The following is a 144,179-nucleotide window of genomic DNA, read 5'->3' on the forward strand; positions in this document are numbered from 1 at the left end:
TTAATTTTAAATCCAAATTACATTAAACTAAAACTAAATGAAAGCTAATTGAGTATATTTTCATATTCTATATTTAATTTGACAAGATTAATTTCAAGTTAAAACAGTTTAAGGGTAAAATACAAGTCCTTCTCTTCCATGCATGTAAAACACTCAATAATGACATAAAAATACTTCAAAATAATAGATCAATATCTCACTAGAGAATTGAATCTCTAGATACCAAAGCAAAACTAGGAGTTAGACTAGATCTTTCAAGGGTTTTGAAGAGGAGGATGAGGGGAATAAAAAGTATTCCAAGCTTTATGGTCTAAAGTAAGTGGAAGGGCCTCAAAGATCAAGGTCAATGCCTAAGGCTTCAAGCTCCATCCATGGAAGCTAGGGTTTTCTTGTAAGGAAGAGAATGAAATAATGTGGTTAAGTGTGAGTGAAGAAAATAGAAATCATCCACTCACTATGTGCTCTTACACCATGATCAACACACACATCTATGGTCAACTGCACAAAAACCCTCCTTTAAAACCATAATCCCAAAGTGGCCCAAAGATATTTGCAAGACTAAATTGTGAACCTACACTTGTCACCAATCCATGGCTCCTTCCTAGGCTTAATCCCACACCTACACTTATCAACCATCCAATCCAACAAGTGGGTGAATCCTCACCCTCCAAATGTTATCATTCAATGTATTAAAGTGTTTCCACACAAATGTCAACAAGTAGACCAATAAGAGTGTGACACTTGTCACACTTTTCAAAAATTGTAAAAAGGTCCTTTTTGAAAATATCTTCCAAATTTAATTACAAAATGGTCCCCAAGATGAAAAATAATTACTTTATTTAATTACACTAAAACCCCACAAGTTAAGAATAATTACACTAAAGTATGCATTAATGCCCCTCTATGAAAGTAGTAAGCAATCAACATGCTTTTCTAGAAAAGTAAAAATACTACTATCATGGAAATCAAATATCATGAATGCATGCAAAACCGAAATCAAATCCGAGCACAAAAATTGAGGTTGTGCAAGGAAAAAGGATAAACGAGAAAAAGACAAAATGTGAATGTGTTCGGAAAAATATAATATGGAAATGACACAATCCCCAAAGGAAGTTGTCAATCCAAGGAAAAGATCTCGGAAATCATTCCAGAGCACTCGAGACGACATCAAGTGATGAAAAACCGAACCCAAAAAGGAAAAGACAATAGGAAAAAAAAAATATCCGTTAAAATCTGAGAAAAAGAAAAGAAAGAAAAATGACCGGGTCATTACATAAATTGAGTGAATATGCAAGAATATTGCATTTCTTGGTGGCTAAGTCTATAGCTGAATTGAGTACGGTGTGTATGTGTCAATTTCAGTTTGCATAGAGATAAATTTGCTAAGGTGGCCTTCTGCTATTGGTGTTTGCTCTTGAAAATATATGCATTATGCCTTTCCAATGATTGGCTTGAGGTGACATTTCATTCTGTGGGTGTATGAAGATCTGTGCACTTTGTTTGTTCATATATATATGCTGTTATAGCCTTTTTAGGGTTCAAGCCTAATGTGTAAGGAGTGACATTGAGCTGCAGCCTGAATTAACTCGAGAGCCTTGATAGAACTAGTTTTTCTGAAGTTCTTAAAGATGATTTAAGCTAGAAAAACTCACCGATTCGAGCTATGTGATAGTTATAGCAGAGAAGATGTTGCTACTGCTGTTTTTCACTGCTGCATGGGCTGGATTGAGTATTGGATTTTAGTTCTGAGGTGCTGAGGTCTTTTCAGAGAGTTGACACAGGTATTAATCACCTTTTTACACTTGCACAGTACTGAATTAGTGTTGGAATCATGCAGAAATCAAAAATGGTCATTGAGCTCATCTGTTTTACTTAATTTTCTGAGATTTTCATGGATTCAAGTACTGATTGATTATGCCTTACTGTATGATAAGATTTTAATCCTCTAGTAAGTGTATTTTGATGAATCTTGTATGTTGAAGTTGGCTTTGTGATAGAAAACTGGTCTGCTGCAAATTTCAGTTCTCAACCCTTTGACATAGATTGTGTTTTTGCTGAAACAATGGTGGTATTGGTTCTATATACTTAACTCATGCTGCACTTCAGTGATTAATTGTCATTAACATGAGTACCACAATGAATGAAGACTGAGTATGATACTATTGAATGAAACTCGTGAGAAAATTCTTATTTTACCCCTCAAGATCTAAGTGCTGAAAATTGATGTTATGAAGTGGTAACTTGGCATTTTGTGTTTTCAGCCTTATTTCAATTGAAGAAGGAACTTGTGTTGGTTATTTTACATTTGCTATGATGTATTTGGTGAGCTTAGAGAGCTTGTTTGGTTCTGGCAGGGTTGCCTAGGACAGGTGGAGTGTGTGTATACACTTGTTGAGCTAGTGTGTGAGTAGAGTGTGTGAAAACTAATGTCTACTTCTGTGACAAGGGTATGTGCAGAGAGTGAGACAGCTGAGTGTGTAATAGCTTGCTTGCAACTAGTGGATGATTGAATTGGCATTGGCCAAGAACCAAGGTTTTCCCTGATTAAGTGGGTTTCCTTGTAAATTGTGTTGTAGTGTTTATTGCTTGTTGTTTTAATTGTTATTTAGCTGTTCAAGGAAGAAGGTTTTGACCAATTCACCCCCCCTCTTGGTCCAACATACATATACATATATCTCTACATTGGGGAGATATTTATAGGACAATGATGGCATTGAACTATTTAAGTGAGGGCAAGGTGGTAAGTTGACCAAAAGTTAAATTCACCTAAAGCTTGACACTTGGCATATTTTGGGCCATGGGACCATTTGGAAGACCAAACTAACCCTTCTTTCCTTTCCCCATTTCGGCCAAGTGCTCTCTCTCTCACTAGTTTATCTCTTTCTCTCTTTATATCTATATGCATATACACACCTCCATGTCCTCCATTATTTCAAGCTTTGATTTGGGAGGTTTAGAGTGAAAATTTGAATGAGTCATAGGAGGGAAAGTGGACGAGCTTGGAGAGGACCATCTTTTAACATCCATCTTGCTAGGGTTTGGGGGATTTTAAAAATTAGGGCTTACTAAAGGTTTATGTTGGCTAAGACATTAAGGTAGGGGTTTTCTAATGCCTTGAACTTTGCCTTTTGTTGAGAACTACAATCTTGTTCTTTACCTAATTTCTTGTTCAATGCTATAGCATGATTTATTTGCAAGTTGGAAGAAGATGATGTGTTCATTTGATTTAAGCATGCTTATGTGTGATTGATATGATGCCATTGGTGCGAAGTTCTAAATGTTACTATGGTTGTGTATATGAATGATGAGATGAACATGCTTATGGTCACATTGTAGAAGATACTACGATTGTTGCTATATTGTAAAGAATGCCATGTTAGTACTTAATATCTTGTTAATGCCATGTCTACGTTCATTTCATTGAAAATGTCATGTACACACCATTGTATCTATATTGATGAAATTGGGGCTAAGAGTATGAATGATAGTACATTGCATGGCATGGCGGGGTAAAAGGGAAATGAAAAAGGGTTTTTATAAAAAGGAATTGGATTTCGCAAGTCCGATGCTAACTTGACCTAGAGGGAGTGCGTGCTGGTTTAAGACGCGTAAAGTTGATTACTAGGCCCCAAATGGTCGTCGGTTTAGAGGTCAGGGATAGCTAATCAATCTCGTCTCGGTAAAGTGGGTTAGCATTTTCGGTATGGGTTAGGGTCGATAAAGACCAAGTACGGGGGACATTGTTCATTGTATTTCATTCTATGTAAAATTTTATTGAAATGTGTTATGTGGTTAATGGAATTGTTATTTGTGTTATAAATATGATAAGAACCCTAAAGCATGATCCCGGTTTCCTTTTTATCCCTTGGTGTGTCATGTGGCTCAAAGGAGTCCAAAATTGACGCATTTGGCAACATTTACTGAGCCTTCGTGCTCACCCCTTCCTTTAACATTTTATAGGTCATGGCAAAGGCGTGGTTGATGACGGACCTTTCCAAGGATAGATGATGTAGATATTACCTTCTTTTGTAGACTTTTGTAAATAATGTTTAGCCCTAGCTATTCTTTTGTAGCGTTGCATTTGAGGCATTAAGGACCTCGTTTTGTAACCTTATTCTTTTGGAATTATTTTGTTGTAATATGAATTATGTAATGGCAATTCAAGTAAGCACTAGCCATGTTAGCATCATTGAAGGAATTGGGTGCGAAATTAATTCTATAATGTTACATTGATGTTTAAAGTCGGTGAATGGTTATTCTATGCATGTTCCCAGGGCAGGTTTGCATCGTATTTTGGTCTACAAATGAACTATCAAGGTTGCCGACGGCCCGGACACTAAAAAAGGCCTTAAAATCAACCCCGAACCGATCAACGTGTGGGTACACGTTGACTCGTATATCATCAGTAGGAACTTTCACTATGCAACCCAAATCGGTCGACGTGTGGCATGTACACATCGACCGAAACCTATAGCTTCACTGCTTCTTCTTCTCTCCCTGTGTTGTCCAGTCCTGGCCCATCCAAGGTACTAGGGTGTACTGTAATGACTAGTAAGGTGTATGAATCACATTCTAAAAATAGAAATGACCGTGTTGCCCCTAGACGATCTCGGGTTCAGTTAAGGACCCGGATAATGATTCAGACCCCCGGGTTCAAGTCGTTACAAATGCCATATAAAGTAGAGTATATATCACACTGGGTAGTCTGTTGATGCAACAAATTCTTCTATCCTTCCATCAAAATGGATTTAAAATACATTTTTTTATTCCCCACTCCTCAAGAAAGTAAATGTTGCACAATGTTTCAAACCAAACGATAAATAAAAATATTAAAGATGTTTGGATGATTAAAAGAGGAAAAAAAAAGAATAAAAAGTTATGTTTGCATTATATTGTATTTTTAAAACAATTTCTCTACATTTCTTAAATACAGTAACAAAAACAAGTGAAAACATTTTTCTTGCTTCTAGATTTGGATTTTTATGTAATGGATGCGACCTAACAAATGTAGTAACATGATTTTGTATTTATTTATGTTTTTCACCATTTTTCCAACAAGATACGAAACAAAAATAATTTCCAAACATGCCCCTGTTGTATAATGTTTTTAAGTAAAAAAAATTATAATAAAAAAATAAAAATGTTTTAATGATTGCAAGCATTTATGGTATTTACATTATATTGAATTTTGAATTTTTTCCACTAAAGTTGTTTAGTTATACTAATAGCAAAAACAAATGAATAATAACCATACCGAAAGAGGGAAAAAACAAATAAAAACAATAACTACTACTTAAAACTTGTTATGTATATCAATAAGTGGGGTCCACGAATTCCTAAAGGCATCAGACTTTCCTGTTGGCGTATGGAGTAAGATTGTTTTTGTTGGCTTACATGAGAAACCTCAGTATATGCCTATAAATAGGCTTCATGTATAGTGAAATGAGATAGTGAAAAAGAAAAAAGTCTCTCTTTCTCTATCTGATATACTCATTCTCTCTCTGTCTCCCGTCTCTCTCACTCTCTCTCTCCTCTCTGTGAAAACTTTGCATTTTCAGTTGTCTCATAATATTACTACATATATATATATATATATACACACACATACACATATATTCATTATATGTTATCAGCACGAGCTCCATCCATCTCAGATTTGAAAAAAAAAAGCTTTCTCTCTCTCTCTATCCAAACTATATATCTATTTTGTGATATTAGTTTTGATAGATTGTTAGGTTGGTTTGCTTTATTAAAGAAAATAGTATTTCTGATTCCAAATGGTAAGAAAATTGTAATTATAGATTATTATTCATAAAATAAATTTGTTCACTTAAATAATATATGTGCTTACACTATGGTCAGTTCTACCACCTTTATTATTTACTGATACACTAATTATGGTCGGTCTTACCACATTTATTATTTAATATTTTATGGCTGGTTTTACTGCCTTTATTATTTCATAATTTATTTACTATGGCTGGATTTACCATCTTTGTTATTTAAATAATTTATATTATGTTATTATTTCATTCAATGTCATTTTATTTATATACTATGGTAAATTATATTTTTATATTGTTGTCACATCTAGTTATTATGAAAATGTCAAATCTGACAAAGCTGGAATTCATGGCTCTGGATATTTCTAGAAAAAATTATTTATCATGGATTCTAGATGCTCAGATCCATTTGGATGCCATGGGCCTTGAAGACACAATTAAAGAAAACAATGATGCATCATTGCAAGATAAAGCAAATGCCATGATTTTCCTCCGGCGCCATATTAGTGAGGAACTGAAAACTGAATACCTCACTGAAAGAGATCCACTTTGTTTGTGGAATAATTTGAAAGAAATATATGATCATAAAAAAACAGTCATCCTCCCAAAGGCCAGGGCTGATTGGCTACAACTGAGGTTGTAAGATTTTAAAACTGTGGCTGAATATAACTTTACTCTATTCAAAATCAGCTCTACATTGAAATTATGTGGTGATACTGTTACTGATGAACTTTTGCTAGAAAAAACATTCACTACATTTCACGCCTCGAATGTACTCTTGCAACAACAATATCGAGAACATAGATTTAAAAAATATTCAGAACTGATATCATGTTTGCTTGTGGCAGAGCAAAATAATGAGCTTTTGTTGAGAAACCACCAGTCCCGTCCAACTGGATCGACACCGATCCCTGAAACATATATTGCCTCATCCCGTGGTCGTGGACACGGACATGGACGTGGTCGTGGTGGTAGAAATGAATATGGTCGTGGCACAAATAACTACCACAATAATGAATATGATCATGGTAGAAATCATTCTTATTATCACGAAGGATATCAATCCTCACATTTTCGCAATCAGAGATCCACACCATATCCTCAAAGGAGAGATCATCATGAAATGAAACAGGGAAAAGGAAAGGATGTGGCTCAACCTTCCAAGGCACACGATAATACTTGTTATCGGTGTGGCATGACAGGGCATTGGCAAAGTATTTGTCGTACACCTAAGCATCTGGCTGAACTTTACCAAGTCTCAATGAAAGAAAAGGGAAAATAAAAGGAAATGAATTTCCTTAATCATGATAAGCCAGTTGACACCACAAATCTGGAAATGAATTTCATTAATCATAATGAGCCAGTTAATATCACAAATCTGGATGTATCAGATTTTTTTGAGGACCGTGATGAAAGGATAAACTTCCTGATTGGTGATGGAAATGTCCACACCAATTAATCTTATTTTCTTTTCATGTTCTGTCTACTATATTTTTATTTTCCTTGTATTTTCTAGCTTGTATTAAAGCTTATTTTGTTATAAAAGTTTCTTTTCTGATAAAGAAATTTGCATGAATAGGAATGGATCTGACTAGTTCTAAAATAAATGGTGAAAACATATGTCTTACAAATAGTGGAACAACACATACAATCCTTCAAGATCAAAAATATTTTTCCCACTTAACTCTGACAGACGCCAATGTCATTACCATATCAGGTCCCACCGACTTGATTGAAGGCTCCGGACGAGCCAACATCATTTTACCACATGGAACAAGATTACAAATCAATGATGCCTTATATTCTACAAGATCTCGGAGAAATCTGTTGAGTTTTAAAGACTTGCGTTGTAATGGGTATCATATTGAGACCGTAAATGAAAGAAATGTGAAATATCTCTACATTACTTCCATTACCTCAGGCAAGAAGCTGATATTAGAAAAATTCCCTATTTTCTCTTCTGGGTTATACTATACAACCATTAGGATAATTGAGTCAAATGCTGTGATCCATAAAAAAATCTTGTGACCCAAAACTTTTTATGCTTTGGCATGATCGACTTGGTCACCCAGGGAGTACAATGATGCGTCGAATTATTGAAAATTCACATGGTCACCCACTAAAGGATCAAAAAATCATTTTACCAAATAATCATCTATGCACCGCCTGCTCACAGGGTAAGCTGATTATCAGACTATCCCCTTCAAAAGTCATTGTTGAGTCTCTCCCATTTTTACAATGAATTCACGGGGATATATGTGGGCCAATTCATCCACCCTGTGGACTTTTTTGCTATTTTATGGTCTTAATTGATGCCTCAACAAGATGGTCGCATGTTTGTCTGCTTTCTACCTGTAATGTTGCATTTGCTAGACTCCTTGCTCAAATCATCAAATTACGGGCACACTTTCCTGATTACCCAATTAAGACAATCCGTCTTAATAATGCCGCTGAATTTTCTTCTCAAGCTTTTAATAATTATTGTATGTCAGTTGGAATTAATGTTGAACACCCTGTTGGACACACTCATACTTAAAATGGTATGGTTGAATCTTTTATTAAAAGACTTCAGTTAATTGGTTGTCCTTTGCTTATGCGAACAAAATTACCTATTTCTGCCTAGGGTCATGCTATATTGCATGCTGCATCATTAGTTCGTATACGACCAACTGCTTACCATAAGTACTCACCATTACAACTTGTTTTTGGTCAACAACCAAATATCTCCCACATACGAGTTTATGGTTGTGCTGTATATATTTCAATTGCACCACCCCAACGCACTAAAATGCCTCAATGTAGACTTGGAATTTATGTTGGTTTTGATTCTCTATCTATTATTAGATATCTTGAACCCCTTACAGGTGATGTCTTTAAAGCACAATTTGCTGAGTGTCATTTTGATGAGACTGTTTTCGCACCATTAGGGGGAGAAAAGGCACAACAGCAACGTAATCTTACTTGGAATGCCCTGGAATTGTCTCATTTTGATCCTCGTACAAATCAATGTGAACGAGAAGTTCAGTGGACCATTCACTTGCAAAATGTTGCAAATCAATTACCTGATGCATTTACTGATACAAAGAAAGTGATAAAATCACATATACCAGCTGCAAATATTCCAGCTCGAATTGTTGTCCCTGAGGGACCTTCTGTTAGTAATGCAGTAAATGCATCTAAAACACGCCTGAAGCGTGGCAGACCATTTGGTGCAAAAGATACTGCTCCTCGTAAGAGGAAATCACAAAGAAAAGCTGGCACTCCTGAAGAGGCCACAAAAGAAGCAACAAATATTATTGATCAATCTGAGATAATAGCCTTTGATAAGGCAGAGGCTCTTGATGAGTCTCAGGTACCTAAAAATGATAAAATAATAAATATTGATGAGGCAAAAGCAACAAATGATGATATACTCTTGATGAGGCACATGCCCTTGATGAGGTAAAGGTACCTGAAAATGATGAGATCTCATTAAATTATGAAACGAGATGGAATAGAAATGAAATTGTTGTTGACAACATATTCTCATATCTCGTTACTCTTGATATTGATAATAAGGATTTGGAACCTCAAAACGTCGAAGAATGTCGACGAAGAAATGATTTGCCAAAATCAAAAGAAGCGATACAAGCAGAGCTAAATTCATTAGCTAAACGTGAAGTATTTGGACCAGTAGTCCAGACACCAAAGGGTGTTAATCCTGTTGGGTACAAATGGGTGTTTATACGAAAACGTAATGAGAAAAATGAAATTGTGAGATACAAAGCTCGACTAGTAGCTCAAGGTTTCTCACAGAGACCTGGTATTGATTATGAGGAAACATACTCTCCTGTGATTGATGCACCTACTTTTAGATTCATAATACATTTGGTGGTCATGGAAAGATTGCATATGCATCTAATGGACGTGGTTACAACATATTTATATGGATCACTAGATAGTAATATTTATATGAAAATTCCAGAAGGATTTAAAATGCCTGAAACAAAACCACGTAATATGTACTCGATAAAATTACAACGATCCTTGTATGGATTGAAGCAATCTGGACGAATGTGGTATAATCGCCTTAGCGATTACTTGCTCAAAAAAGGGTATGTGAACAGTCATATTTGTCCATGCATTTTTATTAACAAATCAGAATATGGTTTTGTTATTGTTGCAGTATATGTTGATGATTTGAATCTTATAGGAACATTGGACGAGATCGAAAAGACGGCTACTTATTTAAAGAAAGAATTCGAAATAAAAGATTTCGGAAAGACAAAATTCTGCCTTGGGCTACAGGTGGTATTCTCATCCATCAATCAACATATACCGAAAAGATTCTAAAACGTTTTCATATGAATAAAGCCTATCCATTGAGCTCTCCAATGGTTGTCCGATCACTTGACATCAAGAAAGATCATTTTCGTCCTCGAGAGGATGATGAAGAACTCCTTGGTCCTGAAGTGCCCTATCTCAGTGCGATTGGTGCTCTTTTATATCTTGCAAATTGCACAAGACCTGACATAATTTTTTCAGTCAATTTATTAGCAAGGTACAGTTCTGCACCAACTTGCAAACATTGGAATGGAATCAAACACATATTGCGATATCTTGTGGTACAACTGATATGGGATTATTTTATTCAAAAATATCAAATTCTCAATTAATTGGATATGCAGATACCGGCTATCTCTCTGACCCACATAAAGCCTATTCACAAACAGGATATGTGTTTACCTGTGGCGGCACAGCTATATCATGGCGATCTATGAAACAGACAATGATTGCCACGTCTTTAAATCATTCTGAGATACTCACAATTCATGAGGCAAGCAGGGAATGCTTTTGGTTGAGATCAATGATCCAACATATTCAAACAACATGTGGTTTCTCATCAATAAAAGAAAGCCCAACAGTATTATACGAAGATAATGCGGCATACATTGCACAGATGAAGGAAGGGTATATTAAAAGTGACAGGATCAACCACATCTCACCAAAATTCTTTTATGCACATGAACTCCAGAAAAGGGGTGATATTAATATTCAGAAGATACGTTCATATGAAAATCTAGCAGATCTATTTACTAAAATGTTTCCAACTACAACATTCAAGAAGTTGGTGCACAACATTAGAATGCGTCAATTAAAGGATCTTCAGGGTTGATCTAATGAGGGAGAGCAATTGATCGAAGAGGTATTGGCATACTGTACTCTTTTTTCTTTGTCCAGGTTTTGTCCCACTGGGTTTTCCTGGCAAGGTTTTAATGAGGCAGTTTTTAATCTATGTAATACCATTTTCAAGATACATAAGAATACTGTACTCTTTTTCCTTCGCTAGGGTTTTGTCCCACTGGGTTTTCCTTAGCAAAGTTTTAACGAGGTATATTCTTAGTGTAATTTTGTGGACCCAAAGAGGGAGTGTTATGTATATCAATAAGTGGGGTCTACGAATTCCTAAAGGCATAAGACTTTCCTGTTGGCGTACGGAGTAAGATTGTTTTTATTGGCTTACAAGAGAAGCCTCAGTATATGCCTATAAATAGGCTTCATGTATAGTGAAATGGGATAGTGAAAAAGAAAAAAGTTTCTCTCTCTATCTGTCTTTCTCTCTCTCTCTATGAAAACTTTGCATTTTCAGTTGTCTCATAATATTACTACATACACACACACACACACACATATATTCATTATTAGGGCTGCAACTTGGGCGAGCTAACCCAACCCAACCCAAGCCCAACCCGAAAATTTGAAATTTGGACTTTAAGTTTACAAATCGGGTTCATGTTCGAGTTGAGTTTTGTCAAAACCCAGACATATTCGGGTTGGGCTCGGGTTCAACCCGAACCCAACCCAAAACCCAAAAATAAAAATAAAATAATTTTTTTTTTCTTTTTTTCCCCTCCATTCTCTCTCCTCTCTCTTCTTTCTTTCTCTCTCTCTCTTTTCTTTCTCTCTTTCTCTTTCTCTGTGTACCGTCCCCATACATTCAAGGTAGCAGTTGCAGAGAGAGAAAGGGGGGCAAGCTTGAGAGTTGAGAGACAGCGGTTGAAGCTTGCGAACGGCGAACGGCGAACTGGAACGGCGAGCGATGAAAACTGAAAGATCTGGGTTTTGATTTTTTGAATGATCTGAAATGGTTGAGAGTTGAGAGACAGCGGTTGAAGCTTTGCCGACGGTGAACGGCGAACCCGATCTGGAACAGCGGGCGATGGAAACTGAAAGATCTAGTTTTTGATTTTTTTGAACAATCTGAAATGATATGTCGATATGGGTTTTGAACTTTTGATTGTTGCAGATAGATGAAACTGAAATATATGAGCTTTGAAGTTTTTGTAGTTTGTAGTTGTTGTAGAGAGAGAGAGAGAGAGGGGGGGGGCAAGTTCAGAGAGAGGCGATTGGGGAAGGCTAAAAACAAATTATATATATATATATAGATATATATATATAAATTTCCAAAAACGAAAAACTTTAAAAAAAAAAAAGTTTTCAAACCATCAACCCGACCCAACTCGTCCAAAAATATTCGGGCTGTGTTATAATCATAACCCATGTTGAATATAAATCAGGTTGGCCTAACCCAACCAAAACCTGAATCTGGTTGGGTTGGGCTTGGGCTGGGTTGGGCTAACCCAACTTGCAGCCTTATTCATTATTAAACTAAACATACTTTATAGTACCGAACATTGTGTAGCTAGGAAGTAGCATTTGCATAAAGTTGGTGTGGCAGAAATGCAAATGTTGAGATTGATGTGGGATATGACTAAATATGATAGAATTAAAAATAATCATGTGTGAGTTGGGCAAAGTGGCACTAATTGGATAGAGATAAAAGTAGAGAAAATTGGTTATGAGTCTGATGACGGTTTTTGGAGTTGAAAAAATAATAATAATAATAATAATAATAATAATAATAAAAAAAACAACACTTGTGCGCCAGTTGGGAAAATTGACAAAGTAAAGTCCACAGGCCAATACTAGTGAGAAGGAAGACCAAAGTTAACCTATGTAGAATTAGTACAAAATGATACAATAACGCGTGAATTGTCTAAAACTATAGCCTTAAATATGAACAAGAACCGAATAGAAATACAACACTCAAGCAGTGAACAATAGAAAAATGTTTGGTTCTTATTGTTATAAATAAAAAAATGTAAATAATTTTTCTTTTTCTTTTTTAATTTGAATTATTATTTTTAAAATAAATGCAACATAGTGCAAAAATTTACAAATATGTTTTTGTCACTTATTTTTGTTTTCTCACCGATTTACAAAGCCTAAAAAAAAAACCAAAGCTTTTAATATTATTGCCAAACGTGTCTTTTCTTATTCGATCATCTATCCGAGCGCATGATGATTGCAGCCCTATAACACATCTCTTGGGGTTAATTCGAAACCCATTCCTCAGTGGTACAAGAGAAGGAGAGAGCTGAGAACTGAGAACTGAGAACTGAGAGAAACTGCGTAGAGAGAGAAACTGTGTGAGAAAGAGATGGAAGCACAGGCACAGCAACACCAGCAATGGATGATGAGCGCGCAGGCTCAACACCAGCCATCAACGGCCATTACAGCATCTTCTCAATCGTACCATCACCCTACCTCTCTCGAAGAAGTACGTACCCTTTGGATTGGCGATTTACAATACTGGATCGACGACTCCTACCTCCACAACTGCTTTTCTCACACCGGAGAGGTCCCATTCGCTCTCTCTCTCTACAGACTATATATATAAATATAAATATAAATATAAATATATAGATGCTTAGCTTCCTTGCTTTGTGGTTTCCGCTATACCCTTTGGGTCTAGCATGTTCATTGTGTCTCTATTTGGAGATAAATACTTATTTTCTGATCAATTAGTGTTGTTTCAGTAATTGGGTTCATCAATTGTTAGAATTGATATTGTTTTTCAGTAATTGGGTTCATCAATTGTTATAATTGATATGGCTTTACTTTTACATTGTGCCCGTGTTTCTCTGAATGGAAATATATACATTAAAGATGAGCAGTTCTGGACTGGAAGTGTGCAATACATACGCATACATATATAAGTACTCTGTTATGTTAGGCCAACACCTTAATTTTTGGATAAGGGAGTAGTTTTGATCTGATAAATACTAAAACTTAGCTCAATGAAGGATAATTGTGAAAGGTACTTGTAAGACGGTAGAACAAGCATAATGGACGCACATCACCTCTTAACCATTCAGTGCTTACATATGCCTCAGCCCATTTGTGCTTCATATGTTTCTCTCATGTGTATGGATATAAGAATAATTTCTATTTATGTTAAACTTTTTTCACTATTGGGCTTGGCATAAGAAGCGTGGATACTTCTACAATGCAAGTGTTGACCATGAATTATTATTTTGGATACCTAATTGACACATCTTAGTTGTTGATAGCAAATGTTTTTGTAGTACAAACGCATATAAAATGTCATGCCTGACAATCTTGGAAAGAAGATGAACTTACCCCAAGTGTCTATCCTTTTCTTTTAAAAGAAAATATAGCATTGTATACATGATTACTACTAATCAAGTGTGCAATAACACTTTTTAATATAGGATAAAGAATGTAGTTATTGACAAAACATAGCAGGAGAGTAGGAATTGCATATATAGTATAGGATAGACAACCATGACCTCTCTTTAGGTTTGTCACCTACGTCCACAGATTAAACTTTCATATATGTTACTCTAACACCCCTGTTAGACTTAGAGCCCTACTAACATCCCATAGCAGCTCATGCAAATTGAAATTTTTTTTACTTATTATTATAGCTGGAAAAAAAATGATTTGCAGATGTCACTGTAAATATGATGAAATTACAGAATTAACCCCATTGAAATCTCTAAATTTCTACACCTTTAAGAAACACAGTCTCTCTCTCTCTCTCACCTTTTTTTTTTGTACACCATCTACTCAATGGAATTTTTGAAGCCTCAGCCATGACCGCCTACTTCCACCACCACTATCAACCATCATCATCCTCTCTTTCTTTACATCGTATCCTTTTTCTCACACTCTCTCTGAGCGGAGAGCAATATGGGAAAGGGGAGAGAACATAGAAAAAGAGAAAGGAGAGAACAAAAGGGATAGGTGACAGTGCAACAGTTTTGATCATTGATGCAGATCTTGACACAATCATATACTGTTCCAATTTATGTCATGGCGCAGAGATTCTAGCCTACTCACTTGGTGAAATAAATGGAATCTCTTATGAGGTTCGGGCTCACACATTTCATTTTACTGAAGGACATGCCTTGGTTGATTTCAAAGAACATAGAAGTTACTGGTAGAGGTTTTCACTCTAATTGGCATAATGATTGGAATTCTCTATTTTGGTGTTCTGCTGGTGGAGGTTTTCTAGGTTGATATCAAAGAAAATGTCCAGTGCAATACCCAATTCTGTTTGGTGTTTTTCGAACAAAGCACTAAATAAACAACGAAATAATGAACAGTGCACTCAAGATAGCACTGAACCCTTGGTTTTTCAGAAATGAAGAGTTCACTAAACAAACAACCACTGTTTATGTTTGGTGCCTTTTGATCTCAATGAACAAAGGAGGAGAACGTGAACTAAGGAGTTGCGTTGAGGGAGGTGGTGGTGGTGGTGGTTGTGATGACGGCGGAATCAAATGAGTGAAGTGGATGAGGACTGTGGGGTATCACAAGGATAAATCCATTATTAGAAAGATTAGAGGGGTAATTCCATAACTGTGTAATTTCATTCTAATTAAAGATAATCTCGGCATTCAACATAAAATTTCTTTTGACACTTATGGACATTTAATATTAGGAATTGATTGTACTTCTAGCCAAACCTCAGGATTTTTAGCCAAACCTCAAGGAAAGTTTACCATAACTTTGACGATGTTAAATCCGTGGGTGCAAAGACCACCATTGAAGGAGATAATGGTAACTCAACTTAAATCAACTCAACAAAGATTTTTCTCAACTAACCTGGGGATGATTACATGAATCCGTTCTGCTAAGGTCATAGTCGCAGTCAAATTACATATAATTATATTTATGATATTTATTTAGCTTCATATTCTGTATTATGCAATTCTTAGCATAGAAATTAAAAAATTAATCAAAATTTTGTAGTTGTCTTTTATAATTGATATCCGCGATCATTTTTTTATATTATATATTTATGTGTCCACATCATGTCTGTACCTTACTTTTATAGGATTTTCAATATTGACTTGTCTGTGTGGTATTGTGTCCGAGGATTTGCTATATTGGTGCATCCATGTCTTTTAGTGTCTGTTGGTGCTACTTAGGACTTAAAGGTGTATTGATTGATTGTTTTTTTTATTTATTTTTATTTTTATTTTTATTTTTATAAGTAATATTTGTATAAAGAAGCATTCAAAAGGGGAACGCATCCCTCAGAAGATACATAAGTCTAATAGGGCCTCTAAACTCTCAAAGAATAAAAAAAAAAAAATCGACTATCTCCTCCACGGATTTACAATTTCTCCGTAGAACCCAACAAAAGAGTGCTAATAATGGAGAACTTCAACGCCCCAATAGGAGTCTCCTTTCCTTTGAAGGTGTATTAATTAATTTTTCAACCAATAGGTGGCTACCATTCAAGTGTTTTCTGTAAGTACGAAACATCGACATAGAGCTGGTATTATATTTGCAAACACGTGTATGCTTTCTTGAATTATTGTTGCATACATTTTGTAAATGTGCAAAAATCATTGACTAGGATAGTTGTATGCTAAAGGATATGCGTGATTGCCATTACTGTTTTAGTATAATGTGCAAAAAGGATTGACTAGAATTGTCATATGCTTATGTATATGCTTGATTCCCATTTGTGTTTTAGTATCTGCAGGTTCCACTTGGAGATTCTTACTAGATGTTGATATTAGAATGGTGGTTGTACTACTCAATAGGGAAAAAAATGGTGGTTGTACCATGTGACCGTGGTACTGAACTATTTTCCATGTGCTTGATATCAGTAACAATGGAGGGGTGGGAGTGTTTGGATTTAAATATTTTTGTGTCATTCTATTTTGAATGCAAGCACAACATATTTATGCTCTAGTTGGTCATGGAGAAAATTTAGAAAGAGATTCTTTTGTCTTTTGTGGATAGCTTGAGGTTATAGCTTTTTGGTTTGTTTAGTTGTTCTGGCTATGCTTTTTAATGAAATATTACTTATCAAAAAAAAAAAAAAAAAAGAACAAAGAATAAATAATACAAAGAATGGACTAACGTTTAGGCCTTGGGTTTTCATTAATTGGTGGATGGCATCAAGTTGGTGCAATGGTGAATGGTGATAGACTAATAGTGCATGGCGGTAGTGTAAACAATAGCAAACGTGGTGGCGGTGTGTGTGAAAGAGTTGTGATGGTAATAAAGGCATCTTTTTCTATGAAGGATTTTCAGGAAAAGGCGTTGAAATCAGATGCTTAGAACTCATCTACGAAAATCATTTTATTTTCCAAAAGAATTGAATACATGCACAACATAGTAATAAGGTAGGAAAGAAAGGATCAATTATTGGACCCTACGAGTTTACTACATGGAGCCTGATGAAACTAAATTACCCTTAACTAAGCTTATCTAACTATTTGGTTTAGTTGGTGTGAAGCCTGGTTTGCAATTGCGGACGCGGGGCTAGTATAGGGCAAAACGTAACGAAATCTGGTGCTGTGGTTGTGAATTTTTTTAACCTCGCACATAGGCCCAAAACATACTGATACACAAATTTCTACTACATAATCGAATAAATATGTGTTTTTAATGAATTTTAATTATTTTTATTGAATTTTTAAAGATCATTTAATGCAAATAATGACTTATACATGAATTTTAAATCGCTGTTGGCAATAAATGTTTAATAATTTAGACTTGTTACTAAATTAATGAGAAATAATGGACTTTTTTTTTTTTTTTTTTTTTTTGATAAGTAGGTTATCACTTATCGAGAAATAGTGGACTTTAACATGAAATAACTAAAAAATTATCACTTAAAACACATTAATAGGTTATCATCAGCATAGTATCAAGTGAGAAGGGACTACTACAATACTACTTATAAAAAAAAAAAAGGGACTAATACAATACTAGGAGTGACGTGGAAGAAAAAATATGAAAACTCTCTGATTAAGTCTTGTTCGTGGTGTATTTGATTTAAGATCTAAGCTAAATCTTATTGATTTTGATGTTTGAGGCTCAAATTTAAGTTTTTTTTCTAAGTTAGAGAGAGAATGCTGGTAGAGTGAGAATAAAGGGTGAGAAAATGGTGTAAAATGAGTTAAGTCTTCATTTTATATCATCACAGCCGACTCCCTGTGTTGGCGAGCTTCCATTGCCCAAGGCACCATGAGTTGCCCCAAGTCACCCCAATACTCGCTGGTTCCTTTCCGACTCATCCCGTGTCACGAGCGAGTGTGGACTCTCCCCTCTCTATCGTCCCAACTCCGTATTGTTGGAGGTCAATTCTCTTGCGACTCAGCCAAGTTGGAGAACCATGGTGTGAGTTTCTCATTTAATAGAAAACCAAAGCAACATAATCCTTAAAATCCATTTTTTTCCTTCTCCTCTGAATTTCTTTGCAACTCCATGGAGAATTTTCCTTTTTTGTTGATGATGTGGAATTGTTTTTAACACAATTAATTGAGCCGAGATGAGTACTATGCTGTTTGGGCTCGACTTGGTCAGGTTGGGTGTGTGCTCAAGCTTTGGCTTGGACCTGGAAAAGTCTTAAACATGTTATGTAACCTGACCTGGCTGACGTAGTTTTGATGAGTGTGACCTTGGCACGGACTGGCTTGCCTCAATTCTAAGGCAAAAAAAAGAAAAAAGAAAAAAGAAAGTAAATAATAATAGGAAAAATAAAATAAAGAGAACTGCAGCTTTGAAATATCGGGGATAATAGATATAAAAAAACCCATACATAATAAAATCAAAGTCGTTCTAGCTACATGGAACAAAAAATATCAACACTAAATTCCTTGCAAGATATGTTATACAAAGAAAAGATCTTAAGCACCTAGTCTTAGCTTTAGTGATATTTCTTCACCCAAGTGTGAGAGGTGGGACATGAGTATGCATGTATTCCTTGTAAGATCAGGCTCTCCTGGCTTGCGTGCGAGATCTTTCTGGTTGAATTAGCCCGTAAAGTCCTTGTTTTGATGAAAATCACTTAAACTACCTCCAATAATGGAGGTCTTTTAAAGGTGTTTGAGTCTTTGGTTAAAGAGGAATGCGGTATAGTTTTGATGGCTTAGGTAGGGTGCTTAGAAGTTAGAACGAGAACAAGCTTAGAATTTGGTGGATTTGGACCTTCAGATTTTATTTATTTAACGTCGCTGAATTGGTAGACATGGAAGAACAGGAGCCTACTGGAAAGTTATAATGTGATCGACCATTCATCGTAATATTCCTGATGAGTTAAAGCTAGAAGTACAATCTATTTCTAGTTCACAAGCTGGGGTGAGCCAAGCCTGGGCATGTTACGGTTTGGCTTGTTTTATGGCCCTAAAGTTGTGCTCGCACTCGGCTTATTTTGAAGGGTCTACCCGACGTATTGTGAATTACACAAAGTGATTTCTCTCGGGATTCAAACCCACATTCTTGCACTTGACAGCCCAAGCATTTATCAGTGCACCAAGCAATGGTTGGTGCAATGGTCCTGCATGGCGTAGTTTTTATTTTATTTATTTTCAAAATTTTGAATTTGTAATCATATATGTTTAGTTTGAAAGAAACATAGTTACACTAGAATGGTTGATGATTCTTTTATCTTTCTTTAAAGTTCTAAAAAAAATCACTTATAAAAAAGAAAGAAAAAGGAAAAAAGAAAAAAGAAAAGGAAAGGAAAGTCTAAGAAAAATCAAACACAGATATATTCCTCTGAAAAGATACGAGATATTGAATGTCACTTAGACTAGCTAGCAGTAAAAATTTATGGAGTGTAGACAACTCTCTCCCACCCTACCACCCCCCCACCCCCACCAAATCTCTGGCTTCTATTATTTCAACTGAAATACATATTTTCTTTAAACTGTTATGGGCCTTAAATCTTGGTATGCATCCAAAGATTCTAGTGGAACTGTAGTGGAACTGGAATTAGTAGCACCTAATTCTTACAGGTTTCAAGGGCTGTAGCCCAGTCAGTGGTACTTCCTCCCATTCCAGAGTAGAAGGTCGAGGATTCAAGTCCCCATAGGGGCAAAAGTTGGGTGTGTGTTAGTTTCTTGCCAAGGTTTCCTTGTGCTAGGTTCCATTCAAGGAAAAAGAAGTTGGTTGAAACATGGTGATTGATTTGCAATATCTGAACATTGAAATATTAGGAGAAAAAGCTTACTACTATGCCAATCCTTTTATGGTGGCACACGACGCTTCCCGTTTCATGATTCTGAATGGAAACAAATTTTGTTTTGTTTTGTTTTATTATTATTATGATTATTATTATTATTATTATTATTATTGTTATTGTTATCCTATTTTCGGGATAGGATAATGGAATGCTAATTAGTTAATGTAATATTGCATAAATTAAATGGGCTATCTAATTCTATGCAGGTGGTTTCAATAAAAATAATACGTAACAAGATCACCGGGCAGCCAGAAGGTTATGGGTTTGTGGAGTTTAATTCACACGCAGCAGCTGAGAGGATTCTGCTGACATACAATGGGACACAAATGCCTGGGACTGAACATACTTTTAGGTTAAATTGGGCATCTTTTGGGATTGGAGAGAGACGTCCTGATGCTGGGCCTGAGCATTCTATTTTTGTTGGGGACTTGGCACCTGATGTCACGGATTACTTGTTGCAAGAGACCTTTCGGACTCATTATCCATCTGTTAAAGGTGCCAAGGTTGTAACTGATGCAACTACTGGACGCTCAAAGGGATATGGTTTTGTTAAATTTGCTGATGAGACCGAAAGAAACCGTGCCATGTCTGAAATGAATGGTGTCTATTGTTCGACAAGGCCAATGCGTATTAGTGCAGCAACACCGAAGAAAACGACTGGTGGTCAACAGCAATATGCAGCAGCTAAAGGTAACATCAACTTATATGGTTGTAAAAGTAAACAATGTCAACCACCAAGAAAAGAGAGAGAAAAAACGTAAACCCATCTTGCAGATTAGTCATTCATTTCCTTGTGAAAATAGATGGCTTTACATGAGGTTGTGGAGGATCTGTTAGAACATTTATTCTTGTAATCTGTTGTGTGATTTTGTCTATTTGAAAGGTTGTTTCATCCTTCCTTTCCTTAATTTGTTCATACAAATTCTAGTAACGTTCTGTTTTTACTCCAAGGGGGTGATCCTGATTCAAATCAGCTAATATTCTCTTAAAAGCACTTTAGCAGTCACAGTGCAGTTAGTGTTCTGCCACTACGATCCATATCCTTTGCCCTCTTTTTTGCGATGGATCTTCAAAATAATTTTGAGTTTGGATACAATTCTATTGCATTCTCATCCCCCCACACCCTCTTTCTTGGTTGTCTTTTTTTTGATTAAATTTTGGCTACTATTATAAGTTTTAATTAATATATCATTCGAACTAAGATGCATCTTCATAGTACTTAAGACCATAAAATTAAAAATAGCCCATTTATATACATTTCATGATGATATATATTGTGATGTTGTGGCCCGAATTTTGTTTCGGCCAACGGGACACGGTTTTGACTGCTCCCGAATTTTTTTTTGACACATTTTTCTCTTGCGGTTCTTAGATCCTGTTTAATTCTCTCTTGTAGCTTGGTATATAAGAGCGTTCAGGGTTTGGAGTGGGATAACAAGAGAGCACTGAAAACCATAGGAGAGAGAGAGTGAGAGAGAGCTAGGTTTGGGGGCTGAAACTTGTAATCTCTATGTTTTTTCGCATAGTGAAATCTTTTGCTAGATCTTCACTGTGGTCATAGGCTTTGCCGAACCACATAAATCTTTGTATTCTTTGTGTGGCGTGTTTACTTTTTTGTCATGATTCTTGATTTGTTCTTGGTTTGCGGTGTTTGTCGTAACATTTATTTATATATATTTTAATTTTGTGACTCTGTATGACTACCTTACAATCCTTTCACAACTTTGGAAATTATCTCTAATTCCCCCTGTTAGATAGATACCTTTTAGTTGGTACCAACTCTCGGATAATTTGGTTTTAAATTTTTGTGCGCTCTAAGAGAACATAATTGCCTATTAAGCATATAAAAATGTAAGAGCACAACAGTGTTTAATTATGATGCAGATAAAGGAGATACTGAGATCAATAATGATGAAACTTTATGGCAATATTTATATTTTTTAATAAATAAAACTTTATGGCAATAAAAGAAATTCAAATATGATTTCAAATTTATGATGAAATTTTTTGGCAATATAAGAAATTTAAACATGACTACAAATAAGAAACCTGTTGGGGCAGCGGAAGCGCGCGAATAAGAAAGATTCAAAGACAGTCAACAATGCAATCACACACTAACGCAAGATATACATGGTTCAGCCAAAACTGGCCTACGTCCATGGATGAGAAGAGATTCCACTATGATTCGTAGAGATATTACAACAATAGAGTATCAACACCACCACTCCACGAGCCTATTTCCTCGCTACCGGTATTACCGGTGTTTTTCCTACTGTACCAACCCATATAGTACCTCGACTACATCTCTCTCCATCTCATAAGTCTCAACCCACAACATATGTACCTATTTATAGAGTTACAAACATAATTCCTTGTTGGACAAGGATTACAATTCCTTAGAGGCCAAAACTTACCAAATAAGAAATTACCTAATAGAATACAACTCTAAAATAGAATCCTAATTAGAATAGGAATTTGATGAGACACAATTTCCAACAAAACCAAAAAATAATTTTCTTATATGTTGATGGTTTATTGAAATTATTTATATTTTGTTGATAATCTTGAGGTATAATGATATATTGGTGATAATTTTATAACACCAGTACAAATAACTTCTGATTTGTCTTTATATGGGGCTTTGAGGATACATTAACATGCTTGATGGACATTAAGTCCTGGAATGAGGGAAGGACCTGGCATCCAGATGCATAATTCTCATGCATTAGTTGATACTTTAGTAACTTCTATATGTCTAGACACTGCATGAACTAACATTGTGGTAGCCTTGGCAGCCTTATATCCAGCTGCAGCTTACGCTCCAGCTCCAGCAGTGCAGACAATCCCGGTAGACAATGATATTAATAACACTATAGTAAGTCCAACACTTTTACGTATTTTGGGCTTTATATGTCTTATTTCTTTCTCTTAACTACCTTTCCCCTTTGCAGGTTTATATTGGGAATCTAGATCCTAACGTCACAGAAGAGGAACTGAGGCCAATCTTTTTGCAGTTTGGAGAAATTATTTATGTCAAGATCCCTGCAACTAAAGGATGTGGTTTTGTGCAGTTTGCAACCAGGTTTGTTTGGGTTGTAGAATTCTTGTCCAGTTAGAAATAAGAGTCTACTGCTTTGCCAATGATCTAGTTTTGTAAAGTTCTCGTTTCGTTAGGGTTTGTGAGGATTAGTTCTTTCTGTTGGCAAATTTCATAACAAAAGCCGAAGTCTGTAACTTTTGTTTTATTATTAAGAGTCATTTTAATTAGTTAGTTAGTGGTTGTACCTATGTCCAATGGCAGAATTAAAATTTGGAGATACATTAAAGAGTTAAAAGCTAAAATCTCCTCTTCAATAATTAATTCACCAATTAGGGGTTGTAGTCACGCTTTCTTATCATAAACTCATTTAGGGGGAAATGCATACATATTCTGATTTATGGAAGAGATGTTTTGAATTAAGCCTTGCAGATGGGTGGATCTTGGCAGGTTGGTTTGGGTAAAAAATGGTTGGGTCAAAAGGGGGGTCATGAACCCATATTGACCCACATTAAGCGAGTTGGGCGTAGATCGGTCGACTAAACCCGATTGACCTGCAATCAACCGCAACTTTAAACTGGATTGGATATAAGGGTCAACCCAAACTCGCACGACTCAATCCATTCCTCTCTCTCTCTCTCTCTCTCTCTCTCTCATTCCCCATTATTTTATAAAAAGGCAAAATTTGAAATAGAAGATCTCCCTTTTCTCTAATTCGTCATGCCATCGTAACAAATCACAAAGACCCATTAATGTTCAAGTCGAATCAGATCCGAGTGAAAATTATGGGCCAAAAAGAAGAAATGTACTATGATGGGAAAACCAAAATCAAGAACCCTTTTGTTTCTTACAAATCCCTCACTCCTGTCCATAGCAATTGTCCTCGTCTTAGATTTTTTTCCAAGAAATTTAACCCACAAAATGAAAGACCTACATTCATAAGTTTGAGAGAGAAAGGAAGGGAATGAGAGAAAATGACCGCAGGAAGATTAGGGTTTCGCAGACTGAGTTGATAGAGAGGAGAGGCATTGTTGCACCAAGAGTACTTAGAGTAGGGTTTGCCGGTTGCAATTATATATCTGGGGGCCACATTCAATGCACCTAAACCCACTAATTATTCTTGTTTGCACTAATCAACCCATGATTTTAAATAACTAGCCCAAAACTTTATGATTTGGAAAACCAGGGGATCTCTACGGTTTGGAAAACTGATAACCCACGTCGTGTGTTTTTATGTGTTTGATTTATTTATATTTTCTCACTATAACTGATTCATATTGTTACGTTCTAAATCTAATTGTTATAATATAAAAATCAGTTGAAAAGGGCAAAATGGGTGATTAATGATACAATGACGTCACTATGTGCGATTTCACCACACTAGGGGCGATTTGAGTTTTGTTAGGTTGGGATGAAATCCTTTCTGGAAATTGCAAGATTATCAAGAATCTCGCTTGGTGGGGAAGTGAAGTCGGCAGTTCCTCCCCGAGGACCGTCGTTGTATATTGACGGGGAGTCCGTCGGAGGAAGGAAGTCTGTCCTTGCCTCTTGTTTGGTCGGAAGATTTGATGAGGAAGTGGGGAGCTGTGATCGTGTGAAAGAATGGGCAACGCGGGCTTGGAATACAACTTGTGGAGTGGGGGTAACACCGTTATCCGATTCACTGCTTCTTTTCCGGTTTCCTTCTCAGGCAGAGGCCAAATGCGTGTTGAAAGAAGGGCGACGACAGTGGGGTTCTGCAACTTTGAGGATCGACGTGTGGTCCTTCCGTGTTGGGTGTTGTGGCGTTCTTAGTGATAAAGGTCTCAAGCAGATCAGGCTGTTTGGCCTCCCTTTGCATCTCTGGTGTCATGCTTTATTCGTCGAAGTGGGAGAGCTTTGTGGTGGATACGTGAGATCTAATGCGGATGAGACTAGGGATGCCGAAAGCGTTCGGATAACAGTGAGATCCGGCCGTGAATGTCCAAAGTTCGTGTTTATTAATGATGACACCTTCTGTATCGCGATTTGGGAAGAAATCTCGCCGGAGCTTGTTCCTTCAATGGAGAGTCTTGAAGGTAGTGACGGATCTCATCTTATGTCGAAAGAGAAATGGAATGAGATTCTCAGTAAAGGAAAAGAGGGGGTTCTCGAAATTCAGCAAGCAGTGAAGTACATAGGAGGTAGAAGATGAAGTGATCTTCACGCGCCGGCCAAACGTGTCATTGATGAGCAGAGGAGCAGTACATGTGGAGAACGTCGGGGCGCTCCTCCTGATTCGGCCTTATCCTTATCTCTTGATGATAAGGTAGGGGAAGATTTGTCTCTTTGGGCTGAGGATGGCGATGTGATGGGCCAAAAGATATCTAGACAGGCCAGGATTGGGCTTGGTCTTGATCTTGGGCTCATTCAGCCTAAACCCAATAGAGCGAATTTTGGTTCTAGGCCTTTTCGACCGGTACAGAAAGGGCCGCTTATATTCGGGCCAAGTGGGCGGACTCAGGTTGGGCCTATTAGATATGGGCCTAATAGAAGGGTGCGAAAATGGCCAAACTCTTTATTTGTCTCTCTCCCAAACACCAAACCTGGCGCTAAGCCATTTAAAGAAGTACAAGCCCATGCTAAGCCTTCGACTCATTTGCTGAAACCTGAGCAGAGGATGATGGATGTCGGTCGCCATGGATCTTGGTAGTCTCGGAATGAAAAACAGAAATGGGTTGCACGAGCTCACACTTCATTTTCAGGTTTGAGTTCTGATCATTCTCAAAATGCTCTCTCTACTTCTACTCCTCCTCCTTCGGGTGGAGAGGTGAATAATAGGGATGTTGTGGAGGATGTTTTGATTCAACAGAGGGGCCCTATTGGGTCTTCAGGTTCATGTTGTGATGGGTCAGAGTTGGATGTCTCAAAGCCATAACTGGGAGTGTGGGTTGTTTCAATGGACTGACAGTTTGCGTTGGGAAAGATCTGCACTTCAAGTTCAATAATGACTCAGCTGTAGCTTTGCTTAAAGAGCTTCGGCTCTTTGCTGCGTTTGAAGGTTTGAACAGTCAATCATCTGCGAATGAGGTGATTTTGTCGACTGAACATGATGATTCGGAAACAGAGGGGAATATGCAGTTAGGAGTGGTTGATGTTTCTTCTCAGCAGCACTGTTCTAAAGATTCTTTTTCCGGGACGGATTTTGATCAATCTGAAGTGGATTTAATGGAACCTCTGGCAGTTGTACGGCCAGATTGTTTGGATACGACCATTGATCTGGGCATGGAATGGGTTATCGAGAATATTGGAGCAGTAAGTGAAGCTTTGGGTGTCTCTTCAGAAGGGTATGAAGTACAAACCTTGTCTATTCTTCACGAAATTGTTACAGGAACTGGTAGTACTGAATCTAATCGTGGCACAAAAGAAATCAAAGTCAGAAATTCACATCAGAGAGGCGAACAGGAAGTGAAGAATCTGATTTCTTGTGTTAATTATGACGGGAAGAATGGGATGACCAAAGAAAGGGGAAGAACCAGAAGTGGTAAACGGGGAGGAGGAGAATTGATCGTTTTTGGTTCTACATGAAGCTACGACTTATAACATGGAATGTCCGGGGTCTAAATGATCCGAAAAGAAGAAGAGTTGTCAAGGTAGCTTTGAGGAAGTGGAGTGCCCATGTCGTTTGTTTACAGGAAACTAAGATGGCTGCTATCACCGTTGAGATTGTCAGGAGTCTTTGGGGAGGTAGGTTTATGGAATGGGAAGTATTGAATGCAACAGGCACTTCAGGTGGTATTCTTCTCATGTGGGATCGTAGGTGGTTGTCAAGTTTGAATTGCTGGAAGGGTATTTTTTCTGTGTCTTGTATGTTTCAGATGGAGGAAGACAATTTCAGATGGGTGTTTTTAGGTGTTTATGGGCCTGTTACTAATAGTGATAGACCAGTCCTGTGGGAAGAGCTTTGCTATGTTAAGGATTTATGGTCATTGCCTTGGTGTTTAGGTGGTGATTTTAATTCTGTTAGGTCCCCATTTGAGAGATCCACAGGGGGCAGGTGGTCCTCAGAAATGACTATGTTTTCAGAATTCATTGATAGTAATTTCCTCATCGACCTAACATTGGAAGGAGCGGCCTTTACTTGGTCTAATGGTAGGGAACCAGTTACTTTTTCCCGGTTGGATAGATTTCTGATTTTTGGGGCGTGGGAAGAGCATTTCCTGGATGTCTCTCAGGTTGTTCTGGTTACAGTCACATCTGATCATGTGCCTTTAGTTCTTGATTGTGGTGGTTTGAGTTCTAGACGCACTCCTTTCCGCTTTGAAAACATGTGGCTTAGATCCGAGGACTTTCAAGGTAAGGTTCAGTCTTAGTGAGAGGAAGCGAATTTCACAGGCTCTGCTAGTTATGTGTTAGCTAGAAAGTTTCAGTTTCTTAAAACTGAGTTAAAGAGGTGGAATAAAGAAGTGTTTGGGAATCTTGAATGGAAACAGAATAGAGTTCTTGCTGATATTGCTGAGCTTGATCGTCTTGATGAGGTGGGACAGAGTGGGGAATCATTACGCTTTAAAAGAGCCTCTTGCCAAGCGGTTTTTGCTGAGATTGCTCTTATAGAGGAGATTTCGTGGCGCCAGAAGTCTCGGGCTTTGTGGTTAAAATATGGGGATCATAATACAAAATTCTTTCATTGACTTGCCAACGCTCACAGAAGATGTAATCACATCGGACAAATCCGGGTCAATGGTTCTGAGTTGTGGGGGGAGGACGAGGTGCGAGGGGGGATTGTTTCTTTTTATTAGCAGCTTTACACTGAGACTTTGGATTGGAGACCGATTGTTGATGGTCTTCCTTTTAATTCTATTTCTGCGTTGGATAGTGATAGGATTGAGACTCCATTTACGAAGGAGGAAGTGCTTAAGGCACTTTCTAGTTGTAACGGGGACAAAGCTCCAAGGCAGATGGGTTTTACTATGCGGTTTCTTAAGGAGAGTTGGGAGGTGGTGCGAGCTGAGGTGAAGGGCACCTTTCAAGATTTTTCTTTTCATGGCACATTTGAGAAATCACTGAACACATCTTTCATTGCTCTCATTCTCAAGAAGAGCGGTGACACTAATATTAAGGACTTTCGGCCAATTAGCTTAATTGGATGTTTGTATAAGCTTATTGCCAAGGTTCTTGTCTCCAGGATGAGTAATGTTTTGGATGGTCTCATTTCAGAATCACAGAATGCTTTTGTTGGTGGGAGGCAGATTTTGGATTCTATTCTTATTGTAGGGGAATGTGTTGACTCTAGATTAAAAAGTAGGGTTCCTGGCGTTTTGTGTGAGCTTGATATCGAGAAAGCTTATGATCATGTGTGAGCTTGATATCGAGAAAGCTTATGATCATGTTTATTGGAAATGTGTTTTGTATCTGCTTAGGAGGATGGGGTTCGCTGACAGATGGATAAAATGGATTGAAACTTGTATCTCGTCAGTTATGTTTTCTGTGCTCGTGAATGGTTCACCTGTGGGTTTTTTTGCTAGCTCGCGTGGTCTGCGACAAGGAGACCCATTATTGTCTTTTCTTTTCCTTTTTGTCATGGAAGGTCTGAGCAGATTAATGAGAAAAGCGGAAGATTTGGGTTACATCAGGGGGTTCAGTGTTGGCAGAGATGTTGAACATCAGATGCAGATCTCCTAATTATTGTTCGCGGATGATACTTTGGTTTTTTGTGATGCTGAAGTTTCTCAACTTAGATATCTGAGGTGCATTCTTGCTTGCTTTCAAGCGGTTTCTCGGTTAAAGATTAATGTTGGGAAGAGTGTGCTTGTCCTAGTGGGGGATGTTCCAAATATTTCCTCCTTAACTGCTGTCCTAGGGTGTGGAGTTGGTGCTTTTCCTCTTCCTTAGGATTGCCTTTGGGAGTTTCTTCTATGCGAGTTGGGAATTGGGATCTAGTGATTAGTAGATATGAGAAAAGATTAGCAGGATGGAAAAAGCAGTATCTTTCTAGGAGGGGGGGGGGGGGGGGGGGGAAGTCACGCTTATTAAGAGTACTCTCTCATCCCTTCCTACCTACTTTTTATCTTTGTTTCAAATTCCATGCTCCGTTGCTGAAAGGATTGAAAAAATTCAGAGGGATTTTCTCTGGGGTGGAAGGGGAGAGGAGTTTAAGTATCATCTTGTTAATTGGGATCTTGTTCGCCAACCGTAGAGGTTAGGCGGGTTAGGCATTCGTAAAATCGTTCCTTTCAATCATGCTCTCTTGGGAAATTGGTTATGGAGATTTGGAAAGGAACGCCATCGCCAGTGGAGAAAAGTTGTCTCGTGTCGTTTTGGTGAAGAGAGTGGGGGCTGGTCATCTCTTCCAGTCACTATTACAGGAGGCGTTAGTGTGTGGAAATTCATTCGGAAGGGATGGGATGTTTTCTCCACACACATTAGATTCAAAGTTCGTGATGGCAGACATGTCCATTTTTGGAAGGACCTTTGGTGCGGAAATCAGTTGCTATCTCACTCCTTTCCTAGACTATAAAGTATTGCGGCCAATAAGTATGTCACACCCTTTTCTTCTGTAGACCACACTTCCTTGATTTTAGCTTTTATCATGGGTTGTTCCTTCCATGAATAGATATATCATCCTCCATATTGGACAATCACGTCTCTACAATAAGTGAGAACATTCACTTTAGAGATAGAGGGTCCCTTGACAGCTAAGATGTTACCAGTGAGTCGTGTGTGTGTTGTGTTGTAATGGAGGATACTTGTGAGTTTTGTAACGAGGGATACCTGTGAGATTGGGTGAATGCCTGTGCACTATTGTGCTGATTGTAACGAAGGATACCTGTGAGATTGGGCGGATGCCTGTACACTGTTGTTATGGTTTTGTGTAGTATCTGTTTCATTAATGCCAGGATGGTGGACATGTCCCGTAATGTGGTTTTGGATTTGAGTGATGTTGATAATGGTTAGTGTGTGAGCGAACAACATTCATTTAATTAACGGAACAAAATTTAATAGTTCATTAATTAAAATCCAACCTAAGCACAAATAAAGTCTAACAGATACATAACCCTATTATGCATCCAATATAGATTTAAAAATCATATATCAGTCATTTAAATTGCTACATCAAATTAAGCAATTAAATTTTCTCTATCCGTTAACACTATATGTCTTAATGGAGATAATTTTCTGCGCTGGTCTCAATCGGTGCGTATGTATATTCGAGGGAGAAGAAAGATTGGGTACCTGACTGGTGATACAAAGGCACCTGATTTGAAGGATACGACTTATGCCACTTGGGATGCAGAAAATTCTATGGTTATGACTTGGCTTGTTAATTCCATGGATTGTTAGACATGCTTATTGGGTGTAATACTGTATAGTCTAGGAAAGGAGTGAGATAGCAACTGATCTCCGCACCAAAGGTCCTTCCAAAAACGGACATGTCTGCCATCACGAACTTTGAATTTAATGTGTTGATAACAATGGAGTTACGTGGGATGTGCGGTTTAGGCGTCCCTTTCAGGATTGGGAAATGGAGGAAGCTTGTGTTTTTTTAGACACGTTGTATGGACATAAGGATATTGGCAGAGGGTGTGATGATATTTTGTGGGTTCCTTTAGCTCATGGTAGGTATGGTGTCCGATTCATGTTCTTGTGTTTTTCCAATTTCGTTGGTCATGAGTTTCCTTGGAAGTCTGTTTGGCGTTCTAAAGCTCCTCTTTGAATCGCATTATTCGTTTAGATTGCCACATTGGGAAAGATTTTAACATTGGACAATTTGAGAAAGAGAGGCAACATCATTGTTAATTGGTGTTGTTTATGTAAAGTTGATAGTGAATCCGTGGATCTTATTCTTTTGCATTGTCCTGTGGCGTATGATTGTCGGAGCTTTATTTTTTGCATGTTTGGCGTTTTTTGGGTATGTCTAAGCACTCCTCACAATTGATTAACGCTTGGAGAAGGTGTCCTGTTAAAGAACAAGCTCGTGATTATTGGAGGATTGTTCCATGTTGTGTCTGGTGGTGTTTGTGGCGTGAGAGAGATAACAGATCCTTTGAAGGAAAAGAATCGTCTTTAGCTAATTTAAAATTCATATTCTTCGTTCTTTGTTCTGTTATGTAAAAGGAAATGCATGCTCCTCAATTGATGATGTCTTTGATCTCTTGGATTCTATTGGTCCTTAGATCTTTTTTCTTCTTGTATTAGGGACGTGTTCCCCTTTTGAACGTTTTTCTAATATATTTTTACTTATAAAAAAAAATATATATAAAAATCAGTTATTGTTAATTAAAATTGGAAAAGATCTATTCAACCCCTCTAAATCTACTTAGGGCCTTGCACCGACTCTAAAGTTGGCTGATTTATTGAATGGGAGGCGTTGAATGTTGTAGGGACATCCGAGGTTATCTTGGTGATGTGGGATAAAAGATGGGTGTCAAAATCGGATGTGTGGAGAGGAAGGTTCTCCATTTCTTGCGCATTTGCTATGGAGGAGGATGGGTTTGCTTGGGTGTTTTCTGGTGTGTATGGCCAGTGGATGATGGGGAGAGGCATATTCTTTAGGAGGAGTTGGGGTATGTAAAGGATCACTGGGGCCGTCTGTGGTGTATTGGAGGGGATTTCAATGTCGTTAGATCCCCTATAAAGAGATCGACAGGAGAAAGGTGGACTTTAGCTATGATACAGTTTTCAGAGTTCATAGATGGACATCATCTTCATGATTTGCCTCTACAAGGAGTGACGTTTACATGGGGGTAGTGGCAGAGAACCCCTTACTTTCTCATGTCTGGATAGATTTCTTATTTTTGGAGACTGGGAGGAGAAGTTTCCTGATGTGGCTCAAGCAGCCTTGGCTAGACCGACTTCGAATCATATTCCTTTGGTGTTAGATTGTAGAAGGTTAAGGTCGAGGATCACTCCTTTTCGTTTTGAAAATATGTGGCTTGGGCGGATGATTTCCAAGGATACGTGAGGACTTAGTGGGAGGGGATCATGGTGTCTGGAAATCCGAGTTTCATTCTTGCAAGAAAGCTTAGGGTGTTGAAGAATGAGAGTAAAGGCGGAATAAGGAGGTGTTTGGGAATCTAGAGTGGAGGAAGAATAGGGCCTTTGTGGAGATTACAGATATTGATTGTTTGGAAGGATTGAATGGGGTGGACGGGGTGCAAAGAAATAGGAGGGTTGTGTGCCAGGCTGAGATTGCTGAGATAGCGGAGGCAGAGGAGATTTCTTGGAGACAGAAATCTAGAGCTATATGGCTTAAGGAGGGCGACCAGAATACTAAGTTTTTTCATAGGCTGGCCAATGCTCATAGAAGGGGCAATCATATTGGGAGGCTTATTGTTGAGGGGGAGATTCTAATTAGGGAAGATGTTCGAAGGGGGATTGCCACTTTTTATCAGGGATTGTTTATGGAGACTGACTCAATAAGACCTCGGCTGGATGGTCTCCACTTCGATTCTATTTCAGAGGCATGTCGGGACGGGTTGGAAATCCCGTTTTCTGAAGAGGAAGTCTTGAAGGTGTTAAGAAGTTGCAATGGGGACAAAGCATTAGGGCTAGATGGATTTACTATGAGGTTTCTTCTAGAAAGTTGGGCTATGGTTAGGGCCGATATGATGGGTACTTTTCATGCTTTTCATACGCGGGGGCGGTTTGAGAAATCCCTGAATGCATCGTTTATTGCCCTTATTCCCAAGAAGGGGGGAGCTACTGATGTGAAGGACTTCAGACCTATTAGTTTGTTGGGTTGCATTTATAAATTAATAGCTAAAGTCCTCGCATTGAGATTGGGGGAGGTTCTAGATGATGTTATTTCGGAGTCTCAGAACGCCTTCATGGGTGGGCGTCAGATTTTGGATTCTGCTCTTATTGCCAGTGAGCATGTGGATGACAGATTGAGGAGTGGTGTTCCAGGGGTTTTGGGCAAGTTGGATGTGGAGAAAGCTTATGATCATGTTAATTGGAATTTTTTGTTATATATGTTGGAAAGGATGGGTTTTGGGGATAAATGAAGGAGATGGATGAGTTTTGTATTTCTTCAGTGAGATTCTCGATGTTGGTTAACGGGTCTCCGACAGGCTTTTTCAGTAGCTCGAGAGGTTTGCGTCAGGGAGATCCTCTTTCCCCTTTCTTGTTCGTTATTGTTATAGAGGCGCTTAATCGGTTAATGGGGAGGGCTGTGGAGTTGGGTTTCATCAGGGGCTTCAGGGTGGGAAGGGATGATAATCACTTTGTGGAGATTTCCCGCTTAATATTTGCGGATGATACGTTCGTCTTTTGCGAGGCTGAGGTGTCCCAGATGAGATACTTGAGGTCGGTGTTGGTTTGCTTTCAGACAATTTTGGGGTTGAAAGTGAATGTGGGGAAGAGTGCTTTGATTCCAGTGGGGGAGGTGCAGGACATGGAGGAGTTAGCTTATGCTCTTGGTTGCGGAGTCAATTCTTTTCCGATTTCGTATTTAGGTTTGCCTTCGGGGGCTTTTGCAAGGGCAGTGGGTGCTTGGGATCCGGTGGTGGTTAAGGTGGAGAGGATGTTTGCTGGGTGGAAGAAGCAGTATCTTTCAAAAGGTGAGAGGATTACCCTGTTGAAGAGCACTTTGTTGAGCATTCCTACTTATTTCTTGTCCCTTTTCTAGATTCCATCCTGGGTTGCTGAGTGGATGGAGAGATTGCAGAGGAACTTCTTATGGGGAGGTTTAAGGGATGAATTTAAGTATCATCTTGTTCGCTGGGAGAAGGTGTGTAGGCCCATTTAGTCTGGTGGGATTGGGATTAGGAGGTTAGTGCATTTCAACAGGGCTCTTCTTGGTAAGTGGTTGTGGAGGTTTGGTATTGAGCAGGACAGGCTATGGAAGAGAGTTATCATGTGCCTTTTTTTTTTCCCGCCCCCGCCGCGGGGGGGGGGGGGGGGGGGGGGGGGGGGGGTTTCAGGATCCAGGATCCCTGGAGGAGTTGGTGCCTGGAAAGCAATCCGGAATGGATGGAACGAGTTTTATAAGCATATCAAATTTAGGGTTCAGGATGGTAGGGAGACTCGATTTTGGGAGGATGCTCAGTGTGGAGATTGTTCTTTAGCAGGCCTCTTCCCTAGACTGTTTAGGATTGCGGTTAACAGACATGCCTCGGTTGCCGACTGCTATCGACTTGATAGCGGGAGGATGACATGGGATGTATTGCTTGCAAGATCTTTTCAGGATTAGGAGCTGGATGATGTTTCTGGTTTCTTGGAGTTATTATAAAGCCAGGAGATTCGGGGAGGAGGTCGGGATTCACTTGTTTGGGTTCCTTCTGCTAAGGGAAGTTTTAGTGTGAGATCCTCCTACTTCGGATGTCTTTTGGATCTGGCCGAGACTACGTTTTCGTGGAAGGCAGTGTGGTGCACCAAGCCACTAAAAGTGGCGTGGGGCAAAAATTTGACGCTTGACAATTTGAGGAGGAGAAAACATATTACTGTTAACTGTTGTTGCATGTGCAAGTGTAACGAAGAGTCGGTTGACCATCTTCTTTTGCATTGTCCGATGACTTTTGATTGCTGGAGTATGTTGTTTAGTCTTTTCTGAGTGTCCTGGGTCATGCCGAAATCTACGAGAGGTTTAATGGACGCCTGGAGAGGGGGATGCGTGGGAGCTCAGGCTCGAGGGTATTGGAGGATGGCGTCCTTGTGTATGTGGTGGTGTCTATGGAAGGAGCGTAATAGTAGATCCTTTGAAGGAGAGGAGTCTTCGGTTGCTGTGCTTAAGTCTTCTGTTATTAGCTCTCTTTTTCTGGGCTTCGGGTAGACATTGTTCTTCTCACGAGGAGACGATTGATTTTCTGACTTCTTTGGGTCCTTAGGGTACCCTGTACTTTTGTGATGTATTTGGGATGCGTTTCCCTTTTGAACACTCTTTATGAATTGTTTACTTATATAAAAAAAGAATATTTTTATAAGGACCATTGCCCAAGGCTTTGATACATCAGAATGCTCTTGTTCAATTAGACCTAGATGGGGGTGAATTGATCTTGTTGATATTAATTTATAACTAACTTTTTGAACTGCCGTTAGTCCTTGTTTAAAATTCAGTAGTTTGTATATTAGGCGCCTCAATTGCAATCACTTAAACATATAAAACAACAAATCAAATAAAGCAGACACACAATATTTTTCAAGTGAAAAAGCCTAGAAAGGGAAAAACAACAGGACTTAGTCCAGGCAGATCAAAATCTTCTATGAGAAAGAGGTTACAGACTAAGTTACCAGACTTTAACCCAAGAATCACTGACGCAGGGTAAGTAGTGACTTATAGTATTTAGATTCTAACCAATAGTAACCAGAAAGAAAGAAGGGGATGAGAATGAGAAGATGAGATGAGGTGAGAGACTAAGGAGGTGAGAAGACAGACAAATGGGGATGAAAATCAGATCGAAGGAGGTAGGATAGATAGACCGAGGGATTGAGAACAATAAGAACACTAGGGAGAGAAGACACAAAGGGGGAATTCTCAAACTCAACGATAATATTCAATATTTGCAAAGCTAATTTGTTTGTTTACAAAGAAGCTTTCTATAGGTGAAACGTCAAGCAAACCCTAATATATGAAAATACTAAAATAACCCTAAAAATAGAACATTGCCAAAATAACGAAGAACATAATAATGTAGCCCTAAATTACAAAAATTCCTAATTCTATTTCTTTTTTCCTCTTCTCCAAAAGTAACATTGGAACACGTGCAGCTCCTGTGCTAATCACACCCTGTTCCCCATCAATCACCTAGTCCCTCTCGGCTTAGACTTGCGCAAGATTTCTCCAGATTCTCCGGCCACTTATCTATCTGATCGACTCACTTTTCACACAATCTGCTTGTCCATGGACTTCTCCAATAACCAGTGACATTCAATCCGCTTTGATGGATACTTTCAATTCCTCTTTCTTGCTTTGATTCTCTAAAGAGTCCTAGATTGATTCTCAAAGTTCTGTCTAAAGATATATATAAATTCTCTCAATAATATGTTAAGAGTTGAAAGCTCCATGAGAGATATCCTAGACTGACTGTAAACCCATATTTATAGCCAATGTGGGAGACCCATGTAGTATGGTAAGTAAAATCCTTTTAGGATTTTGATTTGAGACTGTGTTCGCTGGGTTCAATCAACGACAAGCTTTGATCGGTCACGTTATTGCAAAGATCTCGGTTGATCGATTATTCAATCCATGCTCACTGTTTTGTAAAAATCTATGTTTTGAAAATCATTTTATCAAAAATCCCAATGTTGATAAACAAGGTTAATTCCGAGTCTCTAAAGATCAAACCTAGGTTATAATTAATCCCCCGGGGGGGGGGGGGGGTGGTTGGTTTCGATCGACGGGACCTCAAGCCTATTAGTTTGGTGGGATGCATTTACAAATTAATAGCCAAGGTCCTTGGGTCATTTCGGATTCTCAGAACGCTTTTGTTAGAGGCCATCAAATTTTAGATTCCGTTCTTATTGCTGGTGAGTGTGTGGATTCTAGACTATGCAGTGGGATCCCATGTGTGTTATGCAAACTGGACATTGAGAAGGCGTATGATCATATTAATTGGAGCTTCCTTCTCTATTTATTGGAGAGGATGGGATTTGGTGAGAGATGAAGGAGATGGATCGAGTTCTGTATCTCTAGTGTTCATTTCTCAGTCTTTGTGAACGGCTCTCCGACGGGATTCTTTAGTAGCTCGAGGGGCTTAAGACAGGGGGATCCACTTTCCCCCTTTTTGTTCCTCGTTGTGATGAAGACCCTCAGCAGATTGACGAGGAGGGTTGTGGATTTGGGCTTCTTGCGAGGTTTTTGGATGGGCAGAGATGTTTCTAGTATATCCCATTTGATATTTGCAGATGACACTTGGGTTTTTTGTGATGCGGATGAGTCTCAGATGAGGTACTTGAGTTGTTTTTGACATGGTTTCAAGTCGTTTCCGGCTTAAAGGTGAATGTGGGTAAAAGTTTCTTGGTTCCCGTTAGGGAGGTTCCGGAGATCTCCACTCTTGCTGACATTCTGGGTTGCAGCATTGGCTCTTTTCCTATTTCTTATTTGGGGTTGCCGCTTGGGGCGCCGTCGAGGCGAGTGGGATGTTGGGACCTTGTTGTGGAAAGGTTTGTGAGGAGATTAGCTGGGTGGAAGATGCAGTATCTCTCAAAAGGTGAGAGAGTCACTTTGATGAAGAGTACTTTGTCGAGTCTCCCAACCTATTTTCGCTCTTTTTCATATTCCTTGTTCTGCGGCTGAGAGGATTGAGAGGCTGCAACGTAATTGTTGGAATTTGTGTCGCAAATTCATATTCTAATTAGGATTATATTTTAGAGTTGTATTCTATTAGGTAATTTCTTATTTGGCAAGTCTTAGCCTCTTAAGGAATTATGTTTGTAACTCTGTAAATAGGTACATATGTTTTGGGTTGAAACTTATGAGATTTAGAGAGATGGCTTTCTTTGAATCTTTCTTATTCGTGCGCTTCGCTGCCAACAAATTAGTATCAGAGCCAAAGGTGAAGGAGATTCAGAAAACACAAGAAGTCTCAACATGTGTTGCAACAGGCTTCAATTGTAAGGTGGAGTCAATCGGCTTAGTTATATGGCATGGAGCTCGAGTGGTTAAGGTGGAGCCTTGGAGATTTGACTGATCAAGCAACATTTAATGTGGACAATCGGAGTTTTGCAGAAGGATCGTCACGATTGAAGTTGCAACAGAATTGTCTTCATCAATGCTGTGGAAGCGATGATTCGCCGGATGGAATTTGAGTCAAGGTGGAGATTGTTGGAATTTGTGTCTCAAATTCCTATTCTAATTAGGATTCTATTTTAGAGTTGTATTCTGTTAGGTAATTTCTTATTTGGCAAGTCTTGGCCTCTAAGGAATTGTAATCATTGTCCAACAAGGAATTATGTTTGTAACTCTATATATAGGTACATATGTTGTGGGTTGAGACTTATGTGATTGAGAGAGATGTTGTCTCACGAGGGAGTTGATGGGTAGAGGTAGTATACGGGTTGGTAGAGTAGGAAAATCACCAATGACACTGGTAGCGAGGGATTAGGCTTGTGGAGTGGTACATGGTAAAAAGGCATGTACATGGTGTTGTCACTCTATTGTTATAATATCTCTACGAATCATAATGGAATCTCTTCTCATTCATGGATGTAGGCCGATTTTGGTTGAACCATGTATATCTTGTGTTTATGTGTGATTGCTTTGTTGGCTCTTGTTGGATCTTTGTGTTTCGCGCGCTTCTGCTGCCCTAACAGTAATTTCCTTTGGGGTGGGATGGAGGATGAGTTCAAGTTTCATTTGGTTCGTTGGGATCAGGTTTGCAGTCCAATTCGTTTTGGTGGTCTGGGCATTAGAAGACTGGTACCTTTTAATAAGGCCCTTTTGGGCAAGTGGCTGTGGAGATTTGGGGTGGAGAGGCATAGACTTTGGAGAAGGGTGGTTGCGAGCAGATTTGGGGAGGAGAGGGTTGGTTGGTGTTCCAAGGAGGTGAGTATCCCTTACGGTGTTGGGGTTTGGAAGTCCATCCGGAAAGGGTGGGATGAATTCCTAAAACACATTAGATTTTGAGTGGGGGATGGGAGGAGGATCCGCTTCTGGGAGGATATTTGGTGTGGTGATCATTCTCGGTCATCGCTTTTCCCAGGCTTGTCAAGATTGCTGTGGACAGACATGCTTTTGTGACTGACTGCTATTGTCTTGATAGTGGGAGAACTGTTTGGGACATTCGTTTCTTGAGACACTTTCAGGATTGGGAGATCGAGGATGTCTTTTGGAAATGGTGTACAAACAGGAGTTTACGGGCGATGTTTCGACTCATGGGTGTGGGTTCCTTCTTTCCAAGGTTGTTTTGGTGTTCGGTCTTTCTACAGGTGCATTACGGAAGCCCACGGGGAGTCTTTCCCATGGAAGGCTATTTAGAGATCCAAGGCCCCTCTCAAAGTGGCTTTTTTTGCGTGGACTTCGGTGTTAGGGAAGATCTTAACCTAGGACAACTTAAGAAGGACAGGTAGTGGTCAATTGGTGTTACATGTGTAAGAGAGATAGGGAAACGGTTGATCACCTTCTTCTGCATTGCCCCGTGGCTTGGGATTGCTAGGTCTTACTCTTGAGTTTGTTTGGGGTTTAGTGGGTTATGCCCAGATCCCCTAGAAATTTGATTGAGGCTTGGCGAGGTTGTATAGTGGGGGCCCAAGTCCGTGATTTTTGGAGGTTACGCCTCTTTGCATTTGGCGGTGTTTATGACTTGAAAGAAATAGGAGATCCTTCGAAGGAAAGGGGATTCCTATGGGGGAGTTAAAATTCTCTATTATTAGCACTCCTTTTTGTTGGGTTATAGGGAGATATTGTAAATCCATGGAAGAGATAATTGATTTTTTGGACTCTTTGAGAGTTTATAGGCCCTATTAGGCCTTGTGTATTTTCTGACGGATGCGTTCCCCTTTTGAACGCTTCTTTATACAATATTTACTTATCCAAAAAAAAAAAACTTACCTTAATCTAAATATGTGATTGAGCTTGAGAGATTTGCTGCGTGTTCTTAGCTGATCTTCATCTCGTCTTCCATGGTTGTAAACAAATGACTCATGGCACTTTGACGCACTACAAGCCAAGTTTTGAGAATGAAATTGCCAACATATGACTCGTATTCCTAACAAGGTGCAAAGGTGAGCACCAAAGAAATTAGTAAAGCATTCTACATAAACATAAACACTACCGGTACCTTTTGGGATATGGGGTGGCTTGTTAGACTACGCCCAAAGAGGCGTTAATTGATATGGTTATAACTTGTAATAATGTAACGAATTTGTTAATTTACTTCTTTGGTTAATTTGTTGAGGGCAGAATTACGAGAATATATATATATATATATATATATATACATATGACTTTTTCTTGGGTAATTCAAGCATAATATCTTATGATTAGTTTAATGATTAATTTTGTTTGATTTTTCTTTTTCTCCAAAACATATGTATTGGTTGGTTATGATGACTTCAGTGATGGATTTGTGCCTCACCATGGAAAGCATAATGGAATAATTTCACTTCTTAGGCTGTGGAAATGGTTCCTTAATGTTGTTGCTGCCTGCTGTTGTTGCACCCCCTCCGCTGGGCGGTTTGGGGAGGATTCAACTCTTTAAGAACTAATTACATGTTTTGATATTCTTATATGAAGTCCTATTGGTAGATTTTTTATTTTTAAATTTTTATTTATTTATTGCCTCCTTATATATGCAAAGCAAGTTCTGTGTTTAAAACCAAGTAGTTGGCTCAAGAAGTAAAATGTGGCAGGCCGTGGGCTATAAATTGAGCCAGGTAGCTCGGTTTGGCTTGAGTTCAACTTGGAGCAAATGTGCTCAGGATCAAATTAGTTACATGAGCATGGTAAAGCTGTATTTAAAATAATAAGAATTAAAGTCACTGGCTGTATATGTAGAAGTAGAACAGTAGAAATATATAAAAAGAAGAGAAAGGAGAGAATTGCGTGAAGGCTTGAATGATTTTAATTACTCATTCACAGCTAGAGTATTTATAGATAAAATGAGCACATGCTTATATTGCAAAAAAGGAAACTAAATCAAATCACAACTTATTCTAAAGCATATTCTATGGCATATTCTATAGCATAGTCAAATCTCTACTATTATGGTAAGTCATACCATAAATCGTGGTATCATATATGCTAACATATGCATAGTCAAATCTCTACTATTATGGTAAGTCATACGGTATCATATATGCTAACACTCCCCCTCAAGTTGGTGCGTAGATATCTGAAACGCCTAACTTGGACAATGCATTCTCAAACGCAATCTTGCTGACGCCCTTTGTAAGAATGTCTGCAAGCTGCTGAGAGCTTGTGACAAATGGAGTGCAAATTTGACCAGAGATGATCTTCTCTCGAATGAAGTGACGGTCCACCTCTACATGCTTAGTCCTGTCATGCTGAACAGGATTTGCTGCTATGCTAATGACAGACTTGTTGTCGCAGTTGAGTGAGAATGGAAGCGACATTGGAAGGCACAAGTCTGTCATCAAGGTTTTCAGCCAAAGCAACTCACCTACCCCAAGAGCCATAGCCCTATACTCTGCATCTGCACTAGATCGAGAGACAGCATCATGCTTCTTACTGCGCCAAGTAACCAAGTTACCACCAATAGTGGTACAATAACCTGAAGTAGACCTCCTAACTGAAATTGATTCTGCATAATCAGTATCTGTCCAAGCCTCAACACATAAGTGACCATGATTGGCAAACAAAATACCACGGCCTGGACACCCTTTTAAGTAGCGAAGGATCCGAATAGCTGCATCAAGGTGAGGGGCACGAGGAGAGTGCATGAATTGACTCACGACACTCACGGCATAAGCAATGTCAGGTCGAGTCATGGATAAATAGATGAGCTTCTCCACAAGTTGTTGATACTGACCAATATCTGACAACAACTCCCCCTCAGAATCAGCAAACCGATGATTCTGCTCAATCGGAGTATCAGCAGGACGAGCGCCAAGTTGACCAGAAGCAGAAAGCAAGTCAAGAACATACTTGCGCTGAGAGATGAAAATGCCAGTCTTGGAGCGAGCCACCTCAATGCCCAAGAAGTACCGTAGGGGACCAAGATCTTTAATCTCAAACTGACGGCCAAGATAGCTCTTAACCTCATCAATTCCGGTAGTATCATCGCCGGTAAGAACAATATCATCGACATACACAATAAGAGCAACTGTCTTACCACCTAAATGACGTAAAAACAAGGTATGATCAGCTGCACTTTGATGGAAACCAAACTTGAGCATAGCAGTGCCAAAGCGATTAGACCAAGCTCGAGGAGACTGCTTGAGGCCATACAGAGAACAACGAAGACGACATACCATACCAGAATAAGCAGGAGAACGAAAGCCCGGAGGAGGAACCATGTACACCTCCTCCTGCAAATCACCATTGAGAAAGACATTCTTGACATCTAACTGAAATAGAGGCCAAGATCGAATTGTAGCAACGGAAAATAATACACGGATGGTATTCATCTTGGCAACAGGGGCAAAAGTCTCCTGATAATCTATGCCATAAGTCTGAGCATAACCCTTGGCAACCAATCGGGCCTTGTAACGAGCAACTGACCCATCTGGATTATGCTTAACTGTAAACACCCAATGACAACCCACAGCCTTTCGTCCAATAGGAAGCGGACCCATGTCCCAAGTCTGATTTTTCTCAAGTGCTTGTAGTTCTTCTGTCATAGCATCACGCCATTGAGGTTGTGCTAGTGCATCTGCAATACTAGAAGGAATAGGAACCGAGGCAACAGAAACAAGAAAACTCCGATAGGAGGGTGAGAGAGCATAATCAGAAACAAAATTAAAAATAGGGTAAGTACAAGAACGTTTACCCTTTCGAAGAGCAATGGGGCGATCGTCAAGCGAAACAATAGCTTGAGAAGGCGGAGCTGGTGCCGAAGGAACAGGGCAGTCGATCATGGGAGTAGAAGCTTGTACTTGTTGTCTCCGACTACAAACCTGTAAAAAAGGAACAATTCCCCCTACTGGAGGGGTATCACGAGGAGGAATCATAGAAGAAGAAACAGGTAATGGTAAAGGAGTTGAAGACGGAAGAAGGTGATCATCCATTATATTCAATGGGAACCATTCACTCTGAGAACCAACTGAACCACTATAGTATGGTGTATGTTCAAAGAAAGAAACATACATGGATATAAACCGCTGACGACTGGGAGGATGGTAGCACCTATAACCTTTTTGAGAGTGAGAATAGTCCAAAAACACACACTTCAAAGCCTTGGGGTCAAGCTTTGTACGAGTCTGCCCCAACTGCTGAACAAAGCACACACACTCGAAGACTCGCGGAGGAATAAAAAAAAGAGATGAATTGGGATGTAAGATTGAGAGTGGGGATGCAAAGTTAAGAATTCTAGAAGGAGTCCTATTAATAATGTAAACAGCGGTAAAAACTGCATCTCCCCAAAATGACTGGGGAACATTCATGCCAATGTAGATTGCTCTGGCTAAGTCAAGGATGTGGCGATTCTTTCTCTCAGAACGACCATTCTGTTGAGGAGTTTTAACATTAGCCATCTGATGCTCAATCCTAAATTCTGTACATAACCGTTGTACCTCCCCATAAGTGTACTCTGTACCCTGGTCAGACCGGAATTTTTTAATGGTACGACCATATTGAGTCTGAACCATTGTCATAAAATTTTTAAAAATGGTGTATACCTCATTTTTGGTTTTCATAAGATAAACCCAAGTAACACGACTATGATCATCAATGAACAACACGAAATATCGAAATCCAAGACTAGAAGTAACTGGGCAAGAACCCCACATATCTGAATGAACAAGATCAAAAGGTGTTAAAGCAGATTTATTACTACTAGCAGGATAATTGGAACGAACATGTTTAGCCATATGACATGTTTCACAGGATAAATCTAACACTGCCACGTTACAAAATAAGGAAGGAAATAAATGCTTCAAATAACCAAAAGAAATATCCTAAACGCATGTGCCAACGCATAAGCTGGGCTTTATTAGATGAAACAATATTAAAAAATGAAGCTGAATGTGCTTGAGGTGACAAAGGAGCATCCAACAGGCATAAACCGTCCACTTCACGCCCACTGCCAATCGTCCGTTTCGACACCAAATCCTAAAAAATACAATGAGAGGGAAAGAACGTTACACTACAATTTAATTGTTTGGTAACGCTACTAATAGAAATAAGATTTGTAGTCAACTTTGGAACATGAAGTGTATTTGATAAAGTTAGTGAAGGAGTAACTGATATGTGACCCTTCCCAGCAATGGAAGATGGAGAGCCATCCGCAAGGCGGACCTTGCGTTATCACACGATGTCACAAACAGCCTAAAGGTAGCGGTCGCACAAGTAGCAAGGCTGCTGAAAGGTGTGGAAAGGTGTTGGCTCTGATACCAAGTAGAAATATATAAAAAGAAGAGAAATGAAAGAATTACGTAAAGGCTTGAATGATTTTAATTACTCATTCACAGCTTTAGTATTTATAGATAAAATGAGCACATGCTCATATTATAAAAAAGGAAACTAAATCAAATCACAACTTATTCTAAAGCATATTCTATTGCATATTCTATAGCATAGTCAAATATTTGCTATTATGGTAAGTCATACCATAAATCGTGGTATCATATATGTTGACATATGCATAGTCAAATCCCTGCTATTATGGTAAGTCATACCATAAATCGTGGTATCATATATGCTAACAAGAACAGACCCTTTTTTACTATCTACAGTCAGATTTTTCATCAGCTGTGAATATTGTGGCTAATAAGAATTTAAAGTTTTAGACATGACACGTGTTGAGCTAACAACAAAATAATTTTATGTTTCAGTGTTGAATTTTATGTTTCAGTGTACCTCACTGGGCTTATTCTACTAATTTTGTGGATCAAATCATATAAGCTGTACATTATCATTTTTTGATGTGACATGTCCAAATCTTTCGATGAAGTAACAGTCATTATGGAATGATGTCACTTCGCCCACCTCTTTCCTTTAAAACTAAATTTTCCTTCCTTTTATGCGAGAAAAATCGATTTCACCCTGCACCTTTTATGCAATGACTTGAACATGATATGTATTGGTCTGATGACCTGTCCCCCAATCTTGATTTTTTGTTGAAAAGTGAACCGAACTTGAACTTAGATGGGTTGATTTTTAATATGCTTGAGCGGTGCTCAAAAATATAGTTACTAGGCTTATTTTCAGCCCTCGGAAAGTCAGGAATATTTTTTTTATGAGATTGAGAAGATCATACCTTGCTCAAGATATCGTGAAATAATTATTAAAAACTGTGAAGAAATTAACGATTTTTACCGAGTTTATGTTGGTTTGATTTTCTACAAAATTATGGTATTTCCCTTGATAAATTGGTAAAACAAGATCCACCATTCTCTATCCAAATATATAGTTGAGATTTTTATTTCCAAGGGTATTTGAAATTGAATAATGAGTTGGCATTGTAGTCTTTTTTCCACATGATCTCTTATCTATGTAATTATGTTTCTAAAGTACCTCCTCATTTCCTTCTCTTTTCTGTCTTATTATGTTACTTTATATTTGTCTATACAGGACATCTGCTGAAGAAGCAATACAAAGGATGCAGGGAACCGTGATTGGTCAACAAGCTGTTCGCCTTTCTTGGGGCCGGAGCCCAACGGCTAAACAGGTGAATTTTCCTAATGGACTGCTGAATTTTATAATGTGCTCACTCTAGGAACTAAAGCATTTTTTTTTGTTGGTATATTGCATTAAGCTACTTCAAAGCCAGGAAGTTTGTAGAAAGTAAAAATCTGAAATTTGACATGAAATGGTGTTAATTTAGCTATCAGTGTCTTAGCTCTTGGAAGACATGCATTATGAGATTGCAGTTCCATTTACTAACATCACAACTAAGGTCCCAGTGCTTTTCAGAAATGAAACATATTTACAAATTCATGATCTGCAATTGTCACATACTTTTATTTGACCATAGGTTACTGGGTATAATTATAGTTGAAAGAATGTCTTTGGTTATCCTTTCAATATAATGATCACTTTGCCTCAATTTGTCTTGCATTAAATATTTAGTTTGTACCTGTTATATTGTAGGATGTATCTGGTGTCTGGGGTCAGCAAGCAGATCCAAGTCAATGGAGCAGCGCCTATTATGGTTATGGACAAGGTTATGATGCCTATACTTATGGGGCTACTCAAGATCCTTCATTATATGCATATGGTGCATATGCTGGTTACTTACAGTACCCCCAGCAGGTATGATACTTTTAACATTGCTTTTGCATGTTTTGAAATTAATAGAAGGGTTGTTTCTTGAAATATTAGTGTAGGGATGGTCAAATAGTTGTGTACTCCTTTGTTTCTAGTATCTTCTCAGTTGTAGAACAACTACTAGTGAACATATCATATATTACTAATTATTGATTATGTTCATATTTTTACTGTGAATAAATTTTCACAGTAGTTAGAAATACTTAACTCATATGGGATTGGGATTACATAAAATATTTTGTTATAACTTTTAGTCTTTCACATCCCATTCTTTATTTTTTCCATCATTTTCTTTCTCCTGATAGGCAAGAGATTTTCATTATTGAAAGAAGAAGTTGCAAGAATAAACTCAGAGAGAAACTTTTCTCTTTCTTTTAATAAAGTTTACTTATTCTTACATTTTCTTTCTTTTTTGTTAACAACCATCTACTCCAAAAGTTTAAGCTATTAGAGAAGGTATAATTTTAATATTTAAATCTTTCAACACGTCTCCTCGCATGTGGCCTTCTTTTGGTCCAACACGTGTTTCAATTCTAATTATTGAGGTGATGGTGAGGTTTGAACATAGTACCTTGCCTGATCTGATAACATGTTGAAGAGATAAAAATTGAAGATAGAACTTAAACATGAACAACACAAGGATATAACATGGTTTGGCCACTGCGGCCTATATCCACAACACACAAAGCCCAAAGGGCTACATCACTTTCATTATATTTTTTCTTAATTTTTGTATACAATGATCACCTCTATTAATATGTGAAAGAATACAAAATATAGGAAAGATTCCTAAAATCACTCTCATGATTTACTCACATCAATATTCTGTCAAGGATTCGCTTCATCATTCAAAACAAATATTCTGTCAAGGAGTGATTTAAGGGCTTTAATCACTCTTATACTGGTATTCTCTAACACCCTCCCTCAAGTTGGTACACGGAAATTTTTTCTCTAGTGTCTAACTTGAAACTAAATACGGAGTTGTCGAGAGTTGGAGACGAGTAGATCCAAGACGAGTTGATCCGGAGATCCAAGACGAGTTGATCCGGAGATCCGAGACGAGTTAATCTAGAGAATTAAGATGAGTTGATTCGGGGATTCTAGACGAGTTGATCTAAAGATCCGAGACGAGTAAAGTATAGAGTAGGGTATGATAAACCTGCTTTCATTCAATGTTAACAGCCATCTACTCTAAAAGCTTAAGTTGTTAGAGACTGTATAACTTTAATATTTAAATCCTTCTACATTTTTTGTTTTTGATAAACCAGAAAAGTTCTTGTACTCACTGAAAAAAATATAAGAAAGAAAAAGGAATGAAAAAGCAGTGTCCTCTTGGTTTCTGTTGATGTGAGACTGAAATCTTGAAATTTTTTATGGGGTTTGATTTCTGAAAATTATCAAGGATATCAAGGTTCTTTAACCTCTCCTGACATTTTTATTCTTCTTCTTGTTAACGGTAAGGTTGCTCCATTGTTAACTGGAGGTCACGAGTTCAAAACAAGGAAACAGCCTCTCCGCATGCGAAGGTAAGGCTGTGTACATCTAACCCTCCCCAAACCCCACAGTGGCGGGAGCCTGGTGCACTGGGTTTGCCCTTTGCCCTCTGCCCTCTGCCCTCTGCCCTTTGTCCTTTGCCCTTTGCCCTTTGCCCTTTTCTTCTTGTTGTTAACGGATTTGAAGTATGAACACTTTAACCGTCATCCTTGGTATCTAAGATGCCAGACCCCTTAACATCAACAATTTCTGTCTTGAGTTACATCATCTTTGGTTTGTAGCCTAATTTTTTTCACCGAAATGCTGTCCTATAGATTGAAGAAACTCAATTCTAAAAGACATGAACTGTGAAAGTCATTGATGTGATATTAAAGTAGTCTTATCTTGGAATTGCGTTTAAAGTGGACATAGAAACAGCTCAATTTACCACCATAACAAAGAGCCTTCGGTTCTGCTTTCCCAAATGCTGCATAAAAGAATACGGTACTGCATCCTAGGCCTTTCTACCCCTGTAGATGTTTCCCCCTCTCCAGCTATAAAATGAGTCAAAATACTGATCTGGAAACACCCATGAGAGCTCAGACAGCATGAAGCCATAAGAACACACCTTTCCAGCCACCTTGCAATTAGTGAGAAGATGATCAGCCAATTCCATCCTCTTTGCACATATAGCACCAATTGGGAATAAATGTACTCCACTGTCAATTTGTCAAGCATCAGAATCTTCTCATGGGCTGCTGACCACCCAAAGATGTCACTTTGTAAGGGAAAGTATTTTTATTTTATTTCTTATATATATTTATATATATATAAACTGATGGGTTATGTGGGGTTGGGTTTGGATTGATATAATTTTAACTGGCTTGAGTTTTTGGAATTTAGGCTTCGGAATCGAAAAAAAAAAAAGGTCGGGTATTGGATGGAGGTAATGTGTGTTAAATTATGAGAACGACCTGTTCCGAACCCGACTTACCATAATTCATTGCCATCCCTACACTTCTGCACATGTCAGTGACTCAGTGAATCTCCTTTGTCGAAAGATGAACTCAATGAGATTATAAAGAGGTGCAAGAGAGGCCTTAATTTGTTGATGTGATTTCTTCCTGTTAAATACTACTATTGTTGTTGTTGTTGTTGTTGTTACTAAATTTTCATAATATTGTAATGGAATGCAATGCCATTCCTGACCTCATGGAGTCATTGGGAGGAACAAGCATTCTAATTTTTTCAAGGATAGCCTTTTAAATGAAATTGACACGGTCAAACAGTAAAAAATGAATGGAGAGCTGGAATTGCATTTTATTCCATTCCGTTATTATAAAACAACCATGGCCTTCTTGTTTTTCAATAATGTCCTGCAACCATGGTATCTAAATGCTTATTTTTTTCTCATACCAATCTTACATATAATGAATGAGGGATTTGGATGCTTACTGGAATAATCGACACAAGAATCTGTCTAATTTTGTGGTTAATTTTCAGGCTGAAGGGGCTCAAGAAATGGCAGGTGCTGTCCCGGCTGTGGAACAAAGGGAGGAACTGTATGATCCCTTGGCTACACCAGATGTTGACAAGTAAATCTCGTCTCTTTTCCGACTATGTTAACACTCGACAAGCCATATTTTTCTACATTATCACTGAGTATGTTTGATTTTGATCCATAGGTTAAATGCCACTTACCTTGCCGTCCATAGAAGTGCCATTTTGGGCCGGCCCTTGTGGCGGACAACCTCATCGCTCTCACAGCAAACTTAGGTTCTTATGGCAGTACTATTTTGTGTACTGGTTTCTGATATTTTTTCGGTGTTTGATGCTGTTAGTGGCAAGAAAATTAATCAATTATATGCCCAACCTTATGTATAGAGCTTTAGATTATGTAGTGTTCTACACCAGCGCTGTCTTTGATGGATTTAACTTTTTCTTGCTGTGGCAGTCAACGTATGTAACCAGATCTGTTCAAATTATTCAGTTGGATTCGTAGTGGAAATTTTAGAAGGCTTTAGTTCTACCATGTAATGTGCTAATTACATTTTTATCGTGCGATACATAGTAGGAAAAAAAAATGCTTGCTTGTAGTTTATTCAAAGGAGGCCATATCTGAGATGCATTGTTTTTATACATTTACATTTTGGAATTCAAATTTTAGTTGCCATCTTCAATCTCTGTGCCTGGGTTTCTTAATAAAACTTATTGCTACTTCTGTTTGCAATTCTTTAGGAGAGTTTAACGGCGCTTATAATGGTCCTACTATATACAGCATCTTACCACTGTCTGAATTCTAGGTATCATACAAGGTGAGGGCTTTGGTTCTGAATTGGATAAATCTTTGAGGATATTAATTGTTTAGCTGTGTGGGGATTGTCGCAAATGAAAGACCTTAGATCCAGAGTTTCCCTTTGGATTTAAGGTTTGGTCGTATTTTGATTAGTGGAGATGATGTTATAATCGAGCTTAATTTCATGTTCTAAGTCACGGGAGTGGGAGTGAGAGTGCGAAAGCGGTAAAATTTAAGTCACACAAAATGGGAATGGGAGTAAGAGCGCGTGCGGAGAGTAGGAGCTACTTAAAGCGTGAGAGTAGGAGCATGCTTAAAGCGTGAGAGCGACACCCATTGTAAATGATTGTGTGAATTAGTTCATGTTCGTGTTCGATTGAGTTCGTTTCCTTGACGTTACCAATGGTTTATTTACAAAGCTCTACTTATCAATCTCTTTAGTATATATCCCCCTTCTACAAAGCTTTACTTATCAATCTCATTAGTATGTATCCCCCCTCTATGAAACTTGCACTAGATGTATAACAATCTCGTAAATAAATCCTCGAGAAAACACAAAGAAACAATGAGCGTATAACACAAGTTTTTAAAAGTGAGCCTACACGATTTCATGTTTATAAAAGTGAGCCTACATTAGTTCAAGTTCACTGGTCTATAGGTAGAGTTCAACACTGTTTTGGATTGGCTCGCTTATTAAAGGAACCTAGAAGTCAAGTTCCAACCTTTGAGAGTTAAGTCCTAACTGAACAACTCAATTCATTTGTAAATTTGCATGTTTAGAATATTTTTGTCAATGGAGAAGCATAGATTTAGGTCATTTTGCAATTAGGGATTTTACATGCATGTTGAGAATATTTTTGTCAATGGACAAGCACAGTGACATTTAGGTCATTTTGCAATTAGGGCTCCAAGGTCAGTTTTTGAAAGAACCGTGAAAAATGAAATTTCACAATTTCATAGTGGCTTTCACAGGTTGCATGATTTATGCAGTTTTCATCTGCGATCTACTAATTTGACGATATTGAGGCCAAAGTGCCAATATCTTAAGGCTTCGTTTGAATTGATGGAATTGGAGGGGGAAAAAATTGTAAAAGAATGGAAGGGGTTGTGATTTTCATGTTTGATTTATTAAGGAGGGCAAAGAAAGAATTTGGGAAAATCAAATATCTCTTTTGCTATCTTCCTAAAGTGAAAATATTTGGAAAGAAAGGATAAATATAAGGTACACTTTCATAATATCAAAAATAACTTTAAGATTATTAACCCATAAAAGATTTCCTGGGACGAACTGTAAACTCGGACGTCTTAGGTTCAATTTTCATAAAGCGCAAAAACGCTTGAGTTTAAATGATATGTTTAATTTACGAGTGATTGCACATAGCAAAAAATCTTAACATTTTAATAAAAAAAAGTTCAAAATGACATTTGAGTCCCACCTTAACATTAGGGTATGTTACTAAATTGGTTAGAATAATTTATTTCTCTCTCATTTACCTTTTCTAAACAAGAATGTTACCGACAGAAAAAAAAAAATAAATAAATAAAAATAAATAAATAAAATTGGAAGAATCAGATTCCAATTGAACAAATTCAAACTCGAAAATAATATTTCTGATTCTGGTAGTTTTCTATAAAGTACAAGTTAAACATCTAGTTTCCTTTTCAACTCATGAAGTCATGTTAGGTCTAGGGAGGGATGAATGAAAACATGACTTGAGTTTAGAACCAGACATCCCTATCCCTAATCCATCAAGGAAAAATCCTTGAAAGAATTACAAAGAGTAATACTTTTCAGTTTATACAACCACCAAGCCCCATAAATGAACAAACCTACTATATTTCGATTCACAATAATCTCTTACTTTGAAATCCATTTCTTACATATATATATATATAGTAGTGTGTGTGTGTGTGTGTGTGTGTGTGTGTATATATATATATAAAGGCATGTTTGTTACGAGTAGTTTGCTGAAACAGTTTTTATAAACTTATTTTTTTTATAAGGGGGCTCAGTTTTCAAATAACATTTTAGAATATCATCAACAAACTTGCTTTTAAACCATATTCAGTTAATAGTTTTCTGAGATCAAAAACCCCTTCTTTGAAAACAATATCAAGCAGACATATGTTTCTTGAAACTGTATTAGTTTATCTAACACGCCTTAATTCAATATTTTAGTGTCCCAACTTAACTCAATACAGATGGCTGACTCCATATTAATCTAAGACCTTTATGAATCCAACATTTCACTCAAAGAATAATGAAGCCAAAAAAATAAAGAACTTGTATAAATTTAGTCAACGATTGATAATCCAATATAATTTACCAAAACAAAAATGCTTCAATTTAGTCTCGATAGCATTATTCTCCAATAAGTAAAACTGAAAAGCCTCAAATAAGAATACAGTGTTGCTCAAGTTGAAAATTCAACAAACACAAAGAACAGTGTAGAATTTGTGAAGGTAAAAGATCAGAATAAGAATCAATTGCCATGGATGAAGTATTGCATGTTGTTTCCATGAATGTTGACTCACAAATACTTAGCTAACCAAGGTAGCTCCTTGCTGTCTTTCAGTGCAAAAGCCACATCATCACTGCCACAAAGAAGCGTAAAAATCATACTGACATACTTTCTTGATGCTAATGAAATTTCAATAGAGGTTACCAATTTATGCGATTCAAATAAGGGCCTTCAAACAGGAGAATTTTAAGTTATATAGAAATTGAAACTGGTAGTATTCGATATTCATATATAAAGCAGATTATTCGGATGAGAAAAGTAGTGGTAATTATATGATCCGAAAATGAAAGCTGAGAATGAAGGCCACCTGATTCCCAACAAGAATTCTACCTGGGATCTGTTAACATAGCATTGCTTTACATTAAAAATGGTTGGTGCATTATGGCAGTAGCATCAATGGTAGTATCTACGTTGTTCTTTTATACTCGTATATTTTTAGTGTAGATGGCATCCAACAAATTGCTTGAATTCTGACACAATGAAAGGGATTCACCTTGGTCAGCTGTAAGATGCAAAACATTGCATCTAGGGTGCGACAAGGGCATTTTTTTTGTCTTTCTTACCCATCCAATCAAAATTTCTAATTCAAGGGTGTGGGCCGTCAACCAAACCATCTAATTAATGCCCTAGAAATTGTTGGCAGCCTTGAATGAACTCCAATCTGTTCATAATGAACCCATTGGACTACAAGCACAATGGTGAACATAGTGATAACCTAACCTAACTTGAAATATTGGGTTTGGTAAGATATTCAGGTTAGTGAGTTCTCAAAAAAAAAAGCTCAGGGTTCTTTGACCTGCATAATCACTGTCAGACCTCCATAATAACCCCTGTTTGTACACAGCTATGTAAATATAACTAGAACAAATGGAGGCAACAATAGTTGGGTCTGACTTATGAGATCTTCATCTCATAAGATTGTAGAAGGATCAAGAAAATTGTACAATGTAAAATTATTATTGTAGATGGTCTTCTTTTATTATTGGGGGCAAAAGGCATCAAAAATAATGTACGTTTAGTAAGGTATCAAATCTTATTGTCCAACACCAATGACCTTGTACTGTATGTCTACAGTAGCTCATGTTTCTGGATCCAAGAAACACTTGATATTTCCTTCAGTAGGAAAGAAAAAATTTGGATGGAAGGGAGAAAAAAAAGGATGGATGAGACATCCCTAGAGAAGAGATTGTGTCCTTCCCTCATTTTGTTCGGTACTAAGTTAGGGGAGAAGGGAAGAGACAATTTTAAATTGTTTTTACCATTATACCCATCACTATTTAAAATATTGTAATTTATAGAAGATAGTACGGTAATTTAAACCTTATATAATTTAGGATGGTATTGAAATTTAAAACTTTTATAATAGCCCCACTTGTCTTCCCTCCTCTCTTCCGCCCATATTTGCAGGGATAAAAATTTGTAAAGGAAGAAGGATGATTCATCCCTCCTATTATCGTTTCTCTCCTTGCCTTCTCTCTACCGAACGAAGGAAATTTGTTCCTTCCTTCCTATCTTCCCTCCACACCTCTTCCTTCCTTCTAGCATTACATCATTTTTTCTTTTCCTTTTAGGTTCAAATGCATGACACTAACTTCTGTTAATGCAGGACCTGATTTTATAACAGTATTATCATGTTAAGGGAACTAGCATAGACCAGGTCAACAAGATCAAGTCAATTGTGACCAAAGGCTAAGGGAACTGACCTTGGGAAGTTGAGTTGCAACTTTTGCAATCTGTGCCTTGCTCCTGATTCACATAGAATGATTCTGCATTCACCAAGCTTACAGCTGCCAGAAAAAGAAGGTCAAAGAAAGAAGCATTTAGATCGTAGTATGAATACGGACATGGATAATGATATGACACAACACAGATGTTGACACAAAAAACTTTTAAAAAGTAGGACATAGATATGTCAAGGTCACAACAACAAACATTATATAGTAAGTTATATCATATAAGACATAAATATGGCTGTAACATGATAATTTTAACTTATGAATCAAATAATTATGATCATAAATGTGCACAGATTATGACATAATAAGGACATGAGTATATGCATTTTTTGTGTATGTTAATTTGATGACTTTTGCCCTTCAATGAAATCTTCCTATATATTTTGTTTTACAAATATGGTCAAGTTTAATAAATTTTATAAAAATCTTTAATTTGAATTTTCTTATAAGTAGATTTATTATTCATGAAATCCTTATCAAACATTCAAAAGATTTATTGGTCACATGTTTTCACATCTCCAATTAGTATCACACGTGTCTGAAGTCAAAAGTTTTATTTTTAATTATGGAGATGTCCAAGATTTTTACAATGCTCTGATTGAAGCCTGATCTGACGCAACTGAAAATTAGGCCCATTGACAACCATATTTATGTCCCTCAAAGAACCCTTTTGAGAGAATACCCCAAATTAATGAACAGGGAAAAGTGAAGCCTAAATTTATTGTAACTGCAAGAAAACAATACAATGAATGACGTACCCAATTTTCAAGAGTGTATCCCATCCAGGAAAAGCTTCTTTATTGCTCGTACAGAGACATGAAATAGTCATCGCCAACTGCATTAAAAAAATAAATAAATAAATAAAAAATAAAAAATAAAAAAGCCTCTTGGGAAAAACATCCATACAAGCATCCTAACCACATTTCCATAATTACAAACACTTGAAATTCCTATCATACGAAACAAATCAATAAAATGAACATTGCTATAAAAAATTATGCCTTAGCTTCAACTTAAGCTGTGGTTTATATGTACATCAGTCTATATGCAAAGCAACATGCATAAATTCAAACCATTGGAGCTCCAAGCATTCATCAGAGATTTCCAGCATCAGTGGTATCTAATATGCACTTTATGGAGAAACTTGGGTTTGAAACGTGGTCACTATGAAGGTAAAGTGTATCCCCTGATTTTAAACCCAAAAATATACAAAACCAATCAAAGGCTAAGCGACTAATTTTTTTATTTCAAATGTTCAAGCAAACACATACTCCCTGTATATATTTTTGCCCCCACCGGGGCTCGAGTACTCAACCTTTCCAAAGGGGGAGGAGAGCTTATACCATCTAGGCCAAAGCCCATTGGTAACTATTTTTCTATGGGTAAATTCCACTCACGTCCCTTGAGGTTTGTCAATATCCGACATAGACCTCCTCTACGTTTCATAATCCCACTTACCTCCTCTGAGATTGTGGTTTATGTAAAAGATTCCCTCCTGCCGTTAGGGCACCTAGCAGAGACAAACCTTAGGGAGGTAAGTGGGATTATGAAAATGGATAGCATGTCAATTTTGCCTTTCTAATGTCTGAAATGACATCTTTCATCTCATGCAATTCATGGGCAAAACAGTAAAATAACACACTACCGTTACCAAGTTGGATGGCCATCACTAACAAGGGAGGTAAGTGGGATTATGAAATGTAGAACGGGTCTACGTGGAATATTGAGAAATCTCAGGGGAGGTAAGTGGAATTTACCCTTTTTTTATTGACTCCCGAAGAAGCAGTTCACCAGGAGAAATACATTTTGGCTGTCCAGATCAAGGATTCTAGCATAGCCTAGCTCATGACTAGCCGGAAAACGTGGAAGCAACCCTCCAAAAGAAAAAAGAAAAGAAACAAAAACTTTATCTACCAATCGGAAGGGGAGTGAAGAAAATTGAAGGAAGAAGAAAGAAAAAGAAAAGAGCTCCAGGTATTCCACTAGTTGGTATACATTTTTTTTCCATAGGTCACTAGTTAGTTTATACAGTAATGTGGGTTAAAGAAGATTCCTACTCAAACTAACGCCTTGAAATTCTAATAGAGAAACAAATGTAGATGATACCGGAGGGGCTCGAAATATGGCAGAAGCTTCAGGTAAGGCTCAGAAAGTTGACCTTTTCGAAGGTGGTTTCACCCATTCCTGTTTTATAAAGCTCGTGCACCATAGCCGCCAAGAAGATCTTACTCAGTTTGGAGCAACTCCTCATTACCTGGAAGAAGAAAGAATAAGCATTATTATAATTGTTAAAAAGTAGGAATTGTGGCATTTCTGCAAAGATAATATAAGTTAATAAATAACACGTTATGCTGTAGCAGAAAGAAATTTTGAAAACAGTGTCAATGGCAACTTTGGTAATCTGACAGGTTGAGTCCCCCTTGAATATGGATGTTATATTTGTTATTTATGATAAATAAATATATATATATATATATATATATATATGATGGCCTTTTGTTCTCTCTTAATTTGTTAACCTTTTCTTTTTCCTTTTTCTTCTTTTAGGTAATTATAATTGTAATACTTTCAAAGGAACATTTGGACATGAAACTCCATGTGGTTCTTGAAGAAGTAGGCCAAGGAAATGGATCCAGAAAAACCCATCATGTCTATGGCAGCAGAAAATTAATGTTTAATAGACATCAAACTCTATATTTTCCGGGGGAATTTTTTTTTGAAGAAACAGAATTTATAATTGACACTTCGTTATGTCAGTTTATGACTCACTTGAATATGAGGAGCCTGGAACATCTCCTGAATGGCTGCTTCAACCTCTGCCATACCAACAAGGGATTTTCCTGTAAAGCAATAAAATCAAGATCCATTAAGAAAAGAGCAAATTTAAGACGTGATACTTCTTGATGAAGAAAATGCTTAGTTTGGAAGCTAGTATTTCTACCCGCGGCAGAATAAAGCTTCTGAATATATGAAGAAAAAAAAGAGACATACAGTTAGAATAGAAGTATAGCAACTAGAGAGGATAAGCACTAAAATATTCCTATATATCACTAAAATATTATATCTATCAAGCATCAACTTGTATTTATGGTCTTGATGCCTAAAAGCTTCTCTAATAGATGCCAATCCAACTCTAGAATCATTAGTTGGTAATTTAGTATAATCTCAGTTTTTTATTACATGAGTTGAGTACAAAATAAAACAGTAGATTGGAACTATAAAAATCATGCTTACAAGCTGTTTTAGCAACATTGGAGAGAGAGAGAGAGAGAGAGAGAGAATATATATGAAAACGTATATCTCATTGACTAAGTAATACAATAATACAATGGTGTTTATATAGGAGAAACTACGGGAGTAGATGAGTGGAGAACAAGTATAAACCCTATACATGGTAATTCTATATATGGTAATGAGGGGTAGGTGACAACTCATACAATACCAATTATACACGTGTGATAACTCATACAATACTGTACAACGTGACAACTAATACTGGAATTTTGTATGTCTGATAGAGATAGAGATAGAGATAGAGAGAGAGAGGAATGTTAATCGGAGGCGAAGCTCTCTGCACTTCATTATTTTATTAACCCTAAAACATAAGAGGGTATTAATACAAAACAAGAAAGGCCTATTTACATAATGGCCACAAACCCTATATCTAATTACAATAGGACCCCAGCATAAATACATATATACATGTAAGTGTTCTAACACTTCCCCTCAAGCTGGAGAATATATATCATATAATCCCAGCTTGGAACAAATCGTTTTTAATCGATTATAACCAAGAGCCTTAGTAAACATATCAGCTAATTGATCTTCAGACTTCACGAATGGGGTAGAAATGTTCCCACTCACTATTTTCTCTCGAGTGAAGTGACAATCTACTTCAATGTGCTTGGTTCTTTCATGAAATACCGGATTAGATGCAATGTGAATAGCTGCTTGGTTATCACAGAAAAATGGAATAGGAGTCTTGACTATTAACCCAAATTCTTCAAGAAAATGTTGTATCCACATTAACTCACTATAGGCCATCGCCTTGTACTCTGCTTCAGCGCTAGACCGTGCTACAACCGTTTGCTTTTTACTTTTCCATGTAACAAGATTTCCACCAACAAATGTACAATAGCCTGTAGTAGATGAGGGAGAACCAGCCCAATCAACATCTGTGAAACCTGTCACACTGAGATGACCATTAGATTTATATAGTAATCCAAAACCTGGAGCTTGCTTAAGATATCGAATAATTCGAAGAATAGTATTCCAATGTGGTACTCTAGGATCACTCATGAACTGACTTACAACACTAACTGCATATGAAATGTCAGGTCAGGTGATAGTGAGATAAATTAATTTCCCAACTAAACGTTGATATATGCCACGGTCATCAAATAAATCACCCTCATCAGGTAATAATTTTATATTTGGGTCCATAGGAGCATCAACAGGGCGACTACCTAACATACCTGTTTCTTTTAACAAGTCCAATGCATATTTCCTTTGAGATAGACTTATACCTTCTTTGGATCTAGCAACCTCAATACCCTAGAAATATTTGAGTTTGCCTAGATCCTTCGTGTGAAACCGATTCTATAAGAACAATTTTAACTTTGCAATGCCGTCAGAATTATCACCTGTTACAACAATATCATCTACATATACCACAAGAAATATAAAGCCAGTTTTAGTATGCTGGTAAAATACCGAGTGATCTGTCTGGCATCTGTTAAGGCCAAAGGAAAGTACCGCCTCGGAGAATTTTCCAAACCAAGCCCTTGGAGATTGTTTCAATCTGTACAGGCCCTTTTTAAGACGACATACAGCATAACGAGACTCCCCCTGAGCAACAAATCTAGGTGGTTGCTCCATGCAGGGGCGGAGCCAGGATTTTAGTTTAGGAGGGGCACAATGTTAAGAAAAAAAACTTATTTAAAGGAGTAGAAAGGAAAAAAGATATATTATTTAAATTAGTAGAAGGAAAAAAAAAAAAAAAAAAAAAAAAAATGACAACTTAAAAAGGAAATAATTAAAAAAAAAAATTTAAAGGAATTTGAATTGTAAATTAGGAAAAAAAGTAAAAAAATAAGAGATAATTTTAAAAACTAATAATTTGAGGGGGGGCATTATATAAAAAATTCTATATATACACATATAAAATATAAAAAAATTTCTATATCTATAGTGGGCGGGTCCAGGCCAGAGGGGGCACGTGCCCCCCCTGGGCATATACTGGCTCCGCCCCTGGCTCCATGTAAACCTCTTCATGTAAGTCACGATGTAAGAAGGAATTTTTCACATCTAATTGAAATAACGGCCAATTACAATTGGCGGCAATGGAAATAAGGATTCGAATAGAAGAAATCTTCGCAACAAGAGAAAAAGTCTCATCATAATCAATACCATAGGTTTGGGTGTATCCCTTTGCAACAAGGCGAGCCATCAATCTCTCAACAAACCCTTCATGGAGATATTTGACAGTGTAGACCCACTTACAACGAACCGTTTTGGAACCGGGAGGTAAGGGAACAAGATCCCAAGTTCCATTATGATGAAGAGCATCCATTTCATTTATCATGGCTTTGCGCCAATTTATATCAAACAGAACATCCTGCACAGTCTTCGGAACAGCAGTAGCAGATAACGTGGATAAAAAACAAGAAAATGAGGGCGATACATTGTTATAGGAAACAAAGTTAGATATGGGGTGTGCAATGACACAAGAGCGAATACCTTTACGTAACGCAATAGAAAGATCATCAGTAGTAGTAGGAGCCTCAATGGAAGTAGACAATTGGGGGGGGGGGGGGGGGGGGGGGCGGCACTTGAGGTGGTTCTAGTGGGTCACAGGGTAATGAATGTGACATAATAGGCAGCGGAAGCAGCAGCTTGGTATTTAAAGACGAATCATATGAAGAAAAATAAGGAGTATCCTCAAAAAAGGTAACGTCGATGCACACAAGAGCACGATGAGTGCAAGGATCCCAAAATTTATAACCTTTTTGAGTCCGAGAGTACCCAATAAAGACACACTTAATGGCACGAGGAGACAATTTATCAGCGCCGGGACGTAATATGTGAGCAAAACACACACACCCAAAAACACGAGGCGGTAACGCAAATAATGGCCGAGTAGGAAAAACAAAGGAAAAAGGACATTTCCAATTAAGAACGGAAGATGGCATACGATTAATTAAATAACAAGCGGTTAAAATAGCATCGCCCCAAAATGCTTTTGGAAGATGCATATGTATCATCAATGTTCGAGCTATTTCAATTAAATGCCTATTTTTCCGTTCGGCTACGCCATTTTGTTAAGGAGTATAAGAACAAGAAGTTTGGTGCAAAATACCACGGGAGTCGCAAAAACTAGAAAATAGCACCTTTGACATATTCCATAGCATTATCAGATTGTAAAGTGCGTATAACACAACCAAATTGGAGCTCAATTTCTTTTAAAAATATTTGAAATATAGAAAAAAAGGTCAGAACGGTCTTTCATTAAAAACAACCAAGTCATCCTTGAAAAATCATCAGCAAAGGTAACAAAATAAGAAAAACCTGAATGACTAGTGTGACAAGCAGGACCCCAAATGTCCGTATGCACTAATTCAAATAAAGAAGATCGACAACTAACAATACGAGGAGGGAAAGGCACTCTATGGTGCTTACCCAGCTAACAAGACTCACAATTTAAAGTAGACACCGACTCAAGGAAAGGTAAAGCAGACTTCAAATACCGCAACAAGGGATGACCTAACCGATAATGCCGCTGGTGTACAGACATCTGGGAATGTAAAGCAACAGTTGAAGGTTTGCAATCCAAATAGTATAGGCCATTTCTGTTAGTGCCCCCACCAATAGTCTTTTTCATGTTGAGGTCCTGAAAGACACAAAACGAAGGATAAATGTGACAAAACAATTGAGTGCTTGAATCAATTGACTTATAATTGCGCAAAATTAACCACATCATTAGAGTTGGGATGTGTCCTGTTGACCAAGGCATTGAACTCAGCTCGTGATAATGATAGTGTCACGCTGTCAGTAGTAGATACAACTAATGGTAATATAGAAGTCTGACTAAGAGAGGGATGAGACCCATCAAGGTCAGAGGAATGCTTGATTTGCCTATGCTGGTTTCCCATGAAAAGCCCAACAGTTCTCAACAGAATGGTTAGTACCCCGACAGTGGCTGTAGAAGCGAATATCAGTACATCCACGACCACGGCAATTGCGACCTCTATCACGGCCACTACCGCCAAGAGAACTACTCGAATTTCCACCATACCCTCTGTTGCCACTAGGAGTATCACGACCTCTAGAGGATTGTGGAAAGATAGAAGGAATCATCATAGCTGAATTTTCTTTCACAGTGGGCGTCACATGTGATTGTTATGAAACCCGCAGTAAGCGGGCATAAATGTTACCCAACAATGGGAGTCCTCCATCACCAGTAAGGATTTGATCCCGAATATTTTGAAGGCTCGGGTGCAAACCAACAAGAAAAATGGAAACAGAAAATTCCTCACGTTGTCACTTAAGAACCTCAGGAACAGTAGTCAAGGGATGGTACTGATTCAACTCATCTAACAAGCTTTTGAAGGTACTGTAATACTCACCGATGCCTTGACCAGAGGGGTCAAATTGACGAAAATGGAATATCTTCTCAATCATTGTATGTTGCTGATGTTTTAGATGGAGGATCGTCTGTAACAAACTTCAGCTTTCGTCGGGCGCCTAAAGAGATCTTCACTGCTTGGGCCCATAGTAAATAATTGGAGTTACTTAATTTCATCATTGTAATTTGCAGCCCGACATTATCAACATGTGTTGCAGAAGATTTAATTCCAGTAGACCCAGAGCCAACACTTGAATCTTCCGATATGGATTTAATGCCAAAAAAAAACTGTTAGAACAAAGTAAATGAGTATGTAAACTGGAAAAACAAACTTATCTTTCCCAAGTTGAAGTCACATTGATGCCAAATCTGTACCGAGAAGAACAGAAGAGTACTGAATCGGGAACAGAAGAAGACCCGGAGCAGAACAGACCCAGATCAGCCAAATCGGGTCGGAACCAAATCAGTATCAAGATAGCATATCCTGGTTTGGGATAGCTTTACACCTGCAACCAAACATGTCTCTTCTTCTCCGTGATCAGCGCTGACGAGAACCAAAAATCTGCTACCAACTATGAACTCAAGCAACCAAGGTTTGCAATGGAGGATCGAGGCTAGTACACATGCTAACCCTTACAGCAGCAGCGGCGACGGTGACCCAACACAAGACGCGTCCTAACTACCGAGCATAGATGGTTCACGATGATGGACCCTTTGTTCTGATAGCCAAGACAATTCCGGCCAACAAAACGAGCTTCAAATCTGAGAACAACGGATCAGAGGCGCTGAACACAACTATAGCTTCAGATCTCTGGCTCTGAACAGAACAACGGGACCAGAGCTTCGGCGAAGAACAAATTCAACCTCGATCTCGATTTTGATTTGTATAAGAACACAAAGATGCAATCACAACCACAATCTTAGTTTCCCATTGTTTCGTATGGCTCTGATACCATGTAATTTTGTGTGTATGATAGAGATAGAGATAAAGAGAGAGGAATGTTAATCAGAGGCGAAGCTCTCTGCACTTCATTATTTTATTAACCCTAAAACATAAGAGGGTATTTATACAATACAAGAAAGGCCTATTTACATAATGGCCACAAACCCTATATCTAATTACAATAGGACCCCAGCATAAATACATATATACATATAAGTGTTCTGACAAATACAATACTGTACAACACTCCCCCTCAAGCTGGAGAGTAAATGTCAATAACTCCCAGCTTGCTATATATGGAATCAATAAAGTTCTTGGGAAGCGCCTTAGTGAATATGTCTGCCAGCTGTCTACCAGAAGGAACAAAATGTGTAACAATCTCATTCGAGTCAACTTTAGATCGAATAAAATGGCAATCTACTTCAATGTGTTTAGTCCTCTCATGGTAGATTGGATTGGTAACAATATGAATAGCTGTCTGATTATCACAATGGAGAGGAATTAGGTACTGGACTGAAATCCCAAGTTCCTGTGAAAGAGTTTTCAACCAAGTAAGTTCACAAGCAGCGTATGCCATGACACGATACTCTTCTTCAGCACTGAAACGAGCCACAACTGACTGTTTCTTACTCCTCCAAGTTAGTAGATTTCCTCCTATGAAGGTGCAATAACCTGTGGTGGAACGTCGATCAGAAAGAGAACCGGCCCAATCTGCATCTGTGTATCCCTCAGTCCGAAGATGTCCAAAAGATCGATAAAGCAGACCACGTCCCGGAGCACCCTTGAGATACTTCAAGATGCGTACAACTGCCTTTATGTGAGGTACCCGAGGACTGGTAATGAACTGGCTCACAACACTAACTGCATAGGAGATGTCTGGACGAGTGATTGTGAGGTAAATAAGTTTGCCTACAAGTTTCCGATGCATCTATAGATCATCGAGTGGGTCACCATCATCCACCTTAAGTTTTGCATTACTCCATAGGTGTAGCTACAGGTTTCAGACCAAGATATCCAGTATTCTGTAAAAGATCAAAAGTATACTTCTACTGAGAAAGACTAATGCCTTGCTTTGATCGAGCCACCTCAATTCTTAGAAAATACCAAAGTTTGCCCAAATTCTTAGTAAGGAATCTATAACTCAAGTGATGGATTAGAACTTGTATCCCATCTTTGTCACTGCCAGTGATAATGATATCATCTACATACACCACAAGAATCATAATACCATGTTTCGTTTCTTAAAAAAGAGAGAGTGGTCAACCTGGCTTTTGATCATACGATGAGCTACGACTACTTTATTGAACTTGTCAAACCATGCACGAGGGGACTGTTTGAGGCAATAGATAGACTTCTTGAGATGACACACACACTCCCCCTTATACTCAAACCCAGGTGGTTGAGTTATATAGACTGTCTCAGTAAGGTCACCGTGAAGAAAGGCATTTTTCACATTAAGTTAATGAAGTGGCCAGTCTAGATTAGCTGCAAGAGAGATTATCACACGAACATAATTTAGATTGGCCACAGGAAAGAACATTCAGTATAATCAAGGCCATAAGTCTGAGCGTAGCCTTTAGCAACAAGTCGAGCTTTGAGACGGTCATCAAGCTTCTGTTTAATAGTAAAAACCTAACAATAACCAACAACCTGAGTATTAGCAAGCTTAGGAACAAGGTCCCAAGTATGATTCAATTTTAAAGCGTTTTTTTCTTCTTCCATAGCTTTCCTCCACCCTGGATGAGAAAGTGCCTCCCTGTAGGATTTAGGAAAAGCGATAGAGGATCATGATAAAGAAAAAGCTTGAAAGGAGGAGGACAATTTATGAAACGATACAAAATTGGAGATAAGGTGACTGGTACAAGACCGTTTACCTTTCCAAACAGCAATAGGTTGATCAAGATCAGAGTTTGGAGAAATGGAAGAATCTCCAGGCGTTGAAGCGACTAGTGGAAGTGGCAAGGCTAGGTTTACTACTTCAGTTGTTGGAACATAATTAACTACTCTTTTGCAACGACGAGCATAGACATGAAGAGCTGGTGGGACGCCTAAATCAAAAACTGGAGTTGGAAGAACAAACTCTTGAAGAATGAAGTCCTCCAAACGATTGCCTTCCTGGGAATAATAAGGAACATCCTCAAAGAAAGTTACACAAATTGTTTACGAAGAGTTGGACTGTAACATTTATATCCCTTTTGAGTGTGAGAAAAACCTAAGAAAATACATTTGTGAGCACGAGGATGATGAGGATCAAGTTTGTCTCATCCCAGGCTTAGATTATGAACAAAAAAGACACACCCAAACACCTTTGGAGGAATGGGAAAATGGTTTTTGTCAGGAAACATCATTTGGAAGGGTGATTTTCCTTAAAGGACCCTAGCAAGCATGCAGTTTTTTTTTTTATAAGTAATAATGAAATAAAAAGGCGTTCAAAAGGGGAACACATCCCTTAAATAATAGTGGAACCGGGGGTTAAAGACCCAAAGAATCCAAAAAAGTAATTTAATCATTAGAAGAGGAGCAAGAACTCCTCTTCACATAATTGAAGAGAGAACGAATAATAAAAAGTTTCAGCATCGCCGTAGACGACTCCTTCCCTTCAAACATTCTACTATTTCTCTCCTACCAGATGCACCACCAAACGCAATGTGGGACAATTCTGCAATAATCGCGTATACCCCTACTCACACGACATCCTCTCTAAGCATGAATCAAATCCTTAGAAGAATGTGGCATTACCCAACGCATGCCAAACAGCCCAGAATAAGATTCCAACAGTCGTGCGCCACAAGGCAATGCATTAAGAGATGATCAACTAACTCCCCATCTTGCTTGCATAGGCAACACCAACTAACAAAACAATTTCCCCTCTTCCTCAAATTATCAATCGTCAGTATCTATAAGGCATGCGGTTTAAAAGATAAGCAGCAACCAGAACTGCATCTGCACAAAAATGTTTGGGAACATGCATTTGAATTATTAAGGCACGAGCGATAGCTAGGAGTAGGCCATTCTTCCGTCCAGCAAATTCATTTTGTTGAAGGGTATCAACACAAGATGTTTGATGGATAATGCCTCTCGACTCAAGAAACTTTTGAAAAACGTAAAGTTTATATTCAAGGGCATTATTAGTTCTAAGAACAAGTAATTTTGCATCAAACTGATTTTGAATTTCAGCATAAAAGGATTGAAAAACAGAGAATACTTGAAATTTATCTTTAAGAGTATAAACCCAAGTTAAACATGAATAATCATCAGTAAATGACACAAAATAACGAGCACCAAATAAACTTGTAGTATGAGCTGGTCCCCAAACATCCGAATGTACTAACTCAAGAGGTTTTAAAATTTTATTATCGAAACGAGACTAAAATCTAGCCCGATGATGTTTACTAAGTTCGCAAGTAGTACAATTAAACTTAGCAAAATCAACTAAAGAAGGGACCAAGGCTTGAAGAATATTTGAAGAGTGATGTCCAAGGCGGCAATGCCACTAGTAAGCTAAAGAGAAGGTGGAATGTAGAGCTGTCGGAGCAGTAGTTGGTTGGAAGTAGTAAAGACCATCCTTCTCAACCCCACCACACCCCCCCCCCCCCCCCAATCGTCTTCGTCTTAAGATCCTGAAAGACACAACAGGAAGGAGGAAAAGTAACTGAGCAATTTAAATCTGATATGATTTTACGAACTGACAATAAATTGAATGAAATTTGAGGGATATATAAAACTGATGAAAAAGTGAGACCCGAAGTGTGGAAAGTACCAAATCCATGAACAGGTGATTTGGCACCATTCGTTATAGTAGTAACTGATGGTGAGAAAACATGAGAAATATCAAAAAGAAAAGATGGGTTACCTGTCATGTGATCGGATGCCCTTGAATCAATGATCCAAGGTGTAAAAAAGGAAGCGTGGAGACAAGTATTACCTGAAGTAACAATAGTAGCGGTGGAGGAAGGCTGATTTGCACGCTCACGCTTTACCAGAGGATCATATTCGACTTTGGAGAGAACGACTTGTTCATTCACAGGAGTGGGAGTAGTCTCCTCTGAAGCCGAAGCTTGATTAGCCCAAGCTGGCTTGTCACGAAGAGCCCAACACAAGTCAACATAGTGATTGTTTTGGCCACAATGAGTGCACTTCTTGCTGCCGCAACCCCCTCTGCCGCCACGAGAACCATAGCCTGGGATGGAAGGACCTCTACCCTTGTCCTCCACGAAAAGTATCACATTGCTCAGTAGAAACAATAAGAGCAGAGTGGTTGTCCTTCTCAATCACAAGGGCATGAATAAATGCTCTTCGAACTCGAGCAAAAGTCTCACTTGCTGTAGGTATCTCCTTGCCAGACAAAATCTGCGAACTGATTGGAGCTAGTTCGGGTTTAAGTCCATATAAAAATTTTGCCACCCGAAACTCCTCCCTGTGCCATTTTTGTTATTCTATGTCTATAGTCAATGGTTGGTAGACATCCAATTCTTCCCACATGCCCTTCAATTCTGAGTAATAATCTTCAACAGAACGATCACCCTGTCGAAGATTAAAAATATCCTAGTACAACGGATAAATACTAGAAATATTCATCTCTGAAGAATACATGTCCTTGAGATTTTCCCAGATATCTTTGGCAGATTCTAGGAATGACACGTTGTTGAAGATCTCAGGCTTCAAGTTGTTCCATAACCAAGTCATAATCTAAGTATCTTCTTTCTCCCAAGCCTCAATAATCTTTTCATCACTGGTGGGCTTAGTTGATTTAAGATATAACAGTTTTCCTCGAGCCCGTAAGAACACCTCTATAGCTCGAGACCATTAAAGGTAGTTTGAGCGTTTCAGTTTGGTGCTGGTGATAGACCCAAGTAGATAGGATTCCTTAGTATCCATCACAAGGGCTGCCGAACAAATGAGATATAGTAGCGAGAGGGAGCCGAGATAAGAGAACCAAGATCTAGCCGAGATGAACCCCAGAGAAATTATCAAGGAGAGAGTCGAGGAGGGATCAGAGAGATTGCCAAGACGAGAACTGAGATCACCGAGGAGAGATTGCTGAGAGAAAGCTAAGAAGGGATCCGAGAGAGATTGCAAAGACGAGAACTGAGATCATCGAGGAGAGATCGTCCATAAGAGATTGCAGATAAAAAGCCGAAATGGAATCAAGATCGGAGCCTGAATAAGACTAAAAAAAATTTTAAAGAGGGATTGATTTCCGCTCTGATACCATGTCGAAAAAGAGAGAGAGAGAGAATATATGAAAACGTATATCTTATTGAGTAAGTAATACAATAATACAATGGTGTTTATATAGGAGAAGCTACGGGAGTAGGTGAGTGGAGAACAAGTAAACCCTATACATGGTAATTCTATATATGGTAATGAGGGGTAGGTGACGGCTCGTACAATACTAATTGTACACATGTGATAACTCATACAATACTATACAACGTGACAACTCATACAATACTGTACAACTAACATCAACTTATATAATTGTTACTTGGACATATTAATGGATCCTTATTAGAACATCATGTTTAAGAAACCCAAAAGCATAGGATAGGGAGAAGTGCAATGTTGGAAACATGAGGGATATTCCTAATATTTATACAAGATTACACCGGGGCCTATGTATGGGGAAACTTGAGTGGTGTTCCAAGTACAAATGCACAACTACATAGGATGTCTATGCAAATGATTCAAGCTGAGTAATTAAGTTGTGTTCTTCATATAGAGACATTATGAAAAAATAATATTAAACAGAAGAATATAGATAATAAAGGGCTATGTGGGAAACCGAGAAATCACTAGATAAGGATTAGCTTGACTAGGTTTGAATTTTCATAAACCAAGGAGGTTTTCCAACTTTTGCAAACCAACAGTAAGTTTGTATTCTTAGAACTGGAAAATATGTTGAGGATGGGCCTAGCCTAATCCTATTTTAAATCTTCACAAACAAACTCATGCGTATACAATTTTCCACAAATACTTGTCAGGAAAGGAAAACCATCAATATCTTTAATGAAGTGTTGCCATTTTGAAGATTCTCGCACAAATACCAGCATAGCGTAATCTATGTATGTTCTCCAAGCCCTAAAAAAAATAGAGAGAACAGTTTCTTACACTTTTTGGGAGTCCGCACAATCTTTAATTTTTTGTGACAAATTAAATGTATAGATGAGGTGCAGATAAAAAATTGTAAAAAATGAACAAAATATTTTGGGGCCAATGAGTTCAATAAATATTCTTTCTGGACATATATGGAAAAGAAAAAACCCAATGATTTTAATTGAACCCTTATGTCCTAAAGACACTGAGAATTCTCTCTCTCAAATCAAAGTTCCAGAATAAATTTGTGTCATTTCATTTATTACTCCTAAATTTGCTCACTCTAATTTTTCCTAATTTGGATCATTTGAGTTGTGTAATATCAGTAAAAATGTCAAAATGTCACCTTAGAACCAATGCATTAGGTTATCTATGGAGGAAATATGGGTTTTATGGCCAAAAGCTTCTAAAGGATGATCGCTATTATTTTATCTAGTATATGTTGAGCATTAAAAAGACTAGAAATTGTGCAGCTATACTTTTGTGTTTTTAAAGCAAAATCCAGTACCTTAGACATATAAGACATGTTTATATCATCCTACACAATGTGCAAGGAGCATACCATGCATGACTTGGCCATTGTCCAAACAAGTGAAAGTTAAAAGCAACTTTCCAACTACAGATCATTCCCTAATTCTTTCTTATTTCTATATGTGAAATTTTATATCTAGAGTCAAAAGCTTCACCTGTAGGATCAGAATTGGGAAGTGAGGCTGACGTTTTAATACGGTAATCTGTGATTTCTGCTGCACGCCTACATATCTCCAGTGCACGACGTGCATCTCCTGAAACAGCTGCTACCTGGTCGTATGTAAGACATTGTTTGAAGAACCTTGATTAGGAGTCCAAAAAGTAACTTTAAAATTTTCCATTTGTCCATCCATTCTAGCAGATGCAAAAAAAAAAAAAAAAGACGACTTAATAAACAATTAGCACTAATGTTGACCTTTCTGGAAGCAAATTCTATAGCTTGCTTTTCGAAGGCATCAATTCCTTTAAGGCGTGTTGAGATAATTTCTTGAAGCTGCTGATAGTTATACGGGCCAAAACAAAGCCTTTGAATACCCATACGGCTTGAAATACGCGGAAGCAACTTCTCTGGAAGATCCATGGTATTTGCTATTCCTGAATTATATTTGTAGGAAAGAAACTTCTAATATTAGTATACAAGTGATCATTCAGCTGGGAAGGACTGACAAAATAATTTTCTACCTATCACAACCAATTTGGAATTTGGCTTAGTGGGCCAGTCAAGAATATTATACAGAACCTGTATGACAGAGGATTTTGAATGCATAAGTATTAAACATTAAGAAATATTCATTATCCAATAACTACTGGTAAATTTAATTATACAACTTGCATAATTTACCGATTGATTTCTGGTCACAAGAAGATCAAGCTCGTCAATGAGTAGAATACATGGCCGGTTGTCTTCTTTGCCACTTTTGCTTCCAGTTGAAAATCTCTCATTCAGCAGATGGAGAGCCTTTTTCCAACTAACCCGGTGTCCACTTAGTGCTTCATAAATAACCTGAAAAGAATTGGGGTGAAGATATTATATGGCAAGGAGAGAGTGCCGCCATAAATAAAGAATTATTTCAACTTAAGTAAATCTTCACCCTGTAAATATTCTCTGGTGATGCTAATTTTAGACCATTAATCTCCACAAAACAGTAAGGCTTTATACTTCCTGCATCAACTTCAGACCTTAGATGCCTCATTACTGCAAGTACACTCATTGTCTGCAGTTTGGCGCAAATAAAAATACAAAATAAGCAACATTCAACCAAACTAATAAAAAAATATAGAAAAAACATATTCCCTGTTTAAACTGATGCTATAATATTATAACTTTTAAAGCCAATAGATTCTACCTTGCCAGTTCCTGGAACACCATGAATGTACAGGCAACGCCCCAGACATTGATCATCACAGATGGCACCTTTTATAAATGCAGTTATCTCTTCCATTTCTCTAAAAAGAAGCACATGATCCTGTTAGAAAGTTATTGCACAAAAAACTCAAACCATAATTTTTCATGTTCACATACTTATTCCTACAAGGCAGAGATTTGGGCACAGTTGCCAACAAAAGTGTTGCTTTTGCTCTTTCAAGTTCAGTCTGCTTGTGACATCTCACATGGGCTGGGATTTTCTTCGCCCCTATTTTCTGAAGTCCAAAGAATCGCCCCTTTCGTGAGTTCTGTATAAGTTACATAAATGATCAGTTTTCTGCTTCAGGCAACCACCACACTATAAGACGAATATATGCAAGACATAATAATGTCCATACTGCAGCCAACACATGAGCCAGGGATGGTCCAGCAATTAACTTTTTTCTGTTTTCCTTTTCATATTCCATGTCTTCTTCTGTGTCAGAGTCTAAAACCCCGCAAGATTTCCAATCTTCATCACTGTCAGCTTCTTCACCGTCCTGTCAAATAAAGAGCATAACTATAGATTCCAAGGGAACACCAAATCTATTATGATTGCATATGATCCAGAAAGCAGCTTAAATTTTTGGGAGTTCTTACCTCTTCATTGTTATCAATCTCTGCAAGACGCTTGAAACTATGCCATTGTATGTCATACTCATATTCACATAGAAAAACATCATCACCTTCATTTTTGGCCTTGTCAAATTCTTTAGGGTTCATAATGTAGCAATGCCTAAGGATAGATTCCATCTACAGGGACAAAAATTTACAAACTTAAGACTGGGAGTTGCACTTCTCAAACATTGTATCATAGTGGAAATAACAGACTAACATTACCTTACGGGTAAAAAAAAGACTAATATTGATCAAAAAGGAAAATAAATGAATAACAAGGAAAATTGTATTCGTGTGTGATTACAAATGCAAATGACTAAGTGCAGAGGTGAAGAAGAAAAGCTGGAGAGTGTGAAGCACCAAATAAGCATACAACTCAAGAGTTTGATGAGTGTCCAAAGTCCAATACCCCTGACAAGGCATCTAAGTCCATTCTTATCCTGACTTGAATAAGTTTGAACAAGTCTCACTATAAAAGTACGATATGAAATAAGAAAGCATATCAATTTGAAAAAAAAAAAAAAAACGAAAAAAGGAGATCAAATAGGATATCCATATCTGAAAAGGCTCCATCTCTCAGAAAATAATATTTCATGGTTTTTAGACCCCAATTTTTGATGAATGTGGACCACTAGAGGGAGAGAGATTTAAAACAAAAAAAAAAAAAAACATGTTCTAATAACTAAATAACTAAAAAAAAAAAAACCCGGAAATTACCAAAAGCCATTTTTCTGCCTCAAACTTTTGCTAAAGCTGGAATTTGGAAATATCAACCCCTCTTGTCTTAAAATATAGTAAACTAAATTGGGCTTCGCTTAACAGCCAGCAATTACTATTACAAGGCCTGCGGGTAAGTAGGTCATGTGCATGAATCATGATAATTGGTATGGCTGCTCTTCCTTGTCTCTGACCTCCATCTGCTATAGGAGTTGTATCACTAAATCTAATGGCATAAATACCACATGGATAGAAATGCCAGTGCTCTTTAGGTTATTTTTTCTCCTCTTCCTTTTTCCCAACACTCCAATGTCCTGTCGTCAAGATGTATAGGGTGGGCCTGAATTGCTTGAGTTGATGGAGGTGAAGGGTGTAAAACATGGGGATGGGATTAAAGGGGTAAGAAATTCTTGCATCTTTGGCCGAGGAAAAGAAAAGTAAGATGTCACTACAAGCAAAAAAACACAACAGAGAAGTATGTATATCGACTATATAATCCATGCCACTGGTGTGTCACAAAACAAATACATGATTCAGCTTTGGTAGCCAGCAAGAAACTGAAATGATTCTAATAATTTTAGCAAGTGAGAAATTATCAGATAAGCACCATAACAAAACATAAATTACCTCAATGTCAGCAAAATCATTGGTCTGATAGAGCTCCCTCTTCAAATTATGTGGCTGTCTTCCAGCAGCAGTTTCTTCAGGAATTATATACCATCGTCCCCGAAACCAATAGCTTCCATCCACCTCTTTCCATACACTAAAAACACCAATAACAACAACAATAATTGTCCTTACTACTGAATAAGTGTAATAACAAAAAATTGATATTTAGTAAAAATTACAATGTACCTTTCAATATGGGCTGCCCACAAATCACTTGAAAGAAGCTTCTCTCTGGCTGTCCTGACCAGTTTCTTCCCCCTCGGCAGGGTGGGCAGCTTAACCTCGGAGCCCAGTTTCCGTGCCTCACAGAACCCACAAATCCAATTCCCTTCTGGGACTTCCTTCAATGGAGGTTTCAAGCACTTCAAATGAAACCCACCTAAACAATCATCACATTCAATCATCACAGCCCTCCCAGCTCTATAACAAACCCGACACTCCTCAATTTCAGGGTCCTCCTCATCGGAGCTCGCATCCTCTCTCCTCTTCACATACACATCGTCCCCCACTGCAAACTCGCCTCCATCATACACAACCTTCTTGTAATACACCCGCCTCTTCTGCACCGCACGATTCCTCTTCTTCCCCTCAATTTTCCCATCCTTTAAAACCTTATTCTTGTTTGTACCCACACTTGATTCACCGAATTTCCTCCTCTTCTGTGATTCATATCGATCCGGTGACACTGGCGATAATGATGCATCAATTGTATCAGTTCCCTCTTTACGCTTCGATTTTTTGACATTTTTGGCAGAATTAGGGTTTTGTTTGATTGAATTTTGGGGGGTTTTGGGAGAGAAGTCTAGTGATACCCGGCGTGACGATGAGCGAGGAGGAAGTGACGGCAGAGGCTCTTCCGGGGAGGAAATGAGGCGGGAAGAGCGGCGAGAAGGGGCTAGGGTTTGGGGAGTTGGAGGAAATGGAGTTGTTGGGGGACACTTTAGGGGTTTGTGATTCTGTTGAGGGGATTGTTTGGGTCTTGAGATGGATTGGATCGATCTCTTTGGGGTTTCGGCCATGGAGGTGCTGCCGAGAGTGCTGAGGAGGTGCTATGGTCAAAGAGAAAGAGGGATGGTGGGTCACTGGGTCGAGATTCTAGAGAGGGAGAGAGAGTTGGCGGGAGATTTCCCTCCATTAGGAGCTTTTTTTGAACCGTTGGGTTTGTAAATACGGGTTGGAAACCCACTGCATCCACAGGTCAAATATGGGTCTGGTCTAAAAGTTTGAAGTGTAAAAATTTTAAAAATAAATAAAAACTGATTAGTTCTTAAATTTAGCGGTTTCAATATAATTAGGGTTTTGGTAAAAAATAATAATAATAATTAGGGTTGATTTTAATAGTTTATTTTAGTTAGGCTCAGGTTTAGCAGGTTTGAGGTATAACTTAAGTTCAATTCACCATATGAAATGTTAAACCCAAGTCGAACCCTAATCATACCCTTAACCTTAATCACTCAACCCAAATCCAATTCATCATTCTACTTTTAAATTCGGACTTGCAACTCGAGTTTAGATTCCGGGTAAAAAATTTGGGTTAATTCGTTACTCATATGGTTAACCCTTACGCCGAAAATTTAATATGATCCTGAATTAGTTTTAAATTAAATTACTCTTAAATAAATAAAAAGTTTAAAGATTTTTTTGTGGATTTTTAATAAATTACAAACAAATTTTTAGAAAATTAATTCTCCTAAATGTTAACCTACAATAAGTTAAGATTTAACAAAATAAGTTGAAAAGAAAAAAAGTAATCATAATTTAAATATTATATATATTGTATTTAAAAGTAAATATATATATGAAAATAATATTAGAATTCGAGTTCGAATTAGCTCGAGTTGCTAACATTTAAGCTCAAATCCAATCTTAATTGTAAAAATAATTACCCCAACTTGTGAAGGCTAGACTTGGGTTGGGTTCGAGTTATCCAACCCCAAGTTGCACCCCTAATTTTAGTTCCTAGTTTCATGTTATTTTTGTTTTGGATCCTGTTGGATTCAATTTATTTTTATTATTGGTGAGACCTCAAATCATGTGATTCGGGGTTTATCAGGATTTTTTTATTTTCAGATCAAGGTTCAACTTCGCCAACATTTGAAAACTAACGCCACCATTAAATTTGCTCCGCAAAGAATATCTAACATTTATATTTCTATTTTTTTTTTTCACATTTATATTTCTATGGGAGGTGAAGAAATAAATATACAATACTTTATTTAAGATTTTTTCTTGGTAGCCTCGGATATCCGTTACCTTACCTAGGGCTACAATTCATAATGCTATGTTTGGCAACACTCAAATTTGAATTTGAAAAAAATTTAGTTCAACTTCAATCCCAAATTTAAGGAACTAATTCCGATACTCTCAAACATAATATAAATTTATTATTTTCTTAGTTCCTAAAATTTTCGTTTCCTTATATTATTAGATCCAACTAGAAGTAGTGATTTAATTTTGGCCAAAATAATTATCCCACCTCCCTTTTTTTTCCTTCCTTTTTGTCTCTCTCTCCCCTCCTCCTCCCATCTTTATTTCTCCCTCACTTATTACACTAGAAGTATTGAAAATAGTGGAATTGATATAATTTCCATCTTTTCAACTTTAATCTTTTTATTTTATCCACTTATTCTCACATTTTTTAACATTTTTTTTAGAGCTAGTTTGGTATTGCTTCTCTCCAATTTAAATGTGTTTTTATTTTGAAAATTTTACGTTTAGATGTGCTTGATAATCATTAAAAGCGTTTTTAATGGTTGCCAAATAGCTTTTGAATGAAACTAGAATTCTAAGCTTTCAAAACTGCATGAGTAGAGGTTGAATATTTTAAATAACTCTTTTTCATTAGGGGGGTGAAGAAATATAAAGACAATTACATTATTTCCTTAATAAAATTATTATTATCAAATATAATAATATTAAAGAATATTATTGTAAAATTAGCAATAAATGTGCTTAAAAAAAATATTGTTACCAAATAAATTAAAAAATAATTGAATTGTGAAAAGTACTTGTTATAATATGTCACCAAACACCTAACATATTTTTTACCAACCACAATTTTTTAACAATTTTACTAATAAAAGCATTTTTTTTATTCTAACAGTAACCTCAAACGGGTTAATCCTCCACTCATATTGTGACAACCTTGGTTTTACAAACCAGGTACATCTGTGATGACCCGAAAGTTGACCCGATTATGGATCCAAAATGCAGAAGCGAAAAGAGAACGTGGTCTCTAAAGACGTTCATCGTCCCTAGGACGTCAAAGTGGTCTTCCGAGGAGTCCTATGACTCAACGGAAGCGAGACACAAATTAGGGTTTGAAAACCCTCCAAGAAATGGACCAAGGGTAAAATGGTAATTTCAAACAGAAATGGGTGCCAACATGCACACCATTAGATATACAACGAAAAGTAAACAAGGATAGACTCAAGAATTACATGATTCGGAATCCGAACGAAAAAATTATAGCCGAAGCAAAACGAAAGACAAGGCTGCCAAAAGTCAAGCTGGAACGAGCATTGCGGGCGGACTTCAAGTGCTGCCGGCACCCGCTATGCTGACACTACAGGCGGACACCAAAAATGGCAGGCGCCCGTCAAAATGCAAACTTGCTGCCAAGGAGATGAAAATGGGGGTTCGGGTGGTTTTTAAAACACCTAAATTGAATATGCAGCCCTTAAATATGCCTACAAGGCCAACGGAAGTTTCAGAACGGTTGACACATTTTTCAAAAAAAAGTTGATGAATAGTAATATGCTCTAAAATTTCAAAAGAGGCTTAAACTAGAAAATTTAAATTAACGCAGGATTTTTGAGACCAAAATGATATTTTTTAGAAAAATGCTGTAAAGTGACCCCCCCAAAATCATATTTTCTAAGTGACCATGTCGAAGGAAGTTCTTATTTTTCAAGTGAAGTACCCAAAATGCCCTTAAGATCAGATTTTACAAAAAAAAAAAAAAAAAAACAAATGCATCAGACTCAAAGTGCTCATTTCATCAAATATGAGGTTATGTGCAAAAGTGAACATATACGCAAATGTAATATGCATATTGAAGCGTGCTACAATGGTCCACGGCCTCAAAATACACCAAACACAAAATTTGATATGCCAAACCTCTAATATTCATAAAATTGCCTTTAAAAGTAAAATATAGAATTAAGGCGCATAAATGAAAACGAAAAAGCGTTTGGCCCTTGGCCACACATCATACATATAAAATAAGTCTCAAATAGTATGCTTAGTGTCACGCCCTGCAACCAAGAGGTTATGCCACCCAAGTGCCACACAAATGCCCAACAGATGATGACATGGAAGCCTGCATGGACCGGGAGCTTTCTAGACTTCTCTACACAAGTATGAAACTTTCTAGAATTCTTTAGAATAGTATGGAGTTGTCTAGTCTCTTCTAGACTTGTCTAGAGTTGTATAGAATTCTCTAAAATTCTCTAGACTTATCTTGTACATTGTATATAGTTCTAGAATTGTGTAGATAGTTCTTTGGAGTATTCTAGACACTTGTTCTAGGCCACACATTTGTACACATCTAGAATGTTCTTGTTAGGGCCAAAGGCCTATAAATAGGAGGTGGGAGTTTATTTGCTCCTCACCAAGCAAATAAGTCGTAATATTCTCTCAAGTAATACAAGTGTTCATACTTTCACCCAAACTCTCTTGTTCACTTGTCTAACTCTCTTCCTATACACACACTTGCAAGCAAAGCACTTGTCTAGCCTTAGTCTTTACTAAGCTAGCACGCTCGGGTAGGCTAACTTAGCACTTCAAGGGGCTTGAATGTGTCTAAGGCCGCACGTGAGCTTGGAAAGGTCCAAGTCCGTGACAGTTGGTATTAGAGTTAAGGTCGTGAGGCGTCACACCTTGTGTGAAGGAAGCAATGGCAGAGTACTCAGACATAACTAACATCAAGGATAAGGAGCTACGTGGAAGGGATCAAAGTCGCCCCCCAGTCGAACCGAGAACAAGGGCTAAGTCAAAGGACATTATTACGGACTTAGAGGCACGTTTGGCAAGTGATAAGTGCTCAAATGTGACGGATTTTAGCACCTAAGCTAGAGTATTTTAGTCTATTCATCTATCTTACTTTCATATCTTAGATACTTATTTGTGTTATTGCCTATTTCAGGTTAATAAAGTTTAAACAAGCTAACAAGAGCCATTTAGCCCAATTTTGGAGCTAAAGAGCAAAGTTGGAAAAAAGCTAAGAAAATGCACCAGAGGAACTTCGATCAATCGAAGGGAATCCCGATCGATCGAAGTCGGCTACAATCGATCAAAATGAGGCGGTGCCAGCTCAGCAAAGTGGATAAAGCCCAAAAGATATTTTTGATGCCACGTCACCTTCGATCAATTGAAGATAAGTGTTGGATCGATCGAAAATCTTCGATCAATTGAACTACCTGGTAGTGAGCTGTCTAATTCCCAAGCCTTGTCAGCTACGTAGTTCAATAAAGGCTTCAAGAAAGGAGAGACTAGTTATATTGCTATGCTAATGGAGACGTTCGATGATGAGCTAGTCCCTTCCCTATAAAAAGAGGTGCCTAAGGAGATAAGAGCCACGCTAGACGAGTACACGGACATGAAGCCTAAGGAGCTGCCCAAGAAGCTTCCACCTAGGAGAGAGGTGGATCATAAGATTAAGCTGGAACCAGGTTCTAAACCCCTTACTTTGGTGCCTTACCGGATGGCACCCCCAGAGTTAGAGGAGTTGCGGAGGCAACTCAAGGAGCTACTTGATGTGAGCTATATTCGACCCTCGAAGGCCCCATATGGCGCCTTGGTGTTGTTCTAGAGGAAGAAGGACGGGTCAATGTGCATGTGCATCGACTTCCAGGCGCCAAACAAGGTGACTATCAAGAACAAGTACCCCATCCTTCTTATTGCCAATCTTTTTAATCAGCTTGGCGGAGCATGCTACTTCACTAAGCTAGACTTACGCTCGGGGTACTATCTGGTGCGGATAGCGAACAAGGATGAGCCTAAGACTACATGTGTAACGAGGTATGGCTCTTATGAGTTCCTTGTTATACCATTTGGTCTCACCAATGCACCTGCTACTTTCTATACTTTGATGAACAAGCTCTTCCAACCCTACTTGGATCGCTTTGTGGTGGTGTACTTGGATGACATTATTATGTATAACACACTCTAGAGGAGCACGTGCAACACTTGAGGGTGGTCTTCCAAGTACTACGGGAGAATGACCTATATGTGAAGACGAAGAAATGCTCCTTTGCCCAAGAGGAGGTGTTGTTCCGAGGGCATAAGATATGGGATGGCAAGCTGATGATGGATGAGCCCAAGGTAAGGCCATTCAAGAGTGAGAGCCATCCACTAAGGTGACAAAGCTACGCTCACTTCTTAGGCTTGTTAATTACTACCGCCGCTTCATCAAGGGTTACTCGGCGAGAGCAGCCCCATTGACCGACCTTCTTAAGAAGGCGCGGACTTGGAGTTGGACAAAGTCATGCCAGGGGGCATTTGATGACTTGAAAAGGGTAGTTATAGATGAGCCGGTACTTAGCTTGCCCGACCACTCCAAGCCATATGAGGTGCACACGGATGCATCAGACTGTGCTATTGGGGGCGTGTTGATGCAGGAAGAACACCCCATTGCTTATGAGAGCAGCAAACTTAATGACATTGAGCGGCGCTATACAGTGCAAAAGAAAGAAATGACGGCGGTCATCCATTACCTACGTACTTAGAGGAACTACTTACTCGGGGCCCAATTTGTGATCAAGATAGATAATGTTGCCACCAGTTACTTCCAAACACAGAAGAAGCTTAGCCCTAAGCAAACTCGATGGCAGAACTTCCTAGCAAAGTTCACTTATCATTTTGAGTACAAGCCGGGTAAGGCTAATGTTATGGCAGATGCACTTAGTCGCAAGGCCGAGCTCGCAGCTATTAGCCGGCCCCATCACCCTCTTGTGGAGCGGATCAAGGAGGGGTTGCAGCATGATCCTCTAACCAAAAGTCTTATTTAACTGGCTAAGGAAGGGAAGACTCGGCGCTTTTGGCTAAGGGATGATTTACTTCTCACCATAGGGGACCGACTCTTTATGCCCAGGCGGGGCAACTTACGGAAGGAGCTAATACGGGAATGCCATGACACCAAATGGGCTAGTTACCTAGGTATGCGGCGTTTGCTAGCACTCTTAGAAGATTCTTACTATTGGCCTCGGATGCCTGATGATGTGGAGACATATGTGAGGACTTGTCTTGTGTGCCAATAAGACAAGATAGAGTAACAGCATCCCGCATACCTATTGGAGCCACTACCTATTCTAGAGAGACAATGGGAGAGCGTCTCTATGGATTTCATCACTTGCTTGCCCAAGTCAGAGGGTTGCGGGAGCATTATAGTGGTAGTAGATCGGTTTAGCAAGTATGCTACCTTCATACCCGCACCAGTAGATTGCACGGCGGAGAGGGCAGCAGAGTTGTTTGTCGACCATGTGGTTAAGCTTTTGGGAGTTCTGCAAAACATTATCAGTGACAGAGACCCGCGCTTTACGGGTAGATTTTGGATGGGGCTTTTCAAAAAGATGGGGACGGATCTCAGTTTCTCTACGAGTTTCCACCCCCAATCAGATGGGCAGACGGAGCACATTAACGCTCTCCTGGAGCTTTACTCGCGGCACTATGTAAGTACTAACCAGCAAGATTGGGCCAAACTTCTTGGGGTGGCACGGTTCTCTTACAACTTGCAGCGGAGTGAGACTACCAATCATAGTCCATTTGAGATTGTTACTGGACGACAACCTATGACACCCAACGCCATTGCTTCGATTTGCGATGGTAAAAGTCCGGCGGCCTACAAATTTGCCAAGAGGTGGCATGAGTAATCTAACTTGGCTAAGGCGTACCTTGAAAAGGCTACAAAGAAGATGAAAAAATGGGCCGACACCAAACGAAGGCCGGTAGAGTACATAGTGGGAGATCAGGTGATGGTTAAGTTACTACCCCAACAGTTTAAGTCCTTACGGAGCGTACATAAAGGGTTAGTAAGGAAGTACGAGGGCCTATTCTCCATTGTCAAACGAGTGGGCAAGGTCTCCTACATGGTGGAGCTTCCACCCAAGTTGAAGATACATTCAGTCTTCTATGTTAGCATGCTCAAACCATATCATGAAGACACGGAAGACCTTACCCAAGGCATATCACAGAGGGCACCCACGGCCGTTGTCACATCCTTCGACAAGGAAGTTGATTGCATCTTTGCGGATCGTGTAATGAGCAGTAGAGGCGTGCCCAAGTATACAGAGTATCTAGTGAAATGGAAAAACCTGCCAGATAGTGAGGCGAGCTGGGAGCATGAGGATACACTTTGGCAGTTCGCGGAGTATATCCAGCGGCTCAAGCAAGAAGACGCGACGAGGGCGTCGCAAGCTTAAGTGGGGGAGAATGTCATGCCCTGCAACCAAGAATTTATGCCACGTAGGCGCCACACAGACACCCAGCAGATGATAACATGGAAGCCTGCATGGACCAAGAGCTTTCTAGACTTCTCTACAAAAGTATGGAACTTTCTGGAATTCTCTAGAATAGTGTGGAGTTGTCTAGTCTCTTCTGGACTTGTCTAGAGTTGTATAGAATTCTCTAGACTTGTTTTGTACATTGTATATAGTTCTAGAATTGTGTAGATAGTTCTTTGGAGGATTCTAGACACTTGTTCTAGGCCACACATTTGTACACATCTAAAACGTTCTTGTAGGGCCAAAGGTCTATAAATAGGAGGTGGGAGTTCATTTGTTTCTCACCAAGCAAACAAGTTGTAATCTTCTCTCAAGTAATATAAGTGTTCATACTTTTACCCAAACTCTCTTGTTCACTTGTCTAACTCTCTTCCTACACACACATTTGCAAGTAAAACACTTGTCTAGCCTTAGTCTTCACTAAGTTAGCACACTCGGGGTAGGCTGACTTAACACTTCAAGGGGCTTGAACATGTCTAAGGCCGCAAGTGAGCTTGGAAAGGTCCAAGTCCGTGACATTAGGCACACTTTACATTTTCCAAGATAAAAACAACATGTCAAAACTAAACTAAACGTTACAACTTCAACAAGGAAACTTAAAAATGCTAATACTTGCATGTATACAAAATTACACAAAAGTACTTCAACGCAACCAAGGCAACCTAGGGATGTTGTGCATCCCAAAATAAGGTTTTCGTACCTAAAAATATCCCAAACAGCTAGGATGAGTAAACAAGTTACTTGTAGGAAAAAGTGCATGCGTATATCCTAAAGTTTTAAGTGTCATGCAAATTAATATAGAAGGATACAAGGGGACATTCCTCCCAACATCTATGTTACAAGGTGTACTAAGGGATTATCTCAAGCTATTCAAGCAATTGAAATGAACTAATCAATATACAAATATACATGCTCAGGTATACTAAACAATATTGAAATGAAATATGCAAGTATTAAGTATACAAGGCACAAGTATACTAAGCAATTTGAAATCTCATGCACCAAATCACAAGCTACAAGGAATTAACGATTAATAACTTGGAATTGAATGCGAAATCAAATAGGTGGAAAAGACTAGGACATGTGGTCTCAAGACCATATAAGTTATTCTAGGTAATTACACCCCACAAGGTACTACCTAGTGTGCACTATGTGGTAGGGAGAACTCTTATCTCCCGTACTAGAGATGAACCCTAGCCGTCACATTTTTCAATGCCCTTACAAGCTTTTCAAAATCAACAAGTTCATGACATATACTCAACAATAATGCATGAAACTTCCTACCAGGCACGAGTAGGGTGAAACCACACAAATCATGTCCTAAGGTTTCATGTCTACAATGGCATACACCATGTCGAATCTTCAATGTGCGATTCATTACACTTACAATGGTATACAATATGTTGAATTTTCAATGTGTGATTCGTATACTTACAACAATTATATTATATAACAACTGAATCAAGTTACCATCCTTTAATCCACAATTACTAGATATACAACAATCAAATAATAAGCTTCCAAGGTAAACATTAGTGGTATTTTACAAGAGTTCATCATATCAACAAGATAAATCTCTAGAATCAAATAATCTAGTAAATGCAACAATTTACTTACATAAGTTAATCTCTATAATCAATAACCTAGTAAATGAAACAATTTACTTGCATCAAGTTAATCTCTAGAATTCAATAACCTAGTAAATTAAGTAATTTACTTACAAAAAGATATATATACTTCACATGCTTTGAACCATTAAACAAGCTATACAATGCATATAAGCTACAATTTAACATGCTACTAAGTACAATAATATCTCTACATAATATACATAAGCTATATATGTTTTGAATCATAATAACCTTAAGTCAAGCATATAAAATCACTAATTATATGCAGTACAACAATTCACTAAGCATGTAATCAATATACATTTAACCCCAAGAACACTAAAACACTAAGAATATAAACATACAACAACCCCCTACCTCAATAGAGAATAGAATCTCTATAATCCAAGGCAAATAAACTTAAAACTAAAAACCGTATAAGGGTGTTGTAGAGGAGGATGAGGGGAAACTTTTATCTTCCAAGACCTAAGATCAAAGGTCAATGGAAAAAGCTCAAAAATCACAAATGGAGGCTAGGTCAAAGGTTACAACAATGGTGGCTTGAGAGGAAATGAGATGAAAGAGATGAAGTGAGTGGGATTTTGTGTAATCCACCACTCACGTAGTATTTAATAGTCAAATATACACACTCAAACACCACCTCTCTCTCTCACACACACAGTAAATGCAAAGCCAACGCTACCTCTCACACACACACACACACTTTAAGATATTGCACAAAAGTCCCTTTTCCAAGATATTTAAAAATATAATTTGTAAAAAGGTCTCTCCTCCAAATATCTCACAAATTAAATTACAAAATGGTCCCTAAGAGGGAATGGGAATGGTTTTTATTCCATTCCTATGTTTGGTAGGTTAAATTAAAGTTGGAAAGAAAATCAAGAGGCATTCTCTGGGAACGACCATTCTCACTATTTCATTCCCTCTCTTTAACAATGGAATGAGCATTCCATTCCCACATAGAATAGAATTAAAAAAAATTATGACAAAAAAAATCGTTCATCATCTCTTCCATCATGTCTTTGTTCTCTTCCAATCCACCCCTTCATATCATATCTGTTATACTCTTCTCCATAATCCAGTAACTTTAATATGTGTGTGTGTGTGTGTGTGTGTGTATTCCTCGATGCATATGTTGCTTCATCACGTATTGTACAAAAAATACTTTGCAATATAAATAGATCAAGAACATTTTTTTTCCCTGTACGGTAATCATTGTGTTTTAAGGTATTATCCAATTAATGGAAGGGGTGAATCAATTCCAATAAATAAATAAAGGAAGGATTTTTGTAGGAAGGAGATCTGTTATACTCCTCTCTATAATCTAGCCTTTTTCCCCACTGCCATCATCATCTTTCTAACACATAACCAACCCAACCCAACCCATTGTCGAACAAAAATTTGCTCGCCGTTGTGGAGCTCTCAGGCCGCCGTCTTTGTCCATTGTCGGCATTCTCCAAGCACTTGCCGGTAAGTTCAGTACCGCCATCCTTCTTGATCGTTGTCAGTCTCACCATTGCTTGTATATTCCATCCACAGCCCGCCGATTCACTGCTGAACACTACAATTTCATTTGACTGAATTGCAAGCTTCAGTGATGAAATTTGTGACGGAGCTTGGATCACCGCTATTCCTCGCCGCCGATCAAATCGGATCCATCCTCTCCTTTGTTCGATTGCTTCCTTCTCCCCATTGCCTTTTCTCGCCCTAATTTCCAAGATCTCCGTTCACTTGCCCAGTTTCTTTTTTCTCTCTACTTTGTCTCTCTTTCTCTTGCCCTAATTTCATTTTTACAGATATCTTTCTTACCTTAGATTGGAAAAAATTTCTTTAGATGTTAATTTTTTAGTAATGATAAAGGTTATTTGGAGAAAATAATATAAATTTATTTTATTTCAATTTTTATAGTGGTCCAACCAAACATGAATGGAAATCATCATTTCATTTTTACGCATTCCATGTTTGTAACCAAACAAGAGAATGTGAATCATCATTCTCATTCCATTCTCATTCCTATTCCATTCCTAGTTTCATTCCCATTTCATTCATGCACACCAAACTAGCCCAAAGGTTACGCAAAAAAATAAATAAATAAATAAAGGCGAGAAGATGACACGGTCCTCTCAAGCACTTTATGACATCAAGAAGAAGTAGTGTCTGAAACTATTTCCGAGTACTCAACACGACCCGAAGGATCAAAACCCAAACTAAAAAAGAAACATCAACGGAAAAAAAAAAAAAAAAAAATCGTAAAAATAGGAAAAAATGAAAGGAAGGAAAATGACCAGGTCATTACACATATACTCTATTTGGTAGGATGGAAGAAAATTGGATGGAAGGGAGAGAAGAATAGATGAATTAATGAGACATTCTTATGGAAGAGATTGTATATTTCCCTCTTTTTGTTTGGTTGGATGGAAGAGAAGAGAATGAGATAATACTTTATTTTATTTGTTAGGAGAGATGAGAAGATAAATAGCTAATTATAAAGAAAATTTTGTAATTTAAAAACATTTATAATAGCATTGTCTTTGTTCATTCGTATCTTCCGTCCATAATTGGAAAGAAGAATATTTGTTAAGGAAGAAGGATGAAGCATCCATCATCTTTTCTCTTCTCTCCTTGCCTCATCTTTACCAAGCGTGCTCATTGTAGAAGTGATCCCGAGTGAACTCTACCTTTCCAGTATCAGAAACTGAAGGATACCTTGCTGGTACTTCAACAATAGGGGAACTCGAGTCCATGGGAGACGACGGAGTGTCCCTAAGAGCATTTGAACCTTCTTGAGGTTCACGAATGGAGATGCCGGTTTTCTTTCTTTTGGGAGCTTTTGGAACTGCAACTCCTTTACCCTTGGCCTTTTTGGACAGTTTTGGAGCCATTTGTAGTTCAGAAAAATTTGGTTTGAAGTTTCGAACTTCACTTAGGAATTTTATCGAACACTTTGCGTGCACCCCGAACTTGTTTTTTGAGAAAGCTTGGTTTGATTATTCAAATACCCAAAAATCAACAACACAACAAAGATCCCAAGTCTTAAATCTGTATATCCAAGTCTTCAATCCCAATTACAAAGATTTTCAACACAAACTTAACCAATCCACTAAGTTTTTGTTTCAAAAAATTCCAAACTTCCAATTTCAACTTCAATCCCCCAAATTCAATCTTCAATTTTCAATGTCAATGTATGTAATTGAGTGTGTGCAACAAGATTATGAAAATTATTCACTCACTTAAAAGATGTATATATGATCAATATATGATGAAGCAATATAGAGAGAGAGTGAACAATATAGAAAGAGAGGTTGTAGCAATGCCCAACAGTGTGCAAAGTAGGTTTCTTAAAAGTAAAAACTCGCTGTCAGGAACATGTAGCCAAGTTGGGAACCGGTTCCTAAATGGTAGTGCAAACACGTGCAATGCAATGCAGTCCTGTACCGGTAGCCAAACTTTAGTACCAGTAGCAAACAGGCAGTGAAGATTGCTTTGTTGTTTGCAATCCTGAACCGATAGAAGCACTTTGTACCGGTAGCAATTGGGCAGTACACTTCACAGACTCGAATTTTTCAACAAAAGTTTCTTCCAGATTTTTTTTCAGATATACTCAATGATCAAAGCAACCAAAAAAAATATAACCTAATAACCAAAATCTTTTTAAAATTTTTAGAATTTTTCAATTTCTTTTTTTTTTTTTTTAAAAAAAAAAAAAAAATCATTGAGCATTTAATCATAAAATCCATACATGATCCAAATTTTCAGAGATATCTATGAACACAAAATTTTGACTCCACAGAATCTTAAATCAATTTCAAACCTCAAAAAGCAATCACAGCATGAACTCGGGAGATTCAATCTAAAAATCTCCTAATCAATACAAATTATCTTTCATTGTATGGATTATAATCCAAAAATCTATTTTTATTAAATCATCATGTGTCTCAATTTGCATTCAAAGATAGATCATAAATTTAATGAAAGAACTTTCACACATGTATCATAAAGAAAATGATCAATAACTCAAACCTTAACCAAACCCTAACAAGTGATCCAATGGTAACATTTTTTTTTCTTTTCATTTAAGCACAAACCATGATCACTAATTATCCTAGGACTCAGTTTAAAGGTAAAGTCCTTTTGGAAACTAGTTTCATGGACTCAGCTAGCACATAATTGATCAAATCTTTCTTTGTGATCTACACAGTTTTCACTCCCACTTCCTGAAATTCTCTTTCATATTTTACCTCTTTCTTAGGCAAATTTCTAGCTTTAGAATTCTTAGGTGCCACAACATTCTTTTTCTTCCTAGAATGCACATTTTTCTTAGTATGAATATCATGAGAATGAATTTTAGAAAAATCTTTCTTTTTCTTGTGAAAACATGAATGAAGTTATGCCCCTTCTTACCACTGATCGGTTGAATAATGTCTACCAATAATAATCAACCCTTGCAATAGCACAAATCATTGTAAAATAGGGCTATCACAGGGGTAAGTCGAACCACAAGGACTGCAATTTTATGGCAACCAAGGTCTTTAAAATCAATTGGTTTGACGAAAGTGATGTAAGGTTTTGTTTGGTTTATCACTTGGTACTTGGAATTAAAATGTGCATAAAACAATAAATTGAAAGAGATTAAAAGGAAGGAAACTTAGGTAGAGAGGGTTAGGGAAGTGAATCAACTACCGACCCTATTAACATGCTAGCTTGTGATTAATATGGGGAACAGCATATATATATGACCATGATATGTAATAACATAAGATTGCTACATTTTCTTCAAGAAATTCATGAAATCAAGAGGCAAGAATAATCTATCAAAGTTTTACATGCTTGAACCACCTAAACTAGGGTGTAGCCTTAGACATGCTCACTAAGTTAGAGATTATATATCAAACCCTCAATCAAATGATAATAGCACATGAAGTTAAAAACCAAGAATAGTCCATCAAAGGAAGGCCCTAAGCTATAGACTATCAAACTTCTTAAACAACATGCCATTAAGACCATTTCACAATCTCATTTTCATTGTCACTATGAAAATGCAAGCCATACAATCATGAGAAAATACAATCTAAGACAAGATAATATATTCAACATAATCATTTATAGAAATTTAAGTCCATTACATCAAGTGCAAAGCTCTAGATTATGAAACCACCATATATACATTTCATCCCCCAAATTAAACCAAAACTAAGGCATGCTTACAAGGAAATGCTTCATCACCTCCTAGAAAGGGAGTTAGTTACCCATAAAAGCAAAGGAGGAAGGAGAAGAGGTGATCTTACCCTCAATTTTCGCACCTAGGAGCCACAATACACACACACCCTCAAGAACTCAATATTTCTCTCTCTAGAAATCCTTACAATATCAGATATGATTAATACAATGCATCAAGCCTCTAATAAACAACCAAAGCCTTCCAACCACCCTAAATTCGTGGCCCAAAATCCCTAGAGAAGTGCAGAAAGTGAAATGAAGTAGCCCACGACCTCTTGTCTGCAGATTGGCAGGCGCCCGCAGCACAGGGCGGGCGCTTGCGAGGTATCGCAGGTGCTTGGGTGCTACACTTGGCGGGGGCCCGCAGTTCATGGCGAGGCCCCGCAATTTTTAAATCTTTTTAGACAAATGGCGGGCGCCCGTAGTGTATGGCGAGCTCCCGTAATGTTGCAGCCTTGGTTCTGAATTACTTTCTTGAATTGGCTTTAGCCCGGCCCGATGACACGATCATTGTTCTTAGCACTTTTTGTGGAGAAAACCTTGAGTTCAATGGATCACTGGCTTGGCAAAAATGAAGGTTCCTGGCAACGGCAAGCTTTGATCTTCAAGAATTCACCAAAGCTTCACTTTTAACCCCTTTTTGAGGAACCATCCTGAAAGCAAACAAAAGCATGCAAATGAAGAAAATCTATACAATAGGACCAACAAATGGACTTAACTAATACAAATAAGGGCGCTTGAATACGCAATATTTGGCGCTTATCAACCACAAAAAGTGCAATGCAACAATTTAGGCACATATGACATATTAGAATGCAATGCATCAGTTAAACTTGGATCAGGCATAGAATTATCAACAGGTTTCACAAAAACTATTTTACCTTGATTACTAGATGAGCCTTTTTCAAAACCTAACCAAGTTTTAAAATTCACATTCTTACCTATATTTATCATCTTATTCAACTTGACTTAACCCATAGTAAAACCTTTCAGTTTATCTTGAGCAGTTTTCAATTCAAGTTTAACATAATCAATTTTTAAAGCAACATATTCTTTCAAGGAGTTAACACAACTTACCTTATCTTCAAGAATGATGATCTTCCTATTGAGATCAGAGATGATGGAATCACTTTCAAAAGTTTTTCTTTTTCCTTCATCAATCTGTTTTCTTAGATCTTCATTCTCCTCATTTGCTCGTATAAGCTCCTTTGCTAACTTATTGACTGCTAATTTGACTTTAATTGTTTCTTCGAACATCTTTTTCAACCTTTCTTCATCATTTTCATCATCTTGAACCTGTTCATCAAGAACTTCATTGTCTTCATTATTTGAAATGTTAGAATTAGACAAAGTAACAACACAAGGACCTTTTTCAAGAAAAACGACATAAGAAAAATCATTGCAATCATTATAAGGAGAATCATTATCACTAGAAGCAGAATTTTCTTAAATAGAAACTTTCATTGCTTTTCCTTTATTCCTATCCTTTTGATCTTTCTTAGGACTAGGACAAATATTGGTTGCGTAACCTTTGCCACCATAATTTCAGCAAGTGAATTCAGTTTCTTTTGACTCTTCAACTTTCTTTTCATTAAATTTCAATTTTGACCCCTGGTCAAATTTTTAGGATCGACCCCATTGCCATTCCTTATTCTCTATTGTCTTTGAAAAATTTGATTAAATTGCCTTGATAGAAAAACAAAATCATCATCAGAATTGTCATTGACAAAATTATCAACCTATGTTGATTTTAAAGTAAGATTCTTTTCCTTATGATTTAAATCAAAATTCTGTATCTCAAAATTTTTCAATGAACCTACAACTTCATCTACTTTAGAGTTGGACAAATCCCAATGTTCAATGATACTTTCTACCCTTATTTGAAATCTTTTAAGTAAAAACCTTAAGATTTTCTTACAGATTTTTTTGTCTCCAACTCTTTTGCCTAAGTGACGCAGTTCAGAGATAATTTGAAGAAGACTAGAATAAAAATCAGAAAAGATTCATTTTCTTTCATCACAATATTCCCAAAGTTACGAGAAAACATTTGAATTTTGGACAACTTCACTTTTGAAGTCCCTTCATGAGTAACCTTCAAAATATCCCAAACATCTTTAGTAGTTTTACAATCAGAAATTCTAGCATATTCAGATGGAACAACATAATTTATAATTGCATATAAAGCTTTTCTATTAGCATCATTACGCTCAATTTCAACAGTAGTAAAAGTAAAGGCATCTTTCAAAACTTTGATTTCTTTACCATCCACAGTTTTATTTTCTGTAGGTGGTGTATAACCAGATTCAACAATAGCCCAAGTTTTACCTCCTGAATTTTGCAAATAAGCTCTCATATTAGATTTCTAAAAATTATAATTGTTTCCTTCAAATAAAGGACCACGTTGATTAAAACCATATTTTTTCAACGCACAACACATGATGAAAACAAATTTTTGAAAAACAATCAAAACTTTCCATAAGGATCAACTCAGTGTGTAGACATTTGCTCTGATACCAATTTGTGAATTTATGCAGTGGAAGACTAGAAAGTTTTGTATTTTAAAAACAGATTTGTGTCTTACTCTAACTTTACTTATTTTAACAATTAATCAATTAATCTCATGCAAGATAAAATAAAGCAAAGTAATAGAGTTAGAGATGACATAAGGATTTTTAGTGAGGAAACCCCAATTGGTAAAATAGACCAATTATTTGCACTGAAAAACCTCGTGGATTGTGCAATCCAAAGTAAACCGATCCATTATATTTTAAACAAAGTACAATGGACTTTGACTAAGTCTCACACCCTATCGTTCTACCAAACACCACAATCATGTGGTTTTGTGACGTCCCGTCTAACAGCATTTGACCTCAGGCTTACTCTTGATTTCTGTAGAAGGATTGTTGGTAGATAAAAAACAACACTCCTCGAATGCTTTGACCCTTTCAAAGTGTAATCATTTCACCTCTGTTCTTCAAGTTTTGAATTTGTAGAAGAAGTAATAGATATGCTTTTTCTGATAATTGTAGATACAAGACTTTGATCACGATTAGGATTTGAACAACACTCTAAAATTGCTCTTGTGTTTATATGTGTGTTCTAGAAAGAATGATAGAAAAATCAACTTTAATTTTCTGCAAAAATGTCTCTCTAATAGGCTTTTAAGAATTTTGAAGATGTAATGCAAAAGCCGTACAAAGCTAGATGAAAATCAAGGTTTATATAAAATATTCAAAGACCTAAACATGCATAAGAAAAGGGAATTTTCGAGCATAGGACTTTTGGTAGTATTCTAAACCAACTAGGAAGTTTTGGACAGAACAGGAAACTGGAATCCTAAATTGTATCCACAGTGGGTACCGGTAGCCACTTTTGGAACCTGTTCCCAAACGACAAAACTTTATTCTTCGAACCTAAAGTTCTTGAACTGGTTCCCAAACTTGGTATCGGTTCCTACTTGACAGAACTGAATGAAAAGATCAACAGTTTTGTTTTGGTAACTTGAAGAATATACCATATAGGTATAGTGTCCTAAGTGGGAAACAACTTCCTAAAGTGTTGTTCTTTCCTTGTTCGTAGATCTCCATATGAACAATCTTCTAATTCTGTAGCCGATCTCAATCTTGATATGGTAACTGAACTACAATTCAATCAGCCTTGTTTTGATATTGAAATTTGCCAATTACAAAAATTACATCTCACAATATATGTAAGTAGTCTTTGATTTTATCTAAATTTTGAAGTATTAAAAATATAAATTAGATTAAATATTATTAGATATAAAATTATATTAATGATAATGTGGTATAATTATGGACTTGACCCCTTATTGGCGTCAGGGATGGTTGGAGTAATTATGCCAAACCTCAAGGGAGGTTGATCATACTTTTGCAAATAGTTTTAGTCATGAGTAATTAATTTGAATAAGCCCTAGGAGAGAGGTCATAGTAATTCACCCAAATTATTATGATTTGTGACTTATGCTTTGTTTAGCTAGAGAGATGAAAAATATATGGAAGAGAGAAAGGGAGGGATATACATCTATAGGAAAGTAATGTTTCTCCCTTACTTTTTATTTGGTTGAATGGAAATGATAGTAAAAATGATGTATGGGCTAACAATTTTTTTTTTTGGAAGGAAGGGAAAGAGAGTTTTTAATTTTTTCTTTTTTGTTTTCAATACATCATTTGAGAGAAATCTAGTAGGGTTTAACAAAGTGATTTTGTAAATAATTAAGCGGTAAAATTAATATTGCATATCTATAGAATAATTTTCTTTCTATCTCTGATCTCTTTCGCCCAATTTTAAATGGATGAAAAAACATGAATCACGAGGGATGCTTCATTCCTCCCTTCCCTTTCTTCCAATCAAACACAAGAAATTTCTTCTATTTTTCCTTCCTTTCTTCCTTCCAACCAAACACAAGAAATCATTAATTACCATGATTTAATTTCAAAAGTCAATTCTTTGTTTTAATTAATTAAATTAATATTGATATAAGATATAACCCAAACAAGTGTATACAAAAAAAAAAAAAAAAAAAAAAAATGCTATTGATATTTATGTAATGTTTGTATGGTTTTCTTTTGGCTATACATGTATACGAGACAATGCATTCAAAATGAGTTACACATATAATCGTCTTCTTTTAATACAAACAATATTAGCTGGTGTTTAAGACAACCAAATTCAAATTACAATTGGATATTTATTCTGGTTGATAACCCATCCAGCTCCCTAAACGGGTGTGCTCGTATTCGAGTCTCCCTCTCCTAATTTGCAACGATACAAATAAAATAAAAAAAAAATAAAAAAAATCCAAATTACAATTAATTTGCTCTAAGACGCTATATATAATTAGCTGTTTGAGACTTGTCAAGACCTTTTTAAGCCCAGTGTAACAAGAATTACACCAAGATAATCATAATAGTAAGCTGACTTGAAGAGCAATAATTTCTTATCATTCCATGGAGGAAATCTAAACCAAAACTCAGTTAGAAAACTTCTTCTCACACTGCCTTCTCATGGGTAAAGGTATCGAAGGAGAATTTCCCATGATATCTGCCAAACCCACTCTCACCAACTCCTCCAAATGGGAGGGTCTCTGCTGCATACTGCACAAATTTATAGCAAAAAAAAAAAAAAAAAGCCATTATTTGAACCCCTATCTATATATATATATATATATGTTATAATGCTTACTTATAACCAAGCTAGATAGCTCATGACCTTAATTCTGCAGAAGTCATATTTTATATTTATCATGATCATATGAACATTAATTTAAATGGTTCCATATTTTCACTATTAATGAAAAACACACTTTAATCGAGTTACTCGCTTTACATTTTGTAGGTGAGATTATGAAATGTAAAGGAGGTTTACGTGAAATATTTAATTTACAAGCCTTAGGTGAAATTTACCCTATTATTATTATTTTTAATGGTAAATAGAAATGCCCGCCATTTTCTTCTTGATGACTGCCTTAAAAGTTATAAATCAGTGAAACACTTGAATAATGTATAAGAAGAAGTAGGAAATTTTTTTTTTTTTTTTTTCCCCTTTAACAACAACAACAGCAACAAAGATGACGTACTTGAATGGTTGCGTCGTTGAATGTTAGGCCTCCTGATGATGTCTCGGATATCATCCTTCTCTTGAGTGTTTCATTATTGGTGAAGGCATATAGAGTAAGTGCTTTAGGCCTTGACTTTATAAAATCAATGCTGTCTTCAATTTTATCCAACTGTTAAAAATTAAGCAAGGAGGAATATTTGTGAACTACAAGTCCAATAGAAACACAATAAATAAATGGTCCACTATAAGCACACACATACATATATATATATGTATATATATCTTACTGTAATTATTGGAAGCAATGGTCCAAAGATTTCTTCTGTCATTATTGCAGATTTGAGTGGGGGATCTACCAAGATTGTTGGCTCAATGTACCTGCATAATTAGTTGAGTTAAAATGAGTATTAAAAAGAAAATGGAGGTGATGATGTTACAAAATAGAATGGAATTTGAGCATATCAAATTTAAATAACAAATAGATTCATTTACATGCTGTTAAAATAGACTTATTCAATATTCCTCAATGTGCAGTTAAAAACTTCAAATACTTGTAAAATTAAATGAAATATCAAAGAAAAAGAAATTAAAATTTGGCTATATATTATATCTTTGCCAACCATCTTTTGCAGTTATTTATTATTTATTTTTTATATATCGAGTTCAAAATAGGGTTGAATGGTTGCCTGGTCGGTAATGTCTACTCAATAAAAACGCATCATATGTCAACATCTTTTACACGTAGGCAAGACAGATTTCTCATTAATAGTTGTAATGTAGTGATATCTTCTCAACCGTGCGTGAGAAGTGAGAGTTCCAATCTCCATACGAGCAAATTAATGGTTGTGTGAATTGAGAGGTCCAATCTCCATACGAGCAAATTAATGGTTGTGTGAATTTCTCACCAAGAAAAAGAAAAAGAATGAAACATGTCACTTACAAGTTATCTTCGTCTAATGACCCACCATAGACAATAGAAGCATTGACCATACTGCTATCTAATAGTTGTTTCAATCTTAAGAAATGTTGTTTGTTGATAATCCTTGCAACACTATTTGTTTCTTTTGGATTTTCTCCAAACATCTTCTTGATCAAGATTTTCATTTGTTCAACCTGAACAAAGCATAAAATACAATTATCATGCTAAAACATTAGGTTTAAAACTTGGCACAAAATACAACTTGCAATATATACACTGATATGTATATATATCATACCAGGGTAGATGTGAATTCCTTTTCTACAAGGATATAATCAATTCCTATGCAGGCTTGACCTGCGCAAATCCCGAATTTACCACCAAGAATTCGCTTAATTGCCACCTAAGAATAGATTAGAACAAAAGAAGTCTCAGTAAGCAACTTAATTAATTGTTATGAAATGGAGTTCCTACTAGCTAGTTACTGTTGCAATTGCAAAAAAAAAAAAGGGTTACGGAGCTGCTAGATTTTTATTTTTTAGATTAACCTAGGGTATCCAAGGCTTTGCCCTGACTATATAGCAAAACACACACACACACACACATATATATATGTTTACCTCTCTATCCCAAGAACTGGAGAGGGAATCCACAACAGCAGGGCACTTTCCACCCAACTCCAAAGTGACAGGGGTTAGATGGTTGGCAGCCGCGGACATGACAATGCGTCCCACGCGTGCATTACCTATAAATGAATGAATAGAAGAAGTTAACAAATTGAGCTGATCAAACATATACAAACTGATAAGAACAAAAAAAAAAAAAAAACTAGTTTCTGAACTGTCAATCAAATATATTTTTGTATATCTTGTATCTGAACCACAGGTGGTTCACTTTTGATGTAGACATTCCTATTTGGACATCTTGTTACTGAATTTATGATCTTAATTTCATGATATGGATATTGGCATGAATTGATTGAAACTTTAGCATGGGCTCATGAGCGGTCCACCAAACGTGCCCAAAATTATGAAAGTGCGTATAATTAAGCTGAAAAATGATATATATACCTGTAAAGAAAATCTTGTCCCATTTGTGTTGCAAGAGTTGTTCGCCAACAATATGACCACCTTGGATGACCTTCACAGCTTGGTTGTCTAGGTAAGTGTGAATAGTATTTGCTAGAACTGATGAACATGCCGGAGCTAGCTCTGAAGGTTTTAGAACCACCACATTTCCTGCAGCTATTGCTCCAATCAATGGTTCCAAGGATAATCCTACATATATATATATATATATATATAACAAATGAATAATATTAATAAAAAAGAATATAATAGCTTCAATAATTATATATAAATATATATATGCATATGGCACTCTCAACTATATGTATATATATTGGCTTTGATGTATCAAAAGTGTCGCATACTTACCAAAGGGGAAATTCCAAGACGAGAAAACAAGGACAAGGCCAAGAGGCTCAGGAACCAATTCTGCTATAGTAGGAAATGCTGCTAGAGGTAATTTAGCCTGTAAACCAATAAGATACATGATGATTAAAAATCAAAATAGATATTCAGATTTGGTTCAAAATGTTTTTCTTTTTGGGTTATGAAAAATCAACTCAAACACTAAATATGAAGCACGAACGTTCCTCCTGGGGTCAGTACCAATGTCGGACGCATGTTCGAGTACTTCTGTGAAGTGTCCAAAAATTATTTTTTATTGGAGGTGGGGTGGAAACGGATGGGACACGCGGAAGACACGTACTGGACACGGCAGAATATATTTTGTAATTATTTTTTTTAAGAAAAAAGGAGTACCTAATGTAATTTTAAATGTTTAAAAGTAAAATTTTGAAAAATTTGAAAAACATACACTGATGAATGAAGAATGTTAAACTTGTTGGAAATGTATTTGATCTTTATTTGTCTAATTTTGTTGATAACTTTGCTAGGTTCTTAATTGCTTAGATGATGAATTGAAGTATTTCTTTTATTGCAATATTTTTTTGGGAAAATTAGATTTATGGTATTGTGGATTTTGAATATATATATATATTATTTTATTGACGTATTCCTAAGACCACGAGTAGAAAGGTTACGGCGCTTAGCGTGTCCGTGTTCTATTTTTTTAAAATTTGTTGTGTGTAATGTCGTACCTGTGTCCCGTGTTCGTATCCATATCAATGCTTCATAGACCGTTAGTCATTTTGGACAATCAGATGGTTTGTAAATTCCAAATACACACAACATGAATATTTTCTAGAAGAATAACAGATAATTAAAAAGAAAAAAGCTTACCTTTTTGCTTGACATCCATTCTTTTAAGCATCCCAAGGCATAATTTACAGATATTGTCAACGTCCCAATCTGCAGAAATTCACATAAAATAATGAGAAAGTAATAATTATAGTACCGACATGCCATAGTGAGCTTTCTTTGGCACAATCAGATCAAAATGTAGACGTCTCAGTGTGCTCAACAATTAATGCCTTGTTTCTTAGTACGGTCTCAGTCATGGACTTGTCCCGCCGAAAACTGTTAGTAGAAGTTAGAGAGTTGAGTCTCAATGGAACAAATATATAATAAGTGCATGTTTCTGACTTATCTACCTATATATATATATATATATATATATATCTAATTCTCTTACCTCATCTCTGTAGGCCTCAGCAGGATGTTTCCCAATATCTTGATGAAGAGCCTTGAAGATATCATCTTCTCTTTCCTTGAGGAGAGTGAGCAAAGCTTCAAGCTGTGACCTCCTCCATGATGCTTCTTTTGTCTTCCCAGACCCAAAAGTCTCTCAACACCTCTAATTCTGTCTCCAAATCTTTCACACCTACCATTGATGAAGAATATTAGTCTACTATTATCACGTTTGTTCAACTGTCCCTTTATTTGCTAGTTGGGCTTCATAATGGTGCTTGCCAAGCACAACTATTCAATAAAAAAACATAAACACTTGTCTTGATTATTATTATTATTATTATTTGCCAAGAGTGATATTTTGCACTTAGATTTTATTCTGTTGTGTATACTTTATTTGATTTTTTTAAAGAAGATTTTTGTTGTAAACTCTAATAATATAAAATAAAAATGAAAAGATAATAAATATGGTGCAATGTGTTTTTCTTTTTTTTGCCCCCTTTGAACTAATTATAGTGAATATATGCATTCACTCACAAATTACACATATCTTTTAAATCAAAGTGTTTTTATATCTTATGAGAGTTGAACTCACGACCTCCGAATTTACAACTCGTCTCTTGAGATCCCTTAACCACTAGATCACCCGTGCAGTTAAACATTTGTATTTTCTAACATTGTGTTTGTGTGTCTCTTTTATTTTTTCCTCCTTATATTTGCGTTAATCTTGTGACGATGTTACTTAACCTCTCTTTTATGTATATGTTTGATGTTATTCACTTTATATTAAAACTTTACTTTTATAACAAGTTTTTATTTTTATAATTTTATCTTGGTAAAAATTCACTCATTTGTGTTGGAAAATTCTAGAATATCCTGGGGTATCATACTTTCGGGACTTCCGGACATTAGATATGATGGTGAACCCACTTATTGGATGATTCAATGACTGAAAGCTTCTGAGAGTACGATATTCCATAGCATTGCAGAACTTCTCCATTTGCGTGAACCTCAACATTTTATTTTGAATGACGAAAAAATACCATCGGTGATACAATTGGATAGCAAACTTTGATACAAGTAACACATATCGTTATTTTATCCCAAAAAAAAATAATGTCCCCTTCCCCAAAAGGGACATTTTTTTTTTGGGACAGAGGGAGTACAATTTACTGGGATAACTGGTTCACATTAATTGTACTAATTGCGGCAAAATGACTAAAATATTAACTACATTTATATCCAAATTATGAATGGAGAACGTACAACAAAATATGAAGGGTCAAAACATGAACGGTTAAAATTATACCATTTGAAAGCACTGAATGAGCAATTTAGGATCAGAATTCAAGAATATTTAATTCAAATTTTGAACTAAATTACTTCAAATTTTGAATTCAGGCTCCGTTTGTTTGGACGTAAAATGTTTTATTTGTAAAATATTTTCATGTATCAGCTTTTGTGCATAATTAATTCTCTCGTTATTCATTGTTCCATGAAAGAGAATAGAAAATTAACAGAAGAAAGAAGATGGACAGAACTAGGATGGCTTCGACTGAAAACATGAAGAAGCCATCTAAATAGTATATTATGTGAGATATAATTTTTGTAGTTAGCTAATTTTGGTGTCAAAACAAGTCCGATCCAGTTGTAATTTTCAAGTTACCAAATTAAGATCGAGATCAACTATGATCTACGAAAAAGTTATGAGCAACACTTTAGGAAGTTATTTCTCACTTAGGACATTATACATACATGGTATGTTCTTCAAAGTTACCAAAACATGATTTTTCCAAAAAATTTAAACCTTTCCATTTGAAAATGTCCTTTGGGAACCAGTAGTAAGTTTGGCTATCGGTTCAAGAACACGTGCTTCAAAGAATTGCATTATGTTCTTTGGGAACTGGTTCCAAAGTTGGCTACTAGTTCCACTTGCTGATACAGTTTAGGATTTTAATTTCCTGTTCTGTTTAAACTTTCTATTTGATATAGAATTCTTTCCATTAGTACTATTGTGATGTTTATGATTTTCAGCATTTTTCAATTTTCCAGAAATTTCATCGCCGTGAGGGCATTTTTGTCTTTTCACGTTTTTCGTACGGGATTTTAGTTGAGTCCATTTGCGTTTCCTACATTTTGAATTATGTGAGCTATGTATCATTTGTATGATGGTGTGTTACATGTATTCATGTGGTATAAATTAAAGCAAAGAGAAAAAGAGAAAAATAAAAGTGGTGGCGGGACCCACCACTATCCCATTCATTTTCTAGAGACCACATTTTTGGTCTCTTATCTCTCTCTCCCGTAAGTTTCCCTCTCTCTCTCTAGTTCCTTGCTTTTTCTTCTCTATTTTGTGTCAAGCTTTGATATTTGATTCCTCTCTCTCTACTTGGAAGTTTTATGTGCCGTTTAAGGGAAAACGGAGAGCACGACGAGCTCTATGCGTGAGTACCAACAATTTTAGCAAAGGGCCTCCATAGTGATTTTGAAATTTAGAACCCATTTTGAGGGTTTTGCACAAACTTGAGGTAGAGGTTTCCTAATCCGCATGCTCTTGTACTTTTGTGAGTCAAACTACTTGAATTGTAGCAAATTACCATCTTGCCCTTTCTGGACCATGATGATTGAATTTAACGTGAAAGAACCGTATTACCCTTGGACGATTCCGGGTTGGGTAAGGACCCATTTAATGATCCGGATCCATGAGGATTTGGGTCGTTGCAGAATGGTATCAGAGCCATGGTTCGAAAACCTTAGGACGACGGGTAGAGGCCTTGGTAGGATTGCATGGGAAGTTGTTTGTATTGCATATGAGATTATTTGTTACGTGTTTAGATATTTGAAGAAGCATACTAAATCGTTTACTTGCCTATGTGCTATATATTAAAGTGTTTAAATGTTTGAGTAGCATGCCTACTTGTTTACTTGCTTACTAGTTTAATTGCCTACATGTAAATCTGTTAATATGATCACATGCTTATATGTTATATGTGTGTAGCACTAACCTAAGTGACCACCGGGTAGGTGTTATGTCTTCAGTGCGTAATTGTTTAGCAGGCACGTTTTTATGTTATATTAGTTTTACGAGATGTCACCTTCGACTGGGGAAGGCATCAGTGTTGTGAGCATGGGTGATGTGAATAGCACGATCTTTTGAATCTGGTTTAATCTGGACGTGCTGTTTCATTAGAAGTCTTTCCTTAGAGATTAGTAATGGTGGGAGGGTTTGATCTTAGGCATCTTCAAGGACGGAGGTTTCCATTTTCTTGCACGGGTAAGAGTTTGTGTTGTGTTTCCTCAGTGTGGTGAGTGGACTCTTGGGATGATGGATTCGTAGGGTATGATGTGTGAGTCATGGGATCCTTACATGTAAGCAAAGTTGATTGGATGTCATAGGACTTGAGGTGGTATGTAGAGGGTGACTTGTGAGGTTCTAGTGTTGTATGGGTTGAGCAAGACTAGTTTTTAGATTTTTGTTTAGAAGTTTATTGATGTTTAAGATTACGAATTTTCTCTTAGATTGCCATTTTGGGAGTAAATGTTGAGGTTGATCTTGAGTTGGTGACGGGATGGGTAGGTTGTACCTTTTGTTATGATTTCCAGTGAGGAAGACAGAAACTAAGCATGATGTTGTTTGGTGACCACAGAGTATTGGTTACAGATTGTGTTGAGCCAGGATGAGGAGTGACCTCTTGGGCTTGGTGGCCCGTTCTATTCGATTTCTTTATTTTATGGCCCTATGGGCGGGTGTGCGTGAGCGTGTGCAGGTGGCACTAGAAGGCTACTATACTGAGCGAGCTACGGGCACATAACTCAGATAAAATCAATGTGAACATTCCATTGTGTTGGATGGTAGCCTTAGTGACTGTTTGGGAAATGAAAGTGTTAGGGGTATGGGAGTTGTATATCCTGTTGTTTAGTCAGAAAGGTCAATTGTAGGTATGACCCGAGTGTCTAGTTAGATACCAAAGAGAGACCATTAATTTGTAGTCATCGTTTACTACAGTTTATGTGATTGACCATTTAGCGTAGTGTTCGTTTTCCTCTTGGGGACTGTTTCTGTGGTGTGCCACGTATGATTCTTTTTCTTGTAACGGGTTGTTGACTATGGTGTTGGGTATTATGAATGACGTGTGTTTTCATGTCAAATTAGCTTCACTTCTGAAGGAGCGGTTGGTAGTGGAAGCTTGTTGTTTTAGAGGGATTGGAGGAGTTATGCAGTTATTTTGGAAAAGGATGATCATGGGGGTGTTGGAACTTGGGTTCTTGAGTTGAGGAGTGGGTCAGATTAGGGGTGACCCCATTATTCGGGAGGAAAGTGGTGATTGATTGCATTGTTGATGGTTTTAAGGAATAGACGGGTGTGAAGCATTCTGGAACTTTAAGCCTATTTTTGTTTTGAGGATTTGTCGGCATGACATTGCCGTATGGATGATCTTTTCTAGTGGTATGTGGTGGTTGTTGCAGGGGAGTATCAAGAATAATGGTTATTTTCTTGTTAGCATGGTAATGTCTTAAGAATACTTGGGGAGGAATTGCTTAGTAATGGCTTGATAGTCCGGTGGGACGATAGGTTTGGATGGTGGTTTGGAAAGAATGGTGGTTGAGGTGTTATGACGTGATGTTCTGCATTAATGAGTATAATGGATTGAGGTATGGTCTGAATGTAGGCTGAAAATTATGAGTGTTGTTATGTGTTGATAGGTATGTGATGGGATTGTGCATCAATCGAGGTAATGGTGGATGGCTTAATCTTTAGAACCAGACAAATAGGTGTTGCCATGTAGGCATCTTTTTCCTTGAGGAGTCAGTGGGATATTGTGACTGAGGTTACGGGTCTTGTGTGTACAATGATGGTTCCTAGTGTCAGTATGTTAAGGGCGTTGGTGTTTTTATCTGATTAGTTTTGGTTAGCATAGTGTTGCGGAAAAGTGTGTGCGAGGTTTTTGTGTTGATTGTGTAGGACGGTCTGGTAATGGGAGAGGTCGCTTAGATTGGTGTTCGTGGTTCCGTATGCATTCCAAGTTGGTTCTTCTCCTTGGGTATAAGGAGTTCATTTCATCTCAGGTGAGATTGGGTGTCCATGGTTGGACCATTGGTGAGTAGTGTGTGATAGGGTGTCTGGTTCATAAGGTGCGAGTTGTTGGTCTCTTGTGAGAGCGGGGTCTATTACCCTTCCGTTTGTTCTAGTCTTGGCAAGGACGTCGTTTGTTGTGGGTCTTGTCTATGTCTAGGAGTTGTACGCGTCCGTGGACGGACAGATTTGTAAGTGGGTGTTACGCTGTTAGAGTTCTTCGATTGAGGTTCTGATTGAAGGGGTCGACTTACTTCCACGGAGGGAGGTATAGCCTTTAGTTTTGTGGTGTTTGTTTTGAGATTGGTTTTAACTGGTAGGATATGAGGCACGAGTTGCCGAATGGGGATTATGTTTCTAATGTTTGTTAATTGCGGTGGCGGCAAGGATACTGTCATGAATGAAAGGTTGAGGATGAATAGGTGATGTGATGTGACTCATGTATTCAGATGTTTTTTTTTATAGGTGATTGATTCTAGTGATGTCTTGAGGACATGTGTTGGTATTGTTGAATGTTTTGTAGTTAGGGAATGATTATGGGATTCCATTGAGGGTAATAAGAATGATTGATTTTGGTTTTAAGATCTTGGGTATGGGATGGTTGTGTTGAATGTTTTGACGAGGTCAGAATTAAATCGAATGATGTTATGAAATTGTTTACTTGGTATTGGTATTATGAGAAGATTTGAGAGCTTTGATGTTAGTCGATGATTGAGACAGTTAGTGCTGTGTTGTTCTTGTTTATTATGGTTATGTGATTGGGATATGATTGGGGTTCTGATGATAGGTTAATGATTATATGGTTGTTGGGATTATTTAGAGCAACAGATTGATGAGAGAGTGGATCTCGTGATTGCTTTGAGAACTTTATTGGGATGTGTTTGAGGTTTAGACCGAATGACAGGAATGGCGTCTGTGTTGAGATTGGATCGATGATGAGAATGGCCTGGCCAACCATTTCTCTTGAATCAATCCTTCTTTAGCACGATGTCGGGTCAAAGGTCAATAATTGTTTCGAGTTGTCATAAATAGTGAGAGTACGGTATCGCAGGTTGAGTTGGTGTGATAGTGTGGATTCAAGTGCTTATCTCGGGAGATGAGGTGTGTTAGATGGCACCAAGTGTCCGATAAAAGGTTTGTGATACGATCATTGATTATTGAAGATCTTGTTTTGAAAATTTGTGTCCTGGACATTGGATAATACGTTTATTATTTTGGTGACTCATGATTATGTAGTCGTAAGGAAATTCATTGTTTAATTATCTTGAGGTTATTGAATGTAATGATTGCCGAATGGTGCAGTTGGTGGTCGCTTGTACTGTTAGGTGATGATGTAGTTAGGTATTTGATAGCAAGTATTTGATTTGTCAGGGATGTGTAGATTAGAGTTGAAATTGATTGAGAGATGGACGGGATTCCTTGTTTGTGGTTTTGTGTGTGTGTTCTTTAGAGGATGAGCTGTGATTGGATGTAGTCTTAATTGGCGATTTGGGGACCATTTTTCTTTGGGGCTGGGAGCCTTTCGTGGCAGTGTTGAGTGGATCGATGTCCATTATGAGTCAGGCGTATGGTCTGGTCAGTCTTATGTTATGATGATGTGAGAAATGAGTACCGTTTTGGGTTTTGGTGACAGTGGTGTGTACTTGTCTGACGACGTTCGGTGTCAAAGGCAACAATGTCGTTGGGTTCATAGTCTCAGAGTTTGTAAGGTGTTCTTAGAGAGTGTGTGGCTATTGGCCTTCTTCTTAAGGAGGGTAGATTTCGAGGACGAAATCTCTTTAAGGAGGGTAGATTGTGATGTTTCTGATTTTCAGCATTTTTCAATTTTCCAAAATTTCATCGCCGTGAGGGCATTTTTGTCTTTTCATGTTTTTCGTACGGGATTTTAGTTGAGTCCGTTTGCGTTTCCTACATTTTGAATTATGTGAGCTATGAATCATTTGTATGATGGTGTGTTACATGTATTCATGTGGTGTAAATTAAAGCAAAGAGAAAAAGAGAAAAATAAAAGTGGTGGCGGGACCCACCACTATCCCATTCATTTTCTAGAGACCACATTTTTGGTCTCTTATCTCTCTATCCCGTAAGTTTCCCCCTCTCTCTCTAGTTCCTTGCTTTTTCTTCTCTATTTTGTGTCAAGCTTTGATATTTGATTCCTCTCTCTCTACTTGGAAGTTTTATGTGCCGTTTGAGGAAAAACGGAGAGTACGACGAGCCCTACACGTAAGTACCAATGTGATACCCCTCAGATCAGAGACACGAGTTGATCAGGCCCAGGCCCAAACCTGAGGGATATCAAACAATTAATATGTTATAACGAACACAGATTACAAAAGAAATAAGAATAAAGTTTTAAAAGCTGGAAGAAACTAAAACATAAAATCCTTTAATAATTAAATACTTGAATCGATAAATCCAAAACTCCATAATTTAAACAACTCGGGAATCCATCTCCAGTGGACCCCTAATAAAATCCCAAACTGAAATGAAAGTGAAACTGAAGATAAAATCCAAATCTATTATCCGGGAAGAAATCCTACGTCACTGGTAGAGTGGAAGATCGTCTCTGCTTAGCACGAACAAGCTCAAGTCTGGAACTGATGTACACCTGAAAAATAGAAGTGGGTCAGGCCCACGAACAAGTTCTATCCTACTACAATCCAAGCAGAGACTCGATACGCATATACATACTAAATAGTTCATCAATAACTAATACTCCATACATTAATATATTCACACTACTGGACTCTCGCTAAACTATGAAGCGGGTCTCAACCTAGATAGAATGCATCACACAATACGCACCTGAGTGGGCATGAGTACCTAAACCTAAACAGGGTATACCTCAACCCTCACAGTCAGCTACACATCCAATTGCATATACGCACCCTAACCGTTGACACAGAGACTCAAGCTCATGACACGGTATCATAAAATATATCTAAACTCCATTCCTAAACATCCACGAGAAATCCAGTAAGTCATTCGGCGTATTCAACCGTACCGACTTATTTATATAAGGAGGATTGTATTTAATAACTCGTGCCCTTTTCCAAAATAGGTAGGACTTAGCAGTTTGAGCTAATCCAACCCTAGTATGACACCGTCCTATACCGGTGCATACCATCTCCTACGTCCAAGAGTTGACAAAGTATTTATAATAACCATATCAACAATTCCATATTAAGCATAATAAAATAATTTATCAAACATGCTTAATTAAACTAACAGTTGATGTAATACTGTCCATGAAAGTATCAATACAAAGACTTCCAAACCAGGCATGCAAGAGCAGATTAACAACTATACTTAAACACACTAATAGTTTATAAAACACTGTCCATATAAATGTCAGTACCAAGATTTCCAAACTAAACATGTTAGAGCAGATTTACAACCATGTTACATGGAACTGTATCCGTATTAAACTCCATGTTCAGGTTCCATATATTTAACAGAGCCAAATTTAAATACTGTCCTAGACAATTTCACGACATGTAACAAAAACATAAGTAAATTATTGTACCTATGAATTTCTCTGCTCAACAGATTTATGCACTGCAGTTTAGAAACTTAATCATCAATTTAATTCCTAAGAAGATATAAACTCCTAACACTAATTCCATTCTCTGAACATGAAATTAGCAGTGAACAACTCTCACAAAAATTCTAAATTAATTAAGAAAACAATCCAAAACCAAACAGTCCGCTAAGCAACATATAACTTTTATACAGTTTCAACCATTGAACACTGGTGTCTAAATCTATGTTCTCTGTTCCTTTAGACCTAAACCTCCTCTGGACAGTCTCTAAACCTCCATTATAACCTCTATTCTCCTCAGAACAAGCTAGAAAATCAACCATCCAAACCTCCACGACTAAAAACTGAACAGAGAAGAAGTAAAACGTGAAAACTGGAAGGAGCAAAGATGGAGCAGGCTCCAAAAACACTTGGAGCCGCCTCCAAGTGACTTGGAGCCACCTCCAAGTTCAAAGGAGCCAGCTCCAAACCCAAAAGGAGCCGCCTCCATCTCCCTCTTCTCTCTGTTCACTTTTCCGGCTTCGTCTTCACCTATGGCCCTTCACTGCTGAAGTTCCCAAAACTTGTAACTGAGTCCCAGTAGATTACCAACCCTTGTTTAAGTCCTTATTACATTGCGAAGATGAGTTTAAACAAAGAACTAAGCAAGAAAGTTTCAAGTTGATACAATTTAGCAGGTATAACACATACTGTCATAATTATAATTCAAACCATGAAACATATAACGTTTTATTTTTTTTAAAACATGGAACTCATCCTGGAACTATTAAGTATGCAAAGAACATGAAACCTAAGGGAGAGAGTAAGGATAAAACTTGCCTCACACCGACGTTCGTCTATATTTTCCGGCAAAACTCTCCTCTGTTTGCTCTCTGTTTTCCTGCCGTCTCTAAAACTGATCTCAGACTTACGATGTTGTAATCTTATTCTTAAAACCCTAGGCAGACTTCCTAAGTGAGTATTTATAGGCCACACAAATCCTAAGTTCCCTTAACCCTAATCGGATTTGCTCGGCCCATACAGAAGTTTCAAGTTTATATAATGACGGCTACTGTGTATACCTAATGGAACGATAAAACAGTCACGTTTTTTTTTTAAAAACAAATTAACCATTTTACTTTAATTACCAATTAAACTTTATACCAATTAACCAAATAACTAACTAAAACATTTAACAAATAATTAAAATTAAACAACACCCGTAAGAAAATAAAATTAATTCAATAAAAACAATTTAAATAAATAAAGTCAACAACCAGACCAGCCTATCAACAAATCATATTTAATAAAACAATTTAATTAAAAGAAAACAATTAAAGCATTAAATAAAATAATTAATTAATACCGAGACTATCCTTTTGAAACTTAGAGGTATTACATTCTTCCCCCCTAACAAAATGAATTCCGTCCTCGGAATTCGCTCTTACCTTCTTCCAAAATTTCAGGAAATTGCGAGCGAATGCTATCCTCCCGTTCCCAAGTAGACTCAGCCTTATTGTGATGACTCCACTGGACACGAATTAAAGGAATAACCTTATTACGAAGAATCTGATCCCGACGATCTACAATACGACACGGTGGCTCCAGATAAGTTGTATCCGGCTACAACTCAATCTCCCCAACATCGATATGTTGATACCGATCCTCATCTCGCAGAAATTTCCGTAACATGGAAACATGGAACACATTATGGACACGATCCAAATTATCTGGAAGTGCCAACCGATAAGCAACAGTTCCAATACGATTCGTAATCATAAATAGACCGACAAACCGCGGTGACAACTTCCCTTTTTTCCCAAAGCGCATTACACCCTTCATAGGCGACACTTTAAGTAGAACCTGATCCCCAACCCGAAATTCTAAAGCACGAGTGCGACGATCAGCATAGCTCTTCTGCCTACTCTGAGCAGTACGCATGCGATCTCGAATAAGAGCTATCTTCTCAGAAGTATCCTTGATGAATTCAGGACCCAAAAATCTGCTCTCGCCAACCTCCACCCAACAAACGGGCGATCGACACGGTCGGCTGTATAACGCCTCAAAAGGTGCCATCCCAATAGTCATCTGGAAACTATTGTTATAAGCAAACTCCACAAGTGGCAAATAATCCTCCTAGTATCACTTGAAGTCAAGAATACATGACCGTAGCATGTCTTCCACGATCTGATTAACCCTCTCAGTTTGTCCATCAGTCTGAGGATGATAAGCAGTACTAAGGTGTACCCAAAGCCTGTTGAAAACTCTTCCAAATTCCTAACACAAAGCTCGAATCCCTGTCTGATAAAATAGATAATGGAATGCCATACAACTTTACAATCTCTGAAATGTAAAGCCTTGCTAACTGCTCCGAATTGTAATCAGTGCAAATAGGCAAGAAATGGGTTGACTTGGTCAACCTATCCACAATGACCCATATGGAATTATGCCCCTTGAAAGAATTTGGCAACCCTTCCACAAAATCCATAGATATGCTCTCCCATTTCCACTCCGGAATTGGTAGTGGCTGTAGAGCTCCTGGCGGCCTCTGATGATCAATCTTAACCATCTGACAAGTACTACACTGAGAAACAAAAAGAACAATATCCCTTTTCATACTTGCCCACCAAAACTGCCGCTTCATATCTTGATACATCTTATCGCCTCCTGGATGAACAGAGAACTCAGAGTGGTGAGTCTCAGTCATCACATCCTTCCTCAAATCATCAGTAGAAGGTACCACTAACCGTCCTTTGTACCTCAAACCTCCGTCAGTCCCAACATAGTAAAATGGAACCTCTCCAGAAGCTCTCTCTGCAACCTTGTCAATGCATTGCTGATCCGTGAGTTGTGCTTGTAAAACCTTGCGAATGATGGAAGGTGTAACCACCATTGAAGCCATAAAAGCATCCGATAACTCATCCACATTCTTCAAAGCATTCCACTCAGTAGTGAATAGAGCAGAAAGACTATCAACAGGTCGGCGACTGAGTGCATCCGCCACCATATTCGCTTTCCCTAGATGGTACTGTATAGAAAAATGATAGTCTTTTACAAACTCCAACCACCTGCGCTGTCTCATATTCAGCTCCCGCTGAGTGAACAAGTACTGCAGACTCTTGTGATCACTAAATAATCTGAAAGACTCACCCAACAGATAATGCCTCCAAATACGTAAGGCGAATACCACAGCTGCCAACTCCAAATCATGCATTGGATAATTAAGCTCGTGAGGCTTAAGCTTCCGAGATCCATACCAAATCGGTCGCTCCTCCTGCATCAAAACACATCCAAGACCCTGCAACGAAGCATCCGTGTAGACAAGATACTCCATCCCGCTTTGTGGAGTAGCCAGAACTGGTGCAGAAGTCAACTTCCTTTTCAGCTCATCAAAAGCTCGCTGACAGTGCTCATCCCACACTGACTGTACACCCTTCTTGGTCAAATGAGTGAGTGGTCCTGTTATTTTAGAGAACCCCTGGATGAACCGACGGTAATATCCTACCAAACCAAGAAAACTTCGAATCTCAGTAAGTGAAGTAGGCTGTCCCCACTCAACCACCGCTGAAACCTTGGCCGGATCCACCGCTATTCCCTTTTCTGACACCACGTGACCCAGAAACTTCACTTCCGGCTGCCAAAATTCATACTTCTCGAACTTGGCATATAACTGGTGCTCACGAAGCGTCTGCAAGACTATGCTAAGATGTCTAGCATAATCGTCCTCCGACCGAGAATAGATCAAGATGTCGTCAATAAAGACAATAAAAACTGATCCAATTAAGCCCAGAAGACCTTGTTCATTAAGTCCATGAACACTGCAGGTGCATTAGTCGTCCCAAACGGCATAACACGAAACTCATAAGAACCATATCTCGTAAGAAACGATGTCTTAGGAACATCCTGCTCCTTAACCCTCAGCTGATGATACCCAGAACGCAGATCAATCTTGGAGAAGTATGTGGCTCCCCTTAACTGATTAAACAAGTCATCAATCCTGGGCAAAGGATACTTGTTACGAATCGTAACCTTGTTCAACTCCCTGTAATCTTTACACAGACGAAGCGAACCATCTTTCTTCTTCACAAACAGAATCGGTGCTCCCCAAGGTGATGTACTCCTATGAATAAAACCTTGGCTGAGTAACTACTGAATCTGATCCCTCAGTTCTCTCATCTCTACCGGTGCCATCCTATAGGGTACCCTAGCAATAGGCGCAGTGCCTGGAGCTAGGTCTATCACAAAATCAATCTCGCGACTAGGTGGCAACCCTGGAATCTCCTGTACAATCGGTATGCTATCCAATGACACAGTAATCCCCTCCTCCTTTTCCTCCTCCACATGGAACAAATAGGTGCTACCGCCCCTTTTAGAACGTGGCATAGCTACTACATACATATCCTGACCAGGTATGGTAAATATAATAGATCTATCAAAACAATCAACTTGGGCATGGTAGTGAGACCACCAATCCATCCCAAGTATCACATCATAAGTGTGCATGTCCAGGATCAGTAGATTGGCTAGAAATCTGAGTCTGCCAATATCTAATGTCACAGGCCCATCACTCTCATGTATAATAGCTGTATCGCCCAATGGTGTAGAAATACCCTGAGGTCTAGTGCATACCCTCGTCCTCATCCCAGATAAAACAAAAAAAGTCCTAGCTACAAATGAATGTGTAGCACCCGTATCAAATAAAACATGTCCAGGACAACCATGTATAGAAAACTTACCCTCAACAGCCTAAGGTGCCTACATATCCTGTGGCTTAGGGTTATACACCCTGCTATAATGTAACTGCTGCAGTGCCTGTCCCTTAGGATGCGGCGGTGCCAGTAAAGCCAGATGTGTCTGTCCCTAAATTCGAGGAACCTGTGGAGCTGGTAAAGGCACTGGCGCCCTCTGTCCCTATCCCTGTCTCTGTCCTTGTCCCTGTCTGACTGTAGGACACTGCCTGGAAGTGTGACCATACTCCCCATAAGTGTAACAACTACCCTGGAATGTATCGAATGGCCTCCCCTATCTGTTAGCCTGTGGCTGACCCTGTCCTGCCTGTGGGCCCCCATTCTGTTGACGCTGAATAGGTGCCACATCCTTGGGAGCATCCGAACCACCCTTGTGCTTCTTCCACGGCTACTGTCCCTGGAATCTGCCCTTGTCATTCTGTCGGTGTCCGTTCCCATTCCCTTTCTCAGTTGACTGGTTAACAGAGTCTCTGTCACTCCGCTTCTCACCCTTAGCCTGTCTGATGTCCACGGTTAACTGAAACTGCTGTAGAGCGGCGTCTACCACCTGAGCATAGGTAGTATAGGCTGGACTACCTGTAATAGCTCTCTTGATAGACCACATCAGTCCCTTGACGAAACTGTTGCGCTTCTTCTCTTTTGTATCCACCTCATCCGGTGCAAAGAGAGATAAGCGTGTGAACTGCTGCTCATACTCCGCCACTGTCATGTTCCCCTGCTGCAGATTTAGAAACTCAGTCTTCATAGCTGCCCTGACTGCATAAGGGAAGTACTTTTCATTAAAGCGTGCACTGAACTGATCGTAAGTCAATGCCATCCTCTCCTCTGCGATGGTAACTGACTCCTACCACTGTAGTGCATCCCCGACTAGCTTGAAGGTGGCAAGCATCTGCTTCTGAACCTCCGTGCACTGAACCAAGCGAAGATGTCGCTTGATGTCCTGTTTCCACTGGTGAGCTGCTCTCGCATCGGTGGAGCCTGTAAACTCAGGTGGACTCCCCTTTGTGAAACAGCTCCTAGCCTTTTCCCAAGAATCCGTCTGAACAATCTGTGCTGGTAGCGGTGTCGGCTGTACCTGAGGCTGATTCCGAAGTGCAGCTGTTACCCCAGCTTCTATAGCCCGAGCAACAAGGTCATTGAGGTGTGGGGCAATCTCTGGATCCCTGACCCGATCTTGAGCCTGTTGAACTTCCTCATGTTCCTCCTGAAATTGACCCATGTTATCCTGAAATCCAGGCATTTGCTGCTCTTCCTCCCTCTGCTGACGCCGTAGGAGATACTGTTGCCTACGTGCCGCCCTCCTTTCCTTCCTAGATCCTTGCATGTTTTGTCCGTTAACCATCTGTTAATATGGAAAGACAGACATTAGTACCATTTCTAAATGAACCGTAAGGAATACAATGAATCCTAAACTTAAGCTCTAATCAAGAGAAAACGCTACGCGGAAGACTTAATACGAAACATCCTAGAGACACTTGAACCTGGAGTGCTCTGATACCAACTGTGATACCCCTCGGATTTGAGACACGGGTTGATTAGGCCCAGGCCCAAACCCGAGAGATATCAAACAATTAATACGTTATAACGAACATAGATTACAAAAGAAATAAGAATAAAGTTTTAAAAACTGGAAGAAACTTAAACATAAAATCCTTTAATAATTAAATACTTAAATCAGATAAATCCAAAACTCCATAATTTAAACAACTCGGGAATCCATCTCCAGTGGACCCCTAATAAAATCCCAAACTGAAATGAAAGTGAAAGTGAAGATAAAATCCAAATCTATTATCCGGGAAGAAATCCAACGTCGCTGGTAGAGTGGAAGATCGTGTCTGCTTAGCACGAACAAGCTCAAGTCTGGAACTGACGTACACCTGAAAAATAGAAGTGGGTCAGGCCCACGAACAAGTTCTATCCTACTACAATCCAAGCAGAGACTCTATACGCATATACATACTAAATAGTTCATCAATAACTAATACTCCATACATAAATATATTCACACTACTGGACTCTCGCTAAACTATGAAGAGGGTCTCAACCTGGATAGAAGGCATCACACAATACGCACCTGAGTGGGCATGAGTACTTAAACCTAAACAGGGTATACCTTAACCCTCACAGTCAACTACACATCCAATTGCATATATGCACCCTAACTGTCGACACAGAGACTCAAGCTCATGACACGGTATCATAAAAATATATCTAAACTCCGTTCCTAACCATCCACGAGAAATACAGTAAGTCATTCGGCGTATTCAACCGTACCGACTTATTTATATAAAGAGGATTGTATTTAATAACCCGTGCCCTTTTCCAAAATAGGTAGGACTTAGCAGTTTGAGCTAATCCAACCCTAGTATGACACCGTCCCATACCGGTGCATACCATCTCCTCCGTCCAATAGTTAACAAAGTATTTATAATAACCATATCAACAATTCCATATTAAGCATAATAAAATAATTTATCAAACATGCTTAATTAAACTAACAGTTAATGTAATACTGTCCATGAAAGTATCAATACAAAGACTTCCAAACCAGGCATGCAAGAGCAGATTAACAACCATACTTAAACACACTAATAGTTTATAAAACACTGTCTATATAAATGTCAGTACCAAGATTTCCAAACTAAACATGTTAGAGCAGATTTACAACCATGCTACACGGAACTGTATCCGTATTAAACTCCATGTTCAGGTTCCATATATTTAACAGAGCCAAATTTAAATACTGTCCTAGACAATTTCACGACATGTAACATAAACATAAGTAAATTATTGTACCTATGAATTTCCCTGCTCAACAGATTTATGCACTGCAGTTTAGAAACTTAATCATCAATTTAATTCCTAAGAAGATATAAACTCCTAACACTAATTCCATTCTCTGAACATGAAATTAGCAGTGAGCAACTCTCACAAAAATTCTAAATTAATTAAGAAAACAATCCAAAACCAAACAGTTCGCTAAGCAACATACAACTTTCATACAGTTCCACCCATTGAACACTGGTGTCTAAATCTATGTTCTCTGTTCCTTTAGACCTAAACCTCCTCTGGACAGTTTCTAAACCTCCATTATAACCTCTATTCTCCTCAGAACAAGCTAGAAAATCAACCATCCAAACCTCTACGACTGAAAATTGAACAGAGAAGAAGTAAAACGTGAAAACTGGAAGGAGCAAAGATGGAGCAGGCTTCAAAAACACTTGGAGCCGCCTCCAAGTTCAAAGGAGCCGGCTCCAAACCCAAAAGGAGCTGCCTCCATCTCCCTCTTATCTCTGTTCACTTTTCCGGCTTCGTCTTCACCTACGCCCCTTCACTGCTGAAGTTCCCAGAACTTGTAACTGAGTCCCAGTAGATTACCAACCCTTGTTTAAGTCCTTATTACATTACTAAGATGAGTTTAAACAAAGAACTAAGCAAGAAAGTTTCAAGTTGATACAATTTAGCAGGTATAACACATACTGTCATAATTATAATTCAAACCATGAAACATATAACGTTTTATTTTTTTTTAAAACATGGAACTCATCCTGGAACTATTAAGTATGCAAAGAACATGAAGCCTAAGGGAGAGAGTAAGGATAAAACTTGCCTCACACCGACGTTCGTTTATATTTTCCGGCGAAACTCTCCTCTGTTTGCTCTCTGTTTTCCTGCCGTCTCTAAAACTGCTCTCAGACTTACGATGTCGTAATCTTCTTCTTAAAACCCTAGGCAGACATCCTAAGTGAGTATTTATAGGCCACACAAATCCTAAGTTCCCTCAACCCTAATCGGATTTGCTCGGCCCATACAGAAGTTTCAGGTTTATACAATGACGGCTACTGTGTATACCTAATGGAACGATAAAACAGTCACGTTTTTTTAAAAAAACAAATTAACCATTTTACTTTAATTACCAATTAAACTTTATACCAATTAACCAAATAACTAACCAAAACATTTAACAAATAATTAAAATTAAACAACACACGTAAGAAAATAAAATTATCTCAATAAAACAATTTAAATAAATAAAGTCAACAACCAGGTCAGCCTATCAACGAATTATATTTAATAAAACAATTTAATTAAAAGAAAACAACTAAAGCATTAAATAAAATAATTAATTAATACCGAGACTATCCTTTTGAAACTTAGGGGTATTACAACCAACAATTTCAGTAAAGGGCCTCCATAGGGATTTCAAAATTTGGAACCCATTTTGAGGGTTTTGCACAAACTTTAGGTAGGGGCTTCCTAATCCGCATGCTCTTGTACTTTTGTGAGTCAAACTACTCGAATTGTAGCAAATTACCATCTTGCCCTTTTTGGACCATGATGATTGAATTTAACGTGAAAGGACCGTATTACCCTTGGACGATTCCGGGTCGGGGAAGGACCCGTTTAATGATCCAGATCCATGAGGATTTGGGTCGTTACACCTATGCACGAAAATTACCTTTTTCCTATGCATATCTAGGTCTTTGAAATTCTATATACACCTTGATTTTCATCAAGGTTAATTTGGCTTTTGCATTACATCTTCTGATTCTTAAAAAGTCTATTTGAGAGATAATTTGTGGAAAATCAAATCTGATTTTTCTGTCTTTATTTCTAGAACATACACATAAACATAAAAGTGATTTTAGAGTGTTTGTTTAAATCCTGATCGTGTTCAAAGTTTATTGATTATTGCATCTGTGACAACCCTGGATTTTACAAACCCAGGGTGTCCTGTGATGACCCAAAACGGATCCAAAATGCGGAAGTTAAACATGAACAAGTTTATAGAGATGTACGTCATCCCTAAGACACAAGAACGGCCCTCCGAGGAGTCCCGTGGCTCAGCAGAAGCAAAACCAGAGTTAAGGTTTCAAAACCCTCCAAGGAACGGACCAAGGGTAAAATGGTCATTCCAAACTGAAATGGATACTATCAAGTATACCGTTGGAAAGACAACGAAAAATGAACAAAGTTAAACTTAAGAATCGCTTGATTCGGAGTCCGAACGAAAAAGATATGAAAATAGGACAAAACGGTGTCCTCCGATTAAGAGATACCACAACCTTATCTCATTAAAACTATCAAAACTCTTACTATGGTTGGATTTTTTGTGTGTGGTTGGTACCATTTGAAATCTGACTTCAAACTCTTGAATTTAGACTCAAGGATCACTCAATTTGGTTTAGAAATGAGGGAGATATGGCCATCTGAAGTTGACTCAAGAAAGTTGTCCAAGAAACTAAAAAGGAATCAAGCTTTAGGGAGGATCAGCCGACCGACGGCAAGGATCAGCCTGCCGAAACTCAAACATCAGCCGGCTAATGGCAAGGATTAGCAGGTTGAAACGACCTTTTTCACTTACAAACTCACTGGAATTGGTCTTAAGAGGCTATCAGCTGGCTAATGGCTCTTATCAGCCGACCGACGTAACAAATAGCAGCAAAAGCTACCGGTGCAATGAGTGGGGAAGGTGTTCAGGCTAAACCTAATGTTATGCATGCATCCCAAGTGTCCCAAAACAAGTTTAAAAACCTTCTATGGTCACAAATACACATCCATAACATGTTAAAACAAGAGGGAAGCTTAAGTCAAACTCCAATTCATGAATTTTGCATAAAAATTCATAAATCACCCTATGAAAGTTCCAAAACTAAAATTTAAGAGTTTTGTGAAATGTGGACATGCACGCGAACGTAAAAAGACACTTAAGACACGTCCTAATGGTCCGCGGCCTCAAAAAACCCCCAATGCAAAATATGACCTCTCAAACCTTAATTTTTCATAAAATTGCCTAAAAATGCAATAAATGAAACCAAAATGCAAAACCTAAAACAAAATAGTGTTTGGCCCTTGGCTACACCTCATAAATGGTTAATGAGACTCTATGAAAGAATAAAAATAGAATTCTTACACCCGATGCAAACATGGTGAAACAATGACTTGATATTTTTCATTATTTCCATAATAAACCTTGAAAGTGAAAATGCATAGAACACAAATTAGATGTTATTGGCTTATAGCCTCATCTCATACATGTCAAATACATTGTAAAAAGTGTACTTATGTACACATTACATGTTTAGAATCAAATATACACATTTTGACATATAAGGCGACAAGTGGCATTTCAAGCCAACTTTTACAAGAATTGAAACATTCAAGTCTACAAATCATCTAAGCATAATGAGAATCTCAACATTGATTCATGTACCTAAAAAATGTCCTCAGTAACATAAAACTACTCATAGGAGATGAGTATGCATAGACCTAACATTTTACAATATCATCACCTTAAGGTGAAACATGTTAAAGGGCTCATGCCACCTAACGTCTATGTCAAAGTGAGACTCAGGGATCATCCTAATTAAGTTACATAGGCGATTGAAATAAAATACACAACATGCAAGCATACTGGGTACAAGTGTACTAAACAAAATTGAAAACATACGAGGCAAGTATACAAAACACAAGTATACTAAACGGGATCGAAAACACACAAAGTAAGTATACGAGACATGAGTATACTAAATGGAATCTAGATACAAGAAGCAAGTGCACAGTTTCAAGTATGCTAAATGAGATCTAAATCACGAAGTAAGCATAATGTCTATGCAATTAAACAAGGTAGGAAATACTCCACGTAACACGACAAGGTTCTTAGATCTTCAAGAGATAACACTTGAAATCTAAGGGTTTAAAGATTTTGCATGTTGATATAAATCATTACATGTGGTCCATACCACCTAGAATCTAAGTCAAGTTACATGTATATGATCATTCTTAAGTCACGATAGCATAAAATAACATGAAACGAGATAATTAAGAAAATTAACAAGATTGAAACAATTCAATTAACACGACAAGGATAAGGCGTTAAATCAAGGATAATACATAATATCTATGCAAATATCAAGATAGAAACATTCCATATAACACGACAAGATTTAAATCTTCAAGAATTTCTACTTGAAATTTAAAGAGGGAAATCAAGGGCAAAGCATGATGTCTATGTAATTTAAACAAGGTTGGATCAATTCATATAACACGAAAATTTTTAAATTTTCAAGGAATGCAACACTTGAAATTTAAAGAGTGAAATCAACTAATGTGGATACTCGGATATCATCCGGATTAAAACCGTACTCTTGGGATCACTTTAGGGCTACTAACCTATGGGTACCTTCCCCTAGTGCGCACTATAATGTAGGGAGCTCTCTATCTCCTGTACTAGAACCAAGTCCTAGTTATGTTAATTCTTGATTGATATCCCAAGTTCCAAAATCAACAAGTTGTGCAAATCAAGATATAACATATATGTTCAATGCACTTAGCCAATTACCATGCACGAACAAGTCATGAAAATCACACAAGGTATACCTTAGGCATTCAAGCTACAGTGGCATATTAAATGTCATACAAGAAAATGTGTATACTAACAAGTTAAATCATGACTTTAACTAATAGAATACTATCATGCAATCACATAACAAGTTTCAAATTTACAGTTTAGGCATGAATTCAACATCCAAGCAGAAATAACTCGATGGAAACATAAAAGGGAATTTAATCAACTTAAATGATTAAATTTTCAAGACTACAAGGCAACTCTAAATATTCTACGAACAAGATACGTCAAATGCCATGTCAATGACTACTTTAATATCAAGTTACAAATTCCTTTCATACAAGATACAACCATGTGAATTAAATTTCATACAAAGGAAATAATTAAATATAATTTTCAAAACTTATCCAATTATTCTCTATTTGATATACATGAAAGAACTTGTCAAGGTAATCAAGAATATCAAGTTAGAAGCATAATCAAGTCCATAGAACCATTGAATAGATTTTAATTAATTCCTTTAATTAAAATCTTTAGATTTTGAAACTCATCCAAATGTTCTCAAATTAAAGTATGTTATTAAACATGTCAAGACTTAATTTAATAGCATAACATAAGTGAATTCCATGCAAGATACAACTATGAGTATTAAACCTTAATACAAGAAAATAATTAAATGAAAGGTTTTGAAATCTAATCAAATATTCTCGATTTAATATATATGAAAGTATATGGCACGCTCATCAACGATATCAAGTCGGAAATCTAATGAAGTGAATAGTACATTTGGAATAAAATTAATTAATCTAATTAATTAATTACTACTAGATTTTAAAATATCTCCGATTACTCTCAAATTCACATATGTTGAAGAGTATACTAGGGCCTAATATAATATGACATCACATATTGATTTCAAGCTAGATACGGTCACATGAATTAAATTTTCATTTAAGAAAATAATTAAATAAAAGTTTCAATACTTGTCCAAATACTTCTAATTTAATATATTGTTAATGAGCATATTAAAGTTTAATTTAATGTCATGCCACAATCTTATTCCAAGCTATAAGCAACTTTGAGAATTAAATCTTACACAAAGAATTAATTAAAATAAAGTCTCTAGATTTGATACAAACACATGTAAATGAGTTGTATAAGCATCAATAGTATGCAATACATCAAGAATATAAACTTATAACATCCCCTACCTCAGTTTGAGATGAAATCTCAAATCCCCACCGAAAGAAAAGTGCTCTGAATTCGACGATACTCCTACGTTATGTCGGGGACAACGAGAGGAACAATTTTAACCTTTGAGGCACCATGAAAATCCAAACCCGAACTCAAAATTCGAACTCAAAAATGGTCGAAAATGGATTCTAATAAGGGGGAAAGGTGTGCGTTGTCAAGGCCTTCGATAAACGCTAAGGCATTACGATATTTTACACGAGGGAAGAAGGCTGAATTGAAGGAAGAAGAGGGGCAGCCATGGCTGCCATAGATGGCCGGCCAAGAGTAGGGAAAGAGATGGTGAAAAAGTGATTTTTCACTTTAAGTCATTCTATATATAGTAAAACCCTAAAAGTGCCGCGAAAGGGTCCTGCCGAGTCCGGAAAAGTAGAATTCGCGCAAACGCGCTCAAATATTAAAACACCGTGAATAAAAAGAACTAAAATAAAAAAATTATACAACGAAAGAATCGACGTCAAAAACCGAATCCCGTGCAGGAAGCTATGCCCTAAACAAGTTTGGCGACAACCGGGGCTAGAAATCCCTAAAACTGGGGAAAACGTCCGGGAGGAAATTCTAAGAGTTCACAACTTGACGAAAAGTGAAAATGAACCCCGTATGAGGATCCAGGCTCAAAACGAGACATTTTTGCAATAACTTTCGTTAATTGCACAATGACCCCTCCAAAAAGGGTTAACTGTATTAATGACCCAGAATAAAAATATCTTCCTAGGATATTTTCTTAAAAACCCCTAAAATAAAATATCTCCAAAAGATATTTATGAAAAGCACCCCAAGGAAAGAAAATATTTCTAAAGAAGTTTCCATCCATACCCCTATGGACACCGGGAACAACTAAAGTACTTTTCTACAAAAGTAAAGATACGTATTTTGTGAAAACCACTTAGGATGAAGGTACTTGAAGTCAAAAACCAAATCCGAGCATGAAAAGTGAGGTTGTATGAAAAAGTGACAAACGGGGAAAAGGACGAAAAGTGAATAGTGTCCAAAAAGTGAAAATGTGGAAATGACTCGATCCTTAAAGGAAGTTGTCAATTCAAATGAAAGAGTCTCAGAAACCATTTCCAAGCACTCGAGACGACACCAAGTGATCAGAAACAGAACTCGGAAAAAAAAAATTAAACAGAAAAAATTTATCCCTAAAATTTGGGAAAAAGGAAAAGAGGCAAAATGACCGGGTCATTACAGCATCTACAACGATCAAAGAAGAAAATCTACTTCTTCTACATCAAATTCAGATCTTAAAGAACAGAGGTGAAGCGATCACACTTTGAAAGAGTCAAAGTATTCGAGGAGTGTTATTTGATCTATCAGCAATCCTTCTACAGATATCAAGAGTAATCTAGAATTTAAATGTATACTAGGCATTCTAGGATTTTAATCCATCCATGATAATCATTTAAATTGATTAAACTAAGCTACAATGTCATCTGAAATCCAAAAACCCAGAATTCAACTTCCAAACCAACTAAGTCAACTCATTCCAGAATGAATCGGCTTAGTTCCCAACTGAGTCGACTCATTTTACAACTGAGTTGGCTCTGCTGCGGGTTGTCTTTTTCGTTTTCCAACCTTTGCCACTCCTTCGAACTCCATTGTTATGGGTCCTAAGCTTCAGTTCTAAGTCCCAAATTGTAACGACCCGAACACTTAGGTCCGAACCACTAACCGGGTCCTTACTCGAACTCGAGGTCACCTAAGTCAATACCATTAAGTCCAGGGTTATTACATCATTAACATATACAAAATATAATCAATAAAGATCCTAAACGAATTTCTAAGACTTGTGGATGACTGTACTGGAAGGAGAAGCAAAGTGAGAAACCAGCAGCAAACTGGTCGACCAAAATGGAGCTTCGGTTGGCTGGAATAACTCCTGTACCGGTTGACTGAAATGGCTATTTTGGTCGGCCGGTTGTGGTCCAAATAGTGATGGAAGCTGTTAGAAGAATCGGTTGACCGAAATGGTCCTGCGAGCTGCACTTTTAGCTGAACTGCCAAGAACCTGAAACTATGCATAAGTCTTGCTATAGAACCTTACAACTACATAAATCCTGTCCCAACATATAAGAAATCATAGAATACAGATTACAACATTTACTTAAGTTTGTTAACAACATAATTACACATGATTCTGCATAGACTCTTATAAGATAACAAAGTTTATAAAATTTACATTCCATAAGTTCCATTTGCTTCCATAATTTCTACATTTGTAACATTATATAAATTTCATCTCATCATTACAAAAGATACAAAACAAAAGTCCCAATCCCATTTAGAATTGTGGTGGGTTATCGTCTGCCACTTCTTTCCCCGAACCTGAAAAATGTTGAAATAATGGGGTGAGCATAAGCTCAGTAAGAAGTGTCTAAGACACACTTCTTATAACCACGTGAATTCGCGCAAGGAATAGGTAAAAAGGTGAGCGGGATCATACTATAGGGAATACATTTCAACAATTACAATGACGAGTGTATAACGAATATCATCCAATCACAATCACACCACATATACAAATAGAGTGCAATGTCATGCAAGTGTCATTCTCCATTTCTGAAACAATTTCATTTCAACTTCCAAACCGTTAGTGTAATCCGACCCAAGACACCTCCAAGGCATAACGAAAGGAGGGTTAACTAACTATCCACGACCACAAGGCACTTCCAAGGCGTTGCATCTGGCTTAGTTAACTCAACCACACTCCCTTCTAGACTACACTAACATCGCAGTCCACTAGGCGCCTCCTAGGCATCCGGTTTTTGCAAACACTTTTAGAAAACTTTTTCTCCAAAACAATTTCACTTATTTTAAAACAATTTTCCCCCTTTTCTTTTCCAATGAATGCATGAGTGCTTCATGCTTCTAATCATCAATGTAACCATAACATTCTCATACATGCTACTCAAGATAAATCGCTAAAATATACAACTTATGTTTTCAATCATCATTGATTCAACATAGTAAGCACATAAAATAAGAATATAATCCTATGTAAGCATGCTTATCCCCAACGCATCAACTATCACATATTTGAACATTAATTCCATATGCATCATTTACATCATTTTAAAGGTAATTAACATAAAATGAGCATGCTTGACACAAATAAATAAAATTCAACTCACAAAAGTATAAAAACTTGTGGATTAGAGACTCCTACCTCAATGGAGATGAAAACCCCCAAAATTTTCAATTTCAAGCCCTAATTTCGAAATCCAAGGGTTAGCCAAAATGGTGGTTGCTCCTATCAAATCGACGGCCTCGACAAACTTTACAACTTTGCCGAAGGAAGAAGTACTATCAATTTCCCAAAGGTTGAACTTAATCAAGCCTTGAAAGCTTGAAGAAAAGAAAATGAAAGAGAAAAATATAAAGGAGAGAGGGACTGCTGGGGAGAGAGAGAGAAAAAATGAGACCAAAAATGGGTCTCTTGGCCAATAAAAATCTAATGGTGGGTCCCACTACTAAAAACCCACTTTTGACTTTTCTTTTCTTTTCTTTTTCCACCACACACATATATATGCCTATAAACTATACAATTACCATATAAAACACACTAAATAAAAATGAATGATATGTAAATGGACCCAATCAAAATCTCCGTACGCGACATTTTCGGTAGGGGGTCCCACACGAGACTTTCTGGCCCGAAAAGCGAAAAAATACCGAAGTGGCAACCGGTGTATTTTCAAGAGTCCTGAACTCAATGAGATGCCTCAACCAACTCTTGGACACACCTTGCACACCCCACGGTATCCGACACGCAAAATGAGAAAAGACGAAAATGCCCTCGCAAAAAAAAAAAAAAAAAAAAATCAGAATATTCCCGAAAACAGAAAATGGTAAAAATTGAAAACATCACACAAACATCCCCAATAATTTATTTAAGACGATTATACATGTTTATAACAAGATTAATCAACAAATCATGCTTTCAATCACAAAATCATACAAATCAAGAATACACACATATACACATATTTAGTTTCTATTTCGATCCGATTAAAGCATGCAAACAGGTTCATTAATCTTCTATAATCATCCTATAGTTGTCCTAAACATGTATTGAACCCTAGATCAAAGAAGAAAAGTAGAACATAGAACTTGCCTTTGAAGATTTCGGATTGAAACCCATCTCCTTATTCTCCAGGCTAACTCCTTGACGCTGGCAGCTTTGGATGCTGTTGTCCTCCATTATACTATTCTGGTTCGTCACCCAAAGCAGCCTTCCTCCTCGTGGCCTCACTTTTCCTTCTCTCAACTCTTGGCTCTCTGTTCTCTCTAAACTCTGTCTGCTCTTTCTCTCTATCTCTAAATCTCACGTAAGAAACCCTCTAGCAGACCCACATATAACACACATATAGGTTACACCAATACCTAATCCAAATCTTACCCCAACTTAACCTTCTGACTTAATGGAAAAGAAAAGAAAATAATTAAAGTAATAATAATAATACTAACTATAAACATACGCATATACATTTATATATGCACCTTAATATATAAATATATATATATATATATATATATATATATATATATATATATATATATATCTGATTCCTCCATTCCTCCATAATAATAATAATAATAATAATAATAATAACATTATATATATATATACCAAATCTATATATATATATACACACACACACACACAAAACTTCCATGTATTATTAATAATAATAAATGCTAATAATACATATCATAGTAATACACGTATATATATATAGCTGCTACATCCATTATTATTAATAATAGTAATAATCATACTATTAATAATGTCCATATATATATATCTACACACACATCAATATAAATAAATAAATATATATATAACCAATATTCATGGGTCGTATTCCTTACCCATTTAGGCTTCATATCCAAGTAGTACTTATGTCCCATTTGGTTGGTCCATTACTACTATCCAAATCCATTCATTTTAAAATAAAATAAAATAAAATAAAAACAGACAATTAAACTTTTAACTAACACATAATTACAAATAAGTACACAATCAAATCACATAGATCATATCACACAAATACACAAACAAAACCTACAATACACATCAAACAATTAAATCATATAAGCACATAACATAAAAACACATAGCCACGTAAGCACATAGCCAGATAATTAAATAAAATGCAATAAAATAAATAATGAAATCCCATTTATATCTTTTTGAAAATTAGGGGTACTACAGCTGTGATGGAAGGTAACAGTGGTGGTTGTTGTGGTGGCAGTGATGGAAGGTGGTGGTGGTGACGGCGGTGGAAGGTGGTGGTGACGACAGTGGAAGGTGGTGGAAGGCAGTGGTGAAAGATGGTTGTGGCGATAGCGGTGGTGGTGGTGGTGGTGGGTGGTGGTGGTGGCAGTAGTGATGGAAGGTAGCGGTAGTGGAAGATGGCTATGGCAAAAGTTGGCGGTGACCGAAGACGACATGGAAGGTGGTGGTGGACCGGTGGTGGTGGTGAAAGGTGGCGATGGTGGTGGTGGAACTATGGTGGTGGCAGTGGAAGGTAGCGGTGGTCATGGTGGAAGAACGAAGGGCCTAGAGAGAATATAGGATAATCTTGTCAATTTATAAAAAGTATATGGACAAATTAGTAAAATAACAAATTTATCTATGAAAAAAAATTGGCTTCTTAAAATGAGGTTTTAAAAGCAATATTTTGTTGCTTCTCTGAAATGGGCTTCCTGACCAACAACTTTTTGAAAAAGCTAGGGCTTTATATATGTGTAACCAAACATTCCAATATTTTAGAAAATGACTTTTGAAGCTTAGATGGGCTTTTGAAGGCCTCAGGAAGCTCACCCAAATGGCACCTAAATTTTTAGAATGGGAGGACTGAAAAAGATTAGTTGTTAGAGGGGACATATGTGTTCAATAAGAATACGGATAATTAGATGACTTAAGGCAGCTTGTGGAAAATGACTTACTGAAACTTTTTTAGTAAATCATTTTAAGTTATTTGGGGGTAAAATAATTAAATGAAAAATAAATTTCTAAACCTTGGAGTCTCCCAAACACCTAAATAATAATAATAATAATAATTTTTGAAAAATATTTTATGATGAAACAAAGAGAGCCTCAATGCGGCAAATTTGTGATGGAAGGACCAAAACCCTCTCTATTACAATCCAAACCCTGTTTGGATTGGCTTTTGAAATACAGGTTTTGGCTTTTGGAGCTTAAAAACTATTTTTAATAGTGTTTGACACGTGTTTTTTTAGAAGAGATTTCAATCTTGGAAGAACATTTTGGAGAAGCTGATACCCCCTAGCTTCTTCAAAACACTCTTCTAATAAACCATGGGAAGCTGATGGGTGTTTTAATGAAAAGTTTAAAATTTCAAGCTTACCCTTCCCTTTACTCACTAAAAAATTAAAATTCCAAACGTGTCCTTATAAAAAGACTAGTTATTTTTCTTGGTCACCTCATGCTATACCGAAACCCTAGCAACACATTACGCTAGGGGGTACCAGCTTCGACACAACGTTCATAGTTTGAGATCGAGATATTGGTTTGATAATTTGATATTGGTATGATAATTTGAAATTGTTGAAAGTTTTTTTCGTACGATAATTAGGGATTAATTACATAAAAACATGTTTAACTACTTTATGTTGCCAAAAAGTTTTTTTTTTTACAAAAAATAATAGTTGTTTAAGGGCAAAATAGTTAATTTCTGGGTTCCTCGAGAGTGATGCATACGGATTGTTTTGGACCACAAGGCTAGGACTAGTGGGACTACTTAGTGAATTTCTATGTGTATAATGATAACTGAATATAAATGGAGTGGCCCTCTTACTTTTAATGTAAGGTAGCCGAACCTCCATGCAGACTGTGCACTCATAAAATTACCCTTTTCGTTTTAATTTAAGTATCATATTTGGATAATAATAATTTTTAAATGAATATATGTGATATATATTGTCTTCCTAAAAAATTACTAAACTATCTTTTAAATTTTGAATATTCAAGTTTAAAATTTAAAACTTAAAGAACATATATGAAAAGATGTGAAATATATTGTTTAAAAAAGAAAAGTGAAAACTTATTTTGAGACCGAGGAAGTATATTACATTTTTCTCTCTCTATCTCTCTCAATTTTTTAAAATTTAAGAGTTATTTTGTAATGTTTAAGTTTATTTCTTCATGTGCTATATATATATATATATATATATATATATATATAGATGTTTTTGTTTATTTTGTAGTTTTTAAAAAATAGAAGCAAAAACATGTTTAGTAAATATATAAGAGGTCCTACAATAATAACTTACTGGAAACTTTTAATTTGAATTTTCTGCAGCTGTAAAAGTTCATTTCCACTGATTTTCTGGGGATATATATATATATATATATATATATATAATAACCAAAAAAGATATAGAATTTAAAATTTTGTCAAAAATAGAGTCCAAATACATAATAATGAGAATGAAAGGGTTGGTGGAAATGCAAGAAATTTTAAATGTTATCAACATTCAAGCTAATACTTGTGATAAACATATATACGCGTGTGTATATGCACATGCATTTGGCATGACAATTCTGGATGATAAGGGTGGACAGGTGGCACGTAGCGCCTTTTCCCTGTCATTTTTGTTGCAAGTTGCAACTAACGATCTTCTCTCTTAATATGTAAAGGGTGGTAGGTAAAAAAATAAGTGGTCCATTATTGTTAAGACTACATAAATAATTTAAATTTGAATAAATTAATATGATGTTTGTGAGCATTAAATTGGTACTTTCGATTTGAAATTTGAAAAAGTTTAATTAAAAATTTGTATTAAAATTTCTTCAATCCCAAATTTAGAATGCTAATTCGCCAAATATAGCATTTTTCATTTTTGGAATTTTAGCACTAAGTGATTTTGATACAACCCTGTTTACCACTAAATTGATACATGGCAGCTTAAAAATGCCATATAGTTGTTTGGCACAATGATAAAACCCTCAATCTGATTAGTTCAAATCTAATTGCAGTTATTTTGTACAAAATAGTTTCAAAAAGTTACCGAGTCTATTTGGTTTAGTTTTCTGTTCTTTGAAAACTAAACAACCAAAATCGAAAAAGGAAAAAGAAAAAAAAATGTTTGGTTGACGGTTTTTGAAAATTATTATTATTTTTCCTATATAAATAAATAATAAATAACATATCTTCAGTTTAAAAAAAAATACTTCTTTTTTTTTTTTTTTTTTTTTGAGAATTATTTTTTAAAAAACAGATACAAATAGTTCTCTATCTCTAAACTCATATTTGACTTTATTTTACTATGGGGTTCTTTCTTGTAATCGATGCAATTAGATTTCTCAACTGATCAGATTCGGATTATATTTGATTTATCTAACTAACGAATTATTGGATTCAAACCGTTAATGAGTTATCGGATTGAGTGTTTTAATCCATATCTTAATCAAAATCAAATCCATTCACATGTCTAGGTTATAAGGTTTGGTGGGATGTAAAGTTATTAATATATAGAATGGTGTATGGTATAACTATGCAACCAAATGAATATTATGATAAAAAATTAATATATATAACATACATATATAATATATTATAATGTAATGTCTATATATTCTAGGGCTTTATCTAGTGGCCTACTTGATAGAGCGCCGAGTTATTTGAGGGGGAGTGTCCATGTTCAAGTTTCCAGCTGAAGCAGTTCTTATGATTTTTATTACCATTTTCTAATGAATCAAAGACATTGAAATGAGGATGTAAGCAAAAAAAAAAAAAAAAAAAAAAAAAAAAAAAAACTCCTTTATTAATTTTCTGTATCATTCTCAACTTTATATTAAAAATAATTTATTACAAAATTTTACATTCGGCCCTTTTCCACCTAAAGCATAAGTTTGCCTATTTACTTGTTTTAATACTTCATCTACTAATTAACATATTATATTGGGTATGAATTGTTATATGAATTTTCAAACAAAACGGTGACCAATCAGTTACACAATTATTTGACGAAAAATCGTTCCCTATTTGAATTAGAATAAAAATGGAATTGCAAAAGAAATTACATAAAGGAAATAAAGTCTAATAGTATAATATGTTTGACAAAATAAGGTAATGGATGGTACAGTTTGATAGAATTCTCTACAGATGAACTTTTAAAGATATATATATATATGTTCATGAAATTCAAGTTAGATATTTTAAAAAAATCAAACTTTATCTGATCGATACTTTTAATATTGTATTTATTAAGACAGCAAGTTATGGATTCGGGTCATTATCATATTATTAGATTTTTCTTTCCTCGAGGGACCAATAAAGAACTTTCCTCATCTGTATCCATAAATCAGGCTGAAGGACATTAAAGATGAGACAAAGTACAAACCCTATTTCAATTGTTCAATATCCAACAACCCTTAAGGGTCTAAACCAATATTAATATCGAAATGTGATTGATTAATAATATACCAACTATATATATATATATACTCTGGTAAAGAAATGACATACGACATCTACTTGGCAAGATCAAAAAATGATTAATACATCAAAGAAAACATGAGACATGAAACCATTAACAATAAGACTAACACCCAACAAAATTAATAAAAACCTCAAATTTTAAAGGGTATAAAAAAAAGGATAAAATACAGCCACACCCACTGAGAATTGACAAAAGAACGTAGAGGAAATTTACATGCTTTTTGGACAAAAATACCCCTTGAAAGTTCAAAAATAGACAAAAACACCGCTTTATAAGAAAAATTGACCAAATTACTCTTTAACCGTTTTAGAGACTTTTTTAACTTTACAATTTAATAAATTGTACCAATCTACCCTCATGAATAATTTATGCATAAAAAAAAATAAAAAAAAACTTTATATTGTTTACTTTTTTTTTTTGGTTATTTACTTTATAAATGTCCCAACTTTTAAAAAATGTAGATGTCTAAAATAATTTTTTGATTCAATACATATGTTTTAAATAAATTATATTTTGTTTTATTACTTATTTTCTTTTTCTTTTTTATTTTAAAATTAAGATATTTAATTATTTCATCTAAAAAAATTAAACCAATCTCTTTTCTTTAAAAATAAAAAAATATGGTACCAGTATAAATTTATGCATCTTAAATTATATATCAAATATTATACATTTCTCAACATAAAAAAAATAAGTACCAGTATGACTTTATGCATGCCTTTGTTTATTATTTTTATTTTTTAATTTTTTTTTATTTTCCCTTCTATAGTAAAACTCCATATAGTCGAAATATGAAAATACGGCCCAACATACAATATTCAAATTTAACGCGACCCAAATAGTAAAATAAAGGACCTATCAAATCACCAAAAGATCCCATGGCATTTGGCTGAAGCAAGACTTTCTTCTGGATTAACTAATATTCCAACTAAAAGTGGGACCAATAATGAAAGAAATTTCTTGTTAAATAATTCAATCTTAAATGATTAACTAATATTATAGTTTTTGACAGCAATATCATTAATTGTTCTTCATAAATAACCTCCATTATATATATTATCTACTTTCCTTGATAATTTATCTTAATGCAGCAGCTTTCTAGATCAGAGTTACACCACATCATCATCATTCAGTTGTTGGGCCATGATGTGTAATAATGGTCACACACACACCATGACGTGTAATAATGGTCACGATCACAATATCGGTCGTGATTATAATGTAATTGATTCGGATAAAATCAGCGTAAAATGACCGATATAAGTTGCGTATCAAACCTAAAAAATGATTACATATAACTGTATCAACCGATATGTCACTTATCTAACAATACGACAAATCATGAATTGTATATATAAGGGTGACAAAATTATTCATGACTTGTCAACTCATCTATATCCGCTAATTTTTAGATAAATTTAGGTGAACCATCTTAAAAAACGAAAAAAAAGAATACCCATTTTAATAGAGAAATAAATAAATTGGACATGAATATCCATTTTTAATTCATATTTCCCTCAATATATAGAAATTAATGAAAAATTCCCTTCGGTCTGAGATTTTTCCTTCAGTGTCAATATTATTTTCCAGCTACCAAAAAAAGTGAACAAAATTTATGGTCCATTTATTTGAATACGTTTGTGTACAGAAAGGAAAAGGACTTGAAACATGGGCATTTCATTCATAATGATGTGCCTGTAGAATTTTTAGGAATATGATTAAATTTCAGTGTCCTAAAAATAGAAATTCTTTATGTTATTGATTATGAACTCTGGTTATTCAGCCCCTATCATTAACATCCACATCATCATTATTATTATTATTATTATTGGTAATTATAATTTCCGTATATATAAGTGCATAAAATATTAGTCTTTTTTGGTAATTATAATTTCTGTATGTATAAGTGCATATAATCTCGGACTCGAATACTGAAGTCCAAACTAAGAATTCCAATGCCGGAACACTCAATCAAGAATCAATTTAAGCTTACTGAAATGGATCTGTGACAGATTTTTGACATTTAAAAAGACAAACCCTAAATCAAATATGGACCAACAATTATTATAAATTGTTGGTTGCCAAACATGGCTCGTAGACAACTTATATACATATATGTGTGTGCATCTATAGTATGCAAACAAAATTAACTGTTCACAAGAACAAAGTACAAATTGTGGTCTCAAGGTTGTGGCATTAGCCGAAGAACCTGAACTGGAAAACCAGACACACTCTAGGTTTTCCACAAACGTACCAAACATATAGAGTTGTGTACACACAAATTTTGTAAGTCTGCAATAGAAACAAAATATGGAGCAAATAGAATTTTATTAATTTATGAATGTGGAGTACAGTCCTTTGTAATATCTTTTACAAAAAAAAAGAATAGTCCTCTGATTCGATCTCCTTGTTTTTTGTTTGGTTGGATCCAAGGACTGCACGAGCTTGTTCTTGAATCACTGTGGAATTTGATGAAGAACGGCACGTTGTTGGATGTGCTTGATGTTCTTCGCGTTGTTGGATGTGCTTGATGTTCTTCGCTTTTGGGTTTCAATTCTGAATTTGTGTCTGAATTCTGAGTCTCTGAACTTATGAATTCTGAATTTGTGTCTGAATTTGTAGACTTCTGAATTCTGAATCCTCTCCCATTTTTCTTCCTCCAAGCCTCTATTTATAGGCTTCTTGGATTAATAGGATGATGACACGTGTCATCTCCTGATAAGGAAAAAACTATAATTGGGCCGGGCCGGATATATTATGATAATTATCCTTAAAAATAATTATTCCAAATATATTTTATTAGGAATAATTATTCTTTTTATTTGACCATCTAGACTCTAGACTGGGCTTAATTAAATAATTTAAGTGGAGCATACTTGGGCCAATTAAATAACTTAATTAAACATTGGGCCCATATTTAATGGGTCCATTTGTCCAAATTAAAGTCCACTAAAATTTTAGTGTCCACAAATTGCCACCACTTCGAGTTCTACGCTTAACAGGACTTGTCTCCTTTTTCAAGTGGGACTTGAAGTATCCAACTTTTTTTTATTGGATTTTTACTTTCCAATTTATACAAATCCCTTGCCTATATATACCACCCAAGTCATAGGGTTTGACATCAATTTCAATTAGTTCTGAAGAACTTGTAAGATTGCGGCTTCTGAAGATTGTGTTGGATTACGGCATCTGCTTGAACACATAGGTATGAATGTTCTTTTTTTTTTTTTTTTTTTTTTTTTTTTTTTTTTTCATGCCTGTTGTTGTTGGAGGGAACAATTTTTTTTTTTTTTTTTCTCCTCCACGTTTCCTGGAGGATTGAGATTTGCAATTTTATTTTATTTTATTTTATTTTTTCTCCTCCACGTTGCCTGTTATTGTTGGAGGAATCAAAATTTTTTTGTTTTTTTTTTTTTTTTTTTTCGCACTATTTTTTCCCTTTTTTTTTTTTTTTTTTTTTAAATTCCTTTTCTTTTCTTTCCTTTTTTTTTTTTTTTTTTTTTCTTTCCTCCTTTTTTTTTTCCACGGTTTTTATTTTTTTATTTTATTTTCCTCCTTTTCTTTTTCATGCTATATATTTTTTTTCTTTCCCTTTTTTTTTTTTTTTTCCCTTTTTTTTTTTTTTTTACGCTTTCTAACTTCTATTTTTTTTTTCACTATAGATTTTGTTCACGCTTTTTAACTTCTTCTTCTTCTTTTTTTCTCTTTTTTTTTTTTTTTTTTTTTTTTTGAAGGACTTAAGAAGGTATAACAAATTGGTTTTGTCAGCCATAACAGAAATTGAAATCCTCTTTCTAAACAACATCGATCAAGCTTTGGTATCCATCATGGTGGTGTTCAAGTGTTTCGCAAAGCAAAAGCTGACTATCTTAGAGAGCGAAAATAGTCAACGAGTCCAAGGAACGACATTAAGTGTATATGACTCACTTTTTGATCGCAATGCTATTCAAGTGCCTGATTCTAACAATAAACATTGTTCATCTCATTGGACATGCACGGCCACATGCGAACTCACCGACTTTGGTCCTTATCAGATTAATGAAGAATCTATTGTCTCTAAAGCCTTGATACTAAATTCTTCACTTCATGAGAGAGTTGTTGAAGAAAACCAGTTTTCACTATTGGGTCTTAATGTTCAGGCGAAGGAAATATCATGGAGTATTCCCTATAGACTTCCTGCTGAATTGCTATACACCGAACTATATTGGGAGTGGTTAGAAGATGTCTTGGCGCGTTTCCATGACTTTCTATCAAAACAACAACTATATGGTGCTTTATTCGCCTCCCTATTTTCCTATGATCATCATGAAGATGTATTCAAAGCATTCCTTGAATGTTAGTGCCCAGCCACTAATACACTTCATTGTTCTATTGGCGAGCTATCAATTTCTCTTCGAGATCTATATATGCTAGGTGGTCTCCCTCAGCAAGGAACAATTTATGATGAAGTTATTCCTTGTGCAGATGAACTATCAAGAGCTGGCAACAACAAGAATTCTATCACTTTGAGTTGTCAACACCTATTTTTGGCCTTCCACAGACTTTCCAAGAAGTATAAATGAGATCAGAATGTGAAGATATCTGACTGGATTAATTTCTGGTTTAAAGGTGTATCAAGACATGCCAAACCTTCAAAGAAATCAACAAAAAATAAAGTTCACCGCCCTATGGGGACTCAAAATCCGTCTGGTGTGATCCCTCCTGTCCGGTCGATGTCCACCAAAGAGAAAGAAGTATTTATCAACCTTGGTGTAGATGAAACATCGAGAGACACCACTTATCTAGCTGCTTTTTTAGCCTGTTGGCTCTGCAAATTTGCCTTACCTGCACACCCTGGCAACATAATTCGTCTTGGGACTTTCAAGGTCGCAAGCATGTTAGCAGATGGCTGCAACATTTGTCTTTCCATCCCGGTTCTGGCCAGTATTTACAGAGGCTTGAACGAGATTGTTTCCTCACCAGATCCGGGAAGCTGCTCTGCGATATTTCCTATTCACTATGTATTCGGATGATTGAGTGAATATTTCAGAACTAATTTCACCATTCCTAATACCAACTATTGGCCTAGAATGACATTATATGCAGGCGAATGAGGAGCAAGATACTTTGACCATTTTGAAGCCCAAAATTTATTCAGATCATGTAAAGGAATAAACTTAACTCGAATGGCTAAAAGATCTTCAAAAGAGCGACTTATTGTAGATAATGGCGAGATGAAAAAGGCTGACTTTGACACCCTAATCAATCTTCGATCATGTTATTTGACATTGCGCCAAAATGACCGTCTTATCATTGAGCCGTATAGTCCACACAGATTTAGCCGACAATTTGGGTACCATCAAGATATTCCTGGAAAATTAAAAAATGACTTTCGTACTTGCACCTTAGAGGAATTTTTAAAGCATTGGAACTCATCCGTTCATTATTTTTCTGGTTGTGATGCGTTGCTTCCTTCAACCTTCAGCCACCAAAAATCCTCAGTTACCAGAGCATATGCCAAATGGTGGTCCAGCGTATATATTGATCCATTTACACAGAAAGAAACTATCTCAAAGCAATCTAAACGCACGATTTCCCCACCAGAGAAACCAACTAAAATCAGGAAGGTTTTAATTAAGGGGCTGAAGTCAAATCTCCCATCTAAGCCAGTGCCAAAGTTAACCATCAAATCTCATAATGATTGTGACGTTGTTGGAGGATCTAGTAGCCATCACCAAACAGCAGAAGATGTCCCACCACTAATCAATAACCGTCGCCGTCGTCAATTGTCAATGGAGTTAGATGAGGATGTGAAAGCTTATGATGAGGATCGTAACTGGAAGCATGTCACCGACAGAGTGAGACTTGATTCAGTACAGGAATGTGTTGCCACTTCTCTTGATCAATTTTTTACTGGGGTACCTAGCAGTTCACAACCTATACAGGTAACAGTTATTTTATATATATATATATATATATATATATATATATATATATGTTTTTTTTTTTTTTTTTTTTTTTGTGTACTGCAAATTACCATTATTTATTATTATTTTTTTAATAGATAAAAGACAACAAGGGATTTCTTGGGGAAGATGTCGTCATTGTTGCTAACCCAACATGTAGTGAAGAATCTATTTATGGACCGTCTGCCTTAGAGTTGGCCACTGCGATAGGAAAATGTACAGAGATTTCACTACAAAGAAGCAGAGTTAGTCAACACTCGGATGTTTTGGGGGTTGCTGAAGTGACTAGTCAAGCTATGGAGGCGGTTGAAAATATTGGTAAAGATCATGTAGTTATCCCATCTTTGATTTTAAGAGAACAGGGTCCACCCTTGCATTGTGTTGCCCCTTCTGAAATGTCAATTTTCAATGCGGAAGAGATCGTTCTTGATGTTCATCGTCGTGCTGCATTATTCTTTATTGATTTCATAAAGAATATCATACGCGATACTCCTACCGATAAAATACCGTCTCAAGCACCTAAACTTCAAACACTTTATGAAGGACTCGCAAAACTCCCTGGAGACCATTCAGCTTTGAAGAAGGGAATTGACTCATATACTAATAATGTGGCCAATTATATTGCTACATCTTCTTCATATGCCTGTATGATGACTTCAGACTCTCAATCCCAACGATTGGCCAGTATTGATGCACAGCTCACCAACGCTAGGTCTATAAAAGATGATGGTGCTAAGCGTATAGAATCACTTCAATCTAGTTTGAGTGAAGCTGAATTTAAAGAAGCTAGATTAGTGAAAGAATTGCAAGAAGCCAGGGAAGAGACTCAAGGGCTTAAAGTCCTCATATCGACAACGGATGCACAGTTATCTCAGAAGAAGGAAGCCATCACCAAACTTTGGGAAGATCGAAAATCAATAGAAGAAGCTAACGTCATCTCGAATCGCGATTTTGAAGTAGTGAAGCAACTGGAAGAGATATTATGGCAAGAACGTGACGAAATTATCTCTATGGAATTTTAGTATTGATCATCATTTTTTTTTTTCAAAAACAAAGTTGTAACTTTGAATTTTAGCAATAAAACAAATGATTTATTATCTCTATTTTATTTACAAAGATGTTATCATTATTTATTTGTTTCACCGTTCATAGTTTATACTCTTGCGGGCCAGGAGTTTATAAAGACTTTTTTTTATTTTTTTTGCAATCACAGTTTTAACTCATGTAGGCCAGGAGCATAGTGCAGTTTAAGCTCGTACGATCAGGAGCATTGCCTTCATGGGTAGTAGCGCTTCAGGAATTTGCCATTAATGGGCCCCACTCTTACTCCGTCTTCATCAATAATGAGATATGCGCCGTTAGTATAAACTTCGCGAACAACATACGGTCCATCCCATTTGGATACAAATTTATTTCCCTTGCGATTTATGACAATCGGTCTACGAACAGCTAATACTAAGTCTCGAACTTGAAATGACCGAGGTTGAACTCTCTTATTGAACGCTTTAGAAAGTCGAGCTTGATAACACTTTAGCTGTTGTTGAGCTTCTAATCTCTTTCCATCCAATGCTTCCAGTTCTTGAAGACGTAAGATGGCATTTTCTTCACTTGTAAGACCTTCTTGTATGGCTATCCTTAATGATGGGATTTGTTGTTCCAATGGAAGAACTGCTTCTACGCCATAAACCAGAGAAAATGGAGTTGCTTGAGTAGGTGTCCGATGCGTAGTGTGGTATGCCCATAATGCTTCTTCCATTCGCTCATGCCAATCTCGCTTTGTTTGGTTGACTACTTTCTTCAATAGCTCACATAGAGTCTTATTGAATGCTTCTGCGAGACCATTTGCAGGGGCATTGTACATAGAGGATTTACGTTGTTTGAATCCAAATTTCTCACAAAGGTCAGTTACCCAACTGTTTTTAAAATTCGTCCCGTTATCAGTGATGATGTATCGAGGGACACCATATCTATAAATAATGTTGGACTTGATGAAGTCAACCACTGTTTCCTTTTTCACATGTTTATAGGGTGCAGCTTCCGCCCATTTTGAGAAATAATCAGTTGCAGCCAAGATATACAAGTGGCCTTTTGAAGACTTTTCTAAAGGACCAACTACATCTAATCCCCATGCATCGAACGGCCATGACGTCACAGTAGGGTGTAATGGTTCCGGTGGTTGGTGTATGAAATTGGCATAGAATTGACAAGCTTGACACCTTTTTGCGTACTCCAAGCAATCTTTGACCATAGTGGGCCAATAATAACCCATTCTTTTGACGCGAAAGTGCAGCTTTGGACCAGATTGATGAGCTCCACAAATCCCAGAATGTGCCTCCTTTATTGCATGCGTTGCTTCATCATTTCCAAGGCAGCGAAGGAAAAGGCCCTCATAGGAACGCCTATACAATGTATCGTTGTAATAGATGAAACGAGGTGCTCGCCTTCGTATTTCAGTCTTATGACGTAGGTCTTCGGGAAGCTTTCCATGTTCCAGATAATCAATGATAGGGATTCTCCAGTCTTCTTCCTCTTGTGTCCAACAAGAAACCACATTACTTTCTTTAAATTTATCCTTCAAGACTTGTGGCAAGACCCATCTTTGACATACAGGAACATCAACCAGGTCTTCATCAGTTAACGCCAATGTTGTAGCCAAATTTGCCAAAGCATCAGCTATCCGATTTTCTTTTCTTGGAATGTGCTCTAGTATGACGCTATTAAACCGTTCCAACAAATGAGAGGCGTAACGATGGTACGGTACTAGATCATCTTTCTTAACCTCATATTCTTTAAGAAGTTAGTTGATCACCAACTTAGAGTCTCCATATATTTCGAGGTCCGTGATGTTCATCTCATTCGCCATTTGAAGGCCGATAATCAAGGCTTGATACTCAGCTACATTATTTGAGCAGTTTTCAGCAAGTGCAAAAGAGTATGGAATGACATGTCTCTTTGGAGAAACAAAAACTATACCTGCTCTAGCCCCATCTGATCGTGCAGCCCCATCGAAAAACATCATCCATGGAGGGAGGATGTCCACAAGGAAGACTTCTTCATCAGGAAAATCTTCAGAAATTTCCCAATCGGCTGGAATAGGATGGTCAGCTAAGAAATCAGCTAAGACTTGTCCTTTTACTGCTTTTCGTGGCACATAAATAATTTCAAATTCGTTGAACAAAATTGACCACCTCGCCAATTGTCCGGAAAGGACTGGCTTAGACATGACATATTTGAGAGGATCTGCCCTTGCAACAAGATGTATCGTATGAGCCAAGAAATAATGCCTTAATTTCTTAGAAGCGAAGACAAATGCGAGGCATGTTTTTTCAATTGGAGGATAATTTCGCTCCGTCGGGGTGAGTCTGCGACTTAAATAATACAATGCCTTCTCTTTATGTTCTTCATTATTCTGAGTAAGTAAGGCACCCAGCGATTCTTCTTGCGCAGCAATGTAAAGTATGAGTGGCTTTCCAGGTACCGGTGCTCCCAATACCGGAGAATTGAGAAGATACTTTTTGATGCTATCAAAAGCATTTTGGCATGATTGGTCCCAATTAAATGGAACATCCTTTTTTAGGAGTCGGTTAAAAGGCTGACAACGACCCGCTAAATTTGAGATGAACCGACGAATGAACGCAAGTTGACCTTGTAAACTTCTAAGTTCACGTAAATTCTTTAGTGGCGACATCTTTTGAATGGCCTCAATTTTATTAGGATCAATCTCAATACCACGATGACATATGACGTATCCCAGGAATTTCCCTGAAGTCACACCAAATGCACATTTAAGGGGATTCATCTTAAGTTGATATTTTCGAAGGCGATTAAAGACAGTACGTAAATCCTGTAAATGATTTCTTCGTTCTTTTGTCTTAACCACCAAGTCATCAACATAACATTCAATAATCTTGTGGAGTATGTCGTCGAAAATCCTTTGCATAGCGCGCTGGTATGTTGCTCCCGCATTTTTTAGTCCAAAGGGCATAACTTTGTAACAATATATGCCTTTAGGAGTGCGAAAGGCAGTTAACTCCTCGTCCCTCGGAGTCATTCTTATCTGATTGTACCCAGAGTAACAATCCATAAAAGAGAGAGCTTCATGTCCAGTGGTTGCATCTACAGTGAGGTCAGGGATGGGAAGAGGAAAATCATCTTTTGGGCATGCCTTATTCAAATCACGAAAGTCCACACAGATTCGAATCTGTCCATTTTTCTTCTTCACTGGAACAATGCTCGAAATCCATGTTGGATATTTGACCTCACGGATAAACCCTACTTCAATCAATTTGTTGAGTTCTTCCTCCATCCTTGGAACTAGCTCTGGACGGAAGAAACGTTGAGACTGCTTAATCGGACGTGTCCCACGTTTGACAGCGAGATTGTGCACTGCAATTTTAGGATCAAGACCGGGCATCTCTTTATATGTCCAAGCAAAGACATCCTTGTACTCAGACAATAATTGAAAGTAATCATTTTCTTCTGAGGGGTTTAGGAATGCACTAACAAAAACTGGTTTGGGTTGATCGTCAGTTCCTAAGTTGATTTCTTTGAGTTGATCAACAGTAGCCTGCCCCCCGTCTTCTAGTGTTGGTGGAGCTTTCTCGATATCATCTGGTTGTTCACAGTCAGGTTCCTCTTCAACAGTGATGTGGTATGAAGTAACATAAGACGATTCGCCAGTGCCTTCTATTCTATCCACTTCTGCTGATTGATTAGTAAATACAATGGTTCGCCTTCGAGCTTTCAATGTAACATCATTGGTGACATCTATCTCTGTCTTACGTTTCATTCGCGAAGGCACTAGGCTCTGAACCTCACTATTATTCACCATGTCGATGTTAGCTTCTTCTGACTTCACAATCTTGCTGTTTTTTAGTGGTGCATCATGGATAGTACCAATTCGAGAAAATACTGACTTTCGAGATTGAGGTTGTGCAGATTTTCTTCCTTGGTCATGAAAGCTCATTCTGTTAAAAACAGAGTTACGAGGCAAATTGCGGATATGAGAACTTGAAACATTTGATTCTCGGCTTGACAACCTGTTGAATACAGATGTTCGATCGCATGGAGCTCTTATACGGTCAAAGATTGATTTTTGATGCCCAGTCTGCTGATCTTGTTCATCCTCAACTTCTTCAAACCCAATGTATGAGGTGCTTGACTTCTTATACCTCTTTGTGATTTGAATTCGAAGTGGCTTAGAAGCTACGAAACCGAGACCAGACTTAGGTGAAATGATTTTATGCCCTTGATCTTTCAACTTCTTCTGTGTCTCATTGAGGCCGTGCACCTTCTCACCGGTGACCTCAGCATTAAGTTTTCCAAGGCTTGCAGGATTTGTAAAATCATACCCCGACTTAGCCAAGAGTTGGTATGCTTTAGGATCGAATCCTTCGTCGGTCCTTTGTTTTGGAAGTAATAAATGATCAACCATAGATTGAGAAGGCCGCACGAACCCTTTTAACGGAGACTTGGAAGGCGAAGACTTCTGAATCTTAGGGAGAGGAAGAGTTAACTCTCCTTTAAGCTTTTGCATATCTTCTTTTTCCTTGGTTTGTGACATCTTTAATTTAAATTCCTTAGTTTCAATTATCTCGATAACAGGTGCCTGCCCTTCTTGTCGCTAAGATTTGGGAACATACTTTAAAATAGGTTTCGTCCGATGTGCTTTTATCGAGACCCCTCGCGTTTTAGCTACCTTTACAATGTCTGTCACTGAAACGTCTAGTGGATCACTTAATGCTTCTTTTACTTTTGTAGATTTAATCTCTTGTGTAGACGGAAGGCTTAGGATGGGCTCTTCCGAAGGTGTATCATGATCGATATAGAACTTGGCATCGGCAAAATGAGATTCTGCCTCTGTAAATGGCATATAATCCGCTACAACCGTTTGTACGCCATTTTTGTAGAATTTGAAACATTGATGAAGAGTCGGTGGAATGACGCCATTACTATGTATCCAAGGCCTTCCCAACAACAAATTGTAAGACGTCTTTGCATCAATCACATGGAATAAGGTTTCTGCTTGGAGCTCGCCAATAGTTAGCTTTGCCCGAATCATGCCGATAGCTCTCTGTCCTCCTTGGTTAAAACCTTGAATAATAAGACGGCTACACGATAACTCGTCAATTGTGATGCCAAGATTTTTCATCGTAAATTTTGGCATTAGATTTACCGCCGAGCCACCATCAACAAGAATACGAGTAACTCTTCGTTCTTTTATGTAACCGGAGACGAAGAGAGGACAATTGTGCGGCTTCGAACCCAACTGAAGATCCTCGTCCGTGAAAACAATTGGTGCACAACATGACTCAAACGTACCTCTGACCACTTCATCATCATCAGATTTTTCAATGATGGCTGTATTATGGTTCTCTACAGTCTGGACTTCATCTTGATCCTCGTTCTTCTCATCATTAAGGCTTGTTTTCTTAGTTGAAACCATGTAAGTTGTTACAACTTCGTCATTTAGGTATCCTTTTGGAAAGAACTCTTGCAAAGTAATAGGCTTCTGACTCTTTTTGCTTATAGAGGTGTGTTTAGTTGACTGTGTCTTCTTGACCCATTTTCTGTTATGGCCAGACTGTTTATGGTGATATTGGGGTTTCTTCTTCCTTTGCCCTCTGTCAGAATAATTAGTCTGAAAAATATCAGCTTGTTGCTTCCGTGGTTTCTTTCTTGTCACCAAAGTCCATCCTTCTTCATCATCCTGAGGAAAAACCCTTCCAAATGTTAAAATGTCACGTACACTCCCTTGGCCAATATAGATTGGGATTGGTTCCAATAAACCAAACTGGATAGTTGTGCAAGATACCTCCGAAGTTAAAGGTTGAAAACGAGCACTCCCCACGACAGAGGTTGTCAAAGTTGCAGTAGTATGATTTGAAGTTACAACTTCGTCTGTATCTAATAAGATTTTTCCTTGTTTTGCCAGATTCATCACCACCTCCTTAAAGATAAAACACTTCTCAATTGGATGACTGATAATGCGATGATATTTGCAGTATTTTGGATCGTTGATACGTCCCATCTCTGGAGGACGTTTGCATTCAGGGAGTTCTATAACTTTACTTTCAAGTAAACATTCCAAGATGCCAGGAACATCGGAATCGGGGAAGGGGTATTCTTTCTTCTCTAACTCCTTTAGCGTAGGACGCTGTCTCTCCCTCTCTTGAAACTGGCGAGGCTTTTTATCATCCTTCTTATCATCTTTAACAGATATCTTGATTGGGGTAGTTGAGATAGCCATTGAATCTTTAGCCGCATTTTTTTATGACTTGTCGCCCTTCTTCCAGTCCTTCTTATCTTTGCGTGGTTCTATAGTCATGGAACTTTTGCCGTCATGGGATTTCATACTGATCTCCATGTCATGGGCACGCGTAGCCAATTCCTCAAATGTGCGAGGTTTTATGCCTTGCAGAATGTAGAGCAGGCCCCAATGCATTCCCTGCATACACATCTCCACAGCAGATACTTCTGACAAACGGTCCTTGAGAATGAAAGGGTTGGTGGAAATGCAAGAAATTTTAAATGTTATCAACATTCAAGCTAATACTTGTGATAAACATATATACGCGTGTGTATATGCACATGCATTTGGCATGACAATTCTGGATGATAAGGGTGGACAGGTGGCACGTAGCGCCTTTTCCCTGTCATTTTTGTTGCAAGTTGCAACTAACGATCTTCTCTCTTAATATGTAAAGGGTGGTAGGTAAAAAAATAAGTGGTCCATTATTGTTAAGACTACATAAATAATTTAAATTTGAATAAATTAATATGATGTTTGTGAGCATTAAATTGGTACTTTCGATTTGAAATTTGAAAAAGTTTAATTAAAAATTTGTATTAAAATTTCTTCAATCCCAAATTTAGAATGCTAATTCGCCAAATATAGCATTTTTCATTTTTGGAATTTTAGCACTAAGTGATTTTGATACAACCCTGTTTACCACTAAATTGATACATGGCAGCTTAAAAATGCCATATAGTTGTTTGGCACAATGATAAAACCCTCAATCTGATTAGTTCAAATCTAATTGCAGTTATTTTGTACAAAATAGTTTCAAAAAGTTACCGAGTCTATTTGGTTTAGTTTTCTGTTCTTTGAAAACTAAACAACCAAAATCGAAAAAGGAAAAAGAAAAAAAAATGTTTGGTTGACGGTTTTTGAAAATTATTATTATTTTTCCTATATAAATAAATAATAAATAACATATCTTCAGTTTAAAAAAAAATACTTCTTTTTTTTTTTTTTTTTTTTGAGAATTATTTTTTAAAAAACAGATACAAATAGTTCTCTATCTCTAAACTCATATTTGACTTTATTTTACTATGGGGTTCTTTCTTGTAATCGATGCAATTAGATTTCTCAACTGATCAGATTCGGATTATATTTGATTTATCTAACTAACGAATTATTGGATTCAAACCGTTAATGAGTTATCGGATTGAGTGTTTTAATCCATATCTTAATCAAAATCAAATCCATTCACATGTCTAGGTTATAAGGTTTGGTGGGATGTAAAGTTATTAATATATAGAATGGTGTATGGTATAACTATGCAACCAAATGAATATTATGATAAAAAATTAATATATATAACATACATATATAATATATTATAATGTAATGTCTATATATTCTAGGGCTTTATCTAGTGGCCTACTTGATAGAGCGCCGAGTTATTTGAGGGGGAGTGTCCATGTTCAAGTTTCCAGCTGAAGCAGTTCTTATGATTTTTATTACCATTTTCTAATGAATCAAAGACATTGAAATGAGGATGTAAGCAAAAAAAAAAAAAAAAAAAAAAACTCCTTTATTAATTTTCTGTATCATTCTCAACTTTATATTAAAAATAATTTATTACAAAATTTTACATTCGGCCCTTTTCCACCTAAAGCATAAGTTTGCCTATTTACTTGTTTTAATACTTCATCTACTAATTAACATATTATATTGGGTATGAATTGTTATATGAATTTTCAAACAAAACGGTGACCAATCAGTTACACAATTATTTGACGAAAAATCGTTCCCTATTTGAATTAGAATAAAAATGGAATTGCAAAAGAAATTACATAAAGGAAATAAAGTCTAATAGTATAATATGTTTGACAAAATAAGGTAATGGATGGTACAGTTTGATAGAATTCTCTACAGATGAACTTTTAAAGATATATATATATATGTTCATGAAATTCAAGTTAGATATTTTAAAAAAATCAAACTTTATCTGATCGATACTTTTAATATTGTATTTATTAAGACAGCAAGTTATGGATTCGGGTCATTATCATATTATTAGATTTTTCTTTCCTCGAGGGACCAATAAAGAACTTTCCTCATCTGTATCCATAAATCAGGCTGAAGGACATTAAAGATGAGACAAAGTACAAACCCTATTTCAATTGTTCAATATCCAACAACCCTTAAGGGTCTAAACCAATATTAATATCGAAATGTGATTGATTAATAATATACCAACTATATATATATATATACTCTGGTAAAGAAATGACATACGACATCTACTTGGCAAGATCAAAAAATGATTAATACATCAAAGAAAACATGAGACATGAAACCATTAACAATAAGACTAACACCCAACAAAATTAATAAAAACCTCAAATTTTAAAGGGTATAAAAAAAAGGATAAAATACAGCCACACCCACTGAGAATTGACAAAAGAACGTAGAGGAAATTTACATGCTTTTTGGACAAAAATACCCCTTGAAAGTTCAAAAATAG

The 144,179-nt window shown here is 37.1% G+C and overlaps 2 protein-coding genes, 1 non-coding gene and 1 pseudogene across 3 annotated transcripts; 1 reads left to right on the forward strand and 3 right to left on the reverse strand.

Annotated features, from left to right (window-relative positions):
- Positions 1-13,096: 13,096 nt before the first annotated feature.
- LOC132311372 (polyadenylate-binding protein RBP47B') lies at positions 13,097-49,572 on the forward strand. Its single transcript, XM_059809272.1, has 8 exons — positions 13,097-13,464; positions 20,328-20,811; positions 22,917-22,996; positions 23,073-23,203; positions 45,243-45,339; positions 45,762-45,923; positions 48,915-49,006; positions 49,097-49,572. The coding sequence occupies exons 1-8, from the start codon at positions 13,264-13,266 to the stop codon at positions 49,185-49,187; spliced, it is 1,338 nt and encodes a 445-aa protein (XP_059665255.1). The 5' UTR covers positions 13,097-13,263; the 3' UTR covers positions 49,188-49,572.
- Positions 49,573-51,969: 2,397 nt separating this feature from the next.
- LOC132311373 (origin of replication complex subunit 1A-like) lies at positions 51,970-73,685 on the reverse strand. Its single transcript, XM_059809273.1, has 16 exons — positions 72,755-73,685; positions 72,527-72,662; positions 71,165-71,317; positions 70,924-71,064; positions 70,682-70,833; positions 70,506-70,605; positions 70,251-70,373; positions 70,001-70,162; positions 69,841-69,898; positions 69,575-69,753; positions 69,315-69,429; positions 56,735-56,805; positions 56,124-56,219; positions 54,724-54,800; positions 53,933-54,016; positions 51,970-52,302 (listed from the first exon to the last, which is right to left on the reverse strand). The coding sequence occupies exons 1-16, from the start codon at positions 73,585-73,587 to the stop codon at positions 52,239-52,241; spliced, it is 2,544 nt and encodes an 847-aa protein (XP_059665256.1). The 5' UTR covers positions 73,588-73,685; the 3' UTR covers positions 51,970-52,238.
- On the reverse strand, positions 71,180-71,257 carry LOC132315492 (small nucleolar RNA snoR28). The gene has a single exon (XR_009483679.1). It is a non-coding gene; the product is annotated as a small nucleolar RNA snoR28 (small nucleolar RNA).
- Positions 73,686-92,543: 18,858 nt separating the features above from the next.
- Positions 92,544-97,282, reverse strand: LOC132311374 (aldehyde dehydrogenase family 3 member F1-like; annotated as a pseudogene).
- Positions 97,283-144,179: the final 46,897 nt, after the last annotated feature.

This window comes from Cornus florida, unplaced genomic scaffold, assembly GCF_030987335.1.
Source record: "Cornus florida cultivar Cherokee Brave unplaced genomic scaffold, ASM3098733v1 CherokeeBrave_3.0.0_Hap2_Chr06, whole genome shotgun sequence".
NCBI classification, from domain to species: domain Eukaryota; kingdom Viridiplantae; phylum Streptophyta; class Magnoliopsida; order Cornales; family Cornaceae; genus Cornus; species Cornus florida.

What these genes read in the sequence shown, in the direction of transcription:
- LOC132311372 (XM_059809272.1), top strand. Translation starts at nt 13,264, where the DNA reads ATGGAAGCACAGGCACAGCAACACCAGCAATGGATGATGAGCGCGCAG. An exon ending in GCTTTTCTCACACCGGAGAG is followed by an intron (nt 13,465 to 20,327) that starts GTCCCATTCGCT and finishes AATTCTATGCAG; the next exon opens with GTGGTTTCAATAAAAATAAT. An exon ending in ACTTACAGTACCCCCAGCAG is followed by an intron (nt 45,924 to 48,914) that starts GTATGATACTTT and finishes GTTAATTTTCAG; the next exon opens with GCTGAAGGGGCTCAAGAAAT.
- LOC132311373 (XM_059809273.1), bottom strand. Translation starts at nt 73,587, where the DNA reads ATGGCCGAAACCCCAAAGAGATCGATCCAATCCATCTCAAGACCCAAA. An exon ending in GTGTTCCAGGAACTGGCAAG is followed by an intron (nt 70,374 to 70,505) that starts GTAGAATCTATT and finishes GCCAAACTGCAG; the next exon opens with ACAATGAGTGTACTTGCAGT. An exon ending in TAGAATTTGCTTCCAGAAAG is followed by an intron (nt 69,430 to 69,574) that starts GTCAACATTAGT and finishes ACATACGACCAG; the next exon opens with GTAGCAGCTGTTTCAGGAGA.